General features: G+C 40.8%; 1 protein-coding gene across 3 annotated transcripts; it reads left to right on the top strand.

Moving 5' to 3' along the window:
- Positions 1-1,268: 1,268 nt before the first annotated feature.
- LOC150085965 (uncharacterized) lies at positions 1,269-88,350 on the top strand. 3 transcript variants are annotated; one of them, XM_090374314.1, is made up of 5 exons: positions 1,269-1,377; positions 75,978-76,898; positions 81,021-81,201; positions 83,492-83,631; positions 86,991-88,350. In XM_090374314.1, the coding sequence occupies exons 2-5, from the start codon at positions 76,028-76,030 to the stop codon at positions 87,254-87,256; spliced, it is 1,458 nt and encodes a 485-aa protein (XP_090230440.1). In that variant the 5' UTR covers positions 1,269-1,377; positions 75,978-76,027; the 3' UTR covers positions 87,257-88,350. The 3 variants fall into 3 exon arrangements, with proteins under 3 accessions (XP_090230440.1, XP_090230437.1, XP_090230441.1); XM_090374311.1 differs by lacking the exon at positions 1,269-1,377 and adding an exon at positions 38,830-39,119; XM_090374315.1 differs by lacking the exon at positions 1,269-1,377 and adding an exon at positions 39,465-39,524.
- The last annotated feature ends 33,546 nt before the right edge of the window (positions 88,351-121,896 follow it).

Raw genomic sequence — 121,896 nt, 5'->3', positions numbered from 1 at the left:
ATGATTTTTAAAACTCAACTAGATCACAGAAGACCACCACAAATTAAAATTAATCAAATACAGCTACCATTAGTAAAAGAAAATAAATATCTAGGAATTCTGCTAGACAACAAGTTAAGCATTTGATACATCTGGCACAGAAAATTAAAAAGTTCTCAGGAATGATAATTATAATTTCAAGAGCAGGCTGGGATCTTTCTAGAAAAACTTTACTTTTGTATTACAAAGCAGTGTTCTTACCTATTGTCACATACACAGCAGCAGGAGCCTGGTTTTATAGAGCTAGAATAGTAAGATTTGCTAACAAGCTACAGACAATACAAAGATCAATATTAGTTGTCGTCGATCGTGCTTGCAGAACAGTATCAACTGCAGCATTTCAAGTATTAGCTGGAACCATGCCATTGGATTTATATGTTATTTTCCGAGGATTATGCTTCAGAATTAAAAGGAAGATACCAACTATATATCTAAATATACAGCTCAATTTAGAGGCCAATCCAAAGATAGAGAAGAAAACATGTTGGAACGAACTGATTAAACTATGGTAGACCAGATGGGACAGTTCCTCAACAGGAGTCGTAACAAGAAGTTTCATACGACAAGTAACATATTTACTAAATAAGTCGACAAGAACATGGTGTTATAGCGCTAATTCTGCCCTTTCCTATTTTTCATAGTTCCCACGACTGAATTGTCTGTACCCGTCCTATCTAGATCTTTTTCAAAAAGCTTCGATATAATATCACTTTAAGTACTTTAAGTACCAAATGAAAAGCTCAAGGCGAAGTAAAAATCCTCAAGTAAAAGCGCATATTTTTCTTAATATAATCGCAAAATTAGTCGCTATAACTGCGTAATAAATGTGTGTTAAAGGGGCCTACAGCTGTTAGCCAGCGACAGCTATCTCAGTTAGCCACTTGCAAGTGTAATGTAAGATTTTTGTAAACACCGGATGGACGCGTTCATTTAAGATGCAAATTAGGCCAAAGGGAGATGGTAGAGTGGCTCCACGTGTCGCTGGAATATTCGAGAGGTGGCGTGAGATACCTCTTTGAACCCAGTGCTTTTCCATGGCTCATCATGGGAAAACATCAGGCATCTTAAGACTCGGCTCCTACCAATGAGAAAGAAGTTTTGTATAAACAGTGTGGGCGGGCTTGGGACATAAAAAGCGGACCCTCGCAAGGAGAAAGATCATCGGACGGAGGGAGTCGGACGAGAAGAGTCATCGTCAAGAGACGACGGACGGAGAGGAACAGGAAGACACGAAAGGAAGGACCGAAGAGCCCAGCCAGAAGCTGACCATCGTTCTGCCGAGCCAACTGAAGAGAGCCGCAGCGTAGACCGATCAACCTAGCGTGATCTCTAGAGCTGGTAAGTTAAAATGATATGAATATGAAGTGCAAAAATGATAGTAATCATGGTACCGTTAAAATGTTTCCTTTCTAACCTTGCTAATTGCTAAACTGATCCTATTGAAAGTTAACTTTAAGGTTACTGATTTTATTCATTGTACATATTATTTACATTTAATTGTTTTCATTGTTTACAGTTAATCATTACCACCGAAATGATTAATTGTAAACTGCGCTGACCAGTGATCGGTCAAAGTATAAACAGAAGTTTCATTTAATAATAGTAAACTGAACCCAATAGGATGCGAATCGGGTTAATACTGTATTATCATTTACATGACTTTAGTTATGACATTCAAATTAACACTAAAACTGTAAATTGGATTGTATTCTCAGTAAACTAACATATGAAACACTCTGTATATATTGTATATATTTTTGATGAAACTTTCTCATTTTTTATTTTTGGGTCTCCGTGAGCTCAGGGCCCTTGTACAACGTCAGCACTATAGTTGTTGTGTGTTGCACAGTTGGTAGAATCGTCGTCCTCCCCACCCCGCGTGGAAAATACATTCGATCTCGGACGTGAGGAATTTTTGTGGGCCATTTTCACAACATGGCTGAGTTAGTCAGTCTCAAGCGAGGATTGCCTGGTTAACTCGCGTTTTAATGAAAAGAAAATGCGAATTCTGATATTTGGTTATAGACGCTAAATCCAGCTATTTCTTTCGATTGTTTTCATTATTTATACTACTAATAATTTTTACTATTAATAAGTCAACTTTTTTTGTTCAGTAAAGGTAAAAAATAGGATCGTGTGTCCTTTATGGTATTTTACATGCGATATCCATTACCCAGTAATATAAATAACCTTGTATTGTGATCCATCAATAAAAGGGAGACGTGAGCTGCCCAGGTCCATGGTCATTCAAGTCATGACCTCCATTACTTTCCTCTACAGAACACCTGTCATCACAGGAGCTGGCGCTCGTCTTACGCTACGATAACAGATGTTTTGTTGTGATTAATGACACGTCCAGTTAATATGTGATCCCAGAAAGGGGAAGTCTCTTAGTCTACTTGACGCAGGTGACCTTGTGACCTTGCCGACAAGAAGCGTAGATCCATAGCGGCACCACTTTGACCCTATGTTGCCTACCCTGGACTATTTACATTCAGTTTATTATTTATAACTGAAGAAATGTATTGCCGCCTTCTCTACGTACACTGTCAACAACATTTTGATATTTTATCTTGTAAAAATAAAAAGTACTTTTATAAAGACATTATTTTTAGCACGACACGAACTACACGCATTCTTCTGATGGCAAAGACTACGGTTATTCGCGTTATTATTGAATTTGTATGTTAGTCTGAAATATTTTACAGAAAAAGAAACATAAAAGGGCATTTGAACGTTAGACAGGCAGTATTCATATCACCTAACACACACACACACACACACACACACACACACACACACACACACACAGCTAAGGGCAATGGATTCATGCAGCCATCGTGCTCTCTAAAAATCTTCTCGTGTCTGAGAACAGAGATGTCCGCCGCTTACAATGGTATTATGAACAACAACAGTGGTCGCTGGAGAGATTAAAACATGTAACCTGGTGGACAGACAATTCCTTTCACACCGTTTACCACCAATAGTCCCTGCTGATGTAAAGAGAGCCACAAGAAGGAATGGATCCAGAGTTCATTGTGCGTTTTGCTGTTGATTTGAAGAATACTCCAACTATATGTTTCCAGATTTTGCCTAGTTTTTATCTCGTTGGGAAAGCTCTACCCTACCCTACCCTCTTAAAAATGCTATCGGTGTACTTCTGAAACGAACGCAAACCGATTATATTTGTTAACATCTAATTGTTCACAAAATAACTCATGGTTCTTTTTTGTATTTTTTGTGAGTGATTCGAATTTATAAGAGCAGTATGCTCGTATATCACCGTCGAAAAATAGACAGACTGCATTTTTTATTGGTGAAGAATGGGGCAAACTCCAGACAGAGCAATACATCACATGTCTTAGAGAAACACATAACAGTCTATTTACTTTTCAAAACGGCTGTGACCTTTCGAAGAGAACTCATGCGCAGAGAACGATACACGCTCGTAGATAATCAGGCGTCTTTATAGTGCTGAAATGTTCCCCAACTAGTGAGCTACGAAGTAATTTCAGGGTAGATTTTGAAAAAGTTTAATTACTATTTTAGAATGTTTTTTAATTTTCTCTTTACTCATAGAATGCAGTATCCAGCATCAAAAGCCACAAAGATTATTGTTACATAAAACTGTTAAATAAAAGGTTAGGCTAGATCAGGGACTCCCAATAGTTTTTTAACGTATATAACATTATCAGAATTAAATAAATTGTTTCCTTGTACCAGCATTTTTTTAACAATTTACAATTTATTTATTGATTTTTTATTATTATTTTTCTGCACCGGTAGTACATTTGCCATAGTTCAGTAACCTCTGGTCCAGACGTATAGAGTACAATAAAAATGTGGAATATTTAGTGTACAGCGCTTAAATTTATTTATTATATTTATAATGTTAAAGTAATAGTTTAATTTAATTTAATATTTAATTATTTTATTTTAATATTAAAAAAATAAATTTTAATATTATTTCAATATTTTAATTATATTAAATTATTTATCGATTTATTAAATAATTATTATAATAATTATTATTTTATGACAATAAATATTTGTTTTTTTATTATCACAAAAGTATTTATGAAATAATATTCGTAATGCGGTATTTTGCCGGTTCCAAATCAACATTTATTTATTTATTAAAAGATTTAAAGAAAATTAATTTTTAAACGTTTCATGTTGTCACGTTTAAATAATGTCGCAACAGCTAACAGGACAAAAAAAAAAATTACCACTGGGGTTAGAAAATGATGTGGTCTCAGAGAAATCCCTTAAAAAATAACGCGTTTCTTTTTCTTACACAAACAAATATTTTCACCGGAAAAACAGCATTTAACAAGGGATTTAAAGAGTTCTATTTTTAAAATTTGTGACCATATTTCTCCTCTAAAATGATCACACGATCCTTTTATTGCTGTAAACGTTTTTAAATATTGACACTAGATGGAGGTACGTTAGAAAGAAATGCTATTTCGTGGCTAGTTTCCTTTCCAATAAAAATATAAATATAGTATAAAATTAAAAGCTAACGGATGGAGTATTTCTTTCTTTCTTTTTTTTTTTTTTTTTTTTACTGCTTGTAGATAAAAGGAAAGAAACATGAACTTTAACGATATTGAATTTCATAGAATAAAAGTACTTTAGATATATATTTAAAATGATCTTGGGTGTACGTTATCGTGTGAATGGCAGATAGAAAAAAATATTACGATGGTATTAAAATTGAAATAGCAGGCAAAGAAGCCATATGTGTGTGTTTATTTTTGATTGTACAATTAAAAACGCACAATTCTAACAAGATGCACTTTTCACACAGGGCATCCATACGTCATTATAATTAAACAGATGGTTTATAATGAACTGTTTTTAAGAAAGAATTGCGTTTTTTCGTAATCTTATTTGAATATCATGAATTAGAATGAGCAACAGTTATAAAATCATTCTAACTGCTGCCTATTCACAACAAAGCAGAAATTGTAATATTCTGCTGTGTTTTGTATACACTACGTAGCCACTTTATTAGCTACAACTGCGAATAGGTCCTTCCTTTAGCTTTCGAAACAGTCTGCATTCGTCATTGCACAGACTCAACGAGCTGTCGCTAACCTCACTACTCTTTTATGGTTTGATTGCATTCTTCTGTACAAAATAGAAAACAGAAGTGCCCATCTTTATTGGGCAACGAGCCCTAATACAACGCGCAATAAACACATAACATGGTTCTTTCACAGACATAATCATAATACATGTTTTTTTTTTTTTTTTTTTTTTTTTTCTACCATACGAAACAGGGAAAAAAACCCTAAAATTCACCAGTACAATACAAAACAGAAAATTGTAAACATAAGAATTTCTCTCAATCGAATAAAACGCATCAGATCAAATTTAATTATAAAATTTTCGCCTTTTCACTACATAGTGTTGAAATCCCCCATCCGTTTGTTTATTCTCTGTTTGTGTTTTTCTTTCCCATTCTGTTCCTTCTCTAGGGCTTTGCACAAACATACATTTAAAAATACTGTATTATGCACTTCACACATCCCAGGTCAAAGTTTATAACTACTATTAAAGACAAATATTTTTTACAAAAAAAATTTACAAACCTTTAATGAACATTATAAATAGCATTTACATAAAAAAAATAATAATTACATACATGCATATCAATTTCTATATATATAAACCATACTATAGTACCATACACCATTTCTCCCTCATCATTCTCAATTTACAAATTATTAACATCAGTTTGTATCAGTTGCATCTTACTAAATATGAATCCTCGATGATTACTCAATCATTCTCTTACATTACCAATCTTTATCACTTACATCAGTAAACTCATTTCAACTCTTATTACTCTTTTTGTATATTTGTTTCTAGCCTTTAACACATGAAATGTATTACAACTTGTATCCTTTTACCTCAATAATACTGTATTCACTCAATCACTCATTCTACCTTAGTTACCATCTTAGTCATCCCTCTTTACTCATGAGGTTTCTCTATTAATAAAATTTCTTTCTCTTTACACCTCATCTGGTATGTTATCTTCTGTTGGCACCTGGCCTAATTTAATGATATAGGTTAGCATATCCTTACAGTACTACCTCTATAAATATAATTTTTTTACTAATTCCTTTATACTATTACTTTCTTTTTATTACTCCTGTACCACCCTTACATTATTTCATAATCATTAACATTCATAATAAATTTTCGCAACCTTAGTAACTAACTTACCTATTTAAAATTCAATTTTCGTTAGAAAGAACTATCAGTCAATTTCTTAGAGTTCAGATTATGAGTCCATGAGTTTGGGGTTCAATAAAAAAAAAAAAAAAAAAACAGGAACAGACACGTTCCGAAATAGCCACTACTTCCAGTTCCCTTGCGCTCAGGTTTCCTTCATAGCAGACAGCCTTTCTTCCATTTCTTCGGCACTCTTCTTTCCTTAGTGGCGGACAGGCTTTCTTCCGTTTCTTGGGCACACTGCCTTCGGATGCCGGACCAGGCTTTCTTTCTCTTTTTGGCTCACATATCTGCACAACTGGCCATTTCTCAACGGGCCAGATCCTAGACACAAGTGTAGGCTCTTACACGACAAAACATCGGAGGTACATCTTGCGATTTCGTTGCAAAGGACGTCGATCACCTTACCACTGCCCTCCGATGCCGGACCAGGCTTTCTTTCTCTGCTTGGCTCACTTATCTGCACAACTTTCAGCGCGCATGTTTCTCACTCTTCCATACCTCCAAAAAATAATCTTTTTTAGTCCACACGTACCCGCGTCCTCTACTCCTCATTACCTCTTTCTCTCACCCATCCTTTTTTTTTCTTCATCTTGCTACCACGAGATGTGAACTCTGACCACCAAAAAATCAACTTCCACTTTAACCCGCAAACTCAAGACGTTCCCCCCCTTAGACCACAAAGAAGTCAAATACAGAGTGGGCACTTGCTCAATTACTCCCTCCGAACTTTTCTTTTTCCGTCAAGTTTGGAACGCCTCCCCCAAGGACTCCAACCAATCCCCATACTGTTTAATTTTTCAATCCTTCCTATTTGCTAAAACATCGGACCACAGCCGTCTCCCTAGCACACAAACCAACCCTTCTCTAGAAATTTCTTATTTTTTTTTTTTTTTTTTTTTTCACAGAGCAGTATGACCTTTTCATGTTTTCCGGTCACCTCCAAAATACTCATTTTCATGTTCACACTTTCTCTGCTAAATATGGCCAACTTACACAAATATCAGCCACCCTGACGCCGTTTTCTTTTGACGCGAACACTGGACGTCCACTAATTTCCTGTTTACTTCCTAACGGTGGCTTAGATCAAAAGAGACGCTTCGTAATCCCATTTCACAGTCCTATTGTTCTTGCCCTCAGCAACCCTTTTCTCGTCTGGTCACAAAATGGCATACCTTCCCTAACGCTGACAGTTGTCCCTGTTTGCTCTTTTATATTTCTCGAAATTATTTGTTTCCATTTAGCCGCTATTTAACATATACGTCTATAACTTTCCCATCCCCAAATCCAGTGTTTCTTCAAACTTTAACCTTATTTACATTAAAAACTAAATATCCAGTCTTAATACTTACTATCTTTAACTTAATACTCGGGCATTAATGCTAATTCTTACTTTCCGTTGCCCTTCGTGGATTTATTTTAGCTAAATAGATATTTCCATTATATTTGTAAGATCTACCTCTTACACTGTCTGTCCGTCCGTCTGTCACAGCATTGTAATTCTGGAGCCACTCAACCTATTGTCTGGAAATTTTGCATGGATTTGTACATCATGTGGGCCAACATAATGCCATATTGATCGTTGGTGACAAAAATTTGTCTGAGAAATGGGAGTGGGGTGAAATGTGGGAGGGACAAAAATGTTATCAACAACCTATACACCGTTGGAAGCAACTCAACGAGCAGGTTTAAAATATAATTTTAAACTATTTTTAAAATTAAAATTGGCGGTGCCAGATAGGAAAATGTGAGTAATTTTCGTGTTCCCCTCCCCCTCTATTTCCGTCGCTAATGGAGCTAAAAATTTAAAAATCACATTAGCTATTCGTTATTCGATGTTTATCAAGGGAAAACTATTCCGATTGAAATCCATCATTTACTTTTTATGCTAAAATGAAAAAAAAAAAAAAAACAATTTTTTATTGCACTTCGATAGCGCGCTTCTTTGCACTAAGTAATTCTCCTTTTGGTGACAAAAAGGTTGCTAAATAATTAGTTAATAATTCTATAAAGGTCATTTATAAAATTTGCGACGAGAAGTATTTTTTTAACAATTTTCAAAGCTGGAGTTGTCCCAGCAAGGAGGTACTCAGAGAGCCAGTGTTGAGGTGGCGGTGGTGGGGAGTCTTGCACGGCCCTCATCTGCCAGTCGTTTCTCCCACTGTCATCATTCACAACAACTGGAAAGATTCAAACATACAACGTTTTCGTTAGTTCCTGAGTTTTAGGCGAAGCCAGGGTGCTAAAAACTTTTTTCAGTTACCATAAAGCTCTCTATTTGAGATACTACACTAAGGACCATTCGTGACTACGGACCCTTCATCCTGAGGTCCGGCACTCAGTAGTTGACCGATTTATTTTTTAGGTGCGGTCTCCAGACCTCGATACATTGTTCCAGTTGGAGTCCAACCATCGACTTGTATAGAGCGATCATGGCGTCCTTCTTCTACTTCTTACTATCAGAGGACCTGTAAATCATGGACAGAAAACCTTGTATACTTTCCTATCTGCCTGTTTACACTGCACGGAAAATTTCCTGTCGGATAGAATCAAAACACCTAATGCTTTCTCTTCTTGATCCGCTTTTAGTTCCTGTCCGTCTAGTTTATACGTGACTCCAATATTTCTGTTCCCCAGATGCATGCCCTAGCATTTAGAGGCATTAAGCAAAACAAAAAAGCATTATGGTAAAACCTTCCTCTCACCCGAATGATTTTTCCCCTTCAGAAATAATAATTAAAATGGAAGGTTTTACCATAAATTCACTTTCCGACCGAAATATGGTTTATTCTGCCGGTGGATAATTGCGTTTCCGTTAAACTTTCAAAGACTATCACGAAGGGAATAGAAACAGAGAGCTATTTAATGGGGTGATAGACATGGTAATTGCAGAACCGTGTTGTTCTATTAACTGGAAACACTCTTCAGCTCATTGGCATTGCATACACTGTGACAGCTCACTCTAATATGCTGCCAACATTTACTCCTTTGCTTTCTTCGAACCCTCCTTTGAAAAGAAGGCTTTCATCGATTCTCGCATTGATTGGCATTCAAAGCATCTCCTTTAATTCTTGACGAAAGGAATTACCGAGTGTTTGTTTGAGCAGTGAATATGCGCAAATTGGAAAGCCGAAAATAGGCACGAGAAAAAAACGAGAACGTTGTATCGTATTCGAAGTAACAGTTTACAGAGAATACGCTCGAGGTTTGTGTACTATTTTCACTAAGCGATGTTATTGAAATATCTGTTTTCACGAGTACCTGACGTGAAGTAAGAAAACAAGATCCAGCTGGAAGAAATTTTTATTTAAAAGGATTTTTTTCTGGCGCTTTTATTATTATTATTATTTTTTTACCAAATTGCGTTGATGTGTTGAATAGAATGGAGCTACAGTTTACTCCTTTCACTCACGTATTTCCATAAAAGGGTCCATTTCTCTAAGCAATAAGGAGATTTGGTTACAATAAAAACCTCTCAAATCCTATCCGTATTCGGTGTTTTAGCAGAACGGATGAGACAAACTTGCTCACAGCTACTCAAATAGCTATTTACAGAAAGCTCTCACATCCCAGTCATTGCACCACTCGCACAAATACACCTGGTGGCTGGGATTACCTCCCAGCCATTTAATGCGTTCATTCCCAGCATGAAAGGTATTGTGTCGATTGCCGACAAAGGCGGATGTTTTAGTCGAGTGGTTCACTAAATTCACCATCGATGGACCAAAAGCACTCGTAAGACTGAGTGGAATGTTTTATGTCTGTTCGTCGTAGTTCTCATACCCTGGAGGCATATTGGTAGGTTTGGCTCTGTTTTTCTTACTTTCCTTATGCACATGTTGACACGAATCAGGAGATGTTATCCTGGGAAAGATTTAAGACGAACTTTGAGAGATAAGGAATATCTCGGAGCCCGCATCTCGCTCTCGGGATATAATTCCTGGCACAAGTCTTAAAAGCTTTTATTACGAAAATGTCTAAACTGGAAACAAATCTACAAACGATTCATCGTGCAGGTTCACATTTACAAAATAAAGCTGAGCAGTACAGTTTCAAGAAACCGCGGTCAATTACTGCATAATATGCGCTTCAGATGGTGAAAATTAGAAAGGAAGTCATGTTTTATACTCGTTTCCACACTGTTTCCATAAATATAACTTCTGCAAACGAACTCTCCCAACCTAACTCGATTTTTTTTTAATAAAGCCGTTACGTTACTACAATAAAAATTCATTTTTCTGATATACATCAATCATGTTTTAATTTTCTATCCCATTAAGAGTTTTTATAATAATTTCATTAAAATCCGAAGTATCTACCACCATCTGTTGCTTAGATATTATCTCGTTGCTTGCTGAAGATGATCGTGTGAATAATTAGTTCATTATGCGGGCTAAAGATGCAATTAATGCATTTCTTTTTTATTCTTGCTTTCGTGAAAATAAATGATCTAATGAAGACATGCTTTCTGAGCAGATTTTATGAAATGTGAATATTTCCTCTTGTCCATTAGCGATAGTAAATTATCTCGATAAAAAGGGAAAATATTTTTCTCCATTCTAAAAGAAATCATTACGTATTAATAATGTTTTTAGAGAAACGCTTTTACAGTACATGAAATGCATGAAAAATTATTGGCAGCTTAATTCGAACTGTTTTCCTTTTTGGTTTTTTATTTCGTGGGCATGGCATGTGGCGTCGTTCGCAGGCTAAAAGGGTACAGCGCCCTCTACTTATAATATACGATGAAAAATTAATTCTGCTGAGTGTTTGAACATCGTTAATTTGTAATGATTATGTCTGAACTGTCAAGCATAGTCTAAAATTTTACTTGATATATTAATTTTATAAAATGGTGTTTTTCCTTAGGCGAATACATATTTCAGAGGAGGTCGGCACAGATACATCATGAATAATGAATAATTACATTAAATCTTGAAATTACATGAAGAATTGGTGTCTGTTGAGAGGCCTTAGACTATATTTATTATAGTATAAGATGACACTGGATGAAAAGTCCAAATAATAAAATCATAACACCTTAACAGGAGTCATATGCTACTAATTGTAAAAGTTACATTAGGACAGTGAGTACAGATACATCCACGAAGACAATGGGTGTAGAGGGTATCCGTAAACTTCCTTCACAAATCTAAAACGTTACTCTGTGAAAAGGGTACACGATAAAAACCAGATACCACTTCCAAGAGATAGAGGATATCTTAAAGTTTTTATTCACTAACCGGAAAATGTGCATGCTGCAACAGATGGCAACATAATCGCAAAGCATTGTAATTGCGGTAGAATTTACCAACAAATTTTCATCTTATTGGTTTTGTGGTCGATGACAGCTTCTGTGAGAGTTTCATCCTCAGAAGGCGACGTAATATGTTATATATTGCGTTCGTGACTGGCACTTCGTAAGGATTTCCTTGGACTTCCCACAAAACTACCTAACACCACTGCACTGCGCCTTCACTGGTTTCTGTGCGTCCACACTTTGGCCAAGATGATTGCACAAACAGTTCTTTGCGAGTTCTTTACGAGTGTTTTCCATACCATTGCAGAACCGTGTTCGAAATTTACGCATAGTAGCCAAGACAGACAGTAGCTCATTGAATCAAAGTATGCACTACACCTTCGTGAGGTTGGTGAATTCAGCCATGATTAGTTTTACGATCTACTGCACATTTTCGGGTTAGTGAATAAAAACTTGAATTTATCCTCTATCCTCTAAAACTTTAAGATTTCATTTAGAGAGAGTGGTGTTTCCTTGAGGGAGGTGGTCTGGCTCTTGTTCGCCGACAGGTGACTGTTCTCTTATTTTAATAATTTTGTTTCTAATGTCTTTCGTAGGAGAGCACGTTTAAGAGCTGGACAGTAGAAACCCACCTCCCAGTGGCAGAAATGGAAACCAGGCTCACTGGAATGGATGGAACATGGTCCAAGATCTAATTTCATTTAGCCTGAGCTAAGCCAACCGCTAATCATGGCGGTTGGCTCTCCAGTTAAATATTAATAGTGTTATTTATTATTAAATAATTACGTTTAACCATAACTTAAATTTAACCATTTTTGATTTTAACAAAGCACGTATGGGCTTCGGTCATGGTAGTAGTTGTTTCTGGTACTTCAAATGAATTATTCTCTAAAACTGTCTTCGCGGTAGCACAGTGGTTATAATCACCTTTCTCCCGACACCGGGAGAACCGGGTTCGAATCCCGTAGTTGACACGAAGAACTTTTATGAGCTTTTTTCACTCCATGACTGAGTTAGTCTGTCTCAGGGGAGGACAATAAAGTTTTTTCTCCCGGAAACGCGGATTTTTCTTTAGGCAAAACAAACTGACCAGAGAACACACGCAATTCATGGACATAATACATATTTGTAGATGAGATAATTCTCGGGTCACCCTAATATGACAGTTTTTTTTATATCTTGCATCCTTTGTATTATGTTCAGTGAAATTCAAAATACCAATTTACGAGGATATTTACTGCACGGATGGAACTCAATAGATTTGCACGACTAGAGAAGAATACCAGAGCATAACTATGCGCATGCGTTGTATAATGAGAGCCAGTTTTTAGAGTGGCACTTCGCTTTTATTTATCATTTCTTTTTATTTTATTCAGTCGGCGCAGCAAAATGTATTAGTGAAGTTACAAAATTTTATATAATTTCTAAGTTTAAATTTTATAAGCTTGACAATTTTATAAAATTTTAATGAGTTTTATAGAAATTTAACTAATGGCGAACCTTTCAACTCATTAGAAGGTTAAGTTTTGTTACAGTTTTGGACTGAGTAGATCTGGATTCAAATCCTGTAGAAGACTGGAGAAATTGTTAAATGCCACTTTGAAGAATCGGGCTGTATTCATTAATGTCAGGTAGGACTATTTGAATAGCGTGAATAGGTTTAAAATTGAAAATAAACCTATTGGTGTTGGGCCAGATCGTCTATATCGTTCTAGAAATACATGCGAAGAAACAGTGTCCCAGAGAAACGACAGCGGAGGATTGGGTTATTGTTTTGAATAGTGTTAAGGCAACTAAGGACATGAGGTATCAGCTATGCCGTGCCTCTTTTCTGTAAATTTTTATATGGTCAGTTTGTGTTTATCTGGATAACAAAAAAAAAGCAATTTTTTTTGGGAATAAAAAAAAAATAGAGAAACCGTTTGAAAATTATAACAAAAACTGAAGACTATAAAAAGAAAGAAAATAGGAAAGTAAAAAAAAATAATGAAATATACACATAAGGTTCAGTGAAAAATGCAACGTTGAACATGTCTGTTTATATTTTCAGAATTATTTAAACAATATATTGAAAGAAAACAAATAAAATGTAATGAAAGTCACGTGATTTTATGATTAGTGTTCTACACCAATTTCTTTTGCATAGAATGTTTCGGTATAATATAAATTTCCTTTTGAGGATCCAGCAAGATGTTTCATAATAATAATAATAATAAGTAGGAGCTTTGCCCCATGCTCACTTTGCTCACCAACTCCTGCACACGCCTTTCTACTAAAATGTAGAGGTATGACGGAGTAAGTCAGTCTTTTCTACGTAAAAGACACACCTGTCAAAACGCACTGATCGATGTCTAATTAGGAAATGACCTTTGTAATTATGTACCTGTGCATTTATAATGACGTAATTGCCCGTCCACTTGGACCACGTGACCCGCATCCCTCTTCTCCCATCGGCCACCCCATCCCCCACGTGGCATTCTCAAGGTAGAATAAATATAACTATGTAATTATTTACCTGCATTTACATAGGTCACTTAGGAAAAGGCCTTTTGCTTCAGGTTCCCATAATGCATGAGGCATATTGTTGCATCCCAAAAGAGCAGGACTAAAATATTTACAAAACTATACAAATATTTAAAATATTAAACTATTTACAAATATACAAACTATGTCGGTTCTCTTCATCAGCTGGCATTATAATGGAACATCAAATCATGCTGAGCGTGGTCATGTATTAGATAGTGAAGCACGTGCACGAGGTTGATGAACGTTATGGAGGCAGTTGCCTTTCAGTGGAGGACAACAATTTAATTATTTACCGGTGCATTTGCAGTGACGTAACTACTCCTCCCTCTTCTCCCATTGGCTCGATTAATATCACTGGGAAGAAAAGTTTTTTAATGTATAGAGAGATGATAATGTTTCTGACGTATAATAATAGTAAATAGCTCTTTCTAATGATGTTCACTAACCACAGAAAATTTAGGGTGGTAGACATCATCATCTAAATCCAGCTTTGGATTTTTCTGATGGATGACCCTCCTAAATGTGTCCGTCTGACCTCGTGAAAAATGGCAACAATATGACGAAGAGCAACTTCGGTAAAGAAAGCAAATGTCAACGATACTACTTCCTCCTCCCCTTCTCATATAATGGTATTTCTAAACCACGCAGCTCTCTGAACTTCATGCATAGTCTTCTTGGTAAGTAGAGCATGCAGCATTGTTGTTCGTGTGTGAAAATCCCACAAGGAGTACCCTTAGTGTGCTGCGCCATTTTCATCCCCCCCCGCCAACCTCTCATTCTTTCTAGCGTGCTGCAAGAGACTGCGATGAAAAGGGAAACTTTTTTTTTCTCTCTCTCTCTAACTAATTTGGTAAGTTTAATGGGAGGTTTGAAGTAGCATCCTAAAGAACGTTGCCAGCACAAACTAGCGATTATAAGTAGTTAAAAAGTTTTCGCTTTTATCGAAAAGAAAAACTGTGGTACAAAAATTCTCGGTTGATGAGAAAGTCCGGGTTTAATTAGTTGAAGAGCTGTGTGGCTGATACATCTTCTGATTGGATTGGTTGTAAAAAAAAATCACTGTGTAATGAAGGTGGAAAGTGGCTACCTCCACGATCAAAGATTCCAACCCCGTCTATTGTAGATGCATTTTTATGCAGCCAGGATGAGGAAGATTCAATGCAATGGTTGTAGCCTTTTCTGATAATTTAACAGCTTTCCAATGAAATAATATTTCGGAACCTTCTTTACTTTCGCTAACGAGTACAGGGTGGCCAATTGGCTGATCGTTTTGCTGCAGAAATAAAAATAGGTTGTCCACTGGATTTGGAGAGCGATGGCTTCAGCAATCCTAACTTTTAGTATTTTTCTCTAGGTTTGAGTTGATGTGGGGATCATCAACATACAATTTTAAAGAAAAATCTTTTTTTTACAAAGTCTGGCATAATCATTTTCGTTCTTAAATCAGGCACGACTTATACATCAACTTTGCGCGCCAGATGGCACCTCCATGTGGTCCAGTCCATTTGAAATATTTCTCAGAAAGGGTTGTCGGATTAAAAAAATGCGACGAATTCATTAGTTAGCCTTCGGTAAACTTTAAATTGAGACAAGCTCTGGGGGGTTTGTAAAAGAAAAATCGAAAAGTCACAAAGGGATTATTGTAATAGCAATTATGCAAATGGATCAGCAAACAGAGGTGAACGTTGGCCATTTATTTGTTTAGCGATCTTTATATTCTGCGCTTGCAGTAATAAACTTCCTGAGCTCAATGAGGCGAGTCAAAGAAAATTAAATTAACTTACACTTTATACTGAATAAATATTTGGTCTTCACCCGAAGGAAAGCATTCAAATGAATCGATTTTGATCCAAATAGGGTATTTGATGGAAAGGCTCTTGAAGAGCGTGATCATGGCCCGAATTTGTTGAGATTTACCGGTAGATGGGATAATAAAACTTTTTTTTTTTAAGAGTATACAGAAGCTTCGCTTGAATCATGTTTTCATTTCATTGAGGACAATTCCGAATGTCGCATATTCTTTGACAGGTCTGAAGTTCCAATAAGATTTGAACGAATTCTGCAAAGAAGGCGCATTTTATCCAAAGGAATGTACATTTGCTTATCATTATGGGTACAGTCAATTAGATGTTCCCCTTTAGTGGGGACATCAGAATCGAGTCAGTTTTTTTCTTATTACTTTTTCATTTCCTCCTGTCTTTTCTTCCTTCCATCTTCGACTATTTTCTGCGATGGAATTCAGTCCTTCACGATCCAATTAAAATTTCCTCGTTCATATTAATGTGTACCAAAATCCTTTGAAACCGCCCTTGCTTTTACTTACCTTAATTAGTGCGCGGCCGACGAAAATGGGGATACTTCGAAGCTCGTTAGAGTAAAAAGTCAAGGGGGCCGTACAAATTTAAACTATTCAATAGATCCTTCGGAGGTCGTGTTTCGCCGGAATGTTACGCAGATATTGGAGACCCTTTCGACCGGAAGTAACTAAGGGAGGTGTCTGTTTATTAGAAGAAGTTCCATCTAGCGGAAAATAGAATTGATTTTACTTTAATAAGTAGCGATTCTTATTACCCAACTAGAGAAAAAACATGAATCCATCGGAGGTGGGTTTCACTCTTTTTGTGTAAAGATCATAATTGTCTACGGACAGTAGTGGAAATCGTTATTTCTTGAGAACATAATTTCCTTTTTTGTGGGTCCAATCTCTCTTTTTCTTTGCTCATAGCGAGCAAGTTTCATTTAAATTTTAAAGAGGTTTCTGCACAGAGCGCTGCAAATGAATTGGATGAGACAAACCGCGCAATTCCTTGTCAGCTAAATATGCCATCGCGAAGAAGATAGAAAATGTCACATTACACAACCTTGAACAAGTATTAAAACTGTTGTTTAGCCGGACTGAGTCCATCCTTCCCATACTCATTCGAGAATGTTATCAAGGATGCGATATAGACACCAAAAAAGTATTAGCATTCCAATCTCATTTTTCGTTCCATCTCCTTTTTTTTTTTTAACTGGGTATTCTTCTTACAATTTTTATTAGTTTTATTATGGCGTAGCCTTTCGGGCCAAAAAGGAAAGAAAACAACGAGTTTGTAGTAATTATATTCGTTAGAAAATATTGGCATATACTTTTAAGGAAATATAGGGCAAAAAAGTCAATATGGAATTCTAAACTTTGTCATACCATTGTCGAAAATTCCAGTTCATAAGGGAAAAATATAATCTTTGACTACGCACTTAACGTGCTTTTACACTTGGAATTAAAAGTGAGGAAGAAGAAGTTTTTGTTTATTTTTCTTCATTTATCAATGAAGAAGTTTTTGTTTATTTTTGTTGGACAGTCTTAAGACTATTCATGGGCAATCTCACGATGGAATTTTCAGCGGTGCCTACGTTCGACATCCAGTCATAAGAGAGAGCACTAAACTCAAGGAGGTGGTCTCTGATATAAAAGGAGGGTGTGCGTGGGTGTAGGGGTTCACACCAATATCAGTAGGGCCAAATGATGGAAGGAGGCGAACTCTTCCTCCCCCTGGGGTTAAACACTAGCCATATTCTTTAAAACAGTATACTAGGTGGACTCGTTTTTTCCTTCTAATTAGTATTGTTTAGCTGATGAAATTTTAGCCGGCGTATATATTATAAAAAAAAGGATATTTCAATAATATTGCAATTAAATAATCGTGTCCAGCCTCCATTATTATCGTATTTTTTTTTTTTTTTTTTTATCCCACGCGGTACGTCCTCCTCTCCATTCTAATTGGTTTCTGGGTTCGGTTGACTTTTACATCGCGCCACAGCAACTAAAGTAGTTTAGAAAGAGGAGGCAGCGTGCTAGTGTATTTTCAGATAGCCCTCAGTGTGCAGTAAAACCCATCATTTCCGTGCAATAGAGGGCTACTGGGACAGCCGGACCACATGAAAAGAAAGCTATTCCCGTAACACGCTGCTAAAACTTCAACAGCGTGCACTAACTTACAATAAAGCGCTGGCCGTGAATGACTTCTTCTTGTCGTTGCTTCCTTCCTTCTATTTTTTCTCTTTCGTGTTTTCCACTACTTCCACCCATCTTCCAATTCTTAATGTTATATCGCAAATGGCTACACTGCTGAAATCGAACTCCACCCAAGTCACTCCTGAATTTTGCTTTTATTTCGCCAAACTTCAAAAATCCTGCAGCGAAACGCGGTAAATCCGGCGCAAAATGCGCCAGGAACCTCATTATATCGGGCGTTGGTATCATAGCAACCACTCATGCGCAGTGTCATTGTTAAAAACGTTTCACATTTTCATATCTTTATGGAACAGTAAATTCTTTAAGCTACACAACTCACCATGGTGTTGAAAATATCTTTTCGTTTTATTTAAGATTTTGTCCACCGGCAACTGTTTTGCCCTTGCGTTTAACTTTGCTGTCGTCTATTCAATTTGAAACTTTATTAAATAATAATCAAATTACGCGTAATGTTCATAATCAGAGATAAACTCATTTGCACCGAGTACCCAGAATGTACTTGATATAAATATAATTAGGAGATTTTTAGTTAATCCTCTCGCAATATCTAAAATTTGCATAACTGCACCTTACAGCGGTCTTTCCCAAATGCATTATAAATGGGGTTCTGTGATCGTGTTCCATTTTCTTTTTCTAGTTTCGCGAAGATGGGTTAAATCCGATTACGGAGAAAAGAGGACAAGTGTAGTGCACGCGCAATTGTGTCGATGCATCAGTTATAATTTAAGAACGCTGTTTTCTTCCTGACACCAAAAAGACTCCGATAAATTCAGGTTCACATCCGGGCCTTTATGTCACTTGGGCGCTCATATTGGAATATTTAAGCTATTTTAAATTGCCGAATAATGAGAAGAGTGCCGGATGATTATGTGGGATCAGAAAAATGGTTCTTTGGCTTCATAAAATGCAGATACGTCTAACGTAGATTAATTGAGACTCCAACTAACATTTCTTACCCGAAATGCATCTCTTTTAATGTGACATAAATTTATGAACTGGCCAGTCTAATGAGGAGAGATCAATGGCAAACTTGTTGTCCCAAAATGCTGGAGAGCAATTTTTCTGTGTAGTTTGAACACTGTATGTTAATGAAATGATATTCAAACAAACTGAAAGCATTCCAGGATAACAGGAACACCAATTTCGTTGAGTAGGGGAAACCAAGAGGTAGATAATATTAGAAATTGCAGTCGAATGGGAGAAAGAACAGTGTGAGTGGATTAAATTATCGGTGAGGGTGCTTGCTAGCTGGTAATGAATATATTGTGGCCCGAAAAGAGAGATATTTAATTGAAAAGGTGTGGAATTCCATCAGGAAGAGAAAAGGGGAAGGCTCAGTTCAGCCAGAGAGTGGGCCACAGAATATCTGATGAATTAGAGGAAAGGCTCAGAAAGGACATAACTGTAGGCCCTCAGGTCAGAAATTTTATTAAATTACGAAGATCTGACCAAATCTATGTATAAAGTAAAAAAAAAATACTGGAGCGTGACTAATATAATTGAAAATGTTATGATTACTATAGGAATGAAAGGTATGCAAATGAAGTAATATGAACTCTAAAAATTACGAATAATAAGACGAGGGAGTGTAGGACTAAAAGGATTTTCTCGCATCGACATTTGTTACAAACATCCCCTTTTAACGAAGATAACATGGTGAAGGTCTCATTTGTCCATTTTGATATTTCCAATGAGGAAACTTAAGTGACATCCTCCCCCGACAAGTTTCTTTCCATGTGAGGAAAGGTGGTGAAGACAGAAGCACGCAGTTCCAAGGGGAAGGTGGGTAGTGTCGTACAGATACATAATTATGATGGGGGGGGGCATATTTAGAGTCAAAAAATGCACGACGAAACGGGATCTTTATGTTGTAACCAATGCACAGAGAAAGGGAAGGTCGAAGTAGAAAGGTCGTTTGCCAATTTAAAGAAGAAGATCATAACTGGACAATGTGGACAAATATTGCTACACCTGAGAATATAATTAGAGATGATGGTTGAGAGGAAACTTGTAGACGCTGAATAATTACTGGATATCTGTTCTTAAATGATGATAAAGTGGCCGGAAGGACCGGATAACTCAAACAAACAAAAAACACGAACTTAAAAATCAGTCTCCCAAATCAGCGAAGCAAACCTCTCCTTCAGTAGGCCGTCCCTGTTTCAAAATCTGCGACTGCTGAATATAAAAGGGGGAGGGGGGGTTGGAGAGTATAAATGCGTAGTTATAATGATTTTCTAAAATGCAGCGCGAGTTCTGCTCGATATAAAAACAAAGTTGCGAAAGAGAGTGAGGATTTTTCGTCTGACAAAAGCGGCGAACAGTGACGTGAGGATGGATTCTCTGAATGAGCTACAGAACCCAGTGCGCCACGCAAATTCAGCGAGAAGTGAAGTGGTAGTTTAGGAATAATGTGTAATGGAGGGTGCAGAAATTTCTAAGCATTTCAAGGGGGATGGAAACCTGAGCAGTCTGCTCTTCGAACTGATAACCAAAGGAGAATCCGAAATCAAGTGGATAGAGGCAACGTAAGCGTCTTCTCTTTTTGTAGATATCTTAATGAATGACTACTTTATACAATTTTACAAGTAAGCAACCGTCTTAATCTATCTTTAACAATTGAACAAATTAAGTTTGTTACTAAGCGCATCGATCTCATATTTTGTGCGGGTACTTCACGCGAGTTGCTTCGATATCGCACTACTCACTTTAAGTAAAAAGCAGCGCTCCAGCGGAGAAGTTATATTACTATTTCTTTAACACGTACGCCATTGCTCATGCCCTAGTGGGTAGACCAGTTGGTAGAATGGCCGTCCTCCCCACACCGAATGTAAAAGACCCGAGTTCGAGTCCCGTCGATGACGCGAGGAATTTTTATGGGATTTTTTCACAACGTGGCTGAGTTAGTCGGTCTCAGGCGAGGATAGCGTGGTTTTTCCTCCCGGAAACTCGGGTTTTTCGTCCAGAACACATGAAATTTACAGACAATATACACTGAGCGATATGGCTTTAGTCGCTGATGCGCCTAAAATCCTACTACAACAACAATAACAACATAGTCCTCAATATAAAAAGCCGAACAGCTTCGTACGCTAGGGCAGTGGTAATTTGCATCTGGTCGTACAAGTGAAAGTGATAGAGTAGCAGTTATGGGATGTGCCAGGGTCGCTTGAGCTTCTTGACCGAGGCGCAAAAAAAAAAAAAAAAATTGTTGAAGAGTTCACAGGAAATAAGAGAGGAGGAGGTCAGACTGTGGGGTGAACGAAAGATGGACTATTGTGAAGACAGTCCACCATGGATTTTGGCGAAGTAGGGGTAGGGAAGAGGATTAAAAGTCGCAGGAGCAGGTGCCCCTGTGTATTGATCTAGCACCCAGTTGGGTGCCAGCAGTGATCTCGTATCCTCTCCTCATCGCTGAACATCGTCGACGGCGATAGTGGCATAGTACTTAGGGTTAGGCGCCATCTGTACTCTGTGATGGAATGCAGAACTACTGCATAAGCCAGAAAAAAAGTGTAGTGTTTGGTCTATGCAGTACTGTGTTATGTTCTGTTGTGTCTCTAGCTACTTGGCCCCAGGGCCCCTAGTGGGACCCTACGTTGCCCGCAACCACCACTGGGAGGTGAGCCAGGCTGTCCTTATACTCTGGCTGATATCCGCCAGGGTCGCTTGAACTTTCTGGCCGGAGACCAAATAAAGAAAAAAAAGGGGGGGGGGAAGATAGCAGAAGTGGTGGGGTCAAAGGAGGAGGATGAGGAAAGAAGGCATCCTCCAGCGGAAAGAAGATGTGGGAAGGGAGAAATAGGAATCACCGCTGGTTTGGGAGCCCACCGAAGGCCAGGGAAAGGAACACAGCTTGCAGAACAAGGGATCTCTGCGAAGTTGGGCAGGTGCAAAGGGAAGTGTGTGAGTTCAATTGCTATCAGTTCAGTGCCGTCATTCCTACGAGGAAGGTGTCCAGTTGGGTGTTCATTTAGTTGTAATAGTAGCCGGTGATGAAAGAAGAGCAGGTACGGAGAGAGTTCATAGCGGTTTCAGGAACGTCTGATCTCGATGTCTATGTTGTGGGATCACACGTGGAGAGATGATACCAACGCCTTTTGAAGCCTGCTGAGGCATATCTGCTAAAAGCTAAAAACGCTTCTTTTGATTTTAACAGGTTGCTTTAAGTGTCGTTAAATTTATATCCAGTAACAGTTGATAGATCCAGGTAGATGTTACACGAGTGCGACGGCGATGTGGTGTCAACAACATGCCGGTTGGACACTGGAGGACTAGAAATGAGTGTGTTGGTCGGATAAGTCAAAATACCTGGTGCAGCACGCCGACGGATGCTTTCGTGTGTGGCGCAAGCAACACGAGTCCATGGACTCGTGCATTAATATGGGACATGTTTTGCTGGCAAGAACAAGGACCCCTCGAGCATATGGACCAATGTTTCATTGCTGAGGTCTACCGCAGCTGTTAGGAGACAGTGTGCACCCTGCTATGTTGCATTTTTTGTCGGACATAAACAGGATCTTCCAAGACGATAATGCGCCCTGTCATCTGGCCCGCACTGTGCACGAGTGGTTCTATGAACACAGTGAAGATATCAGCCACCTTGACTGCCCTCGAAATTCGCCTAACCTCAATCCACGTTGAACATCTAGGGGATGTTGTGGAACAGGAAGTGGGGCGTATAGACACGAACCGTCATCTTTTCGGACACTGTGGAAAGCCCTGCAGGCAGCATGACTACAGGTCCCTACGGACGTATTCAAACAGCTAGTGGAGTCAAAGCTTAGGCGAACAGCGGCTGTTGTCGGTGCGAACGGTGACCCAACACGATATTAGGGAGGTGGTCATAATTTATTGATCACTGAGCGTAGTTGTGACTCACCTTCTCGTGGTGTAGATGGACACTAGGCAGGCTTTCCAGGTGATCGCCTTCCTGGTGACCAAGTGGCCAGAAACAACATACGCACTACTGGCCGTTTCACAGAGTTTTGTGTCATCACAAAAGTACCTGGGTGGCATTGAACTAAGGTTCCGGAACTGCTGTACATAAGACTCTCTACATGTCTGCAAGTTGTTCAATAAGCCCTAGGTAAATTTACCGAATGAAAAATCCTTTTATTTTTTCTATAGGGAAGGAAGAGGTTTTTCTCTCCTCCCCGAATCATCCAGCATATCAGGAATGAGGAAATCTATTATGGTGGAAAATATCAAATAATGAACTAGAGTGATCTCAAATCACTCGATTTTTTTTGAGAAACTAAAGTGCCGATAGGTACTTGAAAGCATTTTGCATTGTTTTGATTATTTTCAATGACTTTTCTTCGAATGCTATTTTTCATATTGATTAGTGCACACCAGGTTTATTTGCTCAAAAATTTGTGTACACTTGATGAATACGGTTTCTGCTCACTAAATCATCCGAACAGATCTTCTATCTGGAAAAGTACCCCAATAATCTCTTTCGGTATAATGTCATCCATTATGAGCACGAACATTAACTACTCTGAGCATCCTTTATGCGCAACGTACATTCCTTCACAAACGGTATCCAAGCATCTGTCTTTCTTATGATGCTTCTTGCTTGATGCGTTTTTCTCTATTTCCATAATATCTCTGATGTATACGTACAAGAGAGACGTCTGCTCAAGAATCCCTTAAGGAACAATTCACCAAAAAATGACGAAATAACCCTGTACTTCTTTCCGAAAGCAAGCTGTCGTTAGCATAAATTTAATAAAACCTCAGTGGATAACAACACGGCATTCCCTCCCTCCCTCCCTCACCAGCCGTAATGTTCCTGTGTGAGCCATTTTCTGTTTAAAATTTGGCATATTCTTCTTCACGCATCGATCTGCTGTTACCCATTTTACTAGAGAAAAAAAGAACGCAGTGACTGTCGAAATTCTAAGCATCAGCTTTATCAAATGCATTTGATCATGAATCTGAAACCCAAACTCTTGTTTGTGCTTAATTTTTATCACAAACTCAACTTGGATTGTATAAATACTCTTTTCAAGTATGCTGTTTCTAATAAATAAATACACTGGAAGGAATCCATTCGCGACTAGCACAGTGTGGTTATGATGACTACTCTTCTATACGATGTTTCTTTCAGGAACTTTTTTTTCCCAACGCATTTAGAGACACATTTGCCTGGGAGCAAAATAAATCAACCATCTGACCGATCTCTTCAAATTCCTCTACAATTAGGCGAAGCAAAACTAAAGTTAGCAAAACTTTACAAAGGTAAAATTAGCAAAATGCTAAGATTATGTTCAAGATACTTCTGTCTCGACCACGGTGTTTAAAAGGAATGTAAAATTTGGTCGAGTCAAGACCCGTTCACACATTTTTTTTCTCTTATAGGGAAGGGAAAAATGGATAGAAATGTTTCTTCTTTTTATAACATTTATTTGAAAATTCAAATAATTTATTCATTAGCGGGTAGCATAGTTGTTATGATTATCGTTCTCCCTAAAACCTAGTGAAAATCCTTGAGTTTGAATCGAATCCCATCAATGGTGTCAGGATATTTGATGTGGCCGAGTTAGTCGGTCTCAGGCAGAGTGCCTAATTCTTTTTTTTATTAATTTGGGTTGTTGTCCAACGAAACAACCAAAGACAACACACGTAGTTATAGACACCTCGTAGCCTTAGTTCCGTGGCCCTTCTCATACCTCTCCTGAACCTTAGAGACAACCCAATAATATGCCACTTAAAATTCTGCAGGGTTCCGTTTACGTTTTTGTTGAGGACGCCTAAAAACTCGAAGTCGCTCCAATGCCCGGATAATTTATATCACACCTTATGGAGTTCATACGTTATGCGTGAGCGGTGTATTATTAACTTCGATATATTAATATATAAAGAATGCAATTTATCTTGCACTGAATTTTCATTCTGTTCTCTCATCAGAGTCATAAATTTCAAAACATTATCAGCGCTTCTGCATTTTGTACTTGACATGTTCGAAGGTAGAATTCCGATAACGAAGATTCGTAACGTAAATCACGAGGGAATTGCTAAATGAATAGTCATCAGGAGTTGGTGTACTTTGCTCCTGTGTTCGTTATTGGAGTCTTCTTTTCGTAGATCGTCTCAGATTCCATTAGTATATCCATTAGAAATACTGCGGGGAAATGGGCAAAGTTTTATAGCACTTTATAAGAGTTGAAATAGAGGTTAGGAAACCGTTCAAAGAGAACTTTTTTCTTATTATCGACTCCAAATGTACGACATCGGTTACATTCTTTGCGCGTACCACACACGCATACAAACGAGAAGAAATGTCCGATATTAAACGACGCCAATAAAAATGCGCGCATCACAACAGGCAATATCAGCGAATAAAGCACCTTTTTAAAGTTTCTTGTTAAAAATAAATACGCGACATTTTATTTTATTCGATGCGAATAAAGGAAATCGGCAACTTTTGTTAGTTAAAAATGGAGACTTGTATATCATTAAAGGAGGCCCTTCTTGAAAACGGCCTTCTTTAATGATATACGCGTTTGCTATTCGATGAAGAATTCACATGGAGAGGACCCGGCATATGCGTGGGTCCTCTCTTATGCGTGAGCTAAACGGCAAATCAACAAGAAAGAATTTTTAACGAAACGGCTGTAGGGACTTGAATTACTTTCGGTGCTAATAAGATGTGAAAGGGAGGATAAGGTAGTTTTTGAGAATACAATTTAGGCCATCTTCCTTTCGAATAACTGACATTGTCTTTTGAAAGAAGACACGCTCAATAACAAGAAACAGTATTTGATGGAACAGAAGTATGTATTTAGATCACTATTGGCAAAATGATGCTAGGAAACAAGCTTATAAAGAATCAGAAAAAATAAAGGAAAATAGGAACCATTGTTACCTTCCCTCACTTCATTTAACTATTTCTTTTAAGTATTTATGTAGTCCTAAAATTTAGGTAAACTTCAAATTGCACAAGAGAAGATGAAAGTTTTATTCTGACAGACAATCACGCTTTGACTAATGGAAAATAATTTTTGGATATCTATCTTACTATTATCCCATCTCAATTCTAAATTTATGTCTCCCTGTGTACGTCAAGTGCCTAAGTCTAAAAATGCCCTCACCATAGTTTACTGAAACCTTTTGGAGACCATAAACACCTCGATCAGGACACCCTCAGAAACCTGATTTCCAAACAATGCAGCTTACAAAACTACTCAACTAATCTCCCAGCTCGTCCATGTACTCTCTCAAATAGGTCCACATCTTTCCTAAAATGGGGTCTCAAAGACTATATCCAGTTCTCAAGATGTGGCCAAAACATTGCTTTATACAAATTTGTATAATGTAATAATCACCTGTTCATCTCAACCGGAAAAGCTCCATTGTTTCATTGGCAAAACCCAGTGAGTTGTCCTAACAGCCCGTCCACACTGTTCAGAAAATTTCATGTCAGATCAGTTGCATTTTCCAGTATTAAATGTCAGCTACCATTTCTGAGCCCGTCCAAATAATTCATCTAAGTATTGTTGAAGTAACATGCCCCAGTAACTGTCACATACCCTACCTTGGGTGTGTTAATGTCCTACAAAATCCTGTAGGACGCAACTCATATCATTAAGCTGTAAAAAACAGCGACTTTTTATAATCGCTGTCTGTCTGCTACCACTTAACCATCCCATTTTCTATAGTAGTAACTTGCCATTAATGTTACACCGCTCCCATTCATATAACGGCCATTCATGTGGGACTGTGTCAAAAAGCGTTACCGATATCTAAGTAAATGATGTCGAAGTTCTTTTATCGAGATCTTTACTGACAACCTCATAGTAGCTAATTATATTAATCAGACGTGATCTTTCCTAAAACAATGGCATGCTATGATTCCTTGAGTTGCCGATGTGCTTAAAATAATTCTACAACAACGGTTCGTTTGTCTTGTAGGGTCTCAGCAGAAACTTAGACCATATTGCGCTGTATATGTTGTCTGTAAACTGCGTGTGTTCTGTGAACAACCAAGTTTGCCGGAGAGAAAAGCCACGCTACCCTCGCTTAACTCAGCCACCTTGTGAAAAAGACCCATACAAATCCTTCACGTCATTGATGGGATTCGAACTCGGGTCTTTTTCGCCTGGTGTGGGGAGAACGACGATTTTATCAACTGTGCTACCCACGAGGGCATATACTGACGCCTCATAGCCTTGTTTACTTTGGTGTTGAACACATATGTAAACTAAGTTAACAACACTAGACAGTGGAAGATTGGAAAAACATTGTCTGGTATGGCGAATCCTGGTTCCTGATGTTTCAAGCGAATAGAAGGCACCAGTAATGCAGCCTGGTCGTTAGGGTGTAATGGTGTGGGAAGTGTTTTTGTGTGCAAGTTGATAATTTTATATAGTGGAGCAATATCTGTTGCCACAGATTATTTGGAAATTGTTTCAGATCCATCTGCAATTAGATTCTTCCAACAGGATAATGCGCCATCTCACAAGGCTGCAATTGCACAGAACTGGATCCAGGAAAGTAAGTGCGAATTCTGCCTACTCCGGTGGCCTCACTAGTCGCCACATCTCAATCAAATTGAGCACCTGTGGGATGAGGTGGCACAAGCTCTTCGGAATAGAAATCTACGACCACTCAATTTGGAATAACAGTGGGAACCAGTTGAGTCAACATGGACCAGAATTCCCGTGGCACGCTTTCGGAACCTGGGCGAGTTCATGCCATGGCGAATCCAGGCTGTTCTGAAAGCTAAAGGGAAAACTTATTCACTATTGGATAGGTGTACCTAATAAAGTGGCCACTGAGCGTATATAAGCGAAACGATATGTTCTTGTGTGTGTGTTAGAAGTAGGGTGGGCAGATGAGCGCGAGTTTAACTCCTCCTGTGTTATTAATATTGGCAAAACACAATTATGCCATGTTTTTACTGCATGTGGTGGAATTAATAGATTACAGAGGGAGCCACCTATAGAAGACACTATTACTGGTATTTCCATGGGATAAATAAATTTATCCAGTGGAGATACGAGTGGAATCTATCTCAGTGGAATCATTGAACACACGGGATCGTAGCTTAAGAGAAACGCAGCCAACCGATTCATGGTATTCAAAGCGTGCTACGTACGTGGCCTAAGGAGACACTTTAAATTTGTTCTCCTACAGCCTAACTAGTTCAGGATTACACTCCAGTTGCTGTAGCGAATGCCTGAAATTCCCCTAACCCCACTCACGCAGTCACTTGAGTAATATGTCGGTTCTTTTTCTCGAAAAACCCCCTTTTCGAATTACAGACGTTCTAAATGAACGCGAGAGAGAGAGAGAGAGAGAGAGAGAAGGGTGGGGGAGAATCTTTTCCTTAGGCCTACAAAACTCGATTTCCTCGGAAATCACGCGCTATTTTCTATTTCTTATTTCCTTTACCTGGTAACAGCCTCATAGGCAAAAGAAGTTTCACCATGGAGACGCAAGTTTGAAAAGTCGATGGTATCGAGACGGCATGGGGTTGTCTGGCTGTTTCGAAAAAAAAAAAAAAAAAAACGACGAAGGAGGGAAGATAAAAATGAGTGACGGATATCGTAAAAATTGTTATGGAAACCAGGTCTGCGTGCAGATTCAGTCAGAGTGCATTACCGATGAGTTATTAAAGCAATATTTGAAAACAGAAACTACACACTCGTATCTATAAAAAGTTTTCTATTTCTGCGGCGATTTTAAATTTATGTCTCGTGCTTAAACTGTATTCGCAGTGGAAGATGCATGTTTAGGAACGCGTGGAAGATTTCCTGCAATTCCGGCCCGAGAATGTTCTAAACCAGGAGTAATTACTACACGCGAAGCCCATACATACACCGCCCGCAGAAAACATTAAAGCTGAAGATGTTAGCAGAATTCTGTAAACACATTCGGTATAGGATTTTCCAGTTGGTCGCCCTGGGCGTGAAAAATAGGGACGAAAATTCTGTTTAAGGTTGAAATAAATAATAATAAGAAGAATGAAATACTTGTAAAAATAGATGATCACTTAGGCCGGCACAAGGTCAAAGTTCCTCGCCTGACCCTCACTTTTGAGAGTTAGACTATCCACCAATCGAAGCTCACTTTAAAGGAAACTACATTTATCATGGAATTGGCTAGCAGGGATTTGATTCACAAATGGTGGCCATAGTGGCATATATACGACCTTAGTCGTCATTGGTTATAATAGGTTAAGTTATACCACGAGATACCCCGAATTATTTATTTTCCATAATGCCCATGCTAGTTTTTTTTTCTTTTCTGCTCTATTTCAATTAATCTTTTTATTTCTCTTTTCGCCTTATTTTTTTATTTCTAGAGTTTCATCCTGCATTCGCATAAGAACAAAAATAAACATTTGTCTAACGTGCGATGTGTTGACCCCTCACTGAAATTTCTGTTGACATAACCCAATTTTCACTTGCCAGCACTTGATTAATCTTAGGTCAACGTGTATGACCCCATCGATCTTTGTCAGTACAATGTGTTGCTATTTCCGAATCATCCTTTTGTTTGCGCGTACACAGAGGTATTGGATTACTTATCGACGTTTAGTATTAATGTCAGCTGTCTGCACCAGGAAAGATATTAAGAGTCTACGTTCGGCACCATTATAAGTCATAAAAAAACTTACAAAATCTAAGGTAAAGCGTAAAATCTTCAGCTTAGCATTTATTGCCACCTTATTAAACCATTATGCAAGCAATCCCCATTTACCAACCTTCCCTTCCTCTCTTGGAACTGATGGAACTAATTTATGCAGCATACATTAAAATACGAAACTAAACCAAATTTATGGAAGCCATTATTGAATTTCCGGTTTATTTCGAATATAATAAAGAGATTATTATCACAGCTGCTGTTACCAGAATGGCGAATGTACAATATAATTAACATTCGCGATTAATTTCTTTTTATTGTGCCTCCCTCCCTTAATAATTCTAGATTGTACAGTTGTCTTTTTTTTTCTGTTTTTGATGACGTTGTTAGTGCGATTATTTAAAATTTCATTCGTTTTTCTAATTTCGGTGAAAGTCTGAAATAGCAAACGTTGTATAGCGAAAATTGCTGAGAATGGGTGGATAGCGACTTGGTAATTACTATTGACCTCGTAGCTTTACACAAATTCCAAAGTTAAAAATAAGAGAAACTCATTATCAATGAAAATTAGCATTTTTATCTTGAAACAAGATTAGCTCTTTCTCTCAAACGAAGAGGTTTCTTCCAACGATATTACGCTCGTGTTAGATATTAATTAAGTTACTTTTTTCTTAATTAACTCGATAATGTCGGCTTTGAGAAGTTTATATAATGTGAGCTTATAATTTTTGTTAATTTTAGCTCGTTTTTATTAGCGTATTCGCAGTGATTTTAGTTTAATAAACTCGAAACATTCGAGTACATAAATAGTGGCAGTTGGCAGAATGCCAATTCCCAGTACTCAACTTCCTGTACGTCTGCTATCTCTTAAGCCTATTTGAATGAAACAAATTTTAGCCACCGAAAATATATAAAAAAAAAAAAAATGGTAAGCTGAACTGGATTAGGAAATCCAATGATTCCTCTATAACATTATCACTATTGCAGTTTTCTTTCTGGGATTAGAAAAGAAAATATAAAAATTCTATCTTCTTTTTACTCAGACATAAAAATGCAGTTTGCCACAATTTTATTTAAGGTTTATCATCCACTGAAGAAGCAAAAACTTTGCATTCTCATCTCTTTATCTTAGTTGGGTTATCTGGATGCGGATGATGACACGAATAGTTCTTTGTGGATCCATAAACAACGCAATAAATTTTATATGTCCGATATATAAGCTTACGTGGCACTTACTGCTCGGCTTCTACAATTGTCTTCGACATCATTGTTTTTGGAACAAATCTCATTTCGTTGGAACAGTGGCAACATTCAGTTCTTGATGGTTTGATCCAATTATAAAGGAGATTAAGTGGATTCTTAATTATCGGTTTTCCTTTTCAGTCGATTCCGCATTCTAGCCCATTTCCAAAGAGGGCTGTGCAATGGGGAAGGGTGCGGTGGAAGGGTTACATAAATATTTGTGTTTTCATTTAAAATGGGGATTTCCAAATCCAACTTTGCACCAGGTTCCCATAAACTCTTGCCAGCTCCAGGTAGTTTTCAAGGCTTCTTAAATAGAAACTATTTGCAGAATGAAAAGCCTATAATAATTTACGATAAAAAGCCATACACCTCATGCTCAGAGCAACTAACTACAATCCCAAATAATAAAAACCCGTCAAGCTTTTTCGATCCGCCATGGAACTGAAACGTGAACTTTTGAGAATGATTGGCAGAACGTCGTAACCACTGCTCTTTTGCGGAGGCTTGTAATCATTAAACGTAGGAAAAATCGTTTGGAGCACTCCTACTGTAGACTATCTAATAATGACATTTGTTGCTTGTCTCAGATTTCTAAACCTTAAAGCCACATCAACGTCTCAGATGATGGAATGCGCTTTCAGAATGTGGTAATCTTTTTTTTTTTTCTTTCTTTTCCATCTGTTATTCCAGACTGCTTAATTGGCAACTACACAAAGAAGAAACACAAAAGGACACCCGATCTCTTCAGTGCGTAGAGAATTCTTTCTTAATTTTGTGACAATGAATAATTTAAAGGGACGGGCTCCTTCGTCGTAGTCAACTCTGTATCCAGACTTATCAACTCTCTCCACAATATCAAATTAATGAGCAGGCTTGGGACGCTGTATGGGGGGGTGGGGGTAGGAAAGCGGTCGTGTGCGGAGTTAATCAGATGCGTACAAACTTAGTAGCTCGCTGTCCGGATGAATTCTTTGCTACTTCTAAGCAGAGGTAGTTGCTCTGCGCTTAGAATGCAATCTCCACAACATTAAAATTTAGTGGGCAACTCGATATTCCCTGGCACCACCCTACTTAATCGGTTGTATTATGTCATTAAAATTTCATCTACTTGAGATGCACATCGTACCGTCTACTAGCGCGAGCGTGCATATATACGTCGCTCTCCGTGCTTACACGTAACTTAATTACTATTTCATACCGACACTATGGGATGAGGTTGGGTGACGTCATGGTTGGTCTAAAGACCGCATTTAGCACTCGGCAGATGGGGTTCGCTGTTGATAAGTGGGTGCAGAAGCAGCAACCTGCTCTTTTCTATCTGTACCAATCGTACAAAAACATGGCGCCGATTTAAAGCACACCCGTTTAAAATGTACTGGGTTGAGTACAGTTGGCAGGAATAAATGCATTCTCTTCCATCAATTACGCTCTTGATGCGTTAATAGCCAACCAGACCAAACCCGCACGTTCCGAGCACATTTTGTTAATCCAACTCGCGCTGACCTTTGACCTTTCGATGCCACATTTACGAACTAATTAAATGTAAGTAGCACTTGACCTAAGTGTGTTTTTCTTTATCTCTCCAACAGTGCTGGGCTTCTTTTGTTATGAGGTCTGGGTTTTTCCGTGCATTAAAAACAAAAAAAAAAAAAAAAAAAAAGGCCAGATTATCGCAGAGATATCTTTTACAGACCTTCGTTTCTCTTCGCCTCGTTTCTCTTTTGTTCTTCTTCTTCTCATTTGCATAATTGATGTAATTTTGTGCATTGTTGCACGTAATCTCTGCCCTCCCCATTTCTTCTATCCCTTCAATTAATGGGGGAATCTCCGGATTCGTTTGGTAAATGTCCATTCAGCTGATGCAGTCTTCACAGTTGTTATAAAAAAAAAAAAAAAAGAGAAGAAAATGGAGTAAGAAAGACCAGAGTTTAATTAAATTTTATAAAGAATTGGTTACATGGTTGTAGAGATAAGTAACAGTTGAAGTGGTGGTGGGGGGAACAGTCTTTCTCTCGCATTTTTGAGTTTCCAAAGGGGGAAAAAAATGCTAAGCCTACTTTTCCAATAATATCTCGCGAATAAACACCAAAAATTAGCAGAATTACTTTTTTGTGTGCAGCAGGAGCGCGGGCATTTTCGCTGAACAGGGGATTATTTGGAGAATCGTAGAAGAAAATTACTCTTTTGGATCGGCGAACAATCTGAGAGATAAAATATTCAAACACCGCATTTCCCACTTAAGCAATGCCTTCGCTCTTGTCGAAGGGAGAAAACAAAGTGAATTTCTTTTGAAAAAGACGCGCTTTAATTCGTATTAGAATTGTGTTCGTACGAGTAGGCCTACTAGGCAAAGAACGATGGAATACTAATTCATAGGAGACCATGACAAAGAGTCGAAAGATTTTAATAGGAGGTTTCAAAAGTGTAATAGAATTTGAAGAGAAATTTTATTCGGGCTGAGCTGTTGCCCAATGTCCAGCGTGGCTACAATTACAATTCATCTACGGACGCATCTAAAGAAAAAAGTAATTGAGAGCACTTATCCACGCGTGAAGGCATATCATGAAGATAATGCTTGCCTAAACAACGTAATAAACTTTGGTTCCAAAAGACACCACAAGGGGGACACAGTTGTGGTCGATAATATGCATTTGTGCACAAAGAGTAGGCGCTCGTGGCCTTTGATTTGTTGGTCCATCCTTTTCTGAAGAGATCTGCCCGCAACACGTTCTATAAATGCCTATCACTAGTGTATTTTTAACTGATTCCGTGTTTATTGCTCTTCACGTGATGCCTCGAACCATACGGATTTTATGCAAGATGGCACTGCACCATAAATTGTGTTTCGTGTCACGCTACTGTTTGGAACACAGGTCACCACTAAAGAGGATTATTAGTTGCATTTTCCCTACAATTTTTGTATCGATCGTCTGATTTGAACAATGAGACTTTGAGGATTTGGGAGCTTTGCAAAGAATGACTTCCACTTTGACACCGACACACTGCAGAACCTGAAAACCAGGATCAAACGCAGCGTTGCCAACTCCTATTGTCTTTCGGGCTGCCACCGAAAGCGCAGTTGGTGGGATTGTTGTGAAATACAAAGAAAAACATGGCTCAATTCCTTCCTTAATCTTGCTACATTTGTATACTTGATTATTCTAACCCTAACATCGTCTTAACCTGTTTTTTTCTTGTCCGCATCCTTTTCATATTGTGCTTACCAGACACGAACGCTTTCCATCAATTAATTTTCTCAGCAGATGCGTCAGAGAAGGTGAACTTTAATTACAGTCCCGCTATACCTCTAATTTTCGAAAATAAGGAGCTCAATTCGATTATTCGCTTTCTCAAGAAGGAAAGCTTTCCATAAACAGATCACGCCACCAGACATGTTTTTGTCTGGGCCCTCAGTCTTTTCACTGAAAATAATTAGCAATTAATAGGTGTACCTATGCACGTGCCTGTTTCACCTTTTCGCTTATTCTTTTCAGCTGCCGTTGTATAAAGTCAGGACACGTTACAAAACGGACACAATATTTCGATAAGGTTCTGAAGAACAGATGGAATTTCTGTTTATACTTTCGGTAACTCGCTGTTAAGTTTTTATTTTAATCAAATTGCAAACATAAATTTTCAAATACAAAAATTAAAAAATTTCGCCGCTGATTTGTACATTCAAAAATTAAAATATCACTACAGAAGTTCGAATTTTAAAATCGAACCGCGGATTGCTTCTCTTTCACTGGACAAAATATTTGAAACATTTATTCAATATCTAGTAGGGCCGGCCACCTTTTGCCCGAATTACAACCCGTACACATCGTGTCATGGGTTACACTTCTTCCATCGGGATATTTGTTAGTTACTGTATTTTAGTCGACAGAGAACTGCAAAGCCAAACTGCCCTTTATAACATATCCCAGCCATTCTCAATTGGATTCAGATCTGAAGAATTAGGGGGTCAGGTAGATGTTGGAAATCTCGGGGAAGTTCCTCGAACCGTTCGGATACATTTTTTGCCCATTTGCGTTATCATCTTAAAATAATCCATCGCAGTCCGGGTAAAAGCGAAGCACTGCAGGATGAAATTGGTGCAGTACGACAGAAAGATATTCAATGGAGGTAACACGACCTTCTAACTGTATGAGCTGACCCAGGGTGTACCAATACAACATACCCCATACAATGGCAGACACAAGACCATCCAGATGCATGGCTTTATTAGATTTACGCCACATTTTCACTTTACCACTGATGCAAAAAAGTCTAAATTCAGACTCGTCAGACTGCATCACCTTTTCATCATGGCCCTGCGGGCCCAATCCAGTCAGATCGTTCTGGAAACCGAAAAGTTCGCCTGTTTCCCATGACCATCTCGACTAGAAGTGCCAGGGAAGCGTGCAATACTGCACGCTTTATTTATCTGATACCAAGTAACCTGTAATCGTACCACGTGACATTCCTTTTTAATATCTTGGCCAATGAGTACAATGGTGGGCAAAATTAAGGTAGCCCACGCCCAACTAGCAGAATAACTTTTACATTCTATTCCATCCCATGAAACTGTCCATCAAAGAACAACGCATCAAATCCCATTTTTGCACCAGTCACTGATGCGTCAATGGGATTTAAGTGTCCAGTGTGTCTTCTCAGAGTCTCTCGTTTAACTTGGTCCTAACAGTACATTAAAATCCTCTTAGAAGTTAACGCAGATAATTAAAAACGAGGTATGATTTATTTCCAAAACTTCGCCAATACGACCAGGAAGAATACAAACGTACTACCAATATAATACCCCACTGGGTAGACGACCACCCGATAGAGGAATATCCAATGAGTATTTGTTGCGGAGACTTTTAGCGACAGAAACGTTATTAAATGTAACTGCATTGGAGTCCAAAGAAATCGCTGGAGAGGTCTATTAAGTATATCCAGAAGACAAAGAAATTTGAGTAGCAGTATTAAAAATAATGAGAAATGCGTCTTTGTGTGGGAAGATCCTTTGTGGAGTAGGCATCAAGATAAAACCTCTTCTGTGAAGAAATTCTTTTATTTTCGGAACACTGGAATTACAAGCACTAAGAAAGGGTCGTGCGCACACAGCAGACAAAGAGGATTTTACAAGAAATGCGAGACAAGAAAGAAACATGAGAGGATTCCATTATCTTTTGAAATGTAAATGATGCAGCTGCAAATTGGAAAGAGTGTACAGCGCACAAGTGAGAAGAACGCATTTAAATAACAATACGAATGCTTCTATTAATATTAATAACCGTAGTTTGTTTTAATTTAAAAAAAACTGGATTGTATACGTCTGGTTCCATAAAGCTGTAACGCTTCGAGATGGAAACATATAAATGCAATCTCTGAGTAATTCAGTCGCAAATGAAGTGCTCTGCTTGCCTCATACCACATCTCTGAAAATATTTGTGTTTCTCCACCCTAAAACCTCCACACCTGGAAGCTTATACAACCAGAGGATCTCTACAATCGCTGGAAGACACGAGTGTCGGTTAAAACTTTGTTGTTGCATGGGGAGAACAGTGGATGATCAGCTTCTGTGATGAGCTCTACAGGAAGCGAAACATCTGCGGTATGCTATTGTTATTATTTCGTGCCAAATAACTAAGGTTGAGGCATCGGTTTATTGTGTTTGTAAATTAGATGTGTTCTGTGGTTGGTTCGCCTGTTTTGCTGGCTGGATGAAAAACTCAGTGGGAAAAGCCACGTAACCCTAATCTCAGTGCATAAAAGGCCCCATAAATTCCACCCACCTGTTGATGGATTTGAATATTCAGACCTTTTTTACCCTTTTTCATTCTGTGACGCTCCTTCGATTATGTGGAGAGTTCACAGTGTTCACATGTATCGAAACATCTCAAGTTGTACATTTGTATAAATGTATAAGATATTCACCTGTTTACATTTATATGAATGAGGCCGAATGATTTAATATTATATATATTTTATTTTAGTACAAATCTCTGATAAAACAAATTGACGAGCTAGGCTGACGAATGTAATCGAACGAGAAAAATTTCATATTTTTAAGTGCACGCACTTTTGGTGAAATTGCATAAAAAATGTAGATGGTGGAAACATTACTTTTAATGTCCCAGCCGTTAAAATAAATAGTTCTATTTATTTTAATGTTTCTCTAAATACTTCTGTTAATAATAGCATTTTTTCGTGGGACCATGCCATCAATTTAACTGAAAATAAAAATGAAGACCATCTATCTGGAAGTACAAGCTACTTTTAAACACATTTATTATCTCCAGTTTCCTTCACTTCTGCGAGACATTATCTAATGAAAATCCAAATATTTTTCTTCAGTTCAAAAGAATTCTCCTCCTTACAGTTGATAAGTCCACGTTTACTTACTAAGAAACAGGTGGGGGTTCCACAACTTTGCATGCTTTCTGCTTTACTCTTCACTATCGCCTCATACCATTCATCTCCAATTGTTCAGATATACCCTACTATCGGTGGAAGATTCCACATTAAACCATTAGAGCTTTTCGCCCTCTCTCCATAACAACTGCAACAGACTTTACCTAGCTGATCGTTTCCTGCCCTTAAACATGCCTTAGACCGTCCAGAGCCTCGATGCAGATTTCCATCGATGTGAAAGTAATGCGAAGTACAAATTTATTTACTTTTCGAAAGTAAAAATTCTCATTTAAGAAAGGTCTCTATTCTGCATAAATAAGATACACCAAAGAGAGAGAGAAGGCAGTCCGGATTATCGAGAATCCGAATTAGTGAGGTTCATTAAAATGCATAAACTGTACATTTTTTACATTTAATGTATAAAGTGTACGGCAAATGTATAAACTGCGTATTCATTTTATGCATGAAATGTATAAACTGCGCGTGCGTAAATTCTGCGACTTTTTTGTGTACTGCAAAATTACCATATACAAAATGTTTCTGGAAAAGTGTACAGGAGGCATCTCATATAATTCGTACAAGCAGATTACGTTTATCCAGATACAAATACAGTGTAAGTACAAGTACATTTATCCACATGTAAACGTAGGTTTCAAGTTGCATTCTATTCTTTAAGATTTCAGCCAACAACTAATGATATCCTGCAGAGGGCGCTCTTTTAAAACTAATATGATTTTCAATGTCCGATTACATTTTGCATTGTTAATGTTGATTATCAAGACTCACTTTTAAGTGTCTCTATGGCAGTTTTAAACGCTCTAAAGCATAAATAAATGTTTATTAATTTTTTCCACGCTTGTTTTGTCATATATTAATTAATAAAAGCTGAGATTAATAGTAATTTAAGTCTGATATACTTTTTAAATCAAAGTTAGGTGCATATCCGCTGTTTGTTATCATAGTATTATTGATAGAGTGATGCAAATCAATTTAACGAGAAAATAAACATGATATTGGAATATGATTACACTTATAATGTATGTGCTGGTATATCCACAGCCAAATCACTTATTAAAGACTGTCATCGTAAGTCAAAATGGACTAAACATGGCGCCTGCTCTAACTTTCAGTGAGGTTACCAGTCCGCTGACTAACTATTACTTTTATGCATCTTTTCCACTCTGCCATTCAATTCTAACACCATCTCTCTATCTAAACCGCGATTGGAGTGTTAATCGCGCAGTTGCTTTCAGGATCAACGAGTTTTGGGTGGTTTCCTGCGCCCGGTTGGCATTTAGGGTTAGCTGACACATCTCCCATTGTAACATCCGTCTGATATCCAGTGCCTGACTCGGATAAAGAACTCTCACACACACGCACACACCTTTCTCTCTGTCACAAGCGCGTGAGGATCCACGACCAATCAGAGGCCACTTCCCTGGGAAAGGCTTTTATTGCCTACGTTCTGTCTCTCTCTTTCTCTCTTTCCAGCCGTTGTATCGACGTAAAGGAACGGAAACATCGTGGCCTGCCTTGGCGTTTGGTGTGTAGTGCCAGGCACGTGTATCTACCAACTTACTCGCTCTGCATCGAACAGATTGTCACCTCAAAGGCAGCTACGTTTCGTGTCGCCGGGCCCTGTCTGCCGCTCTTCTTGCACAACATCCCGATAGCGTTCTTTTCGTTTATTTTCCACCTCGACCAATCGTCAGTGGAGTTTGCGGTAAGGAAAGCATCATGTGACACCAGGTAGATAAATCCGACTCGCTGCGACCCAAAGCGGAAGATCTACAGGTAAGAAACGCTTTTCCTTTGAAATGTCGGCTCTTTCAGATCCCGACGCGCTGTTTGCGTTCGACACTCGAACGACAGACCTGTCGTAGTGACGGGGGTCGAGTCAAGTTTATCATTTTCCCCGTAGTTCATTAACGCGAATCAAATGCCATCTTAGCGTTCCTGTTTCCGGGTGGGAGACGTCGCAGACGCCGCCTACCGTGAAATAAAAGAACTACTTTGACTTATTGGCAATCGCGATGAAATGTGAGGTTTGAAGTGATCAATAGAGGCCAATCATCCTTTGAACATCAGAGTTTCCTTTAAAATTATTAAGAGGCACGATAGACGTATCGAGGATTCATGGAGAAAGAAAGAAAAGCTGAAATTAAGACGGATAGAGAGGCAGCTTAGAAGTACAAATAAGTGAGCGAAGATTTGTTTTTTTTTTTTATCTTAATCGTAATTAGCCGAGTTCTTTGAGTTTGTGGAGCGTTATTTGAAGGGGAATATGATTAGCTTTGTGTACTTTGACTTTTGCCTATCTAACAGGAAATATATTTTGATTATCTTGGTTATTTATTCTAAATTGGTTTGTCATTCTCTCTCTCTCAAGGCTCCTTTCAGCAGTCCCAATACAAACATTTCGTAATCCTTTTATGCATTATAGAACGCGTTCAGCGTAGGATATTCTGTGCAAATGAGTCGATGAAACCTCCAGTTCTTCCAGCCAGCAATATCACTTTAAGCCAATGTAACAGCTTTTACGCAAAATATCACTATTTTACAATCCTTTTAAGCAATTTCCACGCGTGTATAATATTATTTTGTCTCCAAATTACTGTTATATTTTTAAATCAAAATAGTCCATTAATTTCACACGCATTTACGTTATACTTGTATTGTATTTTCTATTATTATTCGTGTAGGCAGGCAGTTGGGACAGCTATGGGTGCCCCAGCTGCCTATTGGGACAACGTGGGCTGTCCCAAGAAGAAGAGAAAGCAACAGAAGAGGATAAAAGAGGTGACTGCACGCACCTTTGTAAAACGTTTTGATTAGATTTCGAATATTGGATACAAATTTGGTCCATCGTAGACTTGAGGAGGTGTAAAGAAGAACAACAAAATTAGTGGGAGGTATAAGGGAATACTCTTATCAGAATCTATGGTGTAATATGATGTTTAATATTTAGAATGTAATTTGAAGTCAGGTTTTCGGTGAGAGAACAAGGGACCTGGTTTTAAATGTAGAGTAATTACTATTGCATCACGTAATCGCTGGCCTTCTGGCTGTGAAGGACTTATACAAGAGTCGTGTTCATTTTTCTCGTTGTACAATAAAGAGTATATTTATATACAGGGTGTTTCAGTTAAACGTTTCAGAACTTCTAAGATGGGTAGGGTACATCCTGACAACTGGAAATCGTATAGCAATGTGGGGTCGGAAATGCTTTCCTGAAGCGGTGTTGTACACAGAAGCACCATAAAGAAAAGAGACCGTAAGTGAGAAATAGTTTTAATAATACATGAAAAGAAGCAAAAGGTACATGGATTAAAGTAAGTGTTCGAAGTTTCTTCCACGGGCTACAATGCACGCCTCACATCTCCGACGCATGGACATCCGAACATTCTGGAATACTCCAGGCGATTATTGCAACCAGCTCCTCAGCATTGTCAACAGGGGTGTCATAAACTAGCGATTTCATATGACCCCAGAAATAAAAATCAAGACATGATAGGTCGGGTGACCGAGCAGGCCAACGCACGGGACCACCACGTCCGATCCACTGTTGACCAAATGTGACATCCAGGTAGTTACGAACATCTCCGCTATAATGGGCAGGGGCTCCATCGTGTTGGAACCACATTGTCTGTTGCGTCGATGCAGAAATATATGTTCATCTCTCAAAAGTTGTGGCAATACTTGCTGCAGAAAGATCAAGTAGATAGGTCCGGTTAGACGACACGGTAACAGGTAAGGTCCGATGAGGTGATCTCCCATAATACCGGCCCATACGTTGACCAAAAATCGAATCTGTGCTGCACGACGTCGCACGACGAATTCTGTGTACAATACCGCTTCAGGAAAGCATTTCCGACCCCACATTGCTATATGATTTCGAGTTGTCAGGATGTACCCTACCCCTCTTAGAAGTTCTGAAACGTTTAACTGAAACACCCTGTATACATACACGGGGTGGACAAGATAATGGAAACACCTGTGACAAGGGTTACTGGTATACACTAATATTGTGATGGCCCACCCTTCGCTTTTAAAACCGCTTGTATTCTACGTGGAATAGATTCAAATAAATCCCGAACTGTCTTAAGAGGAATTTGGAGTGTTCTCCGTGGAGGAACGTTTAAAGCTGTTGAGTGATGAAGGTGGATGAAATATGCTTTTCATTCTCCTCTCCAAATATACCCACAGCGTCTCAATAACGTTGAAGTCCAGTGATTGTGCAGGCTACGGGAGATGCGTAGCCTCAGTTTCAGGCAGCTCAAACCATCGTTAGTGGGAAGCAATGTTTGCACCATGGGATGAACCTGGCCAATCAGAATATCAAGGCAACCGGTCGCAGTAATTCGTCCCTTTAGAGTGATGATAGGACCTAATGAATAGCAAGATATTTCTGCCAAAGCCGTTGTTGATCGTCCTCCTAACAAAATGTGATAGGAGAATTGTGCCAACCATTTGACGGTTGGCACACGACAATCAGGATGATGCACTTCCTTTGTCATTTCCCAAACGTAAACTCTCTCAGATGTTGTAAAATGTGTGAATATGATTAGTCTGAAAATATGGCATGTTTCCAGTCATCAAGTGTCCATTTTGTGCTACTTACACCACTGCATTCTCTTTCTAGCATTACCATCAGTAAAGAATGGCTTGGTGATAGTGGCTCTGTCGTAAATTTGAGCTTTATGAAATTCTCGATGAACTATTTTGCTATAAACTGAATTTCTGAGACTCGCCTTAAGTTCTGCAGTTATTTTCGAGGTAGCAGTTTTATATTTTCAGGCTACAATACATTTCAGAGTCCAGCGGTCTCTTTCATCCAGCTTTGATTTTATGCCACAATTCTTTCCCTTAGTTGGTGAATGCAGACATCACTCTTAATACGGTTGCTCTGAATACATTAAAAAAATCAACAGTTTTAGTCACAGATGACCCTGCTAAACATGCACCAACAATTTGAATTCCTTGGAATTCAGACAGGTTGGTCATTTTCTTCATGTACATTTTTATATCACTTCTAAATACGCATCAGGTCTTGTCGTCTTTTCTTTACAGGAACCTACTGCATTTTCATAAATACGCCATACAGCCATTACAAAAACTATTACTGTCATATCAGGTGTTTCCATATTTTGTCCACCCTAGTATACATATAAACGTTATATTTTTCCATAAGGACTAGATAGGCCTTTCCTGGCAGGAGACCATTGATAAGGGCAACACGAGGACTGTATTAGCTTTAAGCATAGAAAAACAGCAAGCTGTAATTTTAATGCTAAAGAAATCATCGCTATAAAGGGATTAAGTATCATTGATGTTGAAAGGATAACTGCATCCTTCTGCACGTTGGATAACTGCATCCTCCTGCTGGGTTCTTAATAAAAAAAAAAGAACCAAGGACATTTTTATAAAAGTACGATTACTGCAGATTGCAAAGGTTGGTGTAAAAAAGAGGGAAAGAAGGGAAAAGATAAAAAAAAAAAAATAGCTGACGCATTGGGATAAAAAACAGTCTGACACTACGATTCCAAATGGGATTTATTTACGCTGAATTTGCTTTTCGAAGTGGAAGAGAAATTTCGAAAGAAGCATTAAAAAATGGGAAGAGCGAAAGATAAACAGAACAGAGATAAAGAAATGAATATAAAGCTAGTAATGAGATTCGAAATCGTTTCTGAAGAAGCAATTAACGTATTGAATGCGCAGAGACAGAGATAAACAAAGAAAGAGAAGCGAGTTGCTTAAAAATGCTATTTGCATACATTTTTTTCTCTAAAGTTTTTCGGGAACTGTTCGTGTTTTGATTGATCGGAACGTTTGTGTTTGCACAGAATTCGGAGAGAGAGAGAGAGACAGTTTTTCTTAATATTTTTAGCAAACACAGTCAAGTAGTTGTTGACCTGTTAGTTCTGGAACCTATTTCCCTAAACAACTCATGAAACCAGAGCTGCACGTCTTCCAGCACAATTTGCATTGCATAATCCCTCGCTGTTGTCCACCGCCTTCTTGGCGTTCTTTTACTCCGAATTAACGCTCACAGTTCGTCTGCATGCGTGCGTGTACGACTTCAAGGTATTGCTTGGAAGATGCAGTCATAGAAGCTATGAATGGTTTGCCAGTTGTGTTCTAAACCATCGATAGCCCAGAGTTATAGCAATCCCGGATAAGTTACTACAAAGAGTGTATTCCACTTTCGGGATTCAGGAGAGTTCAGATGGGCTAGCAAGTACGATTTCAACCTTCCTCTTAGACACTAATACACGTACCAGAAATACCACAATACACGCACACTGATTTTTCATCAAAATATTCCTCCACGAGATTTTATCGATCTCTTACGCAAACTTGGCATTCTGGCGATCACTTTTATAATATCGTCTATAATAGTCGAATAATAATATTGATTAACTTTATTCCAAGCGATCTTCAAGGTTTCCCATAAATTTTGGACAGACTTCGTGGATTGGACGGTCTAGATGATCCCATAAAAGCTCTATTGGGTTTAATCATGCGATTGGGGCAGCCACACCATAATTTACAATTCCCCGTTCTGTTGTTTAGTTGCTAGAAAGCTTCCGGTCATTGTCTTGTTGTAATATAAAATTCTTTCCACGAAGTACAATTCCAGAGGATATTGCATTACGTTCAAGAATATTTTTATAGCATTTTCTTAAAATTCCTTCAATTCTGATGATCTTACCCACTCCGAAAAACAGAAGCAACTACAGATCATGATGGAACCACCACCGTTCTTGATTTTAGGGACTAAATAATGTGGCACCATTTTTCCTTCAGTTGATCGTCACATAAACTTTATGCTTGGATCCAAAAATTTGAAACTCGAAGTCATCCGTCCACAGTACGTTTTCCACTCTTCACTTGTCCAACGTTGATGGACAAGAGTCCACTAACATTTAATAAGAGTTTTTGGACGGCTTGTTTAAGGCAAAGTTTTACAGTGGATATAAACTTGGGCGGTTCTCTGTTTCTATTGAACTCAACTCAGATTTCAGGAGTAGTAAGTCGTAGATTGCGTTTAGAAATCAGGGTTATGGTCTGGTGATTCCGTTGTTACGCGTGATCGTCCTGATCTTGGTTTGTCCTTTAAACTGCCAGTCTACTTCAATCGTCAAATGGCAGTTTGCACTCTTTTAAATGAAAGACCGTTTTTTGCCAAATACTTCTCATGGAATAACTTTTTTTATACAGAGTTATAATAGCACTTCTTTTTCAACACTCAATTCTGGCCTTGTTTATCAAGAAACACAATCTTACACCAAACGCACTTTCTGAATGGCAGATGTTCGATTTTATAAGTTACAGTTCTTACTCCTCATTTATGTTATTACAAAATCACTCTGGAATCATCTGCAATCTTCTTTAATATTGAAACAATACTCGCAGTTTCTAGAATCATCTACAACGTTCAGGAGTCTTCAGCAATGTTTTGCCACATTCAAGAATCTTCTACGCCTTTCTTGTATATTCTAGAAATTTTCTTAAATGTTATTGAGATAGATGATGGTAGTGTATATAACAGTTTTTTTTGAACAAACTAGATGATCGCTACTTATCCCAAATCTGCGAGAGAGCAAAATGGGCTCTAATACAGTTAGATGTATTTCTCACTAAGGTGCCTAACTGCATAAAAAATCCATTGCAGTGCATTCCTGTCCAGATGGTCGTACATTACTTCTTTAACCAGCCACTCCCTCATTTTTCCTGGAACAGAAGTTAAGCTAATAGGCCTGCAATTTCTCATATCACACTTTGATCCCCCTTTGTAAATTGGAGATACATTTGCACACCCTCAGTCCACAGGAATTCAAAGGTTCAGTCCACCCGAATTCAAGGATGCTCTCATAATTATGGCCAAAGGTGTGTTTATCTGTTCTGCTGCATCTTTTAATATAATTGGATAAATCCCATCAGCTCTCGGTGCCTTATTTCTCTTCCACTTTCATTCCAGTTAGAATTAGACACATTTATTGGATTCCAATCCCGAAGGAGTGTTTCATGCGTGAATGTAGATGGAAAATATTTATTCAGTTTGTCAACAAGAGCAGAATCGTCAGTACTTGTGTTCAAATGAATAAATTTTAAAACGTTTCTTTCTTTTTTTTTTTTTTTCAATGTAGAAACTTTAAAAAGCAATTAATTCTTAACCTATTCAATTGAAATGAAAGATATAATAATAAAGCCGGACTATTTGTTAAAAGCTTAATTAATGTTTTGTTTTAATAAATTTAGCATTTTTTAATTTGTTTTTTTTTTTAACGGGAATAATTCTCCTATTTATATAATTCTCTTGGGAGATATTTAAACAAAACACTGGGCTATTCAAAAGAAAATAAATTAAAAACCTCCAAAGGGAAGGAAGGCTCCTATTACAATCTCACCTAAAGAATTCGGGATTTGGATGTTTCCATTACTTCTTTAATGCTCTTTACCATAATACTTTGCATTATGATGAACACGCATACGTGTCATGGAGATTACTACGCAATCTCCACGACACGTCTCTTAAATACAAAGAGAAAAGAAAGCGTACAGCCCGGTGATTAGCATAAACCAAACAGACGTTTGTTGAGACTTTTTTTTTGATCTCTTAAATGGTAAAACGAAGGAAAGATTGAAGAACATTGATGTATGGCATTTCAAAATTCTACTCTTGTTTCTATCCGTGGGATGGAACGGAAAATTTTTCAATCCTGTGGGATAGCTATCCTCGCAACAATTGCAATGGCGTTTGTTAGTCCCGTTTCTGTTATAACAATTGTTTAACAAGAATGATTGTTACGTAAACAACGCAATGCATGATTGGATAGATAAATGCAGACGCCATTCAATACAACGATCCAAGTTTTAATATATATATTTTTTTGGAAGTTTTCGAAGTCATAAAAGCTAACTAGCGCCATTTTTTTTTCCTGAAAATTAAAATCGAATTGCTTTTTATATCAGAATTTATATTTTTGGAAAAAATTTAAAACTTCATACTTTTTAGGCCAAAAATGAACGCTTGAGTGTTCAGCGAGATCGATAATGAACATAATCGTAATTAATTATCGATTGCAATTTCGCAGCCACGGCGTACTTTCAATTTTTGTCACTAGGGCAACTTGAAGAGAACACAAGGACAATTCGCTTGGCCATCCAATCACGTCTGCCAGCCGTTGTGAGCTCCGAATCGTTGATGAGAATGCAGAGAAAATTACATTATTAACTTGTGCGCCAGCTTCACTATTATTTTCAGCCGGCTGTCATAGGGGGAGGGAGTGTTGTCAAGGTGACCAGAAGTAGTTTTGTTAATCCAGCTGCACAGGCTGAAGAACGACTGTTTGGAACGCACTTCCTTGGGGACAAAACTCCATTAGTCTCTCCAGGTAATCCACTTACTGTTGGGCTAAGCTTCCCTTGTTCATAGATACCGCCTTTCTCTACAAATCTCGCCCAGGACAACACATCGCTTGTTTGGACATTCATTCGCTGCTAAAATATTTCCCTCGAGATTAATCCGATCTCCTATGGACTTGTACGTGAAACTCTTGTCCGCACTACCTCGCAAAAGTATTGGCTCACTTCTAAGTTGGCGAATCCTTAACTGTACAATTCGCTCTTTAAACCCTCCCCCCCCCACACACCCTTCCTCTCCCTAAACCCAACGGCACGTTGGGCACACTGCGATCTTATTAAACCAGTTGTCTTGACCAAATGACTTCGGCTGTCAGGTTTGTTCCATCCGATGTCACGCACGAGGTCCAAACGAAACGTTACCACCCCCCTCTACATTATCCGCTTCCTGTTCCGTGTTTACGCAGCAAGGCGACATCTGGTGTGGTGTTGCTGAAGTACATGCCAAGCGAAACAGCTGTTCGTGCGTCACGTTAGAAATCAATGTATCCTCTATTAGAGCCTTTAACAAACAGACCCGCTTTGTGTCGTCTGCCATCATTAGGCGATCGTTTGCTCGCTGGGCTTTGCATCGGCAAGTTTTTCTTCTTTACAGACTTGTACAGAAAGGTCTCAGTTGATTACGATTGTATTCTGATATCCTTCTGCTGAGGTCCGGAGCAAGCTGATGTGTCCTCCGTCTTTTCGAAACAGTTTATCCTCCCTTTGCACTAATGTCTTTCCGGACAATCAATTTGATAAACGACACTGGGACGCTGTTTGAGAAATATAACAAAATACAAACTGCGATTTTCTTTCTTTTTCTTTATCCCGGTTTAAGCGAACAATGTGTTTAGTTGGAAGGTGGAAGACGAAGCGCTCTTAGGGCCCCAGTAAGAGAAAATCCTTTTCGTTTAAGATGTTTGGCCTTCGGCAAAACAAGTTAGTTTTCCGATGAAGACAACTCCCGTCATTTACGGAAGGTCGCTTTCCGAACACGCTTTTCAAAACCCCCAAAATATGCTTCTGAGCGTGAGAAAATATTAAAATACGCGTAATTTGCTTTTGAATGCGTGTAAAAGGGGAAGGGACGGGACTGGACGAATCTCTTCATCTTTCGTTGCCATGGAAACCGAATCGGTGGAGTAAGATGTACAGACTTTGTTGACTTCCGAGGGATATTTAAGCCCTATAAATAAGACGCGGCTGCTTAAGGGTGCGTGGGCAGTATCCTTTCGGAGAGAGAGAAAAAAATAGTTAATTTTGAAGCTGTAATTTGGGTTTCTTTGTTAAAGTAAGTAGATATCTTTCTATTTGTTTCATTTAGAGTTGACTCTGCTGTGTAACGGAAGAATTAAAACGCTCGGAATAACCAGAAGATCGTCAGTGGACCGCAGTGGGCGTGTTAACCTATATAATCGTCGTAAATGAAGAATCGACCCACGAAGATGCCTGCTTACTTCATTCTTCGTACACATTTAATACGTTAATGAGTTGCACGAGGCACAACATCTTGTTTTTAAGATTATCCGTTGTAAATTGGACTTCTATTTATAGCCAATCTCTCGAAGGGGCATTCGCAGATAGACAATCTCCGTGGCATATTTGCCATCTGTTTCGGTGTACTTTGCGGTGCAACGTATGCACGTATTATTCACGTCCGTTGTACATATTGCACGCGTTTCTGTCTTCTCTTACTATCTGTCTTTCTGTCTAAAAAATCTTATTTCTCGTTTTGCGATAACAACGTCCAATCTGGGACGGCAGTCGATCGCATCTCCCGAGGCCCTCTCCGCCAGAGGTGCTTCAATCAGTTGGCGTTCCCAACTGAACACTTCCTCCCCCCAGCTGCAAAAGAGGCGTCGCGAGACTTTCAGTCCTCCTGCTGCGTGGGATTAATTTTATGATTTTGCTTCGATACCCGAGGAAAGCAGTCCAACTAAAAACCCACTGGGGGTGGAGGGGAAGGAGGCGGTCCCTATTCCTGCTTTGCCACCTCCTCACGAGTGGCGAAAGGGGCTTAATATTTTTGTTTCTTCCGTATTCTACAACGAGGTGTTGGAAATAAAGATCGTCGATAATAAGTTTTGGTAATACCACCAGAGGTCGCTATATGAGCATAGATAGTGTGTAAAGTGTAAAGTGTGTTTGGGGTCAAACGGCACCAGGGGTTTCCCCCATCTCCGCGTAGTTTACATTGTCGTGTGATACAGTACACTGTAAAGGCCAGAGATTTAAAAGTGTATGGATATTGTAGATGAGTAGTGTTGTGTACCGTTGTTCTTCTGGCCATTTAGCCGCCAGGCCTCTGCTGAGGCCAGACGTTGCCCACACTTTGCCCCGTGGAGGCAGACCAGGTACACCAATATTTTAAATAAGTACTCTGGCAGGTCCTGCCACCTAGTTTCCTGAGATTTCAGTGGCTAGGACCTAAAAAAAAAAAAAAAAAAAAAAAAAAAAATAAATAATAAATTAAAAAAATAAAAAAATAATAATAATAAAATAAAAAAATAAAATAATAAAATAAATAAATAAAAAAAAAAAAAAAAAATAAAAAAAAAAAAAAAAAAAATTTGAGAGGTTATCGCGTGGTGGTTGTGCTAGAATTGTGAGGCCGAAAATTGTGGGCGAATCAAATTTGGCTGTAATTAAGTTTGGATGTGTGGGGCTTTCGCTTGCGTGCAGGTGGAGTGGGAGGGAGACTGAAGGCTGGGGGGGGGGCGACAGACAGAAGAATGGAGTCGATAGGGAGGGTGACTCCAAGATTTGGTGGGGCATGCCCATGCCCCACCAGAAGGGAAAGTGTGGGTGGCAAGGAGGGAAGGAGATAGAGGGACCATCACCTCCCCCCCCCCGGCCAGGGAAAGGGAAGAAAAGTGGACCAGGCAAGGGCGCCAGGTCAGATTGCCAATAAGGCTAGTGTGCAGAGAGGCTCTGCAGTTTCTTCAGTCGGTGGAATGTCATTTTTGGGACATTGTCCCATCCGAGGTTTACAAAGTCCAGTTTATTTTGTAGCCATTCATCGGTTAAGATCCTATCCGAGGTTATTTAGTCCAGTCAGCTTGGATGTGCATTTGCGATTTCATTTTGTTTCTTCTGTTATGAAGTCGGATCCCTGGGGGTTTGATTTGTTCTGGTGGTCCTTAGTGGTGTCGAATTGTTTTTCTGATTATGGGCAGCTTTGATGGGTACTTGCATTCTCTTCATTGCAGTGGTTGCGGTTGGGGGAAGGTCCGTCTTCTGCTGAAGAGGCCCTGAGCGAATTTTGTTAGCGCTTTGTAGCTGTCTTCTTCTTCTAGGATGAGGTGTTCCTGGTTTTGCAGTGTGAATCGAATTTCAGTGATGAGCCGGCAGCGTAGATCTTGATACAGGTGACAGTGATACATGAGGTGTTCCCATGTTTCTGTTTGGCCACAGTGGCAGAGAGGAGTGTCACTGAGTCGGAAGCCTGATAACTTGTGTCTGAATGCACCGTGTCCGGTGAGTAGGTATGTGACGAGGAGTCCTGGAGACAGCCAGTGGGGATATTTTGGATATACCGTCTGAATTGTCGGCACGAATTTCCGAGTGATTTCACCTTTGATTGAATTTTCCCAGCGGGTTTGCCAGGTCTGTTGGAGATGCAGTGTGAGTCGCTTCTTTTCCATTTTAGGGTCATTGGCTAAGTCAATCGTGTAGTTCAGGCAGGTGGACGTTTTTCGTTTGCTGAGGTGGTGTAGGATTCCGCGACGAACGATCTCCAGGTCCAGGGGGAGGGCACCCATAAGGACCTGCAGCGCGTGAGTACTCACCGTCCTGCAGGCTCTGGAGATCGTTAGCAGGGTATATCTTTGTATCGTCTCGAGTTTTCTCCTGTTGACCGCGGTGGTCGCTTTGTGGTACCAGACTCCGGAGGCATATGAAATGGCTGGCAGGAATACTGTCGTATAGAAGAGGGCGAGGGTCCTTTTCCTCAAGCCCCAGTCCTTACGGGTGACTCTTGCAAAGAGTGCAGAATAGTTTCTGATTTTATTCCTGATGTATGTCAGATGTGGTGTGAAGGACAGATTCCTATCGAGCATGACTCCCAAATGTTTTAATTCCGTTGCGAGTTTGACGGTTTTCCCCTGGACTTTGATTTGGGGAGGCCTCCTAATATCTAGGTTCCCCCTGAGTAGGACTGAACATGTCTTGGTTGGAGAAATTGTGAGTTTGTTGTTGTCAGCCCAGTCTTGCAGGATAGTGACTGCTCTATTTGCGGAGTTCTCTAATTGTGCTCTGGAGTCCTCAGCAAGCATCAGAATAAGATCGTCTGCATAAGCCTGGGATGTGACGTTTCCAAGGTTGAGATTTAGGAAGCTGTCTAGGACGACATTCCAAAGAAGAGGGCCCAGAACGGAACCCTGTGGGCATCCTCTGTGTATCAACCGTGATATGGAGCAATACGGAGTAGTGACTGTGACTGATCTGTCTGAGAGGTATGTACTGATGCATTTGTATAGATTTGCTGGCAGATTAGCCTCCCGGAGTCTGCCGAGGACACTTGGCCACCAGAGAGTGTCAAACGCCCCAGCAAAATCTATTGCGATGACGAGGAAGTACTTTCGGTTGGTTGTGGTTGCGGCGTTAACAATATTTTCCAATGCATCTACGGTGGAGTATCCTTTTCTGAACCCGAACTGATTTCGGGATTGAAGGCCTGCGTTTGAGTAGTGAGTTTCTATCCGATTTCGTAGAAGGTGTTCCATCAGTTTGCTCAGTACAGACAGTAAGGCTATGGGTCTGTAGGACCCTGGGAGATCCTGCTGCTTTGTTGGATTTTTGAGGATGAGCCGAAGCGTTGCCGTTTTCCAGGTGTGTGGGAAATAGCCTTCTTTTAGGCACTGGTTAAATAAATTTAGTATTTTTTCTGGGATAGTCTCAACTGCCTTTTTTACGATTTCTGGCTCTAATAAGTCTGCACCTGGTGATTTCCTGTTTCTTAGTTTGGCGGCTGCAATGTCCAGTTCGATCCTAGTAAAGGGCTCCTCCTCTTCGATTGTTGTGTAGGTACTATTTCTTAGGCAGAGCGATGTTTGTTCTGGGGTGGTTGGATCCAGGTGTTTCTGGAACATGGCATCTAGGATATTATTGATGGATTCCTGCCACGTTTTGGTGTACTCCCCTTGTGGCTTCTTGGTTGTGGGGATGACTTCGCCTCTGGGGAGTTTATTTGTGGTCACTCTGTAGACCACTCCCCAGGGGTTTTCGTTTCCAACTGTGGATACTAGGTGCTCCCAGGAGCGTTGTTTTCGTTCACGGATCTTTGCTGTATATTGATTCCTGGCCGTTCGGTACTGTTGTCGTAGTGCTTCCACCTCTACTGCAGGCCAGCTACGCCTGGCACGTTGAAAAGTTTTTCGGCAGGTGTTTACCACACGTCTGAGTTGTTGTAATTCTGGGGACCACCAGGGAACAGCTCCCGGAGTAGGTTTTTTCCGCTTTATGGAATTGTTTGCTGCATCTGTGATAAGCTTGACAATTTTAGCTTGGTGTTTATCTGGGTCTAGTCCTTCTGTGTCAAGTGCTTGAGCAGCTGTACGTAATGACTCCTGGAAGAGAGGCCAGTCTGCCTTCTCAACAGCATATCTGTGTTGCATTTGTCTATGTACCATTTGTCTATTTAGTTTCCGGTTTAGTTGGAAGGTAATTGTTCGGTGATCAGATGAGGTCCAGTCTTCTCTGACAGTCCAGAATGCAATGTGGTCCGCTAGAGATCTGGTAGCCAAAGTAACATCAATCGTGGCCTCCCACATCGTGTTTGAAAATGTTGGTAGGTTGTTTGGTTTGTTAAGGATCATATAGCAACTGTTTGCCAGATACTCCTCCAGGTGTTGTCCATTTACCGCGCCACGTCGCTCCGGGGTTTCACTAAACCACGCCGGCGAACGGCAGTTTGCATCAGCGCCCACTACGATTTTAGCGTTCGGGAATTCCTCCAGAACATTTTGCAGGTAAGTTATAGCTGGGAGGATATCTTCTCCTGGCCGACAGTAAAGCGATACTGCATAAAATTCGCCCAGTGCAGTGATGACGTGGGCACATACAGCCCACGAGAGACAGTAATTTGTGATTTTGGTGACTGTGTAGTCTGGATTTCTGATTAGAATGGCTGCCCATGGCGTTTCATCATCAGTTTGCACGATTTTATACTTCAGGGGATATCCCTTGACCTTCTTACTGTGCGTATATGGTTCCTGGATGAGCAAGATATCCAGGTTTTCCTCGTTTGCTGTCCTGGTCAGCTGCGCGGCAACTGCCTTGGACCTCTGGGCGTTTAATTGTGCAAATAGTACCCTGTTGGTATTATATGGTTTAAGATGTGTACCCATAATCGAGTCTCAATTGGTATGTACTCCTTGCTTTTTGGTATATAGGGCACTTATTGTCCCTGATAGAGTGATCCGCCTGCAGCTTTTGTGACTTGCAGTTTGCACACATAGGTGGTTTGTCCTTTTTTGGGCATGATTTAAATTCGTGGCCTCGTTCAGCGCAATGGCCACATGTAGGCTGGGTTTGGGCACAGGTATGTGTTGTGTGCCCAAAGCGGCCACATCTAAAGCATTTGGGTACAGACACATGCTCCCTGTAGCGGTGGCTGCCCCAGTTTATAAATACTCTGTTTTGCTGGCTGATGGTTTTCCACGCAGCTGGCGATAGTTCCACGACCCAATTTGTGACCATGCCTGATCTGGATCTCGTTTGATGTTTTGGTGTTATTAGGCTTGTGGGTTCCATGTCTGGGTGATCTCGCTGGAGGTTTCTTGTATAGAGTTCATCCTGCAACATTTCTGGGGTCAGATCCTTGTCGGTGTCGTAGATTACAATACTCGGTCCTCTTCTTTTTGGTGGCGCTGCTTCCAGGCCAAGGGTTTGAATCTTTGGATTTGTAATTATCTTTTTAGCATCCTCTGCTGTCTGTGTCTCAATTATCACACCTATGTTACGCGTTTTGCGGACTGACTTTATTTTAGTCGTTTTTAGATCGCCTGCGAGGTTTGTAATGACAGTGTTTTTTACCTCTTCGCTTGTGGGATGTTCCTCTGTGGAGGTTGGTCGGAGGATGACCAAATGTGGTGTTGGCAGGAGAGTCTTTCGTTTGGGTATGTTTTCTGCGGTTAACGCTTGCGGTTCTTGTGTTTTGATCCTCAGCACGTCGGAGTAGGACGGGGCGCGCTGTGGCATTTCTTTCGCCCTTCCTTCCTGATAGACTTCCAGTTTGGCGTTTGCGATTTCATACTTTGATTGAGTGTCAAGAAGTATGGTCTCTAGTTTGCTCCATATGGTGACTATGTCGGCCCGAAGCACTGTTGTTATTCTATTTGTTTGTTCTTTAAAGAGTGTTTCGAGTGCCGTTCGGAGCACAAGTATTTGTTGGAGAACAGGGCCCTCAGGGATGTTAGGGTCCAGGACATGTTTGTCCTGTTTTTTACTATCACCTGCCAGGTCTATCTGTGGTATTGCAGGGTCTTGTTGCTCTTTTTGCTCTGTCTGGCTACGCGTCTCCCTCTTGTTCTTGCGTTTTGGTGCTGGGGTGTTCCTCACCTTGTCTGGGCTTTCATGCAAGTCCACGCTGGCTGGGTCGATTCCCGGTCCCATTTGGGCATCTGCAGGTGTTTTTTCCATTTTTCCTTCTATAGTTCTCGGGTTTTACGGATAATCGGAAAAACTTCGGATTAGCGGGTACTGGGTCAGCAGCTAGAAAGGACTGCCAAGTTGATGATGAATGGAAGTTGCCACAAGTCCGTAGCTATAATAGTAGCTGAGCTACAGCTGGCAGCAGATTTGGGCTATCCCCCACTGATACAGATGTGGGGGGGGGGGAAACAGTCAAATTAAGTGATGTTCCCAGAACGGAGCAGATTTCTGTGGGGGTATTTCAGGGAGCTGGAGGCGTTAGCGACACTTATATTTTCATAACTTAAATACTTTACAATTTGAAGACAAAAACCATGTAGAGTCTATGGTGGGGGGGGGAAGTCACTAAATACATGTTTTTAAGTTCATTTTACACAATTGAGGGTACAGTTTGTTGGAACAGTCTTCCAGCTCGGGTTTACACTGGTGGGGCACCCTTCCCAGTCAATTGCAGCGTACTAGCGTGGCCACCGCGTTATATCGGCGCCTTTCTATAGCCTTGCTGCCAGCCACATGGTGACCAGTGCAGTCTGACAAACAAAGGATATAGATACTAACGCTAGTAATCTGCCAAATTCCCAATAGAATGTTCAAAATTTCTTACCAGGGGGATCCTCTAAACAGCATCTTTGAAGGAGACCACAATTTAAAACTTAAACTATGGTTTAACCACATATTTAAACAGAACTTTTACGGAGCGTTGCGACAGACGTCCACGCTGGTTCGGCGGCCATATTTCCTTCTATGAGCATAGATAGAAAGCCCTTTCCATTTTTCTTTGCTTCTCTATTGCTTAGCATGCTCCAATTAATCGGGATACATCGATATGTCTTTTCTTCTGCGCTGGTGTTGATTATTAGGAGGGTTGATGATAAAGTAGTGGCACCTTCCGCTCACGAGTGGCTACTGTCAGACAACACGTCAAGGTCACACTAAAATGAAAAACATGGATTGATTATCAAAGGGTCGTTTCGTCCTCTTCTGTAGTTTGTTTTCTCATACCTTTGTCGGTGGCGCAATAGTTATGATCCATCCCACACAGCGTGGAAGGCTCGGGTTCGAATCCTGTGAAGATAAGTACCGAAGAGACTTTTATGGTCTCTTTGGTACTTATCTTCCCGCAAGTAATTATGGCCACCACTCTAGCATACATTGGTTTGGTCAGGTTATCAGCTTCTAGTGGCAGCAACAGAAAGTCGTACCTTGGGGGAAGGATAAAACAGACAAACCAACCATAGAACATACTCATTTACAGGCGCAATACACAGACGCCTCGTAGTGATAGTTGCCTTGGCACAAAAACGACTCTCCAAGCGGAATGTCGTGTTCTGTAATATTTTGGTAGGGCAGTGTAGCGCTAGTTGCAGTAGTTGCTAAATCACTGAGCAGATGATGTCAACAAAAAAATTGCGTTCGGATCTATTTATTTCGCTCTCGGTATTCAAAACACAACTGAGGGGTACCGACCAACTCCACGCGCTCGTGTGGTGTGTTTCTAAAATGTAATCAGGCAGCTAGAGGCGTTACTTCTACCACACCCTTACAGCACGCCTTAACGATCTTCCCTCCCCCCTCCCATCTTTTCGAAACCTTATACAGCATCAAGTAGCAGTCATGAAAGATATTCGAGCATTTCCTTACTTGGAGGAATGCTAAACGCAGCATCTTTCTTTCTTTTGTAATGCACTTTCTTATTCTGTTCGTATATCTTACGGTTAGAACGCTATTTTTCTGGACCCGACGAACGACCTAAATTTTCCCGTTTCGCGTATTAAATTTGCCTTTCGCAATTCGAATTTTCGCTTCGGTTTGGCGGTCGTAGCCACTTTACATTTCCGTACAAAAGTGATGACGTTGACGTGTTTTTTTTTTTTTTTTTTTTTTTTTTCGATATTTTTTTTCGATTGTCTATAGAAATCGACATTGTTGCTGACGCGTGCACGTTCGCCAGAAGATAGTATTAAAATGCACGCTCGTGACTATATGCGCGTGCTTATATTGGTTCGTCTGCGCCCGAAAATCTCAGAGTGTGAATTCTTTTGGTTTTTGCGGGGAAATGAAAAGTAGTGGATGTAGAGATCACATCTTTCGTATAAATAAATAAAAGAGAGAGAAAGAGAGAGAGAAAGAAAGAGAAATGTCAAAGAAAAGCAATTTTCTTGCGTGATGTTTTGTAGTAAATCGAAATGAAATTATGTTCAATTCCAAGAATAAGAATTCCTCTTTTTTTTTTTTTTTATCTGCATTTTTTTTTTTTTTTTAATATAGATTTAGAGCCAATTGATCGCATTTAATTCTGTTTTATGGAAACTCTAGAAAATGATTAATTGACAGTTTGGGCGAAGAGTGCAGGGTAGACTGTCATATGTGGAAGCAGCTAGCATTGGGAGAGAGAGAAGGGAAAAGTACTCTTGTTTTGCGGGGTAAAAGTGATCCATTTATCATCTATCATTGTCTGACAATAGGCTTAGAGAAAGCTGGTAAACATAATACTGATTCAATAAGCAGTAAAGCGCTTTGGCTATCTTGGTGTCAGAGGGATTACAGGCTGGGCCAATCTTCCTTCCCATCGGGATAAAAGAAAAAGACGCTTTCGTCTAAAGGTTTCTTCTATTCTTGCTGCCCTCCTGATGGCTTTTAAATATTTTTAAAATTACTGCCTGAAACGCGCTCTTTTCTGTAAGATTAAAGATAATTTTTATCCGGCGTTAGGAATAATGAGTCGGTTGCTATGGAATCGTCAAAAAGAAAAAAAAAAAGCAGCGTTTGTGAACGTTATTAATTTAGGCGTGTGGTAAGCAACTAAGGCTATGAGGCGTTAGTATGTAATGTCTGTAATTGCGTGTATCCTTTGGTGGGTTTGCTTTACTGGACGAAGAACCAGGGGAAATTGTAGGGGGGGGATGCAGTGATTATATCTACTGTGCTACATGAGAGGGTTAAGACTTAATCAACTGCAAACTAAATTTGCAACGTTTGGATGTTACATATTACCACTAGAGGGCGTTTGTGTTCGGCAAAACTCTGGCTATGTAAAAAGTTTTAAAAAATAAACGATGTATTCGGGTTTACAGTGTTGTTAACCAAATCGACAGAGACATTCCCTGGCTCTACAAGCAATAGTCCGTCTAAACAAAAAAAAAAAAAAAAAAAAAAAATGTTTTCATATGAAAACATCTTTTATTTAAAAAACACTTTGACAAAAATCAAAACCGCTTTAAATGTTTAAAATCGAACAGCTAGGACCGAATTTATGAACGTTGTAACATTTTTATGCTCGCTACCTTATTCCACCGAATAAACGTTAGTGACTGAGTTACCGTCATTTCCGTGTCGCATTTTCGTTACCAGTCGGTTCTACTTCAGTCCGAAAAATTTAGTAGGTGACGCCAAAGATGTTTTCACACCAAAAAACGTAAAAATTTGCAACAATAAAATACGTTTCAAGAGATCGTGCATGCAGAAAGATGGAGTTTGGCTCTTCTGACCAGATGGCTGGAATTCTTCATTTTATCACTGTTCGCGAGCACGCAATAACAGCCCTCTTTGCAAGCACGCTGTTCCCAGCAAGTTTATTGCTACGAACACCCTCTCCGATTCACCCGTTCATTAAATATTTGGCGGTTGATATACGACAAATGGGCAACGTCGAGTATTAGCAGCTCTTCGTAGCTTGCCGAAGAATGTGTTCCGTCATTATCGTAACTCCGGTCTACCCCCGCCCACACTCTTTTGTTCAAAGTAGCCGCAAATGACAGTTGACTACAAAGGCCTCGCCATATTTATTTCGTTTTGATGGGGTTTGCCATTTCGGGTGATCATCTAGCGATGGGTGTTTCGACTTCCTCACTTCGTATACTCCGCAGGAGATGTTGTTTTCGAAATTTATCTCTCGGTCTCCGTAAATGTTATTTAATATACCCCGTTCGGGTTGCGCACTTAACTGTAGATAGTTAGTCTGCCGAATTCCAGGAATTCTGATCTTTAATGGAACAGCAAATCCGTGAAAGAAATATATAATTTTTTTCGGAAGAAAAATATAATTAGTACTTTAATCTAACGGTAGATGGCGCTAATTCACGGTTAATGCTGGATTAAATTATAAAAAATCCACACATTTAAAAATAGAAAACTAAATTACTATAGTTATTATAGACTGAATGTAAATACAAACGCCACCTGGTGGGAGGCTTATATTCAGTTTAAATTTGCTACGCTCCTGGCGCTGTTGTATTCGACTTTCTGCGCAATAATGATTATTCGTTATATTCTTTTTATTTTCGGAAGAGAAATAAAAATTAGTACTTTGAACAAACGGTAGATGGCGCGGTTTATGCTTAATTATATTATAATAAATCGGCATGATGTACAGTTAAAATACAGATGTCTGGATTGTGGTGGACTACCAAAACAGTGAAATGTTTTTCTAAACTTTATACTGTTTCCATAGTTTTGATTTAACTTTAATGTAACAGTAGATGGCGTTAGTCTGCAGTTTATACTTGATGAATTACATGGTATACACTGTCCAGTCAAAATATTATGACCACCTACCTAATAATGGGTATATCCTCCTCCTCCTCTTGCTGCCAGTACCGCCTCCACACGGCGAGTCATGAACTCTATAAACGTTGCAGAAGGTATGTTGTACCACGTTGTCAGGATTGCGTCCTATATATTTGCGATATTCTGTGGTGGAGGATCTAAATGCCCAATCTATCGATCCACTTAATCCAGCGATGTTCTATAGGATTCATATCTGAAGAATTCGGGGCTAAGGCAGCACCCGGAGGTCACTTTCGTGTTCGGGGAACCACTCGAACAATACTGCAAAGCGCAGGCCGTATTTTCCTGCTGGAACACACCTGTGCCATCAGGAAGCACAAGCACCATGAAGAGTGTACCAGATAAATGGATAGATACTTTTTAGCATTCAGAAGGTGGTCAAGAGGTATATGGGGCTCCAAGAGGTTCCCATCCCCTCATACCAAAACAGTGCCGCCGCCTGCCTATTTCTGTTGGATCAGGACATTGAAGTGATTCTTCTCCAGTTTTTCCTCGTACCCTTAATCTATCATCAATACTGCTATGCTGTGTGGACGGTAGATGGAGGGTACGGAAAAGGCAACCTTCTTTTCAAGTTATCAATGGCCCAATGATGCTGTTGGCATCCATTTAGGTGTTGTTGCCGGTGGGTGGCTGTAAGCATGGGTACTTTCACCTGGCGACTACTTGGGGGGGGGGGGCTCATGCAAATAAGGGTTCGTTGGATCGTGGACGTGGAAATATCGCTGGTCGTCCCCTTGTTAAAAAGTCCATAGTCAATCGTTCCACCTTTTTCCGTCTATCGGCTCGTCCCAGGTGGAACCGCCTACTTTCACCACGACTATCGATGAGGAGTGGGCGCCTGTTGGCCAGGCGACTGTTGCTCTGTCCACTATCCGTCCACTTTTGGAACACCTTAAGTACAGCACTCCGCGAACAGCCCACAAGATTTCCAGCTTCCGTAATATTGCAATTCTTCAACCAGTACCATACCCGACAATGATCCCTTTGTCGAACTTCGTCAGATCACAACCCTTGCCCACGTCGATCAATTACTTCGTATGGACTCCTAATCACGAACACGCGATATCACATTTACCAATTCTCACCGCGATACGTGTGCCCCCAGGCGAGAGGAACAGCCGATTACTAAAACACGGGGTGTCCATAATGTTTTGAGTGGGCAGTGTAGATGACGAATGAATTTCATCTCCACACGTATTTAAAATGGATAAATATTTTGCATTAGTGTGTAAAAGAAACATTCTCTTATGTTTACCTTCCATTTATGTTCGATTTGTTTTAACTTCCACAACAAAAGTATAAAAATATTTGCCCCGTGTATGTGATATTTACCAAGCCCAGCAAATACTTCAATAAAAACAACTTTGGCAGGTACGAATGAGAAGGCTTCGACCACCACAAAATCAACAACGTTGGGAATTTTCAATCCTGACCAATTAGTTTTTAAAAGTGCCCAGATAAGCGCAATTAATCTTCCTATTGACGCACCTCACGTCTTTCCCCCATGCGCGTTCTCCCCCTCCCCCCAACCGAACAACCTCCTTTTTCGCGCCATAATTACGCGGCGTATTTTTAATTCGTTCCCACTCTCGTGATTATCTAAGTCTTCGGGCCACAAACACATTCCCACAGTTCTTTCGGCCCTCAGAAATATTTGTGTCGAGTATGCGCGTTCTCTTTTAGATTACAAAGTATTTAATTAAATTCGATTAATTAGATATCACGGGCGATCTTCATCAATCAAACGCGCCGACGGGAGAAATTGATAGCCGGTGTTAATTGTCATCTTCTTTCTTTCTAACCCTTCGTTTCCAATCTGGGCCACTTGACATCGGTGCTCGATAGGATTTTTGTGCTGGCACCGTGCCAAGTTTTGGGACACCGATGACAGATTCTCCCTCACGATAACTATTGCTTCAAAACGAAATTAAGGGGACGAAAAATGCGAGTGTTGGCTATTAAGTTGATAGGGGTTTCTCGCTTAAATGAAGTTTACCAATAATTTACGCTTAATGACACCAAGTTGGACAGACACTCATCGCCAATCCTGTTAAGTGATTGTTTCGTAAATCGACCGATAAACAAACTTAGCAGAAGCGGTAGTTTTTTTTCCGGGTACTCCAAAATTTTCGTTAGTATTCAGTAGATGCGAAAAACGTTGATAATTTTATGATCTTTATTCGTTAAAAATGTACATCCACTCTTCTGTTGTTCCTCTAAGAATTTCCCGGTTTCGTCTTATAATTTTGGATCCAAGAAAGGCGTATAAAGAATTCCAGCTAGGTTTCCTTCTCCACCGATCAATGACGTTTTTGCGACTACTCCTACGTCATTCGAGTTTTGTCTTTTCAATTTCCTATCGGTACTCCAATTACTTCCACCAAAAGGATCTCCTTGATACGGTTGGTCTGATCTCCAAGCCAGTTCACTCGATTTCGCCGAATTAGTAGAATATCTTGGACGGGCCCCATATTCGGTAAGCAGTTGTTCTAAAGATGGCGCATCGAACACGTGCTCAAAGACATCATCAACGATGCCCGCTTTCTCTACTGCATCTACCGTTTTATCTTTTGACCTTTCTCTTCTCCATTCGCAGTATTCGTTCTCTCCAAGGATGGCGATTTCACGTTTTGAGCCACTCCGACTTTTTTGCTTCTTTCGGTAAGTTTTGCCACTGCTTGGTGAGATGACCAAACATCTGGACTCCTTAGAACAGAATTCTGATTTCTTGGTGATTTCCAAAAGGTACTTTTCCTGTGTCTTTTCTCTCTTTTGTGTTTCTAAGACTTCAAATGTATTTCCGTCTCCAATGCACTTTGAGAAGGACGGGGTATTGCTATACGACGGTAGATTCTCTACCTGCTTAAGGTGCTGAGGCAAGATAGATTGAACATTCTGGTGCGACTCTTTGGATTCTATAAGAAATGGAGATGATGGACGTTGAAGCGAAGATCTGCGATCATTGTGTGGATCTCTGGGTATTTCCAAGTGAGACGATGAGACGGCACGGCTTTGTCCTGTTCTTTGGTATTCGAACATCGCATGATCTTTGGTTCCAGAGCGTTTTACCTTTGCGCAATGTGTACTTCCTTTCTCTATGATGGCGTTGTGCTTTCTCTGAGGAATATCCGGCACCATCTTACTTCCCAAAGAGGATGAAGATGAAGAAGAAACGCAATTGGTAGAGGATGCGCTATGTTTATTTTTCTTGAATCGAGACAACTGGAAAAAAGTCTCCACAAAACTGTCTGTCAGGCTCTCTTGTGATTCGTAAATTGTGGTGTCGACCTCCTTCTTTCTCATTTGATAATCTGGGCTGCTTTCGTTTTTGTCGCTGGAGGGGATATAAGGCTTTAAGAACATTTGCTCAAACGGACTTAAAAAAATCTCTTCTTGAGATTTTGTCGACGACAGTGACAATTGGGAATTTGTGTCTGAAGAGCGGCTTTTATTTTCCGTCCCCGTTGATTTTTCAGAGGACGACCCCTGTTCCAAAGGATAATTGTCATCTGAAATTTCGCCTAGGTCCTTGTAACGATCTACAATATTACACAAGCGATTATTACTGGGAAACTCTTCTGCCATATTTCCACTAGATGACGTTAAAGTTCCATTTACGCTGACCAGATGGGACATGCTTGTAGTACTGGAATGGGCTGATAGAAAGGTGACGTTTTTCCGTATTATTTCCCGTTTACAGGCAGAGACCACTCCTTTCCTTTCAATAATGTCACCATCTGTTTTTGTCCGAAATGAGGTTCTGGTGTTCATATTAAACGTAGACACCGAAGAGCATTCGACTGACGACGAATCTATCACGAGTTCATTGCTAGTTTTGTAAGTGCCAGAACTATCTTTAGGTTTAGGCTTATCCTTCTCTTGATACTTTGATTGACTTGGGACTAAGCTGGGACATTCAGTGTCGTGTTGACTGGAAAGAGAATGCACGAACAGGTTCATTGGTGAGAAATTATCGGGTGCTGGTTCAATTTTCAGCTGTCCTTCGTTTTCTGCGGATTTCAAAGGGCTATTTACGATTTCGCATTGGACATTGCTTTGTTTATCACGAGGTCTGGGATCCCAGTCGCTGGAACATGTAATAACTACACTCGAACTGGTCGAGGCCACTTCAGTGATGGTTGCTTTATTGAGGTCAAGACTAGACTCATCTGATTTAGGAATAGTTAATGAAATTTTAGGCTTAAACGGCCGGATTCCAATAGGAAGTTCCAAGATATGCGCAAGTCTACAAAGAAGGGATCTCTTCGCAATGAGTTGGCATTTATTCAGTAGCCACGAGACCAGATTGCACAGCTCAGTGGTCTCAAAGAGTAGCCTGATTCGACAACTTTTTTCTCCCACAGGTGGCTCTTTAGTCGTTACTGAAAGCGAAAATCCTCCTTCCCCCTCCATGTAAAGATTTCTAAGCAATCCAACGAATTTGACGATGCCGTAATCGTGTTGCTTCTCGATCTTTTCCAATACGAGCAGCTGGTGCTTGTTGAGGGTCACGCACGATGGCACAAGATGACCATCGCTGTGAATCTCACAACAGGGAATTCCGTACTGAACGTGGACCGTATCCATGAAACTTTTACATACCAATGGGTCTACTAAAGGGAGGTCTTCTTCTGGAAGTCCCTTAATAGCGAGAAAGAAATCTCTGAGAAGTATAAAAGTCCTTATGGCCTTCTTTACTCTTTCGGTATCATTGGACGGAGAATCTTCGTATCTACCAATGAATTTCGAAGAGTTGGCCAGCAGGTTTTGTACTTTTAGCGGTTTGTTTTGCATTTCATAATATTGTTGCTCAAACATGTCCAGAAAGTTTTCTTCTGACCTGTAAATGCTGCACAGAAAGGCAGCATTCTGTTGTCGACATTGCTCAAGTCCAAACAGGTAGTGCTGGTAGCGGGAGGATTGGTCTTTTTTTTCGCAGAAGAATCGCTTCAACAAAGAGATACTAATCTCAGTAGTCTCGCATCGCAAATTGTTGGAGAACTGGGACCCCAATCCAGTGATTCCCATCAACCGCTTAATAAGAAGTTCACATACCTCTGGATTGTCTAAGATTTTACTTGGATTCACAAAGATGTCTGGACTCTGGTTTGCGTTCGGATGCTTGAGAAGAAGGTCCAGAAAGCAAAGGGCCCACAAAGCCTCGTAGTCCCCAGAATAACATTTCAATGTGTCCAGGATAGACTTCAGATAAATAGTGTTACGAGGTATCCACTTTGGAGCGCTTAAATTAGTGACTTTATTAAAGAGTTCAGTCAGCTTCTCTGGCCTCTTATCACCCTCGGTACTACGTGGACTGGAAGGAGGTCTGTAAGGTACCTGTGGCAAAAGTGAATGTCCCGAAAATCTCCTGAAACATGGATCGCTGAAAGGTTGCGAAGTTCTTACCACTCCTGTTAGTAACGTCTCTAAAAGGCGACTGATAATAGGGTTGTAGGTGAGGATGTTAAGGGCGTGGCACAACAGAAAGAGGGTAGTTTCTTTAGAGAGACATTTGCTCAAGTCAACTTGGGAGTGATGGTGTCGAGGATACAAGGAGATGACGTAGTAAGGCATCAACAGACGTTCCCATAAACATTCGGTTAAAATGGTATTGAGGGATTCGATCCCTAGACAGAGGAGATCGTTGAGGTAGTGAATGTCATCTAGGTGGTTGTCAAGAATCACACTTACGTTACGGCGTATCCGACGCTGTCCTCGACCCCTTAGGTACAAGTCAAGCTGAATGATATCGTCTGCAGCGGTTTCAATGACCTTGGTGAAGAACGGAAAGGCGATAGTTTCTCGAATGGATTTCAGCATCTGCTCGTTGGAGATTTTAAAGACGTTCAGGAAGATTGTGCGAACTGCAATCCTGATCATGATGTCTTTGTGGGTAAGGAAGCGCAGACATTCGTTGAGGAGTGGAATGTCCGAGGTACGTTCGTTGTGGAAGAAGTGAGCGGTTTGTCCGTCGGCTCTCAGAGAAAGCGACTTCATGAGAGAGATGTAGTAGCCCGTGATTTCCTCATCTTGGAAGTCGAAGTCGTGCTCGATGATGTCATTCGTGCGGTAATTGGAGAAGAGGTAGAGCAGGAAGCGGCTGTTCTTGACGTTTTGGAAGATCTGATTGAAGGCGTAGAGCACTTCTTTAGATGTATGGTGGTATCCGGTTTTCATGATCTTCAGAAGCACCGAAAAGATGTCTTTCTTCATGAAGTATTCGAGAACGTGAAGATTATTTTGATCTCCCCACACTACAGTTGTTGCGGCGCTTTGCAACACGCTGCTGATCAATTTCTGGTTGCCGACAGTGACCTCTTGATTTTTTATTAAAATTCGGCAAAGGTGCTTGAACTGAGAAAGCGAAAAGACATTTTTGCGTTGCTTGGAACGAATGCTTGAAGACAGTTTGCCGTATAGCATTTTATTCAAATCACTGGGGCCACGCAAGCTGTTCCAGCGATGTCACAAAATGAAAGAAGTTACTCCTAAAATGTAACTTATAGAAGTCTACCAGGTGTAGAGTTCATCGGCTGGAAATTTGTAAGGTCGTGACCACATTCCTATTCGATTTTAAATGGTTAAGAATATCGTTGATGTTTCCATAGAAGATAAAGAATTTTGGGCCGAAATCTGGTTCATTGTTGGCAGGCTGTTGTTGAAGTCACAACAATATATTAGTCCCCTTTTACAATGGAGTTGAAGCACGTACTCTACAACTCAATGCTTTGTCAACTCTACCTGTATCTGTCTGTTAATTCGTATTATTATGTTTTGTCTGTCTGTCAAAAGGCAATTTTTAATGGCGGCTTACATTTAGAACAAAAATAAAACTCTTTCTTCGCGCTCGAAGGGCCTGCACGATTCTTTAAGCTTCTAACCGGAGAAAGACGTCAAAGGAGTATACCACGTTATTACTGAGCACTGCTAAAAGTCGTTAAGACGTTTCCTTTCTTGTAGGCCCCTTCAAAAAAGGGTCCATTCATAAAATGAAAAGTGCAGCATAAGCCACGTTGATCTGTATCTTCTATTTTTATAGTTCGGTCAAAGGATGTAGGGATTAAGACGGAACCCGTGGAGTCAAACCACAAAAAAGTAGAGGTGTATTGCTAGCCTTCGCTTCATTATCTCCACTTTTTGCCATGTAAAACCAAGGCAAGCCATGCAAAAGTAGTCCTGGCAACCAGCTTGCAAAGTGAAGCATTCCATTGTATTATTGGCCATATTTCTGCGTGTGTATTGTGGTCGATTTTGTGTTTGCTGGATGAAAAACCCGAGTTTCCGGGAGAAAAAACCATGCCACCCTTGCTTGAGACAGACTAACTCAGCCACGTTGTGAAAAAGACCCATAAATTCCTCGGGTCTTCGATTGAATTCGAACTCAAGTCTTTTTCGCCCCGCTGTGGGGAGGACGGCGATTATATCACCTGTGCTACCCACGTGGTCACATATTCCATCATGGTGATTCTCAGATGAACCTCGTGGTCTGTTCTTTAACTCGAATTTACGCTCGGGATTTCAATGCTATTTTTAATGAGCGCAAATTTCTCCCAACCAAAGTATTCTTCAACTTTTGTGTCCGGTTTGTGGACAGATGAAGATTATGCTGATTGATATGCTTTAAGAGTTCGAAGTTACTTCGGTCCTTCTGGGATTGATTTAATTACATCAAGATTTCGGAATGAAAGAAAATTATATTAGGCCGTGATTTCTTGCGTTGTCAGGACGCAGGAAGATTGGCCTGCCAAAGAGAGAGATATATTTTGTGGTAAAACATACGAAGAATTTTTCTATTAGTCGTAGATGTCATGAAGAAGAACTCCGGGACAGTCACGCTAATAACTCGAGATTAAATAACGGTATATCACCCGGGTCATTAATGTCAACTCCCTTCTAAGAACGTCCATGGTTCGCTAATAGAATTCTTTGACGGTAATAATTTCAGACAGTCATAAATTACTTCGAAGGCCTGTTTGTTTAATCTCCTTTAAAGTTCTCCCTCTTCTGTTTACTTACGGATGAGGGAAAGGCTCCATCTTTCCATTTACCGGCTTTTTGGTACGTGAAACTTCCATCTTGTGGACGCCTCCAATCCAATTCTTAGTCAAATTATGGCCTCTGTTTTCCATAATTGCTGCAGATGGATTTTGCTTGGGCGATTCCTGTCAAAAGCAGAGATTGCTTCTCGCTTAGATTCCTTTCATATTCAAATATCCTTTTTTAGAAATAATTATTGGAAAACTAAATAAATATGCTAATTCGGGATATGCAAATTTTACAAACAACAAATGGCTTTTAGGCCTACGAAATGAAGTCTCCAGACCCGTGCATTTCATCTTAGCGTGTTACAGCGCCTCCTTGTGGCCTTTCCGTGAACTTGTTCCTATCAGCCCCTGGAGAGTCACGCCAAGTTAACCGTTTCGCCACACAACCTCTAGAAAGGGGACCAGATGGCCGCAGTAGCTTAATCAGAAAGGGGGTGGGCGGCGATGATTATTTTAAGCGCAGTTCCGATGGTTGCTGCGAAGTTGGAATCTAACACGAGTCACGAGCGATATTTATTTCGGTAATGAAGTCTCTGTTGGATTCGGCGAACCTTCCTCGGCTTCTGTGAACAGCGCACATACGCAGGTGGAGGGAGGAAGGGGGGGATAGCTACAGGAGACGGTTTTGCGATAAGATTCCCGGTGTGCATACGATGGTTCGCAGCTGTGTCACCTGGGGAGGTCCGTGTCATCGATGCATCCTGGCTGTGAGGATTCAATCAAAGATACTCGAACCAATCGATCCGTGACGAATCAACAATGGACGGCGTTCGGTGCTAGACGATGCACGGCAGCGTAACAGAACGGGACACCTTAACTATCGTCTGCTAGTGTGTGTGGTTGTGTTCGGAGAGCGTTTTCTTATCGATGCAAACGGGCATCCACAACGCGGTAGGAATCTGGGACCGGTTATCTGTACGTGTTCATACGCGCGTGTTAATGTCCGTTGTTATGGCAACCACCCGTTTCCTGTACTAACCAATTGTCTCTTCGAACCGCTGTCTTTAATTAGGACGTCTTTTCTTTTTAATAGTGGTAATAATTAGTCTGCTTTACTATTTGGCACGGTTTCGGCGCAGTCTTGAGGAACCCTGACCCGTACCATCTGGTCGCCAACTCCAATTTAAGGAGGGCAAAGCTGACTAAGCAATCGTCAATGACCAGCAACCTGTTTTCAAGTGATCGGTTCAAAAGAGGTTGGAGAGTTGGTTGCTTGAAGTTCGCGATCCCCCCTTGTAGCAACGGGGAGGGGGGTTGTCATTGGGCAGGGGCGATTCATTCCTGCTTTGAGAATGCCGCAGTTTTCCCTCTCCCCGTCCTCAGCCTCTCTCCCAGAATTCGTGTGTCGTAATTCCATCCGGCATCCCAGATAGACGTTTCCATGGCGACAGTTATTAGTGGCGATAATTAGCTTCGGCATAATGAGTAGCGGCTGCTTTTTGGAGAGATGCGCGGTTACTGGATTCGCGCGAAAGCTACCGGGTTGGCAAAAGAGCAGACGCGTTTGGATTGACCGTGGTTCGAGCGCACGTGACTGCAAAATACTTAATATCTTTATTGCGGGCAGTGAATGGTTACGTGATTGCCTGATGCAATAACACCCACAACAGCGACAATGCTAGGGGTTTAACATGAAATAACTAATACTGGAAAAATTACATATTTTACATTTAAAATTGATATTAACACGGGAAATGAAAACAGATGAAAAGACGATGGCAGTCACTCGGTTGAAGACGAAAGCTGGTCCCTGATGATGCGTCTTCTGTATGATTTGTCTTCTATGAACTTTTTTTGTACATCCATCTTCTGGACGTTGTGGGGCATCTCCATGGGCAGGAATCTATCCGCTATTCTAAGCCTCCACGCCACAGACTGCAGAGAGGGGAGGGCTCTTAAGGGTTTTGGGTAGGATCCTCCAATTGCACATCTGCCAAAAATTTGCCGTATTGACTTCACCCGCTATCATTTTAATTGACACGAGCAAGCGGAGGGCAAATATCAGTTTGGAGACTTTTCTGTAATTTAGAAGTTGGGTGATATCTGAAGTATGTATGAGTGGTGGCAGTTTATGCTTGAAGAGGACCCACCGAAGAAGCCAGTACTCATCAGATGCAATGGTTTTAGCGTGGTTTTCGTTGCCGACGCCCAGATTTCTGACCCGTAGGTGATGGCTGGCTGCAGAAACCGGTATATATATTGGAGCGTGTACTCAGGCTCTGTGACATGAAGGAGGTGTTGTTTGGCAAGCCATCTTGCTCTGCAGACCTTGTTGTGAATGTCTGCAACATGGTGTTTGAAACTGAGTTTAGGGTCGAATATAACGCCGAGATCTTTGTGCTTGATGACTGGGGTGATGGGGGTTCCGTGGATTTCCAGGTTTAGTTGCGTTGGGTTTGATTTGAGGGAAAATACCATTTGTGCAGATTTTTTTGGATTTATCTTAAGAGAGAACTGTGCCAAGTATGTAATCAGATTCTTGAGGCTGTTGATAATGGTTTCAGAAACAGAATCAGGTCGGGAGGACCCGTTGATCCGATAGAGGAGCTTCAAGTTGTCTGCATAACTGATTAATTCAGTTTACTGACACAGGAATGGGTGGATGGCAGCCGTAAAGAGGAGCCTTGAGAGAACTCCACCCTGCGGTACACCTTCACAAACTTTCCTTGTGAAAGATTTTTTATTCACAGTCAAGTAAAGGACCCTGGTCGTAAGTAGCGACTTCAAGAATTCCAGTATATTGCCTTTTATCTGGTATCCGTCCTCACAAAGTTGCAGGAGGGACTGCAACTTTGGGAGGACGGATATGCTATCGAATGCAGACTGGATATTCAGATAAACAATTGCCATCTCAGCCCTATCTATGGTGTTGGTGGTTTGCAGTAGGTTGGTAATGGTGGACCTGCGTTTCAAGGCATAGTGAATGAATGGTGGTTCACATGGCAGAACCTGGTTGGTTATGATGGGAAGAAGGCACGTCTCCATGACTTTGAGAAGACAAGAGGCTTTCATTATTGGCCTGAATTGTGAAATTAATGTCACTCCTTGTGTTTTGGGGATTGGTTGGACAATATATTGATTCCAGGCTGTTGGGAAACTTTGCGTTGTGAGGATTCTATTAAAGATATCTAGGAGTGCACCAATGATGAAAACACTAACGCTCTTAAGAATAAATTGTGGGACCCCATCATATCCAGTGGAAGACGTTGGTGGGACATCATTGATGGCCTGGATAAGCTAATCATTCCGACAATGAACACAATCGTTAACAGCTGTGTTCATTATCGAGGTGATTCATCGTGAAGTCCTGGAATGGGTGGTCGAGCCACAGTATAAACAAAAGACTTCGGTTTTTATTATTGTTTTTTTTAATCATTGCTTCCACGATGTATCTGGATGGCTTTCGAACGTAGAGAGTGAGAAACGAGAAGAGATCGCGTGGAATGGGTGCGACGCTAATGCAGAATCGCATTTTCATCTTAATAATTGGGATCATTTATTAATTATTCAGCGCTGGGGAACAAAACATCTCCTTTGATGGCGGTGCGTGGTTTGATAACGCTAAGTGGATTAATGTGATTAAGATGCAGAGTGCAGGGGCGAGCGCGTTGATGCGGATGCTCAGAAGACAGGAAACATTTAAAGTCATTGAGGGAACAGCGAAGATCGGTTTGGGAGTGAAAGAGAGGACACTCAAGTGGCTGTTCCATTGCGAAATTAGCTGCAACCTCCTCCTTATATCCTCTGACTGACAGCATGTTGTTTTTTACTCTCTCTCCTTCACTTTCTTTTACTCTCCCTTTCTATCTCTCTGTCTCAATCTTTCCCCTCCCTTCCCTTTCTCTTTCCCTCTCTCTTATTTCATTCTTTCTATCTACTCCCCATCTTTTTCAGTATTTCTTTTCTCTCTTTTTGTCTATCGCTCTCTCTCTCTCTTGTTCTCAGTTGTTTATTTCTCTCTATTTCTGTCTTCTCCTCTCTTTTACTCTTTCTTTCTGTCTTTCCCTTTCAGTTCCTCTCTGTCTGTCTTTTTCTTCTCTTTCTATCTATCTTCTAATTCTCTTACTCTGTCTATCTTTTTTATTTTCTTCCTCTCTTTCTCTGTCTTCCTATTTCTCTATTTTTTCCCTCTTTTTCAGTCTCTCCTTCCTTACTTCTCTCTCTGTCTCTCTGCCTGCCTATCTTTTTATCTTGTTCTTCCCCTCTTTCTCTCTTATCTGTTTATGTTTGATAATTTTCTTCCTCTCTCTCTCTCTCTCATGATCTTACCTCTTTGTCAGTGAGAATTACTTTTTTGTCGATCTCTCCATCCGTCCATCTATCCATTTTGGCAAAGCATTTTTAAAATTGTTCCCTGCAAAGCTGTTCGCAGTTATTCTATTAAATCTGACACGCTTCGATACCGATCTCGGCCGAATCTCTGCTAATTGTAATTAAAGTAAAATCGCGCGCAAGAGAAGAGCACAAAGGGCTGAACACAATAAGAGGCTTACGTTTTCCGCCCAAGTGATGATTAATTGTGTTCCTCGCTACAGTTAACCTCTGCACCGGGTAATTGTAGTGAGTGGGGCTAAGCAGCAGCGGGATCAGTTGCACACTTTCAATTGTAAACAAGCCACTCTTTTAGAAAGGAAACAGCGCGGATAATTGAGTATTTCTTCGACGCTTTCCTACTGAGCGCATCCCCACCCTCCCCTCCCCCGCCCGGCCCCTTATCCGCCAACTCCACAAAGGCTGCATTTCGCCACAATGTACAGAAGTGGACTCGTCCCATCCCTGGCTTCGTCTCTCTGTTTATAATTCGTGGTGCGACAGCAGATGGAACCCCGTCCATCGACCACCCCTCTGCTCAAGAGCTAGTTCGCTTCCTCAAGCTGTTTGGTAGAGCTCGGCGATGCATCGACCACCCTTGACCCAGTCGCATTTCAGAAGTCCCCCAGTAATTCCCGCAGCTAATCGACGCCTATTACACGAGATGTCCAAACGTGTTGGGCAACAGTTCCCCGTTGCGATATCCGGCGAATGAGGGACACGATCGGCTTATGAAACGTGTTCCGAGTCACGTACACCCTAATTTATCCGGCCGAAGCAAGTTGAACTACACCAAACTGTCAGCAGATGGCGCCATCGTGGATTTTAAAACGACTATCGAAGAAAGAACGAGACTGATTTCGCCCCGAAATCAATTGTCCATTACAAGGCGAGTATCGCGCATGGGTGCTTGGATTTCGGGGCTCTATCCGATTTCGGTGAACCTTTCGAGCCACCAGATGGCGGTGCCATCGATTTTTCTTTTTTATTCTCGTTGTCGATTTCGTTTTAAATCGTCTGCATGCGCGGTGATGAAATCGGATGGAACTCCGGCCCTTCTCGCTTTTCCATTTTAAGTCGCGAATAAACCGCGTCAGTGTTACAGGGAGGGGGCTAATTGACGAATGATGTCGCGCGAGGGTAAGGTGGTACGTGTCTGCTGTCGCAAAATCAATAGAAAAGTAGAACTGCGCATAAATGGCGAGAGCAGCGGACGTTTATGCGAACAGACAATAAAAATAGATCTTCTGCTTCTTCTTTAGGACTAGGAATGGACAATTCTCTTTGCGAGGGTTTCGTGTAGAGACAAATGACAAATGTTTTAGCGTTCGTTGTGGCTCCTCGGGGATGCGAAGCCTATCAGTGCTCTCTTGTTCAGGTAATAGTCGGGTCTAACGGAGGATAAGAACGAGAAAAAAACAAAAACGAGTCGACAAACGGAACAAAGCACGAGCAGATAAGTCATTCTAAATCCGGTTTTATTGCGAGTGGAAGGAAACGCCGACAAAGTTTATTTGTAGAGGGAAGAAAATCGTGTTTTCTTGATATCTTTAAGAAGAAGAGAACGGTTCTGGACTGTCACGTTGGCCGTTTGTCTTAACTTTCTTGTTTCTGCACATTAACGCTAGATGGCGCTTTTTATCTTCGCCCGTTTGTTTGTCCGTCAGTTTTTCATCGAAGCAAAACCTTTAAACGAAGCGTTTTGTGTTTTTTACTGGCGAATTATAGAGCAGAGTATCGATTGCAAAGACGACTGAATGTATCCCAGAAGTCAGCGCTCATTTGTTACACTCGAGAGGGAAAGAAAAGAGCACCGATCCCCGGGCATTACTATCTCTGATCAATAAATTCTTCATTAGATGGGGCCATTTATTCAGCCGTTTGTTTCTGTTTTAATGTTGCCAGGTTTCTGCTGTAATAAATCTTAATTGGCGCTTCTTCGCTGTTAACACGTAAAAGTACCGTATTTTTTAGGCTATAAGACGAACTTCGAAGAACTTTTGATAGGCAAAACCGTGGATATTGTAGAGCAAATGCTTTATGTACAAGTTGTTGTCCTTTTTTTGATAGAAATACGAGGAACCGGATGAAAAACCGGGATTTTTCTGGTTTTTCATCCAGCAAAACCCACAAGCCCATGCCATGTATTGGCGTCTCTTGCATTTTGATGGGATATACTCCAGCGCAACTTTGGGCACTTGTTAAGCTATCGTTCTGTGAGAATCGAACCCGAGATTGTTTTCAATGAGATGGAGTAAACAAATATTGTACTCCTCGCACGCGCACTTCCAACCAAGCGGACAGTTTGACTGAGTTAATTTCTGCAAGGAGCCCAACATAATGGCCTCTTAATAAGCGAAGAGCGCACGATGATCTCACTTACCGGTAGAGGTTCGCATAATGTAGCGAGGACGGGGGGGGGCATCGGAGCTTCGAGAGGACTAATGTGTATCGATCATTACGAAATAATAAGCTGTAAGTGCCAAAAGGGGAAAGGAAAGGGCCGGCTGCAGTTTCTACATGAAACAGTCGTGTGAAAATTGTGCTCCCGATTTACTTCTGTTCCACGCATATCGATCATCAATTTGCTTTTTCCTCTTCTGGTCATATGAAAACGCTCATTTCTTCGTATCGAGACCGTACGTCCGAATGGCGTTGTTATGGAGACAAAAACATTGTCCATCCGTCGTCATCCGATCGTTGTCATAGTAACAGCATTTCTTCGTATCGCGGATACCGCTGCAAGGTATCTTTTTTTCGCATTTTCGCCCACTTTCGAATGGAGGTTTGAGTGCAAAAATGGCGGGTGTTCGTGTATTGGGTGGGTTGCGTTTCCAGCGATTTAACGGCAAAGGTCGGATGAAAACGCGGCAGGTTATGAACAGCGTGTGGGGTGTTATGTGGTGTGGCATCGGCGGACTTAATAGTAGCTGTCAGTCCGTTGCTGATTGATGTTCAGTTTGCGCCGATGTGGCACACTCTCTTTTTGCTCTCACATTTCGGGTCTGCTTCACTCTCTTCACATCTCTTTGTAGGGATAAGTGTTCTTTGTCTTTCATTCAAATGTGGGTCTACTTCTTTTCCAGTTCTTTAGCGAGTAAAATGGGGAAGTCTGATGGAAAGTCCTCTACTTAAAAACGCACTAATTCCTAACTAAACCAACGCGACTGTTATCAAGATGGAATTGTACTAAACGCGGCTTATAATTAAAATTCCTTACTGCGCAGTTAAGACTCGTGTAGTAATTAATAGAATGGATTATGCAATATTAGTGTGCCCTTGGCGAATATTTCTCCACAACTGTAAAATTTTGAAAATCGGTCGGTCAGAAAATTTTACTGCAATTTTTTTTTTTTTAAGTCTCAGTTTTACTATTAATGAAACCTAATGCAAAAAGGGTCATGCCAAAAGCTTATTTAGTCTTCGAGTTATTCAAATTTAGAGTCTGGGAATAAATTGACAACCTCATCAGATATTTCAAACCTTTTATCCCAAAATGAGAGATTTGTGTTCGCAGAAGGTTCGTTATATTTCTACGTAAGTTTATTTATTTGCCGATACTGTTCTTCTTTCTTTCTCTTCTTCCCCGATGTGTTTTTTCTTCCTACTTATAAATGAGCGCCGAAATATCGTCGGATTTTTCCGTTTTTGTTTGTGGAAATGTTTCGCGATAATCCCTCCACTCGGCCAAAGCGAATCTAATGAACTGGTAACCATGACAACCGGAGAATTTTTTTTTCCTCTTCTCGCGAATCGGACGTCAACAATCGTTGGCGGGGATCAACCGAAATAATGACATATGACAGTCAAAAGTCTAATCTGAGCTTTGTCCGTAATCTCCGACAGCGGTAAATAGCCGAGTTAAGTCCTCGCGAGACTCGGACACCCTCCTCCTCTAATCTGCGAAGTCTTGTAGCGAACGGCATCCCTATTTCATCGGGTATTAAGACTTCAAGCGCGATGAAATATCGCTCTGTTTTCGAATACTGCAAACGGAATCTCATTTCGTCTTTTCTTCCGCTAATGAAAAGAAACCGCGCTTAAAAGTAAACACGAGCTCGGGAATTACGGCGCGCCTTCTTATGAAAACTTGCTCCAATTTTATTCTACTCGTAAAAACAAAAATAAAAAAAAAAACGTGCGAAATCCTTTACCAGTTGTACTACAGCAACAGTCATTTTGGAAGATTTAGTGAACATTCGGTTGGTTAAGAACTTTCGAAGTTCTTTTGTGGGTTGCGCGAAATAGAGCGACGCCATTATTTCTTAGTTGGATTCCCGATCTTAAAACATCGACGTCCAACTTATATTTATTAAACGTGGTCCTGGTATTGCGCTACTTTCAGACACATGGACTTTATAAAATTTAATTGGCCACTTTCTTCAGAGATTAGACTGCTATGACGGCCTTTTTCAGGGCTAACTGGTCCCTCATCAGCGACAATATGCGGGCAAAGCAGGTTTAAAGAACTATTCTGTGACAACTAACATGCACGGACCACTTAAGACAAGTTCGCGTAGCAGATGGTTGAGAATAGTAGCGGTCCTTACCATTAGTTTTAGTACTTTTTCTCGTATTGGAGTGAAACTTAATCATTTCCATCAGTGATTTGTTACTGATGCCAATATGGAATTCAACTGACCGCTTTTCTTTTATTTTTCAGATGTAGAAACGCCGTGCCTACCAACAGATGAATTGCTTTCGGAAGCAACCATGGCAGCGCAGAAAATGTTTTCACACTTTCGCCTTCTCGGTCCTGTTGTCATGGCGTTGTTCACCGTTGCGATGGGCAACTATCGTTGCCCCACTCGCCACGTGACCAGACTGTGCAAATGCCACGAAAAGTCGAAAGGCCTGGATGTGTCTTGTGAAAGTGCCAAAGTGGAACACTTACAAAACGCCTTCATTAGCATAGAGCAGTCGGCAAAATCCATCTGGTATCTGAAGATCAGGCTCTGCCAGCTTCCCACCTTTCCCGGCCCTTTACTGGGCGGCCTCAGGATCCAGCATCTCGTGGTTCAGAACAGTAACATATCCAGCATTGACGATATGGCTTTTATTGGACTCGAAGACTCCCTAGAGTCGTTGGACCTGGCTCAGAACTCGTTGGAGCGTGTACCAACTCTGCCGATGGAAGGACTATCCGGTATGGCTTCTCTGAACCTGAACTTCAACAAGATCGAGATCCTCCATGCGGAGGCCTTCAAAGGACTCATCTCGCTCGTGCTTCTGTCGCTCTACGGGAATCGAATCAAGTTCATAGACAACCTCGCGTTCATTGGGATCGAAGGCAACCTCACCAGAATCAACCTCGGTGGAAACCAGCTGGCGACTGTCCCTTCGAAGCCGTTGAAGAATCTCTCGGTGCTCCAGCGACTGCAGCTGCGCGAAAATAAGATTTACGCCATCTTACCGGAAGAATTCAAAGGGACGGGAGAGAGCATGGACTTTCTGGACCTGTCGACGAACTTTATAGAAGAACTGCCCGAGAGGGCCTTTGTTAATCTGAGGATGTTAAATTCACTGGACTTCGAAAATAACAAAGTGAAATACATTCATCCAAGTGCCTTTGATGGTGTCGAAGGTAAGCAGTTGTGGCAAATAATAATTTTCATTAATTAATCGAGAGAGAGAGTGTGTGCGTGTATTCCATCAATTTATCTTGAAATTGGGTTGATCCTAAAGTTCAGAGGGCCCGGGTGCATATTAAAGTTTAGTCCACCGCTCAGTGAAAAACCACCCAACACTATTTGCTGTTAGAGACACGGTGAAATATATTGAACATTCTCAGATATATGCGCAGTGTCATAAAATGTTGGCCCACCCTAAAATTGTTGATTGATTTGCGACAGTAACAAAAAAACTAGATGAGCTAATGGACTAGAAGCAAAACACAACCTTCTAAAAGACATTTAACAGATAAAACCTGACGTACACGACCGGTCAGTTTTTGCAGCTTCCGGTTTTAACTAACAGAAAACGTGTCACGGATTAGGGTTAACCAAACTGGGTCCTTAAAGTATCTTCTTTATTTATTCATCACTTCTTGCTTGGGTGAATAAGCCTGTCTGGAAATTTCTGGTACTCCAACGTTTGTCTGTTCCAGTTATCGTAGTTATGTTAAAATCGATTTCGTGTTCTACTTTTCAACCACGTAACGGCTCTCCCGCTTTTGTCAGTTCCGTGCCTGGCGTCATTACTCGTATTATGCTCTTCTAATGTCAACTACAGGGCACCCTGGCAATCGCGCTAAACCAGCGTTCAACCATCAACTGTAGCATACGCGATCTACAATATTCACCACTATCATTTGAGCAGCGATGTGGAGCAATAAATCGAATGTTATCGATTGTTTCACAATCAGTTTCGATAAATGAAGTCATGGTACGCCGAGGCAAAATTGTGAAGAATATTGCTGTCAATGTAGGTGGACAGGTTGATGTTATCTACACAAATAGAACCAAGACATTTGAAAGTGTCCCACACTATCATCTCTGTTGAAATTAAGTCAATAACATCAGACCTTCCGGTTCTGGTTGATGAGATATATCTGCCATCGCAAATGATCGGATACATGGTAATCATTGGTCAGGAATCTCAAGAAAGTTTTTTTCCTTCGAAAGGAGTTTCGCAAGGACCAGCTCTTGGGCGTTTTTATTCACGATTTTTGTCAATGATCTTGACTCGCCTATCAATAGTCAAGTGGATACAAATAACCTTCAGGCTGCCATAAATGCTCTCAGTGAATGGGTTGCCTTAAAATGATCTTGAGAGCTAAGTCGTTGAAAGCCAAGACTTGGTTCTCAAGTATCAGGAATATAGTGAACCAAGAAAAACAAACAAATTGGCTTCGTCAAAAGTCAGACATACCGATTCTAAAATCCTTGGTTCTCTGTGCTTTGCTTAAAGCAACTGCCCTTTCCATATTGGAGTTTGTTGTCCTGATATGGAACTCCCACTGTAAAACTTGGTTACAGCAAACAGAATTGAAATGAAATTCATCCACTACATTTCTAGAACAATGCTAATCTTCTATTCTAATAGAAGAATAGGATTCGCTGAATCTTCTGTCCTAATCTGTGTTCCAATTTGAAGCTGCAATCTTTGGAAGCACGGCAAAATGTCCTGGATCTTAAGTTTCTCTGTTATATTTTCTCTGGGTTAAGTTATCCATCAGATCTCCTATGCCATCTTAAATGGTGTGCACACTAGTATCGTCACCGTTCTTCCCACGGATGGAAAAGGCCAGGGTTTGAATCCCATCAATGACGCGAAGAACTTTTATGGGCCTTTTTCACTCCATATCTGAGTTAGTCGGTCTCAGGCGTAGATAGTAAGGTTCTCCCCATTCCCCCCCCCCCAGGAAATTCGGGGTTTTCGTCCAGTAAAACAGTCAAATCGACCAGAAAACACACGTTTCTGATGATTAAGGATTTGTTTACAACTTAACGCTTCTAATCTTATGTATCTGCATTTACCGCTCTTTGTACGCTTTAACTGGGCACGTGCTTTGCGCGCATTAGGTTTTTAACAATAATACGAAATTCTTTGAGACGTGCCCAGGTGGCTATATTAAATTGTTCTGAAACAAATTTTCGCTTTATTTCATCGTTAAGTGCAGTGTGATGTCTGTCGCGGGCATTTTCGAAGATGTCATGGCGACACGTTTACGCGACTCTCGGAGGCGCGAAGGTTAATAAGCGTAATAAAAGCGAGCTGTGGAAATGGTTCTAGGAAACAGAAAATGGGTCACGAAGCATTTCTTGGAATCGCTTCGCAACAAGAGGAACGGTACACGAGGGCTGTTCAAAAAGCAGTGGAGACCCTGCCGCGTACACGCATTCTGAATCACGAGCAAGAATCCGTGGCTTAGGCTACTCACGAAAGGAATCCGGGACGTTGTACGCAGTCTCCATTCCTGCCCTACACAGAGTATACGGATTGACTTGCGCGGTCCTTTGACCTTAATCTAACGAACATGTCGGGATGCTCCAGCAACACGACATCGCATCTTCCTACGACACGGGAATGAACACAATTCACAGACGCTAAATCCTACGCTTCGTGCATTGAGTTGCCTTGATACTAATCCAGAAGAATCCTTGACCGTCCTCTTTAATTGAACTCTTTCGCTCGAACGTTTTCTTTGCTGCGTAGCAGCGATGGCGCGACCTTCATGACCATTCCGTGTTCGCAATGCTGTATAAGGAAGTAAATTGTCGGGTACGTTCGTTTTCCGCCTGGCATGTTTCTCAAAATTACTGTTTAACTGATGCATTGGGTAGCGAAGAAAACGTCATGTGTTTTGTCACGTAACATACACTGTGCTGCCACTTTATTAGGTACACCCCTGCTGTGCACACAAATAGTTAGTCTCAGAACGTCGCAAGTCACATGACCACAGTTGTGGATATAAATGCAGCGGAACAACTTTTCTAGTATCAGTTAAGCGTACATACCATAGCAAGAATGGGGAAAAGGAGTGATCTAACGGACTTCAAACGTGGCATGGTAGTAGGTGAAGACGTGCTGGACAAAGCATCTCTGAAACGACAGTTCTCCTGAACTTTTCACGCACCGCAGTTTCAAGGGTGCATCAAGAATGGTGCAAGGAACAGAAAACATCCTCTCAACGGCACTCCTGTGGAAGAAAATCCCTGTTGATGAGAGACGTCAGAGGAGGATGGCTAGAATTGTGCAAGCAAACAGACGGGCCACAATGTCGCGCATCACGTCAGAATACAACCTTGATGCACGGAACAAAATATCGCAACGGACCACTAGTCACGCTTTGTCGCGAATAGGCTACAGCCGATGGCCACATCGCGTACCTTTGTTATCAATGCTGGTGTTACTGTGCCCACGCCTCCTGTGGGCACAGTAACACCAGCACTGGACTATCGAGGATTGGAACACAGTTGCTTGGTCTGACGAGTCGAAGTTCCTGGTGCATCATGTTGATGGAAGGCTCAGAATTTGGTGAAAACAACATGAATCCATGGACCTGTGTGACGACTACTGTGCAAGGTGGTGGGGGCAGTGTTATGGTGTAGGGAATGTTTTCTTGGCACACGTTGGGTCCATTGATACCCATAGATTCACGTCTGAATGCCACATCGTTGCTGACCAAGTGCATCCGTTCATGTTGACAGTTTATCCTCTGTCAGATGGTTACTTCCAGCAGGATAATGCGCCGGTGCACAAAGCCCGAATCACTATGGAATGGTTCCAGAACATAACAATGACTTTTCTTCGCTGCAGTGACCCGCTCAGTCCGTGGATCTCAATCCTATTGAACATCTTTGGGGTGAGCTGGAAAGGGCTGTTCGCTGCAGGCCTATAGCTCCGTCGAATCTCAAGGAACTGCGTGACACACTCATGTCTGCATGGTACTCCATTCCTGCACAACGTTTTCAACATCTTTTTCAATCCATGCCTAGACGAATTCAAGCTGTTTTGAAGGCTAAAGGAGGCTCAACACGCTACTAGGTAGGTGTACCTAATAAAGTGGCAGCACAGTACGTCCACTCTTTAATGAATTAAAAAAATAAATTGGTGTAAAATTATGTTTGGTGTTATGCCACATCACTCCTTAAGCGTTTATTATTGTTGGAGTGAGCGTGCTTTGAACCACCGGCTTTCTTTTGTAGAATTAAAGAGTGGTTGACTTATCTGTCATTAATCGAATGTTTGTTTGCATTTTCAGAATATCTGGAGTGGCTGAAACTTGGTGATAATCGCCTGGATTTTATACCGACCGATGCCTTTGTGAAACTGACAAAGCTAAGGCAGTTGGACCTGAGAGGGAACAACATTTCTCTTATTCAAGCTGATGCCTTCAGGTCGTACGGAAATAACTTGAAATTCATCTACTTGCAGAAAAACAAGTGAGTACGAATACATCGATACCCATAAACGGATATTTATTTATTTCTCGGTCCATTGTAAGATACAATCGCCCCTCCTGCGGCGTGCAAGCCAGAGGGGTGTATTTACAATGCGGAGGATAAATTTACAAAAATATTTACAGTTTAGCAATAAAGGAAATGTAGATTAATATTAAAAATTGTTCTTCATTTGTGGATGTCTTCGCAGAGGAGCATTCGCAATACTAAAATTTATTACCTTCGTACCCGAATGTCGTGATGACCCGAGTACTAAACCACTATAGGTTCCGCTTCCAGCTAGTAGCGTTGCAACCCAGTTATTTGTTGGTAGATAGTCTTTCTGTAGACCTTATTGGAGCACACTTTTTCACAGTTAACCCGAAACCGGTTTAAGGTTTCTATGGTATTTAGTGGGAACATCCTGTTTAAACTCTTCAAGGAGTTTAGATTAGAGCGAAGTGGCTTAATTTGCAAGCTGCACGATTGCCTCCGACTTCGTGGGTGCGAGATGATGCCTGTAAGTAGTTGCACATCATATCTTCCTGTCAGTAGCTTGGCCAGTATATGAATATTTGTCCAAATGACAATAAACATCCATGGTGTCCACTCCATATTTGCATACAAAATTGCTTCTGGAGACAGTGAAGGGGAATTGGAAAATCTTGTTTAGACATCTGAGTATCCAATATTCTATGTTCAGGAAGGTTTTAACGCGTTTCAGGAGCCGAGAACCAGATGATCGAAGCGTATAAGGCCATTGGGGCAACGCACCTAACAATATATTCCTTCACCAGTTGAGCATTTTGACCCCCAACTAATTCTTGTCTTGAGATGTATAATTATGAATATTTATAAATGTATGTATGCATGCATGTACCCATATATACGTATGCGCAAACCTGTAGCGACATAGAGGTATACACACATCTACATCGATATATAAGTACACGCATACACGTCAACACCAGTACGCGCGCACACCTGTACATTGGCATATAGGTATGCGCGCACACCTTCAACGAAAGATACCTGTACATCGACATATAGGCATGCGTACACATCTATATCGACTTATAGGTATGTGCACACCACTACACAGGCACATAGATTGATATACATCGATATACAGCTACGCACGCACACCTAAATCAACATAGGTATGTGCACATCAACATAGACACGCACACACCTGTATGTGGACATACAATGCTATCCACCCGTATATGCATCGGAATATAGGTATCCACACATATCTGCTTCAGCATGTAGGTTGCACCTACGTCTACATTAACGTAGGTATGCACACTGCTGTACATCGACATATAGGTATGCACACAGCGCTGCTCAGGCACGTACACATCGATATACAGGTACGCAAACACATCTAAATCAACGTAGGTATGCACACACCTGTACATCGATATATTACTGTATTCACGCTTGTACATCGACTATATACCTATGTAATACTGTCATATGATAGTAATCTATAGGTACATTGACAGTTACAGCTAAACTTTAAAGAAATAATAATTCCACTTTCGAGAGAAATCATTACTTTTACTTTGTAATTGTACGTTACATTTGTCACTGGAATCTATTAAAGGTCTGTGTGCTGTAACTTTACGATTAAGAAATTAGATTTAAATATTTTTTGTGAGGGGAATTAAGCGGAAGGGGAGGGGAGGAGATGTCGAGAAAAATCCGCATGCGATGAATATCCAGCTCTGATGTCGAATCCGCTCTTCTCCTAAGTGATTTATGTCTCGCTAAAAGTGCACGCGATGGAGTCTGTAATGGCTTGTAGGAGGCGCCTCTGTTGGTTGCACAGTACATTGCAATGGCCGTCATCTGGAGTCACGCAACCACACGGTTGAGCGGCAAAGACAGATTCGTGCGAGATAGCGAGAGAAATTATTATAAGGGATGTGTGTTTGAGTGTTGGTGCTTGTAGCGTTTACTTCCAGGGGCTTAATTGTAAAACTCGTTGTTCGAGGACAATGGCCAGACAAATGGTGGGTGGATAACGAGTTGCGAATGAAAGGCAGGCGAGATCGAAGTCGTTTATTATTCCCTAACTGTTGCCACGCACTGTTCAAATAAAAGTCCGTGGATTGGGAGTGAAAAGTTTCCCTTTTTTAAAATTAAATTAGCGACTTAGCCTGCCATTTGGAGCTATCTGAAATCATTTCTCTTCGGCCATTGAAAGAAAAAATCATCACCTACTTAAAGTGGGTACGGAGCCAATCCCTACGGCATGGTCTGACCTCGCTTTTCTTTATCTTTTCAGCGTGCACACGATAGAAACGACCGCTTTGACTCACCTGAAATCTATCGAGTGGCTTTATCTTCAGTCGAACCAGTTGACCACGGTCCTCTACGAAACCTTCTCGGTTGTTCTGGATAAACTGCAAGTGCTGGATATTCACGGTAGGTGTCGCTTTAATACTCTTCTAACTGAAAACAAAGAGCTACTTGTACCGTTCATTAACCTCGATATTCATCGGCCCATAAAGGTTTAGTCCAATGTCCGCTTGTTGAGAGGACAACGAAACGCCAATTTAAAACGCGATAAAATTTATGAATATCGCAACCGTGAACTTAATACACCGTTGTCATCGGGTTATATTGACAACGGTGTATTGAGTCGTAGTACTGGTACTGCCCCAAGTGTACAGGGTGGTTGTAATGTCTGGTGTTACTGTTTGTCGAGGACACACGGTAACACCAGAATCCTACAGGTGTTCAGGATTGCGACTTTCTGGAGTTCTTTGTAGGTGTTTTCTGGGAGACCTATTCTGCTAGACCTTTGTGTAGGGTCTTTGGCACAGTGCCAAAGTCATACGACGATCGGGATGCGTCTCCTATCTTAGGTTCGTATACTTCCTGTTCTTTTCCTCGTGGGTTTTCTGGAAGTTTCCAGTGTTGGGCACTGCTATGTCAATCAGATGGGTTGCCTTTCCCTTCTTGTCGAATAGGGTTACGTCCGGTCTGTTGTGCGGGATTGCCTCGTCCGTTGTCATGACGCGGTCACAGCTTGTGGGTTGGGGTCTGTACGAACCCTGGGGTTCGTACTTGTAGTATGGTACACTCTCTTTGGTCAACTGGTATTTCTTCGCTACCTTCAGATGTATTATCCTTGCTACCTGGTCGTGTCTACGAGTGTACTCCTTCTGAGATTGTCTCTGGGTGACATCATTCGGGAGAACTCTGCTATGTGCTTATGTGTACAAGTGGACTTCTTGTACCAGTAGTTGTGGACGTTATCTATTCATGGGGTTCACCAGTTGTGGGACTTCCTGGTCGACTGTTTTACTACTTCCTCCCGAATCTCCCACTCTCTCATCTCTTGTACGTCCTTGGTTTTCTTCCGTTCTACTTCTATCCAGGTGGCTTGGCTGTTATGTATTACTTCACTGTTCCATATGTTGTCCCAGAACTCCTCGATCCCTGTTCGGGTGGTCTGTTTCCATCTTTCCGTCTTGTCCGATACTCCTGTAGAAGGATCTTCGGCTTTCATCGAAGATTCTGTTGTTTATTTTCCTCTGGAGTTCTCTCTTTATATCGGCATAGTCTCTTCGTGAGTGTGACGAGATTCTAAATCAATGTGTTCAAGTATTCTCCTATGCAGGGCCGTATGAGAGGGACGGCGATCGGGGTCGATGACGCTTTGGGGGATTTTGACATTGTGGGTGTCGAAGATTTGAGAGGGCGCATATGCTTCGTGGAAGGGGGAAAACGAAATCTGTGGAGGACCTTTCTTTCTCTATAGTGCAGTAAACAGTCGAAAATGCATCAGCCATGGCATGCGTCAGATGCAAAGGCCCTCCGCCTTTCAAAGATTTTAGCAAAAATGGATAACGAACCCGGGAATACCAGACTTACCGAAAATTTTCTTTCAAACCCCTCAGAGATGGATTAAGTTTGCGAAACAATGGCAGCTTCCCTGAAAGGGGTGCCTTTATTGCCTTCCTCCAGGCTCTACCCCGAAAGAGGTATCAGGGTAGAGCCTGGTTAATATGTATGTCTTGAGAAAAACATATGTCCACCCTTCCATTTGTAGCCACGAGGATTTTATTTTTCAAGTATCCTTACTGCAGACTTCAGTTTATTGGTCCCAGATTAAATTTATTAGCGATGCTATCAATTGAAAACGATGTGGCCGCAGATTTGGATTTATTTATTCTGTAAGCATCTACCATCAAGTATTGTCAAGTGTCAGTCTGTCTCCAAATCCTTCCACTTCCAGATGCGATACCGATTTGAAATTTGATATAAATATAGGTGATTGATTGCAGTCCTCTGTGCATCCCATTTCTTTCACATGGGCGGTTGAAATTTAATTATAGAAACTATTATTATTATTATTATTATTATTATTATTATATAAATTAAAGGTAAGCCTAACAGCAACCCGCTGCTAGTATTTTGATAAATGTCACAAAAAATTGACTCTCTTCTAAAATCTTTATTGTTACTATTTTAATATGAAAATTCAAACATTAAAAATATTCTGGTTGTCTTCTTTTGTGTTTACGTTTGTCTTTTTAACTTTTCTCTAGCAATTTTTTTTTTTTTTTTTTTTTTTTTTTTATAAAACAAAATCACTTGTATAAACAACAAATTGTAAGATTCCTGTAGCTTTCTATATAAGGAATCACTATTGTATAAAATTTATGTTAATAAAGAATCTTATTATTATTATTATTATTAAAATATTAACTCAATAAAAACACATTTTCTTAAATTTTTTTTCTGTCTGGAAGGGGACACAGAAATGCTTCCCCGCCCGGAGCGGCAATATACCTCGGGCCGGCCCTGCTACTATGCTCTGATTTTTGCTCTCATGTTTGCTGTGGACGTTGTCCCTCTCTTGAGGATGCTCTTCACGTTTAGAATCAATTTCTTACTCCTATTACCCCGTTGGTACCGGGTCAATTGGCCAATCCTATCTTTTGTTGAAGTTTTCTTTCCCAAAGTTTTTTTTTTTTTTTCTTTTTTTTTTTTTCTTTTTTTTTTTTTTTCTTCGTTTCTTCTGCTGCTGCTGGTCTCCCGTTTCTCTTTCATTAATCCTAGTGGCTTCTGTGGTAGCCCAGTACACGGCTGTGTGGATGGCTTCCAGGGTTGCACCATTGTTGTCGAAATAATGTGGTATTAATTGCCCATTGAGGTGGTCTCTGACTCTACAGGATTCTGTCCGGTCTCTGCTTCGGTATCACGTGGGTCTCTGCGAGGTGCATTCCCTCGAATTCTGTTAGGACTTTCTTACGTTCGTCTTCTGTTCTGGATATCATGACTTTGCTCTGGGTTGTATTTCTTCTTACTCTTCCTGCTCTGGTTCAATGCTGTCCATGTTCTTCGTAGTTGGTCGTTCACGTCCTGCTTGATTTTTTTCCAAGATAGCAAGAGCTATCAGGTTCTTTTTGACAATGGTCCTTCTCTAGTCTGCTGTTCGGTGATCTGAATATCTGGGAATCGTTCCAACCACTTGGTATGTAGTCTCGACCTGTACATTGTTGAATGCATGAAGTGGAGCATCGAAATGATGCTCCACTTCATGCATTGGTGTTTTCTTCCTTCCTTGGGTGGTCAGTAGCGCATTTGCTCAGGAAACACTTCCAGTTGGTTGGGCTAGATGGTTTTTCCTTCCCGCGTGGTAGCCATACGGGAACAGAGCCACTCCGATGGAGCGACTTTCGCGATGTTTTTTCATTATTCTTGTTATTATTATTATTGTAATTTATTATTATTCGTTAAGATATTATTATTAATCGTTTGTTTCCTTTCAGATAATCCATTCCATTGCGACTGCAGGATAGGATGGTTTCTGAAGTGGATGAAGGGCAAAGGGGTGAGCGTCGTGAACCTCCCGCGTGAGACGAAATGCAATTCTCCGACGCAGTACCACCGGATAGCCATATCGGATATTCCCAACAGCCAGTTTCACTGCGCTAGTTTCGCTCCACGCTTACCATCTTTCGATTTATGGAACTTGTTTTCCGCGGGAGGTCTGTTGCTGTGGTTACAGGTTTCGGTGGGCGTAATGATGTCGTGAAATTGCGGGTGGTCGGACGGAGAAACGCCAGGCCGAAATGAATACAAAAACTCCGATAATTTTAGACCTTAACCCTTCGATGAGCCATGGCGCTGCCCTCTAGCGAAGGAACTGCTAATGATAATAATCCAAACCAACACCGATGTAAAACACTGGACGCTAAACGGTTGTAATTATTGGGGAAAATATAAAATTGCGCGTTGCATGTACACAAATTATACACTTCTCGTTAAGCACGGACATTTATGGAATGCTGTCTTAAACTGGGGCTGCGGAATTGTTCATATTTAAGGTCTGAGTATTGTAAAATCTCGGCGAATAATTTCGGACACTTGTACTGTACGTGTACACCTATACAGGTATCCGTACCTACGAATGGAAGCGTACACGAGCATCGTGTGCGCAGTACGCGTACCTGTAAATGGATAATACACACGAGCATATTTGCGCAGGCATCCGTATCTATAATGCGCGATTAGCCTTAAACGGATGTATTGCTTTTACAGGCAAATAAGGATGTGCACACTGTACGACTACGTATCGGCACGCGCATACCTGCGTATCAAGGTACGCACGCTTTTGTACAAAGGCACGGTGGTAATTATGGGTGAGACGAAGAATAATCGTATCGAAGGCAAAGAAACTTTCAAAATCTCTCTGTTTAAGTTGAGTTTACGGCGCTTCGCTGCAATTGCAAACTACCCCCGTTACGATGTGTGGCGAAGGAATGTGCGAGAGCGCAGTAATAGGCGAATAAGCCGAGCGTAACAGGATTTGCGCTCATTTCACGCTGTCTAAGCATCCCATCTTGTTCATCATTTCGGTTTTAAATAGTAATCGTCTCAAACGACTACAATTTCTGCTCGTAGTAGATGCGTCATCGCCAACTTCCTCCTCCTCCTCCCTGGTACTGTAAAGCAGATGGGGTCGCGTACGACCTTCGAAACGCACACAGGTGTTGCTTCTTGTCGAGGTTGTTATTCGCTGTTGTACTCGTGAGCTATTTTTGATAAAGCGGCACAGAAGAAGGGTGGTCCACACTCGTTCTCTTAACAGCAGAAGATCTCTGTTGCGTGTTACCACAGTTTACATATTTCGAAACATATTTTATGCACACAAAGTGGAATAAAAGATTCTTGACAATGAATACTGTTCTCTTTATTTCAACCACAACACGCCATTTTTATTCTTTTTGCAGTTTGCTGTAAACAAAACAGGATAATCGAACTGAAGTGTCTTCTGAGTCCATAAAAGAAGCAGTAATTAAAGTAACAATTTAATGCGCTTAAAACAACTTTAGAAGTGTAAGTTAATAAATAAGACGAGTTTTACATTTTTTCATGCATATGTAAGTACCCATTATACACTGTATCTCCAAAAGCATCGGGACGGTCCTATTTGAGCAAAATGAGCCATACCCACCATCCACATGTGACGAATTAGATATCAAATCATGGGTTCACGCTACAAGAGGATCAACGAAACATAGTAGATGGTCCAGGCGTTGAACTTCGCAACTTCCAGCGAAGAATCATTACAGGATTCATATTAGCAGGGGGATCGAAGTCATCATCAAATGAAAACATTGTGGCTTCACTATGGAAAGACCACACACATTGACGGAGGGCACCGAGAAGGGTGGTACACAGATTCGTCATCAAATACTGCGAACCAAGGATCACCACAGACACGGATGTTAGTACAAGAAAGAATCGTGGAGAGCAGCGTGGCATCGGAATTTAAGGAACAGTTCCGCACATATCACAGCAAGCGATGCAAAGCTTCGACTTTCCTGGTGCACAATCCATCGGATTTGGCCCATAGGCATTGGAAAGCTGTGCTTTGGAACAAAAATTTTGAATAAACGTTTATTCCATGTTACTGGAATAAACATTGGTCCACTGAGGGACCAATGATCATCACTCAAAATTTTTGGACACTAGTATAGAGAGGGTCGTACACTATAATAATCAAAGGTTTCTAGGGAATATTTCAATGCGCTGTAACAGTGCACGGAAATATTCTCCGCCCACATTTTAAAATTTCAATATGTGCATTTAAAAGACGCGCATGTTTTGAACATTAAACTGAAAGATATTTTATCCGTTGGGCAAAAGGAACTCGCTTTATAGGCAGATGAGGAGAGAAGATCGAGTCGGTAGGAGGCAACGAGAGCGTGTCACGTGACACATTTTAAATTTCATCACGTGTCCTACACAGACGGAAGTAAACTTCTTGAAGGGATCGATAAAACTACCGCCTTTTTTTTCAATAAGAAACGCTTGTCTCCAGACAGATATTCGGTTCTACAAAAAAGGCAGCTGCGAGCATTGTGTTTGTTAAGTATACCTTTGCGTGCGTGGCAGTAATTAGGCACCTCTCGAGGAACAGCTGGACCCTTGCTGAAACAATGCCCGATAGTCAAGGGCTCATCAATCAAAAGGGGGAGGGAGGAAATTATATTCGGAAAGGAAGGCGAACTTCATTTCTCTCGATATTGTTCAACAAGACTTTACAAGCCCACGGCGTATATTGAACGAGGATCGTTTGTCTTGAAAATATTTTGTTTGGCGTCAAAGAAGTAAAAACAGCCATCGTGCTTCCTGCGGCCCTTGTTCAAAGGTTCTTCGAGGCCGTGGAAAAGACGCATTCCCGAAACGCCGCTTCTGTTGAGGCTTGGGAGTTGCGCCTCGCAATTTGGACGCTACGTGATGGGTTCTGTACTTGGTCTTGCGGTTCTCTCTGTCCACGAATGCTTTTTACGGTGATCTGTGGCAACCTGGAAGCGTTGTCGTAGAGATAATAAAGAATGTGGGGTCAGCGGAGCGGTCATAAGTCGTCTCAATGGAACTGTTTCGTTTTATGAAATCATAAATGTGGATCCTGTGAGGAAATGCAAATATACGTTATGGTAATGATTGATTTGCAGAATACCGCCATTCCGTTATCAGCTCATGTACTGCCGCTTTCGTGGCATATATACGAACGTGGAATATATACTAACGCCTCATCGCCTTAGTTTCCTTCGGGTTATTCATAAACAACGATCTCATATTAGCTTCACAATACAACTGAAGTCGATTACTTGGATGCAGAGCATTCCAATGTTCAGAAAATCCATAAAAAAAGGGAAACGGTACCTTTGATGGTTGAATTCTTTTTTGCCCTATTTATGCAAATTATCGGCAGCCAAATCACACCAAGCCGACTGAAATCGGTGCTGACGGATTTGCTTTCTTTGAAACCAATGAAGAACCGAACATATGTATAAATATACAGGAACTGTCAATATTATACACTCATCAGCCAAAACATTATGACCACCTACTTAATAGCGTGTTAGGGGCCTCCTTTTGCCGTCATAACGGCTTGCACCCGGCGTGACATTGACTGCGCGAGACCCAAGAAGGTGTCTTCAAGTATCCTGGACCAGCTGGACAGAAGGACGTCCCGGAATTCAGCAACGAAGCGAGGCACTGTCATAGACTTCACAGGCGAATGCTGCGTTCCACCGCATCCCACAAATGTTCGATATCGGGAGGCTTTGGTGCCCAGGGGAACACACGAAATGCTTGGATATGACATCGAACCATTCATGCACAATGCGGGCTGTGTGACACGGGTGTTGCCTTGTTGAAAGAGTCCAGTGCCATCTGGATACACGGTCACCATTTTGGGCAAAACGGTTCGAAACAATGTCGAGGTAGAATCTGGCATTGAGGGTATGAAGAGGGATTAGGGGAACCAAGTGATGTCCATGAAAACATCTCCAAACCGTGATATCACTGCCACCTGTCTGTTTTCGTCCAACTGTGCAGTCTGCTCACAACTGATCACTTGCTCGACTTCGAATACGCACTCGCCCATCGGCATGATGGAGCTGAAACCTTGATTCATCAGGCCAGACGACTCTTTTCCAGTAGTCCAATGTCCACGAACGCTACTCCCGTGCCCATTTCCGGCGAAGGTCAGTTCATGGGCACATGAACTGATCGCCTACTCCGTAGGCCTATCAGCAAGAGCGTTTGCTGGAAACGTTTCTCTATGCGCCCTGGTTGTAGTCTGCCGTTAACTGACGGATCATGAACCCTCTGTTGTTGAGGACGGCAAGTGTCAGCCGCCATTCACCTCAACTGTGAATCAGTGGTTGTCTCCCGATCCCGGCACGTTGGGTGATTGTGTGTGTGTGTGTGTGTGTGTGTGTGTGTGTGTGTGTGTGTGTGTGTGTGTGTGTGTGTGTGTGTGTGTGTCTCTTTGGACCATTCCCGTCTACTTCACTGTGGCGGCCCACGAACAGCCGACAATGCGCACAGTTGCTGAGATGATGTGTTCCGCCTTCCCAGCGCCGGTAGACATCACGATGCCATCATAGGTGCTTCCCTTTCCCCACTGCACGGGCTTTATACTGACAATCTGACAGGCATTACCCGTGCCGTCATTCTGTCTGCTGCGCCGGTGGATGACGTCACTCCTAGGTGCTGTGGAATGCGTCCGCTCATAGAGACAGGATTGGCTCGTGAATGTAGGTACTCTAATATCGAGACATCCCCTGGTGTCTCGAGCAGTGTATCTAGCTCCCACCCGTCATCATCAACTAATCTTTCTAATTTCGGGAAAAAATCATTTAAAAGAAACGTCGTTGCTCCCACCCCCGGGTCAATGGGGAATAAGTTCTTCACAAATTGCTATCACGAGAGAATGGACAGACCAAAATCATAGAAATGCTTCCATATGTTGTCTAAATCGAACTGGTTACGTGTACTTGTGTAATAAATCACTGGCATTACTCACTTGGAGAATGCTACGATAGCAGACTGTTTAGACATTAGTGTATTGGCTGAAATTCAGGTATAAACAATCGATATTGGAGTTGTTACAAACAGCCACGCGAAAACAGTGATTTAGACAACGAACCAATACCAAATTGACGGCAGAAATGCGTGTGGAGTACATGGAGGGGGGTGCAGCTGCTTGTGTCCTTATGGCAGATCTCTCACATCGCCTAACTAAATGGTAGCAATGTTCCACAGGGCTGCGTATTATTCAGTTCTCGCCGGTGCTCACCAGAGTGGCAAATTATGGACTACATCGACACAGCTTTATCTCTCGCCTTATTACGCGACCACAATACTCACAATACAACGCCAGAAATACTCTGCTGTGTGCCGATATGCAGCGTGTGGAAGGACAGACGTTTGGTGCATTTTCGATAACATGTTAGGGAAAGAAAGAAAGAAACAACAGGACAGAGCGATCATCATAAATAGTTCCTAAACCTGTCTCACGCTGGTTGTTGTTTGGTTTTTGTTAGTTATGGTGCTTTTAGATACAATTGTGGTTGGTTTTTGCCTGTTTTGCTGGAAGGAAAATCGATATTTTCGGGGGGGGGGGGAGGGAATCACGGAATCTTCTATCGAGACTGACTAAAGGAGCAAAAAATGGGGACAAGGAATTTTTCACGGCGTAGATAGAAAGAACAAATCAGATCGGACCCATACATAATATTTGCCAAAATGTTTTAGATAACCCACTTGATGTTGCTGATGAATTGTACAAAAAGTCATATTAGACTTACCAGAGGACAACTGCATCCAGCCGTCTGTATAATGTTCATGAATTGCGTGTGTTCTTTGGTCAGTTTGCTGTGAATTGTACAGGTACTTGGCCTCTATCTTTAGGGAGGGATAATCAATCATTACACAGAAATACCCTTCAAGGAGAACCGTGAAAATGAAGCTGAGCAGTACGAAATTAGGAAATTGCAATTATGGAAGATTTTAAAAACTTCCAAAGGCTAACGCCTAGCAATGCCGCAGAGTTGGTATCGCGTGTTCAGCATGTTTTAGGGAGACGGGGAAGGGGCATTGAACTATCAAGATTATTTATGAGAGTTGTTGGATTGAGCTACCGATGCGTGTAGTGTTGGCGTGCCTCACCCGATGTTCCAGTTCTTCCCATAGGTGTTCCATACGGTTCAACTGGACTCTGCGCCAGCGATCTCAACATTTGTACATCGTTGTCCATGAACCATTCTCGAACAGCACTGGCGATATGAAATGGGACATCATCCTGCCGAAACAAACCTGACCCTGTACCAAAGAACTGTCACATCATAATGGGCGTAGAATTTTCCAAAATGTCCACTATGAAAGCAGGGATGCTTTTTGAAGGTAAGGTAAGATGCTAAAGAAATGAGATGCGTGTGTAAGTTTATTTATATCGCTCCATTTGGTAGTTGAGCCAAAGCTATCAACGAGACGTCAAGAACACTATCAACCTGCTGCAAATTGCAATAACATTCGAGTGGACCTGCTCACGCCTCATTGAATAGGCCACAATTTTGTCAAAGAGAAAACAGATTTTGGCCCCTCACCCTCCATATTTTGCACATTTAACTACTGCCTATTTCTTTCTGTTCTAGAAAACTGAAACTTGCATCGAATGGCAGGATTTCAGGCCATATCGAAGATCCAGAAAATTTTAAGATGTACAGAACGAAATCGAAAAACAGGGATTTCGAAAATTCTTTCAGCAGAGACAGAACCGCTTGTGTCCTGAACGAACAATTTGGAGGAATAACTGGTGAATTACTCATTAGGCAATCCAAGAACCTTTTATCACACCTAATCACCCTTGGGATGCAGTAGAATTAATTACTGTTCAAACTTCCGCTGCTATCAAGGATTCCAGTACAAATTCATCTATAATCACCATCCTCCGAGAACCGGGTGGAAAAGAGCTGAGTTTGAATCCCGTTAATGACACGAGGAATTTTTATGGGTCTTTTTCACAACGTGGCTGAGTTAGTCGGTCTCAGACGTAGATAGCAAGGTTCCCCCCCCCCAGAAACTGGGGTTTTTCATCCAGCAAAACAGGCAAATCGACCAAAGAACACATGCATATATGGGTAGATGTAATCATTTACGGGTGTCCCTGATATCATAACTTGGATAACATAAGAGGCTCACCTTCATGTCCAGCACCTCATATAAAAAGTGAAGAAGTACATTACTCTTTTCTCCAGAATTACAAGAAGAGATTAGGGTTTGAAGGTCAGAGATCTTCACTTGATGTATGACGCTGTTTTCATCCCTATTGTCAAGTACAGCTTGTGCATTTCGTGCTCCTAATTAAAGGTGATTTATGTGAAATACAGTGAATGCTCGACCGTTCAAGTGATACAGAGGTCATCAGTGAGTGCCTGTCTACTGGTGCATGAAATTTCAGCTGCGTTGCTCCAGCCAAAGATAAGTATTTTATAATTTTCCCTTTTTGGCCTGCGACAATGAATTTTTCCAAGATGGACGATATCTTGTCATTTCTTATATAGCACGATGGCAGTTAGTGGACACTAGCACAACTGACCAACAGTGTTTTCCCTCGCTCTCGCTCTCTCCGTGTCACCTCCCTGCCTGCGGCAATCACTGTACAGCAGGAGGTCCCTTTCACATTTGGGGAGAGCCTCGGTTTTGCAGCAGTGACTAACGGGATTATGTTGAGTGCGCGGGTGATATACTGTACGTAGTTCCCACTCTCATTCATACCGTTCTCTATGGAAGGGGAGACTAGACCGAAAAATACAGACAACTGCAAATTATGCAAAAAAGAGGTTAATAAAGACTGCAAAGGAGTCTACATCAAATGTTCGAAGTGCAAATGCCAAATTTGCCAAAGCTGCTCAGGTCTGTCTCAGATAAGCTTGAAAAAATTATCAAGCGCACCACGCGCGAAATTCACTGCTTACTGCTGTCGGAAAAAGCCGACGAATGGACAAGTAAGCCCTTTCCAATCAGTACCGTATTCCCCCCCGAAATTGCTGCTCGACTCCCACCTGGCGTCGCCCAGCCCACTGCAGCATAGTAGAAGGCGGCACGCCAGTGACAGCCAGGTGTATTTCACCCAACTTGAACAACACGGCCGCGCTGGAGTTGTTCCTGTTCAAGGAGAGCGAACAGACCACGAAAATGGAAGTTCACACCAAAACGCACACACTAATCCGGAAGATTCAAAGTCTAAAAATACAGTACAGAAAGATACTGGCACAGTTGGTGACAAAACAGAACCAACAAATCCAGAAAATACTGAAAATATTAGCCCCTCCCAGACAACAGGGGTTCAAAGCACGTCTTTCACCGATACCTTGGATCTTGGAGCTTCTTTGGATCCAACTATTGTACACGCCACAGTTGTAAAAATAAAGAAGGCGCTCGGAGATTTTATGTCAGCAGATACCAGTATGGTTACGAAAATTGCATCAAACTTCATTCACAGCCTTTGGGCTGACATGGAGGCACTAACAATGGCTCTAATAATAGATAATGAGAGGCTGAAGGCCAAGACGACCAGCACAGAATGTCGGGCAGATATTTTTGATCAACATATACTCTCCCCAGGAGGTTCCCATGGAGGAAATCAATCGTTGATGAAAAAGACTTTTGCAGAGGCTGCAAAATCAAAATGGGGCCGACTTGATCCTGAGCGATCCCATCCATTGGAGAAAGTTAATTCCGGAAGACGGGGCGAAAAGCCTAGACAACTATCAACAGAAATGTCAAATGAACCACAGATGGTGGCCCATTCAGAGCCTGCCAAAACCCCCTGGATTTCTCGACCTGGTGATCCACGCAATATACTAATCCTAAGACCCACTGCTAACTCAGTGATACAGTCCAGTCAAGACATTAGGAATGCGGTGACAAACACACTCAAAACCGAGTATAAAGAAATGAAAGTTAAGAACATCAGACTCCTCCGGAACAAGGGTTTGTTAGTAGAGACTACAAACTCATATGATGCCACCAAAATCTGTACCTTGCCTGCACTCAAGAATGCAGGACTTTCAATAGAAAAGCCAAAAATGTCAAACCCAACAATTTTAGTCTATGGAGTTCCAAAAGATTATAGTAAGGCAGATATCTTGGACGACCTGTATCATAAAAATTTAAAAGATTATTCCTTCTCACAACAGGAGGTAAACGAGGGTACAACATTTAGGTTCAGCTCAGGTTCTGGAAACAGCATTACTAACTGGGTGATTGGATTCAATCCTGAACTTCTCCACTGTTTACTTCAAAACAATCGAATATATTTAGGCTTTACATCGCATAAGTTCAGAAAATTCACCGTAGTTAACAAATGTTTCAGGTGCCTGGCCTACGGGCACTCTGCACAAAATTGCTCTCATAAAACCGTGTCATGTAGTCACTGTGCCAATGGGGGTCACATCTTCGCAGAGTGCCCCAACAGAGAAGAATCACCAAAATGCATAAACTGTAAACGCAAGAACAAGGACTCCAATCACTCAGTCAGGGATGGCAAGTGCCCCGAGTTTTTAAAAGCGATGGAACTAGCAAATAAGCGTATCGTTGATGGATAATACAACTACAAGCAGAAATAACTTTGGCTATTCTCAAAATACAGACACAATTAGAATTTTACAGATAAACGCACAGCGCTCTCGAGCCGCAGCTGATGAGATCAGAAACGTAGCCATAGAACATAATTATGACATTGTCTGTCTACAGGAACCATATTATTCATCCCAAGTAGGTGGAACGGCGCATAAAATCATGGGCTACCCCAATTCCACTAGAATCATAGCAACTTGTGATCCTCCACCCAAAACTGCAATTGTTGTGTTTAATAACGAACTAGTTATTACTGCGATTACAGGAGAATGCTCAGCGAATGCTACCTGTATCCTCGTATCCTCTAGTTCCATCTCTTTCTACCTAACTTCACTATACTGTCCCCCCTCAGAAGATGTGCATATAGCATTGCATCTACTGGACAAGATCTGTGATAAATTCGCAAATAATAACTTGGTGGTGGCGGCGGACCTGAACGCCAAATCGACATTCTGGAACAGTGGCTTCACTGATCCTCGGGGAGCCCAATTTGAAAATTTAATTATGGCTCACAGCCTTTGTATTAAAAATGTACAAAATAAACCATTTACTTTCTCCACTACCAACGGAGAATCAAACATTGACGTCACACTTACTTCCATAAGGATGGATGACAAAACTGGAAACTGGGACGTGAAACCCTCCTTGGTGAACAGCGATCACAGGGCTATCACGTTCAACATATCAAAGAACTCCCAACACAATGACTTGACTGTCCCTGTCCATGACTTAAGAAGATACCGTACGGATAAAGTCAACTGGAAAAAATTCGAGAATTATCTGCGTACAGTATTTAATGGGGAGGATGCAGAAGCATTAAACCAACTATCGGCTTCAGAATATGTAGACACTGTTCAGCAACATCTATATATAGCTATGTCAAACTCAAGTAAAAGGAAACATATAAGAAAGCCTTCAGTGCCATGGTGGAACGCTCAGCTTTCTGATTTGAGGCTTCAAACTCAACAAGCCAGACGCTTATATCAGCGTAGTAGACATCTTTCTAACGAGGACGTTGAAAGGCTGAAAAACAGTTATAGAGAGAAAAGAAAATTATTCCATCGAGCCATATCTGAAAGTAAGAGGACCTGCTGGCAAAACTTGGTCAAAGATGTTGGGAATACCAACCCCTGGGGGATCATATATAAAATAATGAGGAATAAACTGATAAGTGGAGATATCTATCAGACTGTAATTAGTAATAACCTAGAAACAACAGACTGGCACTCTACTGTCGGAACGATCGTTGATAATTTGTTTCCAAAGGATCTACCTCACTGTGATACTCCAGAACAGGCAGAGATCAGGAGGAAAAACCAGAATTATGTTGGATCTACCGATGTTTGCCTTTTCACTCTCGTGGAACTAGGAGCTGCTACTGCGAAACTCAATAAGAAAAAATGCCCTGGCATTGACTTGCTAGAGAATTTGGTAATTGTGAAATTTTTTAAACTGTTTCCCAATATACTACTGAATATGTACAATAAATGCTTCCTCGAAGGACTTTTTCCCAAACCCTGGAAACTAGCTCTACTGAAAATTTTATATAAACCTGGAAAAGTCAAAACAAACCCAAGGGCGTACAGACCAATATCCCTCCTGGCTAACTTAGGGAAACTTTTTGAGAGATTAATTTCTCCCAGAATTGCAAGCATGTTATCGGACCAGCAATTGTGCTCAGATCATCAACACGGATTCAAAAAGGGTCACTCGACCGAAGATGCTATAATTTCTCTTCTGAAATACATCCAGGATTCTCACAGTAAGTATGTCTTGGTGGTGTTCGTGGACTTCGAGGGCGCATTCGACTCCCTATGGTGGGAGAGCGCCCTCGGGTCGCTACGTTCAGCCATGTGTGATAATCATATCTACCAAATTATGAGATCATACTTTCAAGACAGACAGATCAAGGTTTGTGCCAAACACCTGACTTACAGCACGACTGCTTCCCGAGGGTGCCCGCAGGGTTCAGTCCTGGGGCCTCTCCTCTGGAATGCGGTCTTAGACCAATGGCTGACAAAGAAAAATGGAGATTGCAAAAAAATTGCATATGCAGACGACTTGGCGGTTGGCGTTACTGGAATGTCAAGAACAATCTTAGAACAAAAGATCCAAACAATATTGGATGATTTATCCAACTGGGCGAATCTAAATAAGCTCAAAATTTCCCCTACAAAAACAAATTTCATGGTTTTTCGAAAGCAATTCAATTATGGCAGACCTCCCAGAGTTATCCTAAATGGCTCACAAATCCCCTACGTATCCAGCACCAAGTACTTGGGACTTACAATCGATGACAAACTAAACTTTCATACTCACGTATCCAAAATTTCTGAGAAAATTAAAAACTTCACGGCTGGAATCGCAAGGATTTCCAGAAAAGAATGGGGCCTCAGCAAAAAGACGTTGTCTTTATACTATAAGACTATCTTCCTACCACTTGCTGCGTACGCAGCAGGTGTTTGGTTCTGGAGGGTCTCAAAAACTAAGATCAGGACTAAACTTCTTTCATTACAGCGTTCGGTGTTGCTCACACTTCTACAAGCTCCTCGGACGGTGTCGAATAATGCCCTACAAGTTCTAGCAGGAACCCTGCCTCTGGACCTTTATATCTCCTACAGGGGTATGATCTACAATCTCAAAAAAGGAATTTCTGTAAATATTTTTAACATTGTAACAGACCCTACGAACAGAATAAAAGAGGAAAAACGAAGACTCTGGAAGGAACTCACCGCTGTTTGGCAGCAAAGATGGGCTGAAAGTGAACACGGTGAAGTCACACGAAGATACATTTCAAATGTTGAATTCGCATCATTACCCACAGTCTCAAAATGGTTTGTGCCTAGCATGACTACATCATATTTAATGACTGGCCACGGATCGCTCAGGGCTAAACTTTTCGAAAGGAGCCTTGAGCCTGACCCTTTCTGTCACTGCGGAGCATCTGAGACATGGCAGCACGTTCTCTTTGAATGTAACGATTATTCGAATGAAAGACAGGTACTGCTGAGTAAAATAAATAATCTCTCAGAAAATAATGTACATTTGCTCATCGAAAATTCTGATGTCTTCACTACATTTCAACAGTTCTCTGCGGCAGTTTTCAAGAAAAGACTTGCGGCTAGAAACTCTACTGTGGTGTCATAATGATCCAGATTAACTCACTTTTGGGAAGAACATATCGGAAGATAGCCATCAACGCAACAGGAAATGACAGGTAGACCCCTTTCTCCTCTAAGTGATGCTGGATGGGATTACAAGAAGCTTTGTGTATAAACTGGCCTAAATTATTAGGAAGCTAACCTCGAAGAATTGTAATATTTATATGTAACTTAAATATTTATATGTAAATGTAAATTTATATGTAACTATTGGTAAGTAACAACTTATGTTGCTGTAAAACCGACTGTAAATAATTTTCAAATTCTGTTGCTAGAACTGTCAAACAGAGAGAGTGGTAAATCTCACTGTAATGTAAATAGTGATCAATGTTAACAGTTTATTTCCTTGTTAATGCTAAACTTAATAGGATAACTGATGTATAATGCTACTGATAACTGCAGGGTTCTTTACAAATGTTTGTCTTGGCTGTGTGACTTCAATGGGTTTTTGGAGCTCCAGCCTTGTTTTTTTTTTTTTTTTTTTTTTGCTGGCTCTAGGCCTGGGCAGCCTGTGAGCGGGATAGCGGGCACCCACTGGTATTGCACTACCTCCAGTGGGTGCGGGATTTCGTGCACTTTGGCATGTAAAAGGTTTAAAAAAAAACCAGGTCTGGCTACTCGCGCCTGGGGACAGGCACCAGATAGCAGCTGCACAGGTATTGGCTGCTCCTTTGCAGAGGTCCTACATTCAATACAGATCCACTAGGTGGAGATGGGCTATGCCTAGGGGCCACCCTTGATACCAGGACACACACACACGTGTTTTGTACTGTTTCCTCAACTGTATTGTGAACAAAATATATATATATATATGCTAGGGTAATTATATAAATGAGAATGAAAATGTACATAAAATTGTATATAGATTATTGTTTATGTTTCTTGAAATTGTACATAATATTTGGGTGTGTAAATAAATGAAAAAAAAAAATGAATGAGTACAAAGTGAAGAGCCTTTCTGAAGCAAGCAGCTTGCTTGAACTAACAAGTATAAAGAAACTAGAAATCTGAACTTTATAAAGAAGATGGAATCACCAACATATAAAATAACTATTGCACATATATTTTTATATGATACTGTGAATAATTTTCTCTTACCATCCTTCAACTTTCCAGGGCGCGTTGGACAACTTCCACTGTCGCACTTAAAGCCATTACAGGGAAACTTCCCCTTGACCTCCACGTTGCCTACTTCCGGCTCTCTCATGCCGTTAAACACAATCAAACTGCAGATATCTTCAATATCAGAACAAAGACAGGACCGATATCCGTCACGAGAACAGACGTATCTGGGAGTCAGCCGGTGGCAGAAGAGGTGGAAGCCAGCCCAAAAAAGGTGAAATTACCAGAACACTTTTCCTAACATGACTATCATGAATAATATAACCACTTCACGGCTGAATCCAAACCTACAGACTTTTCTCCTCACAAGACATGGAGCCTTTAACAGTGAATTGCGGAATCTCGAACATTTGGGATCCAGAATTGTCTAATGTGTCCGCATGGAATATCGAAAAGAATGCAAGCGCTAAAACCCTGGAAACAGGGGTGGGTGAAACTCCTTGAGCACAAGTGTAACCAGAGGACGAACTTACATTAAGCTGAAGAAGAGAGACAAGAAAGGATCGATTCAGTCAAGAGAAATACAGCGTGAAGGCTCAAAATAAGAAACACTCAAAACTAGTAAAAACAATAGGAAGCGAAATGCAGTTAAACAACACTGAAATCTCAGAAAGTGCAAATAAATATCATAAAGAAAATTTCGAGGCACTTACAGATACAAAAGAAATCTATACAGATAAGGTGGAAGCAGACAGCATAGACAAAATAGAAAGACTATACCCTAGCAGTAAAAATAACTGGAATCCTAGTTCTCATTACTAAGTGGGGATTCAAAAAAACTTATCCCAAAACTCAAGGCTATATTAGTCCCCAGGTACAACTGAAAGAGAACTACAAGATTACATGAATAGCTTTTGTAAGTCTCGTGTTAAGGTAACCAAACCAAATCAAGATTTCCACAGGAGTACTCATCCGTTAAAGTGCATATAACGAGGACAATGAAGTAAGAATTCTGGACACTAATAACTGGACTCCCTTATATTACAAGATGATTATGATATTTACTTTTTAGTGGCTCACGCAAGATGTTAAGTACAGTGAATTGGTCCCATCGGGATTTGATGTTATTCGTAGGGATAGACCGGATAAGAAAGGCGGTGGGTTCAGGATCATCTGCAAAAGAGAGATTCCTATCTCCAAAATTAAAGTACTCGTTACCACCGAAGGTATTTTCCTCCATCTGGGTAGCGGCCCTTATTTCTGCTATGTTATGCTTGTCTACCTTCCACCACTCGTTGATAATTGTCTTATGACTGAATTTGAGAACACTATCGACCAAATTTTTGATCAGCACCTGGGACTGGACCATTTAATTGTTTTAGGGGACTTTAATATGGCACATGCCTACAACGGATGCAATGGCCATCAAACTAATTTGTGGACACTGAAAGGTAGATTCCAAAAAAAATTATTTTCTTTAAACTTGAATCAGAACTGCAAATTTCCAACTAGAAATGAAAACTACGAGTACTTGGATTTAATTTTCAACAGCTATTCTTTGGAGATCTATAAGCCTACAAAACTTTTCAAACCAGACCACAATCTCATGGCTTTTTCCGTTAAGAAGATTTGAGTTAAAGATGCCGAAATCCAGGATCATCAAGAAGCTCTGGACTGCTTTCATCAAACCATTAATGAAGTTACAAGCAACCTTGTTCCGTGCTATAGTGCTTCGGACTCAAATTACCCACACTGGTTCTCTAAGGAATTAAAATCCCTACTAGCAAAAAAATCGTAAATTGCCTAGTAGGTTTAAGACAAAAAAAGAAATATGCTTTTACAATAAATATTCTTCCTCAAGAAAACAGGTCAAGAATACATTAAAACAGCACTGCTTGTCTCAAAGACAAAAGATATGAAGTCTACATTCAGTAATTTCAATACAAAAAATCAAAACGCTGTTGTAAACACGCTGGATATTCCCAAAGATCTTTCATCTACGTCTGAGGCAGACTACCTTGCTAGCAGCTTTGAAGAAATACAAAACAGATTCAGACAGACCACTTACCCGAAGTTAACGAAAATTTTCCCCTCAATTAGATTGATATATTAAGAGTATTTGAAGTAAACCGAGCAGAATTGTTGGACACAATCCACAGTATGAAAAAGGACCTCACATGAGGTCCTCCGATTGGTATGCCTGCTATTTTGAACTACACTGGTTAAGCCACTCCTTCGCTCAATCAAATTGTTCTTTGAGAGTGTAATCTGATCCACTCAACTTAAAAAAGCTTTTGTTATTCCTATTTATGAAAAATGAGACCCATCTTCACCCAACAACTACAGACCAATTTGTCAATTAAATACACTCTCAAAGATAATCGAATCGATTGTAATGAAGCAGCTGTTTAACTTTATGAAACTTAATCTGTCGGATTTCTCTCACGAATTTATCGAGGGACGTTCCACCTGCACTGATATGACCTCTTTTGTATCGAATATATTCCAGGCGCTTGACAAAGGAGAACAAATCGACACCATCTTCCTTGACTTAAGCAAAGCCTTCGACAAGGTACTTAGTTCATCATAAAAATTTAATTAATAAACATTATGGGCTCCGAGGACCGGCTCTTGATTGAATAGCAAACTACTTTGAAGGTAGAGAAATGTCGGTGACTTTTAAAGGTAAGATCTCACATCCTTTTAAACCCGAAATAATTGTCCCTCAGGGATCTACCTTGGGCCCGCTGCTATTTCTGATCTACATCAACGACCTGCCAAGTACTCTTGGAGACTACCAAATTAAAATCAACATATTTGAAGACGACATAAAAATTTACAAAGCTATTCACAATACCAAAGACTGTATCACTCTGCAACGAATAATCCAGTGGCTGAATGAAAACAGAATGGTTGTCAACGAAAATAAGTGAGCTGATGAGTTTTGCCAATGTACGCAAAAAAACCAACTTAACTTTTCATATTGCATCAACAACAAGGCGATCAAAAAAGTTAGTTCTGCCAAAAATTTGGGTATTTTCATCAAAGAATCACTTTCCTTTGGTGTCCACGTCACAAACATTGCGAGGGCAGCTAGCAAAAAACTGGGATTTCTTAAAATAATCAACCGAGACTTCAGTCAGTTGGCACTATTTATATTTCTTTACAAATTTATGTCAGGCCATCCCTAGAATATGCCTCCCAAGTCTGGTCCCCACATGCTGCTTACCAGAAACAAGAAATCGAAAATATCCAAAAAAGAGCAATGCGATTCGTTTGTTTCAAAAGTAGATTAGAATATAATGAGAAATCTTACAACAGTGGTATACTCTTTGGACTTGAAACGTGGAAGAAAGAAGATACAAAGCCGATCTACTCCTATTTAACCAGCTGGTAAATGGTACCATAAATTGCTCCCACCTCGTCTCACAAATTAACTTCAATGCACCGAAAAGAGCTTTAGGAAACCATCAACTGCTTAAACCAGCCTATGCAAGAACTAATTATAGATATTACAACTACCACAACAGGACTGCAAGATCAATTAACAAAGCAAACTTGGAGATATTTGATACCCCTGGACACTTCAAGAGGCAACTGAAATCTCCAACCATATGTACTTTTGCTTGTTGAAATTTGTATTCCAAGTTTGGAGCTGTGTAACTTTATTTTCGTTGCTGCACGCTAAGGCATGTTTGTTTGCTGTTTTGTAGCTGTTTAAATGAATAAATAAATAAATTATCTTCCAAGCCGCACCTTTCAAAGGCAAAGACTACATCCACCGTTAACGCAACCACTTTGGACACAACGCCTGCTTGCACTACCGCTCGCTCAGTATTCTATCTGCAGTCCATGCCTCTTACCACAGACGCTGGTGCGCTCACCAGTCTCTTCGCTTTGCTGGTCCGAGCTACCCGGATTGGTCTTCTGTGCCTGACACCTCTGCTGCTTCGCTCGGCCGGTACTCTTGCCATGCATTGCAATCTTGGCCTGCTTCTTGCTGACGATATACTGCTCTCAGTGGGTTCCTCCGATCCGCTCCGCTCGGGTCCCTTGGGCTCATCCTGTGTGGGTGTTCGATTATCGCCCTGCAAACACTATGCCTTTCTTTGTCTGTCATCCTTTTACTTTTCTTGGCGTCCTATCTCACCCTTCTTCATGGCATCGACTTACTTTAGGTTCACTCTCAGGACTCGCCAGGGGGATGCCTTACCTGTTCTTCTCTACACTATGTGTTTTATTCCTCTCTTTAGACCACCTCTGCTCTTGTGCTGGCCAGAACAGAGCCAGCCTCTTAAATTTTCCTCTTCTGTCCTGGCTTGGCTCCTCGTGCTGTGGATGGATGGATGCTGGGAGGAACCTTCCTTGGTGATCGTGCCTCCCCTCCCACTAACAAAGTGGCCAGATAAACAACACAAACAACATGCCAACACATAAGTCGCGGTACCCAACAGAACTCACACTCATCTAGCTTTGCAATCTTGCATCTTCACAGTGCCACTAAGTGCGATCTTGTGGGACCAAAACCGCGCTGGCACCGCGTTACAAACTGTGTCCACTATGTCTTCCAGGGCAATCTTTGTTAAAAGCTTGAGGTCGTCTGCATAGCTGTATTGTCTGACGTGATTAAGACTACTTATTGGCCGCATCGTCTGATGAGCTTAAGACCACTCCAGAAGACGCATTTATGAGTCCTCTGCTGTCATTAGAAATTCTTTGAATGGAGGCAGAAGACGTCAAAAAACAAGCAACATCAGAAATGAGACTTGGTCATAACTGCTGCAGAGACAGGTAAAAACGTTGCGTGCCCTTCTTTCTGCCATTGTGAAGCAATCTGCAATGTTAACCCCTCACTAATGTTTGCGCCCGTTATTTAAAAGCTGTCACGTTCAGACTCGGTGCTAAGTGGCAGATTTTTACAGGCAGCGCAGGAAACTGTAAAGAGCTTTAAAACTCTCACTGGAGGGTTGGTAAAAGGGAGTGAGTGACAGTATGCGGTCGGCTATTATCGTGATGGGATGTCAAGCGATATCTGGTTGTCAAGGAAACTGAGAAACATCCAGCCAGCGCGGAGGCAAATTGGTGGGACGATAGAGGATGTTATGGCGGCATATTGACATAGAACTACACTTTAGATGGAGCTGTCAGTCCAAGAGGAGACGAGGGGAAGATAATCGACAAGCGAGGCTCGCACGTGGTGGCCACAAACGCTCTTTGTAACGTATTAACGGCTTAACACGTCGCCGACTACTAGTGCTGCCGTCTGGAGGAAAGTTACTTCAAACGTGTACTGTCGATGTTGGATTAAACAACTCGCGGAGGGGGGGAGGCAATTATTCGCGTTTTTACCAATGCCGAACGGCAGCGCCACCTGGTAGGCGTTCGCAGAACTAACGCGTATTTTTAAAATGATTAAATCGCAAATCGGTCCGTAGCGGATTAGAAGAAACTATTTTTTACTCGACGATAGGAACACCAGGTGGCGCATGCGGCTCCACGGATTCGCGCTGCCGCGTGAGAAAAATTTGCTCCACTCCAACTGGTCTTTCTTCTATTCACGCGCTGCGACCATCGTTGTTGTAGTCCAGACAAAGCGCGAGTTTATTCCTTATTGAACTTCATTAATGTCCTCTTCCATCTCCATTAAAAGACCTCGGATGAGAAGAAAAAAAGGCGCACTTTTAAGAAGGAAGAATTAATTTTACTTACTGCCAAAGTTGCACGAACACTGTTGCCTTGTATACGCTGCAACTTAATGGTAAAATCGATACATCTTTCCTAGCTGGGAGTGCGGCTAGAAAATCTTATAACTTTTCTTTTACTTTCTTTCTCTCCTCGTGACTTTAGCGGGGTAATTAACCGCGTACCGTTTTTTTGCTTTAAATTTGTCCTTTCGTTTCAGAATGAATCGTAAATCCCCTTATCATTTTAAAGGCATATTGTTAATAACTGTTCGCCGGTCATTATTGGGGATACATTAAGAGTTAAAAAGGCACTTTACAAGGACAGCCTTCGCTCTTCTAATAATTAGCGCCACTTCCTTGATTATCTTTACATATTCCCTCGTGTCCAGCAGCATCCACTGCTTCCCAAGTAAGACGTTTGGGCCATTAAGGTCCGGCAGGGCTGAGGATTAGAAATCTCTTTCGAAAAATACTCGTTTTAATTGAGACGAGCGGAATTCCAGTTACATATTGCGATACAATTATCGATGAATCCACGTGTCGATCTCAACTTCGTGCGCGTGTGCAAACTTCAAATTTCTGTTTCTGTTCCTTATGCGAAAAACAAGGATTAGGTGACACCAGTCTTAAAAATTCGCGCATCCCCTTGTGATCTGATTTTATTCAGTTATGGGCTTAACCCTTTACAACCCTCAGGGTATTCTTCGGTTTCAGTTACCTGAAAGACACAAAATATAACCTCAAAAGGGTTAAATTAAGATAAATTGTAACTGTGCACGAGATTTTGGTATTTTACTTAAAATTACTGTTCCTTGAAATATAATATGCGTGCGTGTAAAAAGCGTTCAGAAACCCCGAAGGACAATATCCTTTTATTTCTCTTTCGGTAGCTGTACTATTTTGTTTTAAGTGTAGATGGAATACTGGGGCCACTCATGGTGACCTACACTGAAAGGACAGAATTCACGGGGTGTTCCTAGGCAATGCGACGCTGCCACCCCTCTATCCAGTGGACGAACCCACCGTTTGGCAGGCGTATAGGTACACTGCATTAACCTAGACGGTAATTCGATGTCAGCATGGATAAACGTCGTGAATTACCAACTTTGAAAGAGGGATGATAGTGGGTGCCCGACGCATGGGTCACTCTGTCGCGGAAGTGGTACAGAAATTTCACTATCCCTATTGGACAATATCAAGAGTGTATCGGGAATACGCCATTTCCCGAATAACATCTCATCGTGGACAGCGCTGTGGGCGGAGAAAAGTGGTGAATGAACGTCGACAACTGTCCAGCATTGTTTCAGCCAACTTGACAGCGACAGTGGCACAAATCACCGCCGAATTCAACTAAGTGGGTTCCAGAAATGTCTCCACCAAGACCATCAGGTGATCATTAGCTGCAATAGGTTATGGGAGCCGCCAACCCACCAGAGTCCCATTGCTAACACCGCGACACAGGACTGAACGCCTCAACGGGGCGAAAGAACGTTGGCACTGGACCTTGGATGATTGGAGACGGGTCTCCTGGTCTGATGAGTCCCGTTTCCAGTGATTTTGAGCGGAAGGAAGAGTGCGTATCTGGCGGAAACCTCACGAAGCCATGCACCCGTCATGTCAATAAGGAACTGTTGAGGCAGGTGGACGGTTGGTAATGGTCTAAGGCATGCCCAATTGCACACGTTTGGACCTTTGGTACGTCTAGACGCATCTCTGAACTGCCCAGTTTACATGTCTATCCTTGCAGACCATCTGCATACCTTCATGGTCATCGTGCATCCACAGGACAATGGACTCTTCCAGCAGGACAATGCGCCTCCCCACAGAGCCGTAGTGACTAGAACATGGTTCATTCCGCAGATATTACCACTATGGAATGGTCTCCCCGTTTACTGGACATGAACCTTGCAGAGCATCTTCCGGATGCGATGGAAAGGTCCGTTCGAGCTTTGGATCCTCCACCTAGAAATGCGACGGAATTATGGACAGCGGTGCAGCAAGCAAGCATGGTTGGAAATACCCGTGGAACGCTTTCGTAAACTAATGGACTCAATGCCTTGCCGTGTGACTGCCCTTATCCGGACGAAATGTGGGCCTACCCGTTACTAGGTAAGTATCCCATGATTTCTGTCCACTCAGTGTACTTCGCTATATAAAATCGATGCCTATTGTAGCAAGTTCAGAGACACTGGGAGTAGATTAAGGAATGGTTAACGGGTTGAAGACAAAGCGTACTTATTAATGGGCAGTGCTCCGAATATACCGGTGTCATTAGTGGAGTCTCTCAGTGTTCTCTACTAGATCCCTTGCTTTTCTGCTGATTGTGGTATGCAACTTTGATGTCGACGATATTAAAGTGGTCAGGACTGGTAATAAGGCGCCTCCGTAGCCAGGTGGGAAGGAGCAGCAGTGCGTAGCACACACTTCTTGATTAGACCGGGGTTCGAGCTCGTCACCACCAAATACGGAGAATGCGGAAAGGTCAGGGAATGACCACCGCATATTCCGGAGCAATATGGCCTTAGTTGCTAATGCTCCTAAAAACCGAATAACAAACAAACTGGTAATAAGCAGAACTAATGTATTTTGCTACAAACGATTTGCCAAAGGTTCTACATCTCAGTGATAGTGAAACGAAGTTAAATTAATCAACTGGAGGTAGCACACACACTCAATACCGTTGGTAATGAAAAGGATCTTACAATTCTAATACGAATTAACACGAAATCTTTCAACAGGGTAGAGTCTGCCGAAACAGCAGGGGCTCGTAGTTATGTAGAGGCACCGGAAGAGATGAAGTGGTGTTATCCCACTGTACATATGGTGGTGAACCCATATCTTCAGTATTGCATATAGGTGTGGAGGCCTCATTTCCAGAAAGATATCGACTCGCTTGAAAGGATCAGGAGGGCAACAAGAGTACTTGGGAATAAAAAAAAATATTCGTGGAGGAAGAGACTCGTTCTTGGACCACGGGATACGTGGTCCCGTTGAGCACAGAGTCGCGTTATGAGTGGCTATCGTGAGATCTCAAGGTCGAGAATGGGTGTGAAAATGCGGAACGTCACTTACTGCGCTGTACTATGCCAACAATGAAGTTCTGAGCAAGCAGAGTCACGGACTTGGACCACTGGTTGTTGTTGTGGCAAAAACCATGAATTCCGAGTCATACGCTGGCATCTTTAGACAATTTCATGATGGTGCGCTAATGGAAAAGGTCCCCTCATTGTTCCAGTACAATAATCATATAGTGAATAGCTTAAAAACCTGGTTTGAGGATTATAAAGTCTATCAAGCAAAGTTGGACTCCTTTCATTAAAACCTGGTTCTTCCAAAACATGCTGTCACAAAACTTTTGGTAGGGTAGTGTAGACATATAGATATATTGGTACGGTATTATATACAGCAATCGCTATCTAAACATTGCATTTGGAAATAAACAGAGTACAGAGTACAGAGTATTTTTTGGGTCTAACGGCACCAGGGATTTACCCCATCTCCGCGTATGTTCTTTGTATCGAGGACAGTACGCTGTCAAGGCCAGAGGTTTAAACATCGACAACAGCATCCGAATGTGTGCTGGTCACGTGTCCAGATCTAGCGATCCTCATTAACCCGCTCTTGGGTGAATTTTAGCTACGCCAGAGGTAGCCGAATTGTGATTTCCTACGCAGTTCCTGCAGCAGGTGTAGGGGAGGAGCAGTTAACGGAAACAGTCCGCCACTAACTACACTACACTATACTATAAAAGTTCCACGGAAGCTTCACCGTTCGGTCATGCGCTTGCCAGGTCATCCGACATGCTTCACAAAGTCAAATAGCTCCTCTCGTTGTTTATTATTCATAATACAATCGCATCCCACCTGTAACGTCGCTATTTCGAAGAGAGTTTTCCCGAGACAGAACTGCGAGGTGCACTCGAACATATTTTTACTCGCGACTAAAATCCCTTCGCCGTTTCCAGCCCGGATGGAGGTCATAAGCCCGCGCGATTATTAATGCATTACGAGAATAAGATCCGTTGATTATTTTTAGCTTTCACTAAAATTATCGGAAAGAGGAAGAGGCCCGTGGAGAGCGGAATAAATATGGCTCATCCTTGTTCTATTATCCGAAATTGCTGCCGATAAATATTTCACAGTTCCTTCTACTCTCACCCCGTTGCCAATCCGCTTTAGACTCCTTCAACTCACGGAATATTATCAACCGCGCGAGGTTACAGGTCGGATTCGCTGGCTAAGAATAAATTATTATTCTCTATGGGATGGAGATGCGTCTTTAGCATCCGGATGAACTTCGGAAGACGTATAAGCACATTTTCTTATATTTGCGTCCATATTTTGCAGAGACAGATGACACAGTGTGGCACCGAAGCAGTAAGTATACTCTTAGCTTCATTGCGAAGTTAAATTAGCGATTGCTTAGTTTAGAGCAGAAGGTTTCCGCTGGCTTTAAAGAAGCTATAACGGATGCTAGGCTTTGAGAAGTTTACGAGCTGTACGTGACTTTAAGAAGTGGAGCAAAACTGGCACCATAATAGTAATTTATGGGCTTTCCTCAATTTAGTAGAAAACCATCGTGGAATATATTCTAGTTACAGATAATTGTATTCAATAATACACCGAGTTTGGGGACTGTTTTTCTGTTCTTGTTTGTCCCGATTTTTTCTGCTACAAAAAATAAATAATGCCACTTATAATCATCGTTTAATTTGTGTATCAAACGCGTAGTCCATTAATTGTTTATAACGCCACCAGGTGGAAGCACGATCGACCTGCAGTTTCCCTTGGATACGAGTTAAAAATATTAATTTGTAATTTGTTGAATGCGTGGAAGAAGTCCGCTAGAGGTCGCTCACTCAACAATTGAATTGTGTACGCGCGCTTTTGCTGGTATTTTAATTTTCTTACGCGTAGATAAATTGCGGCCACTTTTGTTATTTTGTAATAGTGTTGATTAATTAAGTCAAAAACTGCGCGCATTTTATCATTCTCTTTGTTTAGCGAGAGGGTGATGTTCTTTGCCATTAGTAAATGGGTTAAACTGTCCGTTAACATTCCCCTCAAGTTGTAAACTGCTAATTTATCTACTAAAAGCTATCTGCGCGTCTTCTATACTAAAATTAATGATACGTTTTAAGAAATCCCGGTCGCAGTAAGTTCTTGGATGCAGTTTGGGGGAAAATTATCATTCCACAATTATTTCCTTATTCATCTTTATGAAGCCAAATACGGCTTAGGGGAGCGACAAGAAATGGAACATCTTCGTGATTAATAGTGCCAAACATCCGCAGAAGCGTGAAATTATTCCCTTTTCTCACCCTAAGTGACGATAGCAGCGTTGCCTCCGATCACAGGGCTCTTACTTTTAAATGATTCGGCCAATCAATTACGGCTGTCAGAGGACGTCCAATCTGTTTTCTGTCAGAAACGGCGCTAATTACACAACATCTCTTGCCGTCATATTAAGGAACACGGCGTTGCTCTTATCTTTGGGGGAGGAAGGGGACTAACTTATTCAAAATAATATTTGAAATGTGGCCTTTAAATAATTTTACTTGAATTTTTAAAAAATTCGAACTTTCTCTAATATTTTTTTAAACAGGAAAAAAAAAAAAAAAAAAAAAGCTTAACTCGTGCTGCCATCTATTGACAAAATTATTAACAAAACGTTAACAAAAAACCTTAAATCGAATATAGACTACTTGAATAACTTTGGAATTATTAACCAGACGAAAACAAGACTGCAAGGCTGCCTGAAGCAATTCTCCGATGCAAAGTTATTCAGTGCTTGTAACTTGATTAAATTTTCTCTCTTAATTATCCTCTTACTATTTTATTGTCATTATACAGGCAGACCTTTAATACCTTAATTTCTTTCAATTAAGAATCTTTTCTTAAGCTGACTCACGGGAGATAACGATTGGCGAGATTTTATTTTCAACCTCGCCCTAAGCGCCGATTTGAATAAATGTATTCAAATAAATGTATAATAACCATTAATGTTAATCACGATATACTTCATAACTTTCACTCGATTCCCCTCCCCCCATCCTTTCCCCAACGTCCCTCTCTGATTAAAGCGAGGTGTATCGCAGATTCTAATCTGAACAGTTCTGCGATGATCATCCCATTTATGCAAATGTTGCCGAAGTTAAATTCCGCTTAATGAACGTTACGCGCGGGTTAATTTTAGAGATCTTATGAATATTCAGGCTTCATTACAAATTCACAAACTGCTTCAAGAGAGCCTAATTAAATTTACAAGAAATTGATGTAACCTTGCGTTGCTATAGTGAAAGCCTTACGTGACGTCACAATCGAACAAACGAAATGGAAAAATGACGCATGATGGAAATTGACAAGCTTCCACGCGCGCACGAGATGTTCATTTCATGTTCGCGGATTTATAATTTTACCAATTATTTCTTTATCGAATTTATTTCCTCTTTAAAAAAAAAAAAATCAGCGATAAAATTGTTCTAAGAAAAATTATAAAGCATCGTTTAGATTCTTTCTTTTTTTTTTTTAATGTGGTGAACAAAGATGTATGACTCGATTATTCGCTGCAACTGCAATGTACGTTTTTATATTAACTATAATCTTAATAGTAAATTAACTAATATTATAAACAATATTACCCGTTTTAATTAATCTGTTAGTTTTAGACGTTTAGTATGACAGAGCACCGTTTGAATAAATTAAATTAATAAGCTAAAATAAAACGTTGATAAATTCAAACAAAAGGTGGTCAACTGGTTAAATTGATAAAAATAGTTTAAGTTAATAATTAAATTAATATATCACATTACATTAAATGCAAAGTAGATGCTAGCAATTAAACTTTTATGCGTTAGGTTTAATAATGCTCAATAAAATTATTTTACAGAAATAAATAAAATTGGTATCAATTCTAAAACGTAACGAACTAATTAAAAATTAAAAAGTCAATTTTTTTTTTGCTCGGATTGATATTGGTGTCCATTATTAGAAATTTAAAAGATGCTTTTAAGTATTCAAATATTTAAACATCTTTTAAATATATTTAGATATTCCAACTGACTTTTATATATTTAAACCAACTGCTAAATATTTAAAAATATTTAACAAGTTATTAAGTTTAAGGTAAAAAAATGGTGAAAAATATTTATTTAAAGACAAAAATTATTTGTGTTTAAGAAATACGAAATCAAAGTGCTCCTTCGTCTTAAAATTATCACAATAAAAATTTAAAAACTGAATATTTATTAATAAAATATCAGCTATTCAATAAGAATGGGAGTTTAACTGAAAGAAATCAAGAAATTTGTTCAAATATTAAATAAACAAAAACACTATAAAGTTAGGTGGCGTTGTTTCACCGTGGTTTTTTTTTTTTTTTTTTTTTTTTATCTGTTCCGAAGCTAGAGTAATGTAGGTGTTCGTGTTTCCTTTTGCTTACGTGAACTTTGTGTACGTACTGCGGAAATTTTAAGTCGAAGGTTAGGATTAATGACCTGTATAGTTATATTGTAAGACTTGAGGGATATTTCTATGAAGTTGAACCCGTTTAATATATTTCAACGAAAGATTTTGAAACTAAGGGAAAAAAACCCACAAAAGTTTGGCCTCTCGTGACTGAGCACGATCCCCTCCGGTTCGTCTTGCGATTAACAGGAGTGGTATCAGGTTAGTGTTTGATTTTTGAAAATATTAGAACCATAAATAGCAACTTAGTGTCTTTCAATTGACTGCTTTTTATAGCTATGACTATCGCAATTTGATAATTGTAGATAACTTTTCGCTTTAATTATTCAGTTGCTTGCCATAATCTGCCCTCCCCTCCTTTTATTTCGGGTATTCAGCATACCCAGATGTATTGATAAGCCTAAAGGGGACACTACTCATAATGACGAACAGCGTTTACTATTCTGCAGCTTAGAATTTCAAGTAACAGTTTTATCTGAATGAAATCACAAGCTATTATTTTAAACTTATTTCATAAATGAAATACATTAAATGTATTTATTGAAAGATGGAAATTTAGCTGAGCAGAGTGTACAGATAGTCGACTTTCTGTGTATTTATTAGTCTGCTATTACGACAACATATCACGCATTCAACTTTATGGACATGGTGTGGTTAATAAAACATCTAAATCCGCAGAAGACTGTGGAAAGGTGGTCGCTTCCGTTAATAAAATTCTATTTCCTGTTATAATACGATTTTCGAAGCTGATTTGTAGTGGAGTAATATCGTATTACCTCGTCTGAACTCTGTAATGCAATAAACTATTCTAATTAGAATTACCATTAATAGAGCGGGCGTGGAGCGATCTTGACTAAATGCTCAATCGAATTATTGATGGGTTAAATGTATGGGACTCGGTGGAATGAGTAATTCCGATTAGGAGTGTTAGATCCAAACCAACTTCAATGGAAGGAGTCGGCTGTAGGAATCTGTATAATAAAATCCGTCAGTGTCTAGCCATCCACCCAACTCTCCGTACATTCCCCAGATTTATTTGTACAAAGATATTTCCAATTATTAACTGTGGAAAAAAAAATCGTAAAGCAATTTCTTAAAAGGTCTTCAAAAACGCATATTCAAAGGATTTTATTTGCGTTTTAAATTTTATAATTACAAAATATAAATTAAATTAATAATAGTTCAGTTTGAAAATAATAACACTTAATATGAAGTACTCGAGTGGCACAAAATTCGGACAGATTCTCTAGGGTTGTTTACGTGAACAAGCTTCCATGTGATATATAAGTCACAGAGCACATGCGAAGTTTAGTTTTTAATCTCGTTGGAACAGTATAAAGCGCGCGGCACAGATTGGAGAGGCATCAAAGACAGCAACAGTTTTCCCCAGTTGTCAGCCAGCTTTTCGCGCGTATTATAGACTACTTGGTGGAAGTGCCAATTGCGATTTCATTTCTTCTTCGTCGGAGGGAGGTTGCAGTGCAGTGAATTATTTTTGATGGAGTTACGCAAACTCGGGCAAAATTACTTCATTCATCTACCTGACAACAACAACTGACGCACGCCCACATCTGCAGGTGACACAGAGGGCACGCAAAAAAAAAAGGGGGGGGGAGAAGGAAACTCGATATTATTGAAATTCTTCCTGGGTATGACATTCTCGTAAGCAACTCCGAAAAATATTCGGAATTCTGTTAAAAATCTGTCGCAGACGCATATCAGAATTTTAAACTATCCGAAGAACCACAGTAGAGATGTATCGTTGGAGGAGTAAGGGGGGGGGGGGAGATGGACTGGTGTATGCATGCCTTGTGACAGTTTGAAAGGCAACGCAAAACAAGAGAAGCGGGGAAGATTCGAAACAAATCGAATGACCCGATCACGGAGGTCAACTATAAGAAATGGGAACAGATTCGAGATTAAACTTCCCCCCCCCCCTTTCCGACGCCATTTTGACATTTTCATTATTTTATTTTTAGATTCAACGGTAATTACCATAGAACTGCAATAATGGCGACGAGCGCCATCTAGTGTGTAACCGGGGTCTTATCTCGGTCATAAATTATTTTCTATTCACATACCACGAGGGTTTATTAATTTCTTTCTCGCCGTTACGGATCCCTTCTGGGTCCATAATTGGTGTAATGCCCCTCCACATATTTCGGCGAACGTTGTAACTTTCCAACAAACACGTCCCCTTTATCAGATGAAAAGGAATCCTTAACTTTTTCTACCCCCATCCCCTCCCCGGGGTTATTCTTAAGACGACAATCGTTATATCCGGCGGCTTTTTTTTTTTTTTTTTTTCTGAGACGCGACATGAAAGGTAACTCCTGTAACAAAGAGTGGAAAAAAAAAAAAAAAAAAAAAGCACCTGGCCACATTCACCGATCCTCTATGGCATGCACAAGATCGCGTGCACTGGAAGATACATTACAAGAAGAGAATGTTGTCTGTGCCAGCCACTTCGATTATGGGCGTCGAGAGTGCCGGCTACTTTTGTGCTAAAATAAAGCCCTCTATTATTTGGGGCCATCGAGTAGAATAACTCTAACGAAATTAATTTATTTCGCGTTATTTAATTAGGTAGTTTGTAATCCAATCTTCTCTTCCAATAGGATTAAAACAATAAACGGACATATCGAAATATAAATCGTCAGCCTTGGATGCAACAATTGAAAAACAGCTCGCGTACGTCAGTCGCCACTACAATCGTCTGCTTATACTTCAACGTAATAAAGGCGCCCCCTATAAACTAAAGGCCTTTCGTAACCATAGTTCCTGGTGCAAACCCTTCCCAGCAGGCCGCTCACGCCAATCTCACTTCGAAATAAGGCTCACCCACCTCCCACTTAGACTGAAGTGGGATGTCGGCGGGAAAATATCAATTCACCGCGGAAAGTGAACTGCGTAGCACGAATGCTATCATCGTTCTCGTAACACGGACTTCATTTTCTTGAACCTTAAAGACCCTCTCTCCCCGTCCGCCCCTATTTCTTTACGGCGCGCTGCTAGAAAAACCGAACAGTACGGAGAAAGTTTTTATTGATATTTTCCTTTTTTTGACGACTGTAGATGAAATACTCATTTATGGGTGTCTTTATCTCATCCCTCATGCCCGGTGTCACGAGCAGCGTGGGATGGTTTAGTAACTTCTGTCGAGCTCCCGCGAGATTCCAGTCAATTGTGGAAGAAGCCATTATTTGCGTCATCAATGACAGTTGCACGGACGCGTTCTGAAAACTTTTTTTTGCTCGCTTTTATGACTTTTCTGTGAATAGGATTTTTTTTCCCTCCTCTTTAAGTAATGGGGGATCGAAAATTTTATCTGTCTACGTTGAATGCCCCAATTTCTTTCAGTACTGAATGGCTTTTAGGTGAAAAAAGAGGTTTGGGAAATATAAATGGGACAGCAAATGCCGGTAGACTATTTTCTTGAAAATCTCTTAGTTTTATTATATTTTTTAACCCTCACTTAATAATAATCGTTTAATTCGGTTATCAGAAGTAGTTTAAACGATCGTATATTAAAAGTTCTTTTTTGGTTTTTGTAATCGTCTGCTTATTTGAATCGCTTAAAAAGGTATTGTTTTCTTTTGAAACTGACATTAAATAAAGACGAAGTGCGCATTTCAATTTCGTGCTGCACGAGACACGCGGTTACAACAATTGAACTGTCCAATGTTTTGTCGTCCATTTCTCATCATTTCGTTGGTGTGGTGGAATTTGTCATCGTTTAAAAGCGATAAAATGAACCAATTTGTGAACTTTCGGATGGAATAACCAATAGAAACTCCGAAATAGTTAACTTTATGAAGAGGCTGCGTTTGTCTGCCACAACATCTCATTATATTGGTGTGTTTTGATCTCCTTCCGCGGTATTGTCGTGCACGAACAATGTGAAATTGATGGCATACTTGCGGTATTTTAAAATAAATTCCGTCGTCCGCTATACTCGAAGGCATTCGTGGGTCCTCCGTCAAATACGAGTATTTGTTCGAATATTTGATGTCTCGGGAAAAATTTGTTTTCTCTACAATACCATTAGCAATTTCGTGTTTGACATTCCACAAAGTTCACCGAAGCTGGGGATGTTTGTGGATAAGACCTGACGGAATATACACGCGCATAATAATAATGAGTCGCCGTCGACAATATTTAAAATAATTGTGAATTTGATATGAAAACTGCTGTAGAGATTACTTCCTTATTCGACTTTGTAATGAAAACGAATCGAATATTGATGCGGTTAATCGTTATTAGAATCGGAGTGATTTTAGTGCACTCCCTTTCCAAAATATTAGCGAATGCAGCCGACAGTGAGCTGGTTCTCAGATAGGGTTATCGAGACCGTAATTAGTTCTTACGAATGCATTTTAAATGGCAGTGTTGTTAATAATTCGACTCTAAGGGATCGTCGTTGTCATAGGAACCGCCGATATATCGCCGGCACTTATGAAACGCGCGCGCCGTAACCGTAGTAACATTATAATGAAACCCGGTTGCCATGGTAACCGCGTTTATTACCTCGTCCGGGCAGCCCGTTCTAAAGAAACATTTATACTAGGACCACGTTATAACGAAGTCGTGGTTGTCATGGTGACACGCATTCTGGAGGAAACAGTTGTTGAGAGCTACCTCTGTTAAGGTTATTGTCGCAATTCAGCCTTTGTTGTAGTGTTTCGTTTTAACCCCCCCCCCCACCGGCTCTGTCCATTTAAAAGACCCTCCTTTTTTCTTTAAGTGAAATGACAAAACTACTCCTCTCGCGCTTCTGGGCACGCATCAACACGTACAGAACATGCACACGAGTGAAGAGAGGGGAAAGTCAATACGAAGATAGGAAGCACCCTTTAGGAACAGTCCTCTCCTCCAGGGACGCGCATAATCGGATAGAGAAAGGCCCCACAAACGCCAGTGAACTTGAAGTAGTTCATTCTTTGTTCACTTCAATCTTGAGATCGTCCCCCTCCCCAAATCCCCACCCCTACTGTGTGTGTGGCTGAGGACTTAACCAGGATGGAAAGTGAATGCAACGCAGACGATCTCGTTCTCGTCCATTGAAATAGCGCACCCGTTGGGTGATGGGAGAGGAGGGGAGGGGATGCATCTGGGAGAAGCGGCAAACAAACCTTCTTAACGGATACCTGAAACTATTAGTTTCTTTTGTGGAATTATTCGCTGAAAGGAACGAGTCAAAGAGTTTCAGTAGCTGCGAAAGTTGTCGTTTGTTAGGGTCGAGAACTGGTTTCAATGGGATGTGCGGATAGCCATCGGGTTGTCCATTCCGCACGATTCAGTCAAACGCACTTTGTAGCGAAGGTGTGCCATCGATATTTTGAACGAGGAACTCGGCGAGTAAATGCGGTAACTTTCAATTACACCATTAGGATGCAAATCACGCGATATGTTTAGCGCGCGATTTTTGTTTATTTTTTTTTTAAATTTGTCGCCCCCTACCCCACTTATCGTGTAATTCTTGCCACCACATACGGAACCGTGCGTTCGTCACCAGATCTACTTTCACTCCAGTCACGCGCTTGCGGTTCGCCTCTCTCCCTAACACGCTCGAGCAAAGCAACAGGGCCTAATTAAATTGGCCAGACCGAGCGGGAAGAGTTAAATCGTGGACGAGGGCACCGAAGTTGCTCCTTTACTCCCCTTCCCCCCCCCCCCCCCAGCAGAGGGTTGAAGGAATCAAACGTTAACATGGAATTAATGAAGGAACAAATATTTGCTCGGAAAAGTGCCCGGATCGAGTGCACTGTTATCATCTGAACACACAACGACAACTTGGCGAAGTAGGCTCTGTTTTGAAATATATTAAGCGTAACAAGGAGCAGTGCACAAACCTACTCTATGCGCACACCTCACTCAGAATAAATCTGAAGTTCATTTGATATTTATAGAAAGAAACTTTTTTTTTTTTTTTTTTTTTCAGGGAGAAAATGCGATTCATTAATAATTATTTCGCTATTATTATATAAAATAATTTAATTTTATCTAAAATCAATTCTAGCTTTTTGAATTTGGGTTTATTTAACAGTTTCTTGTATCACAGTCAAAATGTTTTTATTTTTGTAACTTCTATCCGGTCCCCGATACTTATGCCTTTTATATAAAAGATCAGTAGCCGGGCTGTAAATAAAGAAGTCCATTACTGACGTTAAAAATAATAATAAAAAAAAAAAAAAAAAAAGTTATGGTTGCCATAGTAACCGATATTATAATGGGACGTGGTAATCGTTTTTATTGTGAACGGACACGGCGTGGCAGTGGAATTTATTTATGCCTAAAAGTTGCATTAACAGAGCTTAACTTTACAAGGGCTCGTTCGCCCGCAATAATAGCGAAAAATCCCTTCTAGTCTTTGGATTAAAGACAAAAGCTATTAATTCTAATATCCCCGGAGGCGTACCATTTGTGGACGTTGTGGCGTAGAGAAACCCAAGCCGATATTTCAATATTAGCAACCGCGGCCTGTTGACTTTGGAGAAATTTTAATTCAAGTTTCGTCTCAAGCATTCCTCGGGCGTATTAAAGACGTAACACGATGTTCGACAATAAACAAGATATAATGAAGCGGACATATTTGGTTTACTTATAAGAGATTCGATTTTTTTTTAAAGAAGAGGAAGCATCCGTGTAAAAATACTTTTTTTTGGTTAGATCACAAGACTCTTTCAGCAGCGTTGGTTATTCAAAATTTAAATCAAACGCCCGTAGATATTCTTGTTATCCACCCCCCCCCCCCTCTTTGGAACAAAAATCAAACAGAAGCACGTAATGCGCATGCGTATCAAACTGATACCGACATTGATGTGTCTAATGTAAGGCGGCACCTGTAACTACAGTTCAGCTCCGGAAGTGATCTTTTTGCTGCTACAAGAACTCTCCAAGAAGTTGTTAGTTCTGTTATGCGCAAGCTCTTCGCGATCAGACGTGATAGGTCCGGTAGTATTAAACAGCTGTTGTTTAAAATCATCGTAAAGAAGAGTGTCAAAAATCATGTTAAAAGTCATCCCGAACACCACAAAGACCAGAATGATGATAGTAATGTCACTTTGAATTGAAAGATCCAAGTGCAGTCAAAATGAACGATGGGAATAAACTAGGGGTAAGCCACTTAAAGGAGGAATTCCTGAATAGATAAGGATGATTTTTCATCCAGATTTTAAAATAATAATAATAATAATACAATGAGACAAACTAAAACAACTCCATTTAGTACTGTAGCGCCAGAGTCAAAATAATTAATATAACACGTAATAAACAGGCGCAGCCTAAAAAGTTCATTTAGGCGTCCTCTTTAGATCCAGGAAGTCCAATTCCTCACAAGGTAACTTGCTTTAGAGCAGTCAGTAATATTGAAATCACAATGTCAAACTAAAGAAAGAGACCGCAATAGTACTGTAATTCTGTGGCCCACTTAACAGAGCAGGAATGTTTTTAATTTTATATAAGCGTTTAAGAATTTTTTAAAGGGAAGACAAATGGTTTAAGGGGGATAAAAAAATATGCAAAAAATAATTAATTCCCATAGCGTCGGAGGAATTAAACGCACAATTTTAGATGGGGTGGTTAAGGATTTATGAGTAAGAGAAGGTTTGCCCAAAAGTAGCCCAAATACACAATTGAATGGTAATTTCAATACAGAGTGAAAAATAGCGAAATAAGCCCCTCAGAAAGGCAATTCTCCTTGAACCTAAGGGGGAGACGAGTATATAGAGAGGCCAAATAGAGGACAATAAGTATTATATATATATTTTACCCAATCAAGTTCTTTTGAATTTTGAGAATATATTTAACACTAGGTGTCTGTAAAGTCTTAGTCAGCCAATAGCAGACTTTCCCTCCAAC

Source organism: Mastigoproctus giganteus, chromosome 5, assembly GCF_048544385.1.
Source record: "Mastigoproctus giganteus isolate SK-2022 chromosome 5, ASM4854438v1, whole genome shotgun sequence".
NCBI classification, from domain to species: domain Eukaryota; kingdom Metazoa; phylum Arthropoda; class Arachnida; order Uropygi; family Thelyphonidae; genus Mastigoproctus; species Mastigoproctus giganteus.
The sequence above is the reverse complement of the archived record's forward strand: the minus strand, read 5'-3'. Positions and strand labels throughout refer to the sequence as shown.

What these genes read in the sequence shown, in the direction of transcription:
- LOC150085965 (XM_090374314.1), top strand. Translation starts at nt 76,028, where the DNA reads ATGGCAGCGCAGAAAATGTTTTCACACTTTCGCCTTCTCGGTCCTGTT. An exon ending in TGCCTTTGATGGTGTCGAAG is followed by an intron (nt 76,899 to 81,020) that starts GTAAGCAGTTGT and finishes TTGCATTTTCAG; the next exon opens with AATATCTGGAGTGGCTGAAA. An exon ending in ATCTACTTGCAGAAAAACAA is followed by an intron (nt 81,202 to 83,491) that starts GTGAGTACGAAT and finishes TTATCTTTTCAG; the next exon opens with CGTGCACACGATAGAAACGA.